Source organism: Hyaena hyaena, unplaced genomic scaffold (genome assembly GCF_003009895.1).
Source record: "Hyaena hyaena isolate Hyena2069 unplaced genomic scaffold, ASM300989v1 scaffold_299, whole genome shotgun sequence".
NCBI lineage: Eukaryota > Metazoa > Chordata > Mammalia > Carnivora > Hyaenidae > Hyaena > Hyaena hyaena.
The window spans coordinates 2,689-146,867 of NW_024080930.1; the positions used below are offsets into that span (position 1 = coordinate 2,689).

Below are 144,179 nucleotides of genomic sequence, written 5' to 3' on the forward strand. Positions count from 1 at the left end.
GTATGCACCTCTGCCAACACCTCTTTTTCCAGAAAGAATTCTGGTTTCTTAAGAAATCTGGTGTCTGTGGAGGTTGGGTTAAATACTAATTTGTAGTTTACATTCAGGAGGGAGAGTCTTAGGCTTTAACAATTTAGTAAAATAATATAGGTCTGTTGAATAATGGTTTTCCATTGGATAATATCCAATCTCAGCATATTCTCCCCAAGACTGAAATTCCATCAGCATATATTAAGTGTCCACTATGGGCAAAGCACTGTGCAGTTAACCATAGGGAGCTATGATGCATAATATAATGAAACAAGAATTTAATACATGTGTTCTTTTTTATATGTAAATATTTTAATTATTGCTAATATAGACTATAGTAATCCCACTTTCCCTTATCAGAAATTTAAATAAGAAAAACAAAACCTATATTAAGAAAAACATAAAATCTTACTAAAGAAAAATAAGTTTTTGCTGTTGTAGTTTTTATTTTTCTGGAATTGGACAAAACAATTATCAAATTCTTCTGGGGTCACCTGGGTGGTTCAATCAGTAGTGCATCCAGCTCTTTGTTTCAGCTCCGGTAGTTATGCCAGGACTGCGGGATAGAACCCCGTAGCAGGCTCCACATAGAGCCCGTTTAAGATTCTCTCTCTCTCTCTGCCCCTCTCGCTCACTCATACCCTCTCTCTCTCTCTCTAAAATAGCGTAAAATAAATATAAAATAAAATATAAGATAAAATTATTCTAGAAGACTAAATATCAAAGAAAAGCCATAACATTTTTGGGAAAAAAAGAAAAAAAAGACTGAGGATGAACTTGACCCAACAGCAATATATAATGTACACTTGAAAGAATAACTTACCATTTTCCTGGACTGGAACATGTAGCAAATTTCTAAATATTACAAAATGATACATCCCTCCCAATTAATCTATTAATACCATGTAATTTTTTAGTATACTCAAATTCAATTTTTAATGAATTCATATTCTAAGTAATATCTCTAAAGTATATTCATATAGTAAATTCATTTTTTGTATGTTTGTTTTTTAATTTTATTTAAATCCAAGTTAGTTAACATACAGTGTAATAAGGGTTTTAGCACTAGAATTTAGTGATTCATCATTTACATATAATATCCAGTGCTCATCCCAACAAGTGTCCTCCTTAATGCACATCACCCATTTAGCCTACCCTCACCCAACACCCCTCCAGCAAGCCTCAGTTTGTTCTCTGTATTTAAGAATCTCTTATGATTTGCCTACCTCTCTGTTTTATCTTATTTTTCCTTCCCTTTCTCTATGTTGATGGTTTGTTTCTTAAATTCCACAGATAAGTGAAATCATATGATAGATATGTCTTTCAATGACTGACTTATTTCATTTAGCATAATACACTCTAGTTCCATTCACATTGTTGCAAATGGCAAGATTTCATTCTTTTTAAGTGCCAAGTAATATTCCACTATATATATATATACATATATATATATACATATATATATATATGTACCAGATCTTCTTTATCCACTCATCAGTTGATGTACATTTGGGCTCTTTCCATAATTTGGCTAACGTTGATAATGCTGCTATAAACATTGAGGTGCATGTGCCCCTTCGAATCAGCAGTTATGTATCCTTTGGATGAATACCTAGTAGTGCAATAACTAGGTCATAGGGTAGCTCTGTTTTCAATGTTTTGAGGAACCTCGATACTGTTTTCCACAGTAGCTGCACCAGTTTGCATTTGCACCAGCAGTGCAAAAGTGTTCCCCTTTCTCTGTATCCTTGCAACATCTGTTGTTTCCTGAGTTGTTAATTTTACACATTCTAACAGGTGTGAGGTGGTATCTCATTGTAGTTTTGATTTGTATTTCCCTGATGATGAATGATGTTGAGCATCTTTTCATGTGTCTGTTAACCATCTGGATATCTTCTTCAGAAAAATGTCTCTTCATGTCTATTGCCTATTTTTTCACCAAATTCTTGTTTTTTGGGGGTTGAGTTTGTTAAGTTCTTTAGAGATTTTGGATACTAACTCTTTATCTGATATGTCATTTGCAAATGTCTCCCATTCTGTTGACTGCATTTTAGTTTTGTTGATTGTTTCCTTCACTGTGCAGAAGCTTTTTATCTTGATGAGGTCCTAATACTTCATTTTTGCTTTTGTTTCCTTTGCCTCAGGGGATGTGTCTAGTAAGAAATTGCTGTGGCCAAGATCAAAAAGGTTGTTGACCATTCTCTCCTCTAGGATTTTGATAGTTTACCTTCTTACATTTAGGTCTTTCATCCACTTTGAGTTTCTTTTTGTGTATGGTGTAAGAAAGTGGTCCAGGTTCACTCTTCTGCATGTTGCTCTCCAGTTTTCCTAACACTACTTGCTAAAGAAACTCTCTTTTTCCCATTGGATATTCTTTCCTGCTTTGTCAAAGATGAGCTGGCCATACGTTTGTGGGTACATTCCTGGGTTCTCTATTCTGTTCCACTGATCAGAGTGTCTGTGTTTGTGCCACTACCATACTGTCTTTATAATTACAGCTTTGTAATATGGCTTGAAGTCTGAAATTGTGATGCCTCCAGCTTCGGTTTTCTTTTTTCTCTTTCTTTTTTAATGTTTATTTATTTTTGAGAGAAAGAGAACAAGTGAGGGAGGGGCAAAGAGAGAGGGAGACACAGAATCTAAAGCAGGCTCTGAGCTGTCAGGACAGACCCGAATCGAGTGAGGCTTGAACCCATGAACCTCAAGATCATGACCTGAGCCAAAATTGGACAAATAACAGACTGAGTCACCTGGATACCCTTGGTTTTCTTTTTCAACATTACTTTGGCTATTCAAGGTCTTTTCTGGCTCCATACAAATTTTAGAATTGTTTGTTCTAGCTCTGTGAAGAATGCTGGTGTTATTTTGATAGGGATTGTATTGAAAATGTAGATTGCTTGGGGCAGTATCGACATTTTAACAGTATTTTTCTTCCAATCCATGAGCATGGAATGTTTTTCCATTTTTTTTTGGTGTCTTCTTCAATTCTTTCATAAGCTTCCTATAGTTTTCAACATACAGATCTTTTACATCTTTGGTTAGGTTTATTCCTAGGTATTGTATGGTTTTCAATGCAATTGTAAGTAAGATAGATTCCTTGATTTCTCTTTCTGATGCTTCATTATTAATGTATAGAAATGCATCTGGTTTCTGTATGTTGATTTTATATCCTATGACTTTTCTGAACTCATGTATCAGTTCTAGAAAGTTTTTTGGTGGAATCTTTTGGGTTTTCCCAAAAGTAGAGTAGAGTATCATGTGAGAGTATAATGTCATTTGCAAAGAGTGAAGTTTGACTTCTTCCTTGCCAATTTAGTTTTACTTCTTTTTGCTGAGGCTAGGACTTCCAATACTATGTTGAATAACAGGAGTGTCGTATTCCTGATGTTAGGGGGATAGTTCTCAGTTTCTCTCCATTGAGAATGATATTAACTGAGTGTCTTTCATATAAAGACTTTATGATCTTGAGGTATGCTCCTTCAAGGAGCATATATTGAGGTATGCTTCTCCCAACTTTCTAGAGAGTTATCAAGAAAGGATGCTGTATTTTGTCAAACACTTTTTCTGCATCTGTTAAGAGGATCATGTGGTTCTTATCCTTTCTTTTATTAATGTGATGTATCACATTGATTAATTTGCTGATATTGAACCAAGCCCTGCAGCCCAGGAATAAATTCCACTTGATCATGGTGAATAATTCTTCTAATGTATTGTTTGTTGGATTCTGTCTTCTAGTATCTTGTTGAGAATTTTTGCATCCATGTTCAACAGGGAAATTGATCTGTAGTTCCACTTTTTAGTGGGGTCTTTGTCTGGTTTTGAAATCAAGGTAATGCTGACAATACCATGTAATTCTAATTACAAATAACAGTGACTAACATTCTCAATTCTTACATGTATTAAGTTTCTCATAATAAACTGACAAAGGTTGGCCAAGAAAACCACTTGAAGAGGGAGGTCCTGATCAGTATACCACCTAAAATTTCCCTTTGGTGGTACTTATTTAAATTCCTAGGAAGAATACAGACTTTGTTTTTATAGAATAGGTTTTTTTTTCCCCTAAAAAGTTACTTGTAAGTTCAACTTCTGAGTATCATACCTATTTTCCTATTTGTTTAGAAATTGGGGATGAGAAAATAAAAATCATACTTAAAATTACAATAAACCATTTAAAATTACATTCTAGGAGAAAACTTCACATAAAATTTTAATACTTAGTTATTATTTATATAACAAAAACAATAACTTAAAGGCATATAATAAGAACTAGTAAAATTCAGCTACTTTTACAAAGAGGTAGTACAGAGTTTGGGTTCAGAGTGTGAAGTCTCCAGCCAAGGTGGCAGCTTTCCTACCAAGTATGTGACAACAAGCAGGCTACTTACTCCTCTCTGCCTTTTTCCCCTCAACTGGAAAACGAGAATGATAGCAATAAGCTACCTCCTAGGATTGTTATAAGGACTAAATGAATGAACACATTTAATGCTCTTAGAACAGTGTCTGACACACTATAGTGTCCACAGTTAAATCCATTCCTTCAAATATGTTGTGACCAAAAAATTTGCAAAATATTTTTTATAGTGCCTCAGCCCTTTTGAGATAGTTGCTAGGAATGAATGAGTGGATCTGACTGGTGAGAAGCCAAAGAATATATTAGAGAGAACAATTCAATGGGCAACAGTAAACATACAAATGAAACAGCAAGGCGTGCTAAAACTCTGAGTCACCAAACATTAAAGATCAAATTTTTATTTCATAGTACAGAGAACACTAACCTGGGATCTCATCCTTGCTCAGCTGTCAAGTTAAGTTACTGTCTTTGGATCAATCATTTAACTTCTCTGCGACTAAGTTTCTTTGTCAATAAAAAAGACTTTGGTTCATTCACCACACTACAAACTTTAAGATATTAAAATAGGTCTTTCATTCACCAACAGTATAATGAGGTTTACTGGGATATTTAGCCCTACAACAAATGAGTCATCTTAATAATTCTGTAAGTAAGACTTCCAAATCATTATTAATTTCTTGAGAAAATTCCATTTAAAAATATTGTTCAGAGATAAGGTAGATTTACCACAAATCCTAGATTTCATTAGCAGTAGCCTTCATGGGGCTTATGGGGAGCTTTTGTGGTATCACAATATATTCCTGGCTTTACCTATAGTTTTTACCCTGCCAAAATACCACAAAAGTAAAGTTTCCCATAACAGCTACAGGAAAGGAAATGACAATTGTCCTCTTCATTATCAATACTTCCAAAATATTATTGGTAAAGAAACCTTAGGTTCTAAATTTATCATTCTATTATCACAATGGTAACTTACGATAAATTCCTTTGTAAAAATTAATTTTATCTTCAAAGGGTTCCCAAGAAACAATTTTAGCAAACAATTTTAGGTCCATTCTTGAAATATATTAGTTTGCAATTCTATTTTCAGTTTAAAGTATAAAGTTAGTTAGTCAAGCACAGATATATGATGCTATTAATCCTTTTTTTCCATGTTATTCTATAACAACTGAAAAACTGAAAATGTGTATACAAATACCTCTTGAAATCCAGTTTGATGCCTTTATTGCTTTTTATAACTTCATTCAGCCATTCCTGTAAAGTATTATCACTATTTGTTTCAGGAGGATGGGCCATGATTGGTTGGCTATATTCTGATCCATCACTTGGAAGAAGGACATCGGCCTCTATCATGTGAGCAGGACCTTTCCAAATAAAAGAACTTAAGTTAATAGTAATAAAATAAGGACTGCAGAAAATGTCATGTCCAGGAGCCTTTAGAAGAGGACAAAAACTAACATTTACTTATCTAACTACTAAGTGCCAGGCGCTGAGTGTTAGGCCTTTACACGTTTGTTTCACAGATGAGCAAATAGGTGGTGAAGAGTTAAATGCCTTTCCCTAGGTCATACAGCTCTTACCCTGTTGTTATAATATTTAATTTCTTCTCAGTACATAGCAAAGTGAGCATACAAAAGAAGGAGTAATAAGTGTTTGTTGAAGTTTCTGAGAATAAAAATAGTACTTTTATCTTCTCATTCATCAAATTAGAAACTTTAGATATTTGGGGCGCCTGGGTGGCTCAGTCGGTTAAGCGTCCGACTTCGGATCAGGTCATGATCTCACAGTTCGTGGGTTCAAGCCCCGCGTCAGGCTTGGTGCTGACAGCTCAGAGCCTGGAGCCTGCTTCAGATTCTGTGTCTCCCTCTCTCTTTGACCCTCCCCTGCTCTCTCGCTCTCTCTCAGAAATAAAGCATTAAAAAAAAAAGGAACGTTAGATATTTATTATAGTCACACGTTTCCTAAAGATGTTACAAAGGCTTTTTTCAAGGCTTTGAAAAAAAACCACCTTTATTCTCATAAAGACTTAAATGTTTTCCTTTTTTTTAAACCAGTATATCTTTTAAAATGAATGTGTTTAAAATCTACATGCTGAAATGTTGTAACATAACATTACATTACATGTAATAACTTCTGTAAACAATTCTGACTAGTCTGTGATCAGGATGTGCTGACAGTGCAATACCAGGCGGTACTTTTACATTGTTCTTCCTGTACTTTGGTTTTTTAAATGTCTCCAGAAGCCTGTCTCCTCACTTTGGACTAAAAAGAAATTGCAAAACTAGCCATGGTTTAAAAAAGGGATTTGTGAAGAGCATTCCCAAGCTATTAAACTTAGCTCTCTGGTTTTGCCTAATGGAACATTAAAAGGACATTCTCTGAAGACTAAGTAGCCTATGAAAACTTCCCAGATCAATATTGGACTGCCAGCGATTGGAAATAACTTTCCATTGGCAATTGTAAAACAAGCTTAAAAGTAAAGTATCCATATTTAATTAGATTATTTCTAGTATAAGATTTCTACATAGGATATTATGAACTGTAAATTTTAAAGATTTTTTCCAAATTTTTAGTTGTTGTTACATAGAAATAAAATTTATTTTCTGCTTTGACTTTGTATCCTGAGATTTTCTAAATTTACTCATGACTTAACAATCATTTATCTGCAGAAACTTTGATTTTCTATATATACAACCATACTGTCTGCAAATAGTTTTATCTCTTCCTTTCTTCACTTAAAAAAATTGATATATAATTCACATACCATAAAATTCACACTTTAAAGGATACCATTCAGTGATTTTTAGAATATTCAGAATGCTGTACAACCACTACCACTATCTAATTCCAGAAAAATTTCATTATCCCAGAAAGAAACCCTGTATCCATTAGCATTCACTCCCTATTCTCTGCTGCAACCAGCTCCTAGAAACCACTAATCAACTTTTTCCTGAAGCATTGCTTTTGCTAAAATTCATCTATTAAAGAATCACTGTATGGTTATTACGTGTTCTAGGTTCAAGGATTCAATATTAAACCAAAGTTCTTCCCTTTGAGGAGCAAAGAATAACAATTTAAAGCAATATCTTTATAATAAAAGAAATATGCATTCAGACACATTATCCAGATACATAATTGAATAGGATGCAAAAGATGCATAGATTTTTATAATAAAACTTGGGACTGAGGAATTTTCCTTGTTGTACTGGGTCACTTTGTTATGCCCCAGACCTCTCTGGTGATATGCTCTCAGTCTCCTGTGCTGCTGCAGCCAACAGGGGCACATCATAGGAAAAGGCTGAAAAAACTGCTATCATGTTCATCTATAATGAAGGTAGATATAGATGTAGATGTCGGTATAGGTATAGAAAATTATAGATGGAGTTAGTAAACCAAAGTCTTGGTTTCTAGCCTAAGCATAAGTACTGCCCAAGGCAATTAATTATAAATTAGGATACAATGGCTTCATCCATCCATTCAACAAATATTTACTGACCCTTTCCTTAATACACTATGAAAGACACAAAAATATGTAAGACATACAACAGTGACCACAAAAATTTTACTTCAGTCACTACAGTATATAAGCAAGTGTAAATACATTCGATGTTTCAAATAGATACGGAAAAGGCAAACTACTTCTAGAAAAAAAGAAAATTCACTATGGAAATTTGTTCATTTTGTTAACAAAATGAAATATTTTATTAAAATGTTTATGTCAGCCTAGGGTTTACACTTTGATCTTCTAAGTCTTTGATACCTGAAAATAATGTCAGATATCAAAAAAAGAGTTGAATTAATCTATTATCCAATGTAAATACAAGAAACTATATTGACTTACTTTTCAGTGCCTCATTCACTTGTGCCTTGTGGTTAGCAGCATGATACCAAAAGATCTCAGCGCCATCTTCTGTTGTGATCTGGTTATTTCTCAGAAAATATTCTAGTATATTTTCACTCCAAGATCCTAAAACAACATTTATATTTTTAAAAGTGGATGATTTTTTGTGGAGTAAACATTTTTAGTATATTTTGGAGGAGAATAAGGTAATTAAACTGGCAATAACACAAAATTTTAAAAATTGAGAACAAGTATTATGACATGGCAATTGAGAACATGTGTATATGATATAGTAATAATTAGTAAACATATAGAATAGTCTGAAACTCAGAAGCATGAGGAATATGCAGGAAGAAAAAGAAATGTAGAAGCAGGTATTTTAAAGCAAGATTTTCATATGATATTCTCTCCAATACTGGCCCCATAAACAGGTAAAATGTATGTGAAGTCATATTAAAAGCTATATTAGGGATGGCTGGGTGGCTTGGTCAGTTAAGCATTTGACTCTTGATTTCAGCTCAGGTCATGATTTTAAGGTATATGATACTCAGCCCCCACATTAGGCTCTGTGGTGATAGAACAGAGCCTGCTTGGAATTCTCGGCCTCTCTCTCTGCTCCTCCCCTACTTGTGCATGCACACACACTGTCTCTCTTTCTCTCTCCCTCTCAAAATAACTATATAAACTTTTTCTTAAAGCTATACTAAAACCTTTTAAACTCTGTATATCTTAATTGTTTTCTTGGCCGGAGGCCCCATTCTATATTTATATTAATAATTTAGAATCATAAACTATACATTTAAGCATATTCACCTTCAGATTATGAATCTGGACAACATTTACGTCAGTGACTAAATTCCTGAGCTGATATTTACAGATTTGTTTATCATGTACAAATATACATAATTCCCATATCTATCAACTACTTTTTGGCCGTCCAGATTTTCTATTAAGCATTAAAATATATGAGTTAACCAAGACTATAGTACTTGAATCCAAATCTACTCCATACTGTGTCATATCCTAATATAACAATGAGAAAAACAGTTACCTACCTAATTCTTGTATATTAATTTAAACATTTTAGTGCCTATCAATTGGCTGCAAATTCCTTATGCATGAGATTATATCATCTGTTAATTATGTCTCTTAACCTTGCCTAACAACAGTTAAGAACCTGAAAACAACTAGCAGAAACTTCCAATAAGGCATTGAGAAAAAGTAAATTTCGATTAGAGAATGGAGGGACGTATAAAGAGAACTTCTAACTAAAATGCACGCAACTTAGCAATCACTCTATATATCAGGCTATGGAATAAAGGTAAGAATTAGCTGGATCATCCACTATGGCCCCAAACATGTGGCTCTATTTAGCATAGGCAACAGTCATACACTTTTCAGACTCAGAAGAAAATACACAGCAATTTAAAAAATATTTGAGTTAGGGGTGCCTGGGTGGCTCAGTCAGTTAAATGTCCTACTCATGATTTCAGCTCACCACAAATTGACTGTGGTGATGGTTACACAACTCTGATATATTAAAAACCACTGAATTGTATGCTTTAATAAGTGAATTGTATGGATTGGAAATTATATCTCAATAAAGATTTTTTAGAAAGAAGAATTTTTTAAAAAAAGAAAAATACGTCTACCTAGAAATTCCACTTTCATAAACTTATCCCATAGGCAGATATACATGGAAAGTGAAACATTTGGTACAAGGATATTTGCTATAACACTGTAATAGCAAGAGTGAAAATAATCTAAAATATCCATCAACAGTGGATTCATTAAATAAATATGGTATATCCATGCAATGGAACATTATGCAGCCATTAAAAAGAATAAGGCAAATCTAGATGTACTTATATAATCCCAAAGATATGTTAAGTGGGGGAAAAACACAGTGAAGAACAATATGTGGGAACTGTGGTAGGAAGAATTATGACCACCCCCCTGCAAAGATGTCCACATCCTAATCTCTGTGTACTGTGAATATGTTATATTACAAAGAGAATTAAGATGACAAACGGAATTAAATTTGTTAATCAGCTGACTTTGAGGTGGGGAGATTAGCTTGGATTATCCAGATGGGCCCATTGAATCACAAGATCCTTATAAGTCAAAGAGGGAAGCAAGAGAGTCAGTGTCAGAGTGAAACATGTGAGAAAGACTGGACCAGCCATTGCTGGCTCTGAACATGGAGGAAGAAATCGTGAGTCAAGGAACTCATGCAGTCTCTAGAGGATGGCAGGACAAGAACACTGATTCTCTCCTAGAGCCCCCAGAAGGAAAGCAGGCTTGCTGCCACTTTGATTTTAGATCACTGGGACTATTTCAGATTTCTGACCCACAGACTTGTAAGATAATAAATTTTTCTTATTCTAGTCACTAAAAATTAATGTTCTAAAAAAAAACTACTTTGTACATTTTTAAAAAGTGAAAGAAAACCAAAAAAGAGACATAATGCATATGGTGACATGTATACTGTGTTCTTAAAAGTCAAGATTGTAGTGTCAACCAAGAGAAGAGGCAGAAATGAAATAAAAGCATTTATCTGCAATCTGAGAATTGCAATTCAGGGAGCACAGGTTTGGGTAGCAACCCAAATCGTATCTCACTAGGAACCAAGGTCAGGAGTTTTTAAAGACAAAAAAGAATGTTTCTATATGTTCTTTACAAAAAAATTTGATTGCTGTTGGTGGCAAACAACAACAACAACTAGCTAAACATAATTGGTTGCTAAGGCTATCACTAAGAAAAAGTCAATTACCATAGTAAGTTGCATGTGTTCATGCAGAGTCCTTGGAATATTTGCAGTTTGGCCCAGTTCCAAAGTTCACGGTTCTACCTGAAGAGAATGTGCGTAAGGCCCACCCCCTTAATCACCTTCTGGCTCATTTTAAAACTCCTTGACACAAGTGACTCCATCTTTTTTTTTTTCTTTTTTTTTTTCATTTCATAGTTTATTGTCAAGTTGGCTGCCATATAACACCCAGTGCTCACCCCAACAAGTGCCCTCCTCCATGCCCATCACCTTCCTTCCCCTCTCCCCAACCCACATCAGCCCTCAGTTTATTCTCAGCATTCAAGAGAATCTCATGGTTTGCCTCCCACCCTCTCCCCAACTATTTTTCCCCTTCTCCTCCCCCATGGTCCTCTGTTAAGTTTCTCCTAATCCACCTATACATGAAAACATATGGTATCTGTCCTTCTCTGCCTGACTTATGCTGCTCAGCATAACACCCTCAAGTTCCATCCACATTGCTACAAATGGCCAGATTTCATTCTTTCTCATTGCCATGTAGTATTCCATTGTATAAATGAACCACGACAAGTGACTCCATCTTATTTTATCATTCACATTAGAAAATATATCAAAAAGTTTCTATTGGCATTTTGTGGATTTTCCCCCTGCTTCGATATATTTTATAAATGTTCTATAATGAGCATGTATTATGCTTACAATAAGGAAAAAACTAAAGCTGAAAAAATATGTCACCAAAGCTGTCTAATGTGACTACTTATGTTTATGTAAAAGATACTGCAACCTTCTGGAGCAGAACTGCCTGGTTTAAAACACCTCTAACTCTGGGGTCAAACAACAGGGACACACAAATCACCAGCTTGCAAAGGCTGGATTCAAAAAGCTAGAATAATGCTTGACCACACCCATTTGTATGCATTTCTCTTTCACACAATTCCAAGGAGAATCAGACTGACCAAAACTACTCTGCATTTGATGTACTGAAATTATGGATGATATAAATGTTACTTTCAACCAGCACCTCAAAACGCAGTATTCCTACCCCTTCACCACTCCTTTTCAACATCATACTAGAAGTACTAGCTAATGCACTAAGACAACAGAAAGAAATAAAAGTATACAGTTTGGGGAAGAAAAAATAAAACAGTCTTTGTTCACAAGTGACATGCCTGTATATGCAAAAAAATCTGAAAGAATCAATACAAAAACTCCCAGAATTAATAAGTTATTACTGCAAGGTTGAAAGATACAAGGTTAATATATAAAAGTCAATTTCTTTCCTACTTATCAGCATAAAAACAAGTGGAATTTCAAATGAAAAACACATCACCATTCACATTAGCATCCAAAAACCCCAAAATACTTAGATACAAATCTAACAAAATATGTGCAAGGTGTATAAAAGAAAAACTACAAAACTCTGATAAATGAAATCAAAGAACTACTTAGATATATTCCACGCGCATGCATAGAAAACCTCAATATAGTCAAGATGTCAGTTCTTCCAACTTGGTCTACAGATTCAAGCAATCCCAATCAAAATCCCACAAAGTTATTTTATAAATATTGACAAACTGATTCTAAAATTTATATGGAGGGCATAAAAACAAGGCTAGCCAACACAACCTAAAAAAGAAGAACAAAGAGGTGACACTACCCAACATCAAGACTTACTATAAAGCTACAGTAATCAAGACAGGGTGGTACGGGTGAAAAAACAGACAAAGAGATCAATGAAATGGATCAGAGAGCCCTAAAGTAAACATCCATAGAGTCAACTGATCTTTAACAAAGGAACAAAGGCAATACAATGCAGTAAAGATAATCTTTTCAACAATGATGCTGGAACAACTGACAATCCACATGGAAAACCATGAATCTGGAAAAAGACCTTGTATCCTTCACAAAAATTAAATACAGAACTATAAAACTCTTAGAAGAAAATATAGAAGGAAATCTAGATCACCTTAGGTATAGCAATGACTTTATAAATACAACACCAAAGGTACCATCCATAAAAGAAATAATGAGTAAACTGGGTTTTAAGATGAAAAAACTTCTTGGGCACCTGAGTGCCTCAGTTGATTAAATGTCTGACTCTTGATTTTGGCTCAGGTCATGATCTCATGGTTCTTGAGATCAGACTCCACATTGGGCTTGGCACTGACATCTTGCCTGCTTGGGATTCTCTCTCTCCCTTTCTCTGCCCTTCCCCACTCATGCTGTCTCTCAAAATAAATAAACATTGGGGAAAAAAAAAAAAAAGAAAAGAAACACAAAACAACAATAAGGTACAACTACATAACCTATTAGAATGGCCAAAATGTGGAACACTGACAACACCAAATACTGGTGAGAATGTGGAGCAACAGGTACTCTCATTCACTATTGGTGAGAATGCAAAAACGGTAGAGCCACTTTAAAAGATAGTTTATTACAAAAATAAACATACTCTTATCATACTGTCCAGCAGTTGTGCTCCTTGACTCCTACCCATGTAAGTTAAAAATTTAAGTCCATACAAATACCTGCACATGGATGTTTACAGCGGGTTTAATCATAACTGCCAAAAATTGTAATCAACCAAGATGTCTTTCACGGAGTTAAAAAGCTCTGATACATGCAGACACCTGACTAGGAATATTATTCAGTGCTAAAAAGAAATGAGCTCTTGGGCACCTGGGTGGCTCAGTCGGTTAAGCCTCCGACTTCGGCTCAGGTCATGATCTCACAGTTCGTGGGTTCGAGTCCCGTGTCGGCCTCTGTGCTGGACAGCTAGCTCAGAGCCTGGGGCCTGCTTCAGATTCTTTATCTTCCTTTCTCTCTGACCCTCCCCTGCACACGCTGCCTCTCTCTCTTTCTCTCTCTCTCTCTCTCAGAAATAAGTAAAACATAAAAACTTTTTTTAAAAAATGAGCTCCTAAGTCATGAAGAACTTCAAATGCATACTCTTAAGTGTATTGACTTAGTCAATCTATCATCGACGACCTACTGTATGATTTCAAAGGCTACAGACTGTATGATTCCAACTATATGACATTCTGGAAAAGACAAAACTATGGAGATAATAAAAAGATCAGTGGTTGTTGAAGGTGGGTATGAATAAGTGGGCTCAGAGGATTTGTAGGGAACTATTTTGTATGATACCACAATGAGTGATACAAAGCATTATACATTTGTCTACACCCCAAGAATGTACACCGCTAACAATGAACCCAAAGGTAAACTATGGACTTTGGTTAATTATGAGGTATCAATGTTGGCTCACAAAAACAGGAAATGATGATAATTGGGAAGCTATGCAGTGTCCCAATAGGGAGTATGTGGAGAATCTCTGTGTCTTCCAGCTCAGTTTTCCTATGAACCCAAAATTGCCCTAAGCATTCCTTTTTTAAATTTTTTAAAAATGTTTTATTTATTTTTGAGAGATAAAGAGAGCGTAAGCAGAGGAGGGTCAGAAAAAGAGGAAGACAGAATCCAAAGACAGGCTCCAGGCTCTGAGCTGTCAGCAGAGTCTGACGCGGGGCTCGAACCCACGAACGTGAGATCATGACCTGAGCCACCCAGGCGCCCCAGCATCCCCCCCCACTTTTTTTAAGGGTACAATATTCTAGCTATTCATGGCCGACACGTCGGCTTTTGTCTTAAGGCCCATGGGAGGAACCAAAGTTCTAGGCCAGTCGGTTGTGGGCGCACTGAGAAAGTGGACCCCCATCAAGAAAAGGGAGTGGTGCTGTCAGAGGAGCCTCAAAGCGCTCCAACTACAGGCGCGAGGCCAAAGTGCAGGACTGTGAGCCAATCGTGTGGAGCCTTCAGGGACCCACAAAGGCCGGATCCGCGCTTACCAGGGCCCCCAGCGGTCGCCGTCATGGCAACGACCGACCGCAGTCCGCGGAGGCGCTGAGCCGTGGGCAACCGCCGCTGACCGTCTCAGGTGGCGTGGAAACCCGACTCAACAAACAACACGCTCTACACAGAACAGCAGTCTCCTGCGGCCCACTGAGCGCCGGGGCCGAAGTTCCCAAGCGCTGGCGGAAGGGGCCCGGGAAGCAGTGCGCACGCGCAGAGACTGAGGTTCGAGTTTCGCGAGCGCGCAGTCTCAGCGCTGGTGTTCGCTGTCCAAGTGTCGCGCGAATTGCTCTTTTGAAAGGTAGTGGGAAAACGGGCGCTTCTGCTGAAGAACTTTACGTCAGGGAAGGCAGAGGTTGAGACGCCGTGATTGAAAGAAGCCAACTGGTGTGGGGTACGATTTTCCAAAGTTGGATATATTTTCTTTTTTATTTTAGTGCCGTCCTAAAGTGACGTGAAATCATTTCTCCATAAAAATGAGTGTTTCTCCACAAGTATTTTGAAGTGATAACTTGCAAGTTTTCTGTCTCCCGCTTCCTCTCTACCAGTGTTCACTCTGGAAACACTCCGAGCGCTGTATTCCCTTTACCCACTGCCTTCCTTGCCCTCAACTTCTTACTTTCCGCAGCCTTGCTGAAGGTAGAAAAACATGGGGCAGAGGCAAACTGATCTCCGCAGCATAGCACTGCCATTTTCTGGTCCTGTGACTGGGACACAGCTCAGTCAGTTGTGAAATTAAGATAACACGTCACCTGACACATAACACGATTTTAATTATCTTTTAGTCTTTTCACGCTTGGATTGTAATTATTTCAGTTTGTCCTCAGTCAGGCTTTCACTATTTTCTGGATGTTCTCTAGCTGAATCAAAAAGATTTCTAGAGTTTCAGAAAACACTAAATTTCAGTGGTCTTTAAAAAAAAAGACCTTTGAGATATATAATGGGTTGACTTGTATTTGATTGGCATTTCCCTCATAATAAAAAAAATGTTATACGTTTAAAGTGTTCAAGTCAGAGTATTCATAGAATTTTGCAACCACACCACAGTCAACTTAAGAACAGCAGCCACTTTCCCTTTCCTCCCCAACCCTTTGCACCATAAATCTTATTTTTGTCTCTGGATTTGCTTATGCTGGCCACTTCACATACATGGAATCCTGCAGTGTTACATCTTTTGTGACTGGCTTCTTTCATTTAGCATGTTTGTAAGCTTGGTCTGTATTGTAAGGTGCATCAGTACTTTATTCTTCATGGCCGAGAGAAATTCCACTGTTTGTATACACCACATTTGTCTATTCATCAGTTAACAGACATTTGTGGTCTTTCTGCTTTCTGGCTACTTAATGACTAATGCTGCTATAAGCATTCATGTATAGATTCTGTGTGGAAGTATGTGGGGTGATGGGCATGGAGGAGGGCACTTGCGGGGATGAGCACTGGGTGTTTTTTGGAAACCAACTTGACAATAAACTGTTTTTAAAAAACAACAAAAAAGGAAGTATGTGGAAGTATTTCTCTTTGAGTAGAATTACTGGTTCCTACGGTAACTCTGTTTAACTTTTTGAGGAACTGCCAGTTTTCAAAGCAGAGACTCCATTTTACATTCCCTCCAGCAATGTATGAGGGTTCCAATTTGTCTACATTCTCAACGATACTTGTTACCTGTTGATTTTTTTTTTAATATTTTTATTTATTTCTAGGAGAGAGAGAGAGAGAGAGAGACAGCGTGAGCAGGGGAGGGTCAGAGAGAGAGGGAGTCACAGACTCTGAAACAGGCTCCAGGCTCTGAGCTGGCTGTCAGCACAGAGCCCGACGCGGGGCTCGAACCCACGAACCGCGAGATCATGACCTGAGCGAAAGTCGGACGCTTAACCGACTAAGCCACCCGGGCGCCCCATTATCTGTTGATTTTTTAATTGTAGCCATCCAAGTGGAAAATGAAGTACTATCTCATTCTAGTCTTGACTTAGATTTCCCTGGTGATTAATAATGTTGACCATATTTTCAAATGCTTATTGACTATATATTTTCTTTGGAGAAATGTTTATTCAAATCATTTGCTCATTTTAATGTGTTTGTTTGTGGGGGGGGGTTGTTGAATTATAAAAGTTTCTTATAAAGTCTGACTACAGTCCCTTGACATATGTGATTTGCAAATATTTTCTCCCATTGTGTAGGTGCTTTTTTCACTTTTCTTGATGGTATCAGTTGCAGTTTAAAGGTTTTTATGGCCTATTGGTGAAATAGGCCATAAATGATGATGTCTGAGATTGGGTTGAAGACACTCCAGCAAAGAAATAAAGGGATAGACGAAGCAAAAGTGGAAAATCTTGAATATTGTTGAATCTGAGGTTTGTTATAGGATCGGTACATGAAGCATCATCATACTATTTTCTCTGCCTCTGAATTTTTATAACAAATATGTATCTAATTGCTTTTTTTGGCACAAAGGAAAGATTTCATGTTAAGGGTATATGGTGCATTGAGGAAAGGATAGCAGATATATAGAACCTTATGAGATTAGAAAGTAACAAATGGGCATTGATCTGAGAGTTTAGAGATGCTTTTGATGATATAAATAAACAGGAGTAAATAGTGTATTATTAGTTCTGAGTAATCCAGTCTGGGTAGAAGTGGTGACACTGTACATATTTGAGAAGCAGAATAAGATGATGTCATCATGGAAGCATGACCTTTGATTCAGTATACATAACTCATGCTTAGGTAAGAGTGTAGCTGGCCTTAGAACTTAAATGATGTACAAGGTTCATTTTTTTTTATTTTTTAATTTTTTTTTTTATTTCTAGGAGAGAGAGAGAGAGCGCGTGAGCAGGGGAGGGTCAGAGAGAGAGGGAGTCACAGACTCTGAAACAGCCTCCAGGCTCTGAGCTGGCAGTCAGCACAGAGCCGGACGCGGGGCTCGAACCCACGAACCGCGAGATCATGACGTAAGCGAAAGTCGGACGCTTAACCGACTAAGCCACCCAGGCGACCCTTAAGGTTCATTTTTAATCCCATGAATACGTTTTCATGAACTGTTTAACACTGTAAGTAAACATAGCAAACTGGATGAAGTGGCAATAATGCCTGTCAAATGTGTTAAATTAAAAAAAAATTGTTAAGCTGCTAAAGAGAACTAAGGTATTAAATACTCGATTCTTAAAAACCCTTTGATTAATTTAAGCCCTGAATTACAATGATTTACATTATTTTTTTGTTTTTGTTTTTTTTATTTTGAGAGAGAGAGAGTAAGCAGGCGAGGTACAGAGAGAAAGAGTGACAGAGACAGAGATTGTCACAGAGGAATATTAAAGATTCTCATGATCACCCTGGCTGTGATCCCCAGAAGTTTTTCTGACGGTGAGAAGGGCTTCTTTTATAAGACAGATACTTCAATAACTTACAGATTTTTACCTTTTTACCTAAGCTCATCCTCCTGGCAACATTTATGATTTTGAGTCTGAAGGCTGCCAAAGTGTTGTTGCTTTTAAAGAAAATAACTTTTGATGGGGTATTTGAACATCCTGAGATTTTTTTTTTTTTAAGTGTGAGGTAAGGCAGCAATTGTGGCTTAGGGTAGTATCTTATTTTTGGTAAGATTTTAATTTTAGTTTGTTTTCCAGATTTCTCTTAGGAGTTAGGGTTTTGGTTTGGTTTTTTGTTTGTTTTTTTTTTTTTTTTGTAAAAAATATATGGTGTTTATGTGTGTGTTTTCCTTGGGGAGGGGTCTAGTTTCTTCATGACATAAAACAATTTTAAAAATACTGTATCCTTATAGAGATTATGAATAAGAATCTACCAATTTTTACTATTATAGACAAGGTTAAGGTCAATGTAGTACAGCACTTTCAAGACAAAATAATCCTTTTTAAGTTTTACACAGTTGCCACCATTTAATAATAGATGAACAGTGAGCATATTAGGGATAATAAAGCTGAAACTTTTAGAAAGGCTGATTCATAATGATAGAACATATCCAGGAGTATTTTAACTGTGACTCTTGGTCTTTAAGTCAACTATTATGAGAATAAACTTTGAGTACTTCTACCTTTCAGTTCTCAAATTGCAAAGGATGGGAACTAAGCTTTTAAAATCACTTATAATTCAGAGTATTTCCTTTTATTCCCAGTGGATTTGGAAATGCAAAAGCTTGGCTGTCTCTCCCTACAACTGACATAGTGAGAGCTTATGAAACCACACTTATTTTGAGAGAATGTGTTCAGTTTCTTTGTCCCCATATTTTGATATTTTTAGAGAGAGAGTGCTAATGCAAAAATGAGTGGGAGATGGGCAGAGAGAGAATCCCAATCAGGCTCCATATTGTTAGCACAGAGCCCAGTGTGGGGCTCCAACTCACAAACCATATGATCATGACCTGAGTGGAAATCAAGAGTCAAAAGTAAACATTAAATATAAAAAAAAAAAATTTGTTGTGTCTTATTCTCCTGTCCCCTGCAGCTAATTAAGCATGTTATGATTTCTCACTACCTGCTGTAGATGTCTGTTTCTTTTCATCTTTCCAAATTTTTCTTTCCAGGCTGCACTCTGGAGAATTTCTCCTGATTTCTATCCTTATTTATAAATTTTCCCCAGTGGCTGTATTCTATCCTACCATTAAACCTACTTAGAGCTTTAGAGTTTTTATATATTCTTGCAACATGTGTATTCAGTGTTTTCCCAAATTAGCTCCATCCCTTTTTATAGTGTTCCATTCCCTACAGGTACCTCACATCTATTGTTTAAACACCGAAAACAAAACTCTAATACCTATCTAAAGGGGTTTTTCATTATTTCTACTAGTTCTTGGCTCTCTAGGCATTTCCTTACATGACTACCTATTTATATGTTAACTGTGTGTTAGTAAATGTAATATTTTAAAAGTAATTTGAGGCATGCAATGAAGTTACTTTTCTATGGAGAGGATTTACATTTTTATTCCTCCTGGAGTCTGGAACACCTTAAAGCAAGTTAAATGCTTAAGATTTTGGATGATGTAGGCAATTCTTAATTTGACTACAGTTTTATAACACTTTATGTACTTCTGGTTCATCCTCATCCAAAAGCTAAAACCCTTTGGGGTTGGAGGGGTGTGTCTCATCCTTGTGGGGAAGTTCCCATTAGGTTCATGATTCTGATTAGATTCACAACCTTGTCTGGGTCTTGAGCTTTAATGTCTAGCCCCTTCATCCCATAAGGTTGTCTCAACAAGACCCCATGCCCACTTCTCTTTCCTTTTGAACATTGCTTTCTTAGTATCTTAATGCTTTCAGACTTTTGTATTTTAATCACCTTAAGTTTTCAGCAGAAGCATGGATCTAAGTATCCCAGCATGCAATTCCCAGAAACAGGAAGTTTCTCACAACTGCATCTTTGTTCCTATATGCCAAACCCTACTCTTTCTATTGGTATTCTCTGCACATAGCACATCCTACTTGTGGCATGTAATCCATAAATGTTACTAGGAAATATGCTTTATTCTATCAGCAGTTAATCACTTTTAGCAATTTTTATGCATACCTGCTCAAAAATAGAAGTATGTTAGTTATCCAATAGTATTTGCTGCATATAACAAATCACCAGAAAATTTAGCACCAGAAAAATTTATTATCTTAGAGTTTCTGAGATTCAGAAATCTGAGAATGGTTTAGTTTGGTAGTTCTCATGAGGTTGCAACTTTTTGGCTGTGGCTGCAACTTGAAGGCTTGACTGGGGTTTCCACTCATGTGACAGTTGGCTTCAGTTCCTTGCCAAATGGGCCTCCCCATGGAGTTGTGCATGCCTGGCACCTGGCTTCCCCAAGAGTGAGTGATTTAACAGAGAGACAGGGAGGGAGGGACAGAGCCAAGAATTCAAAAAACAGGAAGAAAGGGATGAAAGGAAGACAGGTAGTGGGAAGAAACATACCAAAGATGAAAGCAAGAGTTTTTTACAACATAGTCTTAGAAATAACATACCAACCGTTCTGCCATACTCTACTGGTCACAAAGACCAACAATGTTATGTGGGAGGGATTACACAAGAGTATGAATATCAGGAGGTAGGGATCATTGGGGGTTATATTGGAGGCTGGGAAGCACTGTATTTTACCAAAAGAAAAAGAAAACTTTATTATATTCACAGGTTCATAATAAAACACTTGAGTTAGACCCACTAATTCATTTGGGTAAACCATGAAAATATGGTTATAATTTTATCAGTGCAGATGACAAAATATTTCCTAAAAGGTGTTAAACATTAAATTGTTCCAAGCTAAATCCAAAAAAAAGAATAAAAGTTTTAAAACTATGAAAATCCGATATGAAAAGAAAATGTCAATTACATGGTAAAAGGTAATTTAGATGGCAAGGCTAGGTGTCTTAGGAAAAAAACAAAGGTCTGAAATATAGCTCAAATAAAAAATAACCTTGCAAGTGTTTTAGTAATAAAAAATGTTATGAGAAAAATTACATATGGCCATAATTCCAGTAACAGAATTTTTGTCTTTCTGCAATTAATAAGCTTTTATCAATCGTGGTTTGAGAAGGAACAAAACCTTTAAAATTCTAAATATGAACCTCATAACTCAAAGTAATTGAGGAAGTGAATGTGTTCTTCAGTATAAACACCATGCTACATTTTTTAATAAAAAATGAGAAGAAAAAAATACATGTATCTATTTGTATTTGCTGCTACTACACCTAAACTGTGGGAAGATACATAAGAAACTAATAAAAATGAATACTTGTTGAGAATGGAAGGTAGGAAGAACAAGGTAGACACATACAAGGTGGAAGGTAAAATTTACACTGATAGGTTTCTTTTTTATGTTTATTTACAAAGAGAGAGTGAGCACATGAGCAAGGGGGGAGGGGCAGAGAGAGAGGGAGACACAGGATCCAAAACAGGCTCCAGGCTCTGAACTGTCAGCACTGATTCCAACACAGGGCTTGAACTCATGAACTGCAAGATCATGACCTAAGTTGAAGTCAGATGCTTAACTGACTGAACCACCCAGGTACCCCTACAGTGTGATAAGTTTTTTATATTATTCTGGTTTTTAAATCATGTATGTGTCTGTGTAAATATATATGTATGTAATATACAAATTATATGTGAAATACTTTTTAGTTTTTTAATGTTTATTTATTCAGTTTGGGGGGGAATAAATGAGGGAGGGATGGTGAAGGTGGGAGAGAGAGAATCCCAAGCAGGCTCTGCACTGTCAGCACAGAGCCTGACACAAGGCTTGAACTCATGAACTCTAAGACCATGACATGAGCCAAAATCAAATCAGACACTCAACCGACTGAGCCAACCTGGGACTCCTGAAACATTTTTTTTTAAATCACAAAGAAAAAAATTAAAAACTAAGATGGGTTTCTAGGTTTCTCGTTTATTTTAGGATATTTTCTTTTAAAAAACGAGTCAAGTTATCAAAGTTATGCTTGCTACTAAAAAAAGTTCTGTTCTTATAAAACAATATTTAAATGTAGGCTGTTATAAATTTAGGCAGTTGAGACACCATAGGCTACTGCTTTTATGGTTAAATCATAAGGTGAGATATTCATACAAGAGAAGGTTTAGTCTTTCTATGTATTACCTACTTTTCAGATTTTTATTTCTTACTTAGCCAAGTTTAATGTCCACTATCTAACAAGTTCTCAGGTAACCTTCTCTTTATTGGTATAGCCATCCTCCTGGGTTGTTTTCCAACCATGTAGTCAAGATTCATGTCTCTATTATAGCTATTACTTTTACTTTATTAATTATCTTCTTCACATATTCAGCTCCATTAGGGACAGAACTATTTTATACATCTGTCAACCAGTGAAGCCTAATAAAGTGCTCTGCATATAGTAAGTATATAGAATAGACACAGAGAATTTGCTTGGTGGCTGCATAGAACAAGCTAGATTTTACTTCATATTTCAAAATTCAGAGGAAGAAAGCAGTACTAAAAGGCATAAGACCAAAAACAGATCGGTGCAGACTGAATACAAAGCAACATTCTATTTTTTCACCTTTAAAAAAATTAAAATTTCAAAGTAAGTACCAATGTGAAGAACATGACCAAGTAAGTAACAATGGCATTCAGGAACATATTGTACAGCTACAAAGAACACTTTAAAATGTGCCTCCAAAGGCACATTACTCCCATTTTTATTAAATGTAGAGACTTTATGAAAACAAATCCAAAGCCATCCTATATCATGGGAAGCGCCCTGCACCATTTGGTTATTTTAAAGTAATTTCAGTATTCATAGACTGTGCAACTAGTCAGACTGCAAAATAAACACACACTATACAGAAAAAGCTAAGTTTGATATGCAATTCTTTTTATCTTATACCATTTCAATAAATTTCACAGGTTACTTTGTGTTGCCTTTTTATTTAATAACTGCAACATTTTACATTGCTTATCAAGTAGCTACTTCCAGGAGGCTGATAATCTCCTTCATAGGGTGTCTTTGGCTAGTACTACAGATGTGATTCAGTACAAACCATATGACCAGTGGAGTAAAATTCTCAGTCTCTCCTAGCCTGAGACTCAGATCCTGAGTTATAACCCTGACTTGGTCTTCAAGTTGAGATGCTTCATAAGTATTTTCTTACATCAGGGTTATTTAGTGTAGTTTCTTTTTTGTGAAATATACAATGAGTGTTTTTGATACAAAAACATATATACCACATAAGAATAAAAAAAATCAAAATAATGATTATATTTTATATAATATAAATGATAGGACTAACTGAAATATACCCTTTACTTTTTTTTTTTAACACAAAGTACTTTTTACAACTTTACTGTTTGAAGAGGAAAGTTCTGTAACAGTTTCAAATACATAGAATTAATTTAGGTTATTATCCTGTTATAAAAAATAACTACCATATAAAGAATATAAAATATGCCAAAGTAATTAGTTCATTAAAATGTATATTTAATACATTGGTGTCAATGAAAATATGCAGACTTGCCAAGAAAGTTCTAAGGTTTAAAGGAGAAGTTTAAAAAACCTGTTTCAGGCTTCATTTATTGCTACATAATGACTACTTCAAGGGTCATATGGCCTGTTGTCAATCACTCTTAGAAGTGGTAAATACAGTGGAGTATATTTTGGAAGGAAAGGAGAAAAAATAATGCACTGCAATACAAAAATATTACCTATTTATAAATTATTAAAGACTTATAAAACACATACTGAATCACATGTTCTTGCTATAAAAACAATGTATTTAAATATAGAAGCACAAAATTCTGAAGCACCCACAATTATTTTAAGAACACCCATTTAATCAAGAAGAAAACCATATATATGTGTGTGTGTGTGTGTGTGTGTGTATATATATATACACACTTATATACATATATATGTATATATATATAAGTTGAGAAGAAAAAAGGCAAAATTCTGATTTTAATCCAAATAATGAGAGTTTATCTAATCAGGGAGGTAGGTCTCCACTCCAATTATACAAATAAGTTATCTGCCTTATTCAAAGAATTATAAGACTAAGATCTGGAAACTGTGCCATTGAAATTCATTTTTAACAGACTTTAGAAGCCAGCAATGTAACTGGCATATGTAACAGCTATTTCCCTCATAAGGTTACATCTGAAAAGAGCCTACATTAAAATCATTCTTGGCATAAAGAGGTATACATAAGTGCAGATACTTTGGCTTTGCAATTAAATAACAGAGTAAATGCTACAAATTTATTAAAGACAGAAGAAATCCTTGTCTTTATAGAACTTGCATTAAGTCAAAGCTTCAAAAACTGTGGGTCTCTTAAATTTTTAGAGATTTAAATATTGTGCTAATGATTTAAAAAGATAATTTCCTACCTAAAAAGCAAAACTTACGTGTTTCAAACAGCAAATCTTTACTTTTAGTGTCTCTGGCATTTCAGCTTTAGTGGATTTAGTTTTAACAAATTAGTTTGCAATATATAATGTGACTCATATCTTTCACTAAAAAAGATTTTCTATAATGAAAAATACTAATTCTATTTCTAATGGTAAACTAGTAGAGTTGGAGGTCCCACCATGGATTACAGGGATTAGAGCACTGTCAAGATCATTTAAATAATGCTGAGGAAGAAGTCGGCCATCAGATCCTGCCTGAAATTCAACCTGGAAAAAAGAAAAATCTTGATAAGTCAACCCTAGAAAGTAAGCAATCTTGTTTAACTCAGCAGATGAATATAAACTATTATAAAATATCACTCAGTTTAAGCATCAAGAAAATACTTGATAAATACTTCACAAAATGTTTCATATCTCCTATTTGTTTATCTGCTTGCTACAGTGTCTTTCCCACAGATATCATGAAAATTGTTAAAATACCACTACTTCAGACTTTAGGTTTCTTCTCAGTGCACACATAAACACACTAGAGAACTAAGGTTTTAAATAATTATCAACATGACAAATAAAAACCTATGGTATTAAAAAATCTACTTAAAAGTATTTTAAATTTGTTGTTGCAAAAATATTTAATATTTGAATTTAATGTTGCTGGCAAAAATTACATTTTAATATATTTGACTAAAAAATTAACAGGGCTACTTAAACAAATAATTACCAGATGCTTACTTGAAAAAGGAACTTTTAACAGTGAAATCAAAATACAAGTTCTTCTTTCCAAAAGAACTATAACACATCCTGACTGAAGAAAAGCAAGCCCTCAGTATATGAACTCATTCATGTTTAGATTAACCATTCTAATGAAGAACTTGTTTTGAAATAGATTATATTGGATGTTGGAAACAAATACACATTAAAATAATACTGGAGTATCATTTTTTACCTATCAAATTGCTAAAATTCAAAAGTTTGATTATATACTGCTTTGATAAAGATTTGGGGGAAAGAACTCTCTCACACAAATTGTGGTATGAACCTATATTTGAGACAATATGGTAATATCTATTAAGTACAAACTTACACCTGACAATTCTACTTCCAAAAATGTTTGTTATATACTCACACTTAGGCAGAAGAAAATATTGTGGATAACCCAACTGTCAATCAGTACATAAAACCTAGTTAAATAAATTATGGTACATTTATATAAGCAATGACTACTATGCAACTGTTAAAAAGAATGTATCGTAATATGAAATATCTCTAAAACATAAGATCTTAAAGAAGGTTAAAAAATAAAAGGGTATGTATGGAATAAAAAGGACTTATATGCTTATTTGCTTGTACATGCAAAAATCATAAAGACTACATAGAAATGGGTAACACTGAATATGTGACCAGGAATGGAGGATGAAGAGGAATATGGAGAGAGGCTACAGGGTCAGGAGTCAAGAGTGGGAAGGAGAGTTCTCCAGGGCTATTATTTTATACAACTCTACTGGGAACCATTTACATTATAGCCTGGAGTTAATATCTCTAGGGGCTACCCATTACATAGACTACAAAAGGAATATTGTTCTCTAAAAATGCTTGAATACACACACTTGTGAGACAACAGAATATATATATCGTTCTCTGCCCCTGGCTTATGGTATAGCGCTCCTGACACCCTAGTAATTTTTTTTTAATCTTTTTTAAAATTTATTTTGCGAGGTGGAGAGCAACCTGGGGAGGAGCAGAGAGAAAATCCCAAGCAGGCTCTGTGTTGTCAGTGCTGAGCCCAAGGCAGAACTTGATCCCACTGTGAGATCATGTCCTGAGCCAAGATCAAGAGTCGGACACTTAACGGACTGAGCCACGCAGGCACCTTACCTTTGTAATTTCCTAAGTGATAAGAACATTGTAGCTCTTGTTCTTGTATTTGTATTTCATGCTGTCCACAACACAGGGCTCCTAAAACCCTTAAATGTTCCTAAGTGATAAGAGCACTAGGAGTATCTTTTACTCCCATGAAGGACTCTGGGTGCGTTCCTGAATGGGGACTGGTCACCAGAAAGAAGACCAAGCCATAATTAGAAGCTGTAATTTTTCAGTTCTACCCTTAATCTTCCAGAGAGGGGCTAAAAATGGTATTAATATCTGATCATGCCAACATGAGAAAGCCTCCATAAAGTCCCCATAGTGGGGGATTTAGAGAACTTTAAGGCTAGCTAGTACAGCCACACTAGGAGGGTGACATACCCCAACTCCACTGAGACAGACGTGCCTATGCTTGAGAACCTCCCAGACCTCACCCTATGCATATGCCTTCATCTGTGTATATCCTTTAATAAATTGGTAAACATTAAGTATTTCCCTGAATTTTGTGTAAATTAATTAAAACATTAATTAATTAAGGAAATTAATTAAAACATTAATTAATTAAGGAAATTAATTAAAACTAAGGAGGAGGCTGTTAGAATTTTTTAAAAAATTTTTAATGTTTGTTTTTGAAAGAGAGAGAGACAGAGCACAAGTGGGGGAGGGGCAGAGAGAGACGGAGACACAGAATCCAAAGCAGGCTCCAGGCTCTGACCTATCAACACAGAGCCCAATAAGTGGCTTGAACTCATGAACCATGAGATCATGACCTGACCTGAAGTCGGATGCTTAATTGAATGAGCCACCCAGGCGCCCCTAGAATTTCTGATCTATAGCTGGTTGGTCAGAAGTAGAGCCAATAACCTGGACTTATAATCAGCCTTTAAAGGGGGGTGGGGGAACAATCTTGTAGGAATGAACCCTTAACCTTTGGGATCTGATGCTCTCTCTGGGTATATCATGTCAAAATTGAGTTGAATTTATGGATATCCTGCTGGAGTCCTAGAACTTCTTGCTGGTGGGGGGGGAATCCTCTACATATTGGTGACTAGAAGTGTCAGAAATGAAGAATTTTGTGTGAGTAGTAAAGGAGACTCACAGGAAGGAAAGACACATTAGGGTAAAACCATAGAACAGAAAAGACTAAGGTTTTCCTTTTTTTAACATTTTTAGACTTTTGTAATTTTATTTATTTTTTTTAATATTTTTATTTATTTCTAGGGTAGAGAGAGACAGCGTGAACAGGGGAGGGTCAGAGAGAGAGGGAGACACAGACTCTGAAACAGGCTCCAGGCTCTGAGCTGGCAGTCAGCACAGAGCCCAACGCGGGGCTCGAACCCACGAACCGTGAGATCATGAGTGAGATCATGACCTAAGCGAAAGTCGGACGCTTAACCAACTAAGCCACCCAGGCGCCCCATAGACTTTTGTAATTTTAAATCATGTGAATATAGAATAAAGTCAGAATTTAAAAAATTAAAAACCTACTTATTAAGTAGGACTGCTGTGGTGCAGAGGTCAGCAAACTGTGGCCCACCAATTATTCTGTAAACAAAGTTTCATTGGAACAAAGTGAACTCATTAGTTTATATATCGTCTATGGCTGCTTTTGCACTATAATGGCAGGACTGAATAGTTAGTTGTAAAAGAAGTCAGCCCATAATGTCTAAAATATTTACTGTCTGGCCTTTTACATAATAGTTTGCTGACCACCACTGTGAAGAATTAAAGGAGATAATGTATATGAAATGCGTAGTACTCATTGATGTTCAACAAATTTTAGTTCTCTTCGTTTGTCCCAAATAAAGGGTTAAAGAAAAACTTTTGATTATTTAATACAGGATACATTCACTTCAAAAATACATTACCAAAAAATGCCTTACCATATCAGTGTCAATGGAAACTCTGAGACCAATTTTATTCATCCCATTACTCTTTAGAGTTTTCAGGTGAGGACACAATGCAGCACTACAAGCCATGGCTATTTCTTTTGCAAATTGATAACGAGTAGCTGAAATAGATAAATCCTGGTCCTTTAGAAAGTAGAACACCTGAAATGTATTTAATTAGGAAACAAGCCATGATTAAGATTAAAAGTAGCTTGAAAAATACAACTGCTACTTTCAATTCAACTTTATTAATAAAATTCCAATGTTAGTGCCATGAAATTCACAAGTTAAAAGTGTTATCTATATATCCATACAGTAAGTAATAAAAGCTTAAAACCAAAGATTATGGATTATAGACTTAGCTATTTTAACCTAAAATTAACCTGCAGCAACAAAAGCCCTGTTAATTCAGTTTAGAGAAGGGTACAAATGAGTCCACCCTATATAAAATCACCTTCCTTTATGGATCTTAATGAAGTTAAAAATCATACAAAGAAATAATATTCTATAGTTTCTATGTCCTCTATAGTTTCTATCTTGCACATGCATAAAATCACAAAGAATACCTAAGAAATGAGTAACAGTGATTGCCTGACCCAGGAGGTAGAGTGAGGGAAACTATGGACATAGACTAAGGGGTTGAGAGTCTATAATTTCATATCCTCTTAGTTTAAAAAAAGTTGGAACATGTAAAAATAATTTTCAGTTGTGAATGCTGACTATAAACTGATATTTATAAAATATTTTTTTGTCAAATAAGAGAAAGATGAAAATAATACAGTCAACATATTACTAAACAAAGATGGCAATGCTGCCAAAACTTAACTATGAGCTGGCAGGGAGAACCACCATACACAGCCTGAAATAATCTTATGGAAATCCAAATCTGGTATATAAAAGTCAGTCTGGGATGAAAATATGCATGTGTTTCAAGATGTTATATAAAAACTGTTAGTAAGCTGCAATGAGAAATCTCTCAAAGTTCAAAACAATAAAAGCCATATCCAAACACAACATATAAAGGGAAGGAATCTTCTTTCTCAGTTACCTCAGTACACTTTACAGTCTTCTCTTCAGTTTCAAAATCTGCTTCCAGTTTTATTTTTTCACTTGGAAATCCTTGTAATGATATTCCATCCACTGAACTAATAACACTAATAGAATAAAAGATAATATAGTAGTAGTATTAGTACCAAAATGCTTTCTATGAAATGAATTATTACATTTGAATAAGGAGAAAATATGTGAAAACTATAAATTTATAGCAGTAAGATAACTCATTACAAATATTTAAATAGTATTTACAAATAATTAAAACATTTACCAAGATTTCTTGATTGTGTAGGAAATTATATCTACTCTTTCATATGCCCAATTCAGACCTGAGGTTTAAAATGCCTTAGTCTCCTAACAGAAAAGCTGTCTCATGAATTTCAAAAACATTGTTTTGGAATCCTTCAGCATTAGCCCTCTTTTTCCTTCTTTACTCCAGACCCTTTAGCCAATCTCCAAAAAAAAAAAAAAAAAAGAAAATGGATAATTGAAAAGAAAGAGTAGCAGTGATATATTCTATAAGGCCTCTACTGTATGTATTATTAAATTCAGTTGTATTTACAGTGAATCAATATAAAACAGAATAAACATTCAAAGGTTATCCTTTGCTTACTTCACAAAAATAGGTACCAAACAACGGAAAAAGAGTTTTGCCTTTTTCAGCCTTGGCATCAACATCACATTGCTACAAAGTGCACATTTTATCACTGTCCCTCTCCCAAAGCAACCACCCTTTAATAATGTATAGCATCCTAGCCAAGAAAATAACATGACGCTACTTAAATACATGTTTGAAAAAAAAAGACTATATTCATTAGAGTATAGGCATTTAAATTAATGGTATAATTCTATATTTACTCATAAAATGTTTAATTTTGTTAGCAAATTTTTATCCTCCCACCTCCATCACATCAATTATATTTTAGTAACAAAAAATTCCTACCCTTTGTTTCCTTTCTCTTCAGAATCTACCCAGCAGATATCCACATATTCTCTGAGGTCTACAGCATCAACTTTCCCACATGTAATTTTAAAGTCTTTCTGTTCTCGGAGAGCTAGTCGCAAGCCATCCATGGTTTCTGGTGTTATTTGTACCATTAAGCCATCTAAAAATGAGTTGTTTCACATTTCTATTATTAAATATCAATTTATATATCTAATCCATAAAATTTGCTATCAAAATATGTTCTGCACGAGATACAAGTTTTATATTATCTCTTAAATAATTTTAATGATTTTCTACTAAGAAATAAAAATATTTCAAAGTTAAGGATTCTTTTTTAAACTTTTTTAATGTTTATTTCTTTATTTTGAGAGAGACAAAGAGAATGAGTGTGAGTGGGGGAGGGGCAGAGAGGGAGAGATTCCCAAGCAGGCTCTGCACTGTCAGCATATTACCTTGATATGGGGCTAAATCTCATGAACCAAGAGATCATGACCTGAGCCAAAGTTAAGAGTTGATGCTTAACCAACTGAGCCACCCAAACAATCGCTCTTTTTTTAAACAAATAAACAATGGCAACAATTTTCATTACTATGATGAAATTACTGATGCCAAACTGGCCTGTCATAACAACTAATCATAAAACTAGACAAAATATATGAGGTAATTAGTTTCAGGCAGTGAACAACAGGAAGTGCAATACTGTGATTCCTAGAGGAAACTCAACAGGTACGCCCACAATTTCTCAGGCTCTATGCTTCAAGACAATTTCTGCACAGTGACCCATTAAACCTACAATGGCCATACTGGGCTGAGAAGTCAGAATAAGTTTGGGGAAGCCTGGAATCCGGGGTCAAGACACTGAAGGGGGAGGCACCAGATGACTGTAAGGGATCTCTTTGAATCCTTGGACAAGAAATGCAGACACGTTATTCAGGTGAGACTAGATGAAGCCTAACAGAGAAAAGCTATTAGGGTTGGAACAGAACAGAGATACTAGAAATCAAAAAATGCTGGGAGATACTGACACTCTGGACCAACCAAAGTAGAGAGACCTTATTAACACCTGATTAACTTGCATTGTGGCAAAAAATAAAAAAACAAAAAAACAAAAAGAAAAAAACAAAGCCCTTACAAAATCTGTAGGTAAAATAGATTTAGAGAAGAGTCCTGCAAGATTGTAAACACCCTGGAGTTCCACAAATCCATCTGTTAACAAAGTGAAAAATACAGACTACACAAGCTCAACATGACTTATCATGAAAATGCATGCTTAAACATAAATAAACCTTCTTCAGAAAAAGTTAATAGAATCTAAAGTCTCTAATGCATATTAACAATGACAAGTATATAATCAAAAATTAACAGAACTATAAAAAAAATGTGAGCCTCCTGGGGCGCCTGGGTGGCTTAGCCGGTTAAGCGTCCGACTTTCGCTTAGGTCATGATCTCACGGTTCGTGGGTTCGAGCCCCGCGTCGGGCTCTGTGCTGACTGCCAGCTCAGAGCCTGGAGCCTGTTTCNTGGCTGGTGGGACTGCTTTCTTTCAGTCCAATAAGTGAAATAAATGGGGAGCATAGAATGCCCAGGCCCAGAATTACCAGCTCTTGATCAGTACGGCACCTTGACAGCACACACTGCCTCTCCCCTACATTGCTGGGAAGCCTGGTTAAAAAGGCATAGTGTTTGGGGCGCCTGGGTGGCTTAGTCGGTTAAGCGTCCGACTTTCGCTTAGGTCATGATCTCGCGGTTCGTGGGTTCGAGCCCTGCATCGAGCTCTGTGCTGACTGCCAGCTCAGAGCCTGGAGCCTGTTTCAGAGTCTGTGTCTCCCTCTCTCTCTGACCCTCCCCTGCTCATGCTGTCTGTCTCTCTCTCTCCTAGAAATAAATTAAAAAAAAAAAAAAATGTGAGCCTCCTAACAACTGAAACCAACCATAAGATAGCCAACATGCTGGATTAAACACATGTACACCTTAAAACATCTATTCTAAAATATATTCAAAGACCTAAAGCAAAACATCCAAAGAATGAAAAGCAAATACGGGCTAAATGAATAAACAGATTTATAAAAATACTAACAAAGAAACAGAGACTGAAAAATCCCAAAGGGAAATTCTAGAACTGCAAAGTGTAACCTGAAACTGAAACCTCAATGGATAAGCTTAATAGTAGATTGAAGATGGCCAAAAAAAACCAAAAAAACAAAAACAAAAAACCACTCAGAGAACATGAAGAAAGGTCAGTAAAAATTATCCAATCTAAAGAACCCAGAGAAAAATGATTAAAGAAAAATAAACAGAACATCAAGGACCCAAGTGATGATATAAAAGAGATATAAATATAAATATACATATGCATATATACAGATAAAAATATATAGAGAAAAAGATAGGGATGTTAAAAAAAAATAATGGTTAGAAATTCCCAAAATCTGATGACAAATATTGACATATATCCAGGAAGCTCCATAAATGCCAAGCAGGAAAAATACAAAGAAAACCACATTAAGGCAAATCACAGCAAAACTAGTGAAAACCAAAGATAAAAAGTGTATCTTGAAAACATACTGGAGAAAAGGACACATTAAATACAGGGAAACAAATGAAAAAATTATACTGACTTTTCGTTAGAAGCAATGGAGGCCAAAAGACAAGATGACATCTTTAAAGGAAATAAAAACTTTCAAAGAATTCTAAATCTAACAAAAATATCTTTCAAAAATGAGAATGAAATAAATATAGCTTCGATCAACAAAAGCCAGCCAACTGGTATTACAAAAAATGATACTGACATCTAGTGTCTTCTCCAATATATAAAGAGCTTGAAGTTGTCACTCCCATTCTTACAAGAAGAAAAATAAACTCTTAGATCAGAGGATTGAGGTCATAGGGCAAACTGCTGCCCTGAAAAATGGAGAAAAATAAAAAACTACCACAAAAAAAAAAACTAACAATAAAACATTAAAAAGCCTATAATCATTTCAATAGATGGAGAAAAAGCATTCAACAAAGTACGACATCCATTTATGATGAAAACCCCCTGTAAAGGAGGTCTAGAGGGAACATCCCTCAACATAATAAAGGCCTTATATGAAATAAAGGGCAATATCATATTTCATGATGAAAAACTGAGAGCATTAACCCTAAGGTCAGGAATAAGACAAGGATGTCCATTTTCCCTACTTTTACTCAACACAGTACTGGAAGTCGTAGCCACAGCAATTAAGCAACATGAAGAAATTAAAGGCATCCAAATTGGTAAGGAAGAAGTAAAATTCTCAATATATGCAAACATAATACTATATATAAAAAAATCTTAGGGACACCTGGGTGGCTCAGTCGGTTAAGTGCCCAACTTTGGCTTAGGTCATGATCTCATTCCTGAGTATGGGTCCAGTGTTGGGCTCTGTGCTGACCACTTGGAGCCTGAAGCATGCTTCAGATTCTGTGTCTCCCTCTCTCTCTGCCCCTCCACCACTTATGCTCTCTCCCTCTCTCAAAAATAAATATTTTTAAAAAACTTTTTTAATCTTAAAGACTCCACCAAAAACGTAACTAGAACTGATAAATAACTTCAGTAAAGTCACAGGATACAAAACCAATGTACAGAAATTGGTTGTGTTCCTATACACTAATAAACAGCAGAAATAAAATTAAGGGAACAATCCCATTTACAACCACACCAAAAACAGGGGCACCTGGATCAGTTAAGCATCTGACTTCAGCTCAGGTCATGATCTCATGGCTTGTGAGTTCAAGCCCCATGTCAGGCTCTGTGCTGACAGCTCAGAGACTAGAGCTTGCTTTCAGATTCTGTGTCTCCCTCTCTCTTTGCACCTCCCCCACTCACACTCTGTCTCTCTCTTCTCTCACACTAATAAATAAGCATTAAAATTTTTTTTTAAATCACACCAAAAATAATAAAATATCTATGAATAAGTTTAACCAAAGAAGTGTAAGATCTGTACTCTCAAAACTATAAAACGCCAATGAAAGACATTAAAGATGACACAAAGAAATGGAAAGACATTCCATGCTCATGAAGTAGAAGAACAAATACTGTTTAAAGATCTATATTACCTAAAGCAATCTACAGATTTCATGTACTCCCTATCAAAATACCAATAGTATTTTTCACAGAACTAGAACTAGCAATTCTAAAATTTGTATGAAACCAGAAAGGACCCTGAGTAGCCAAAACAATCTTGAAAAAGACAAACTGGAAGCATCACAATTCCAGACTTCAAATTATATTACAAAGTGGCAGTAATTAAAACAGCATCGTACTGGCATAAAAATATACACATAGAGGAGTGGAAGAGAAGAAAAAAAACAGAAATAAGCCCACAATTGTAGGGTCAATTAATCCTTGACAAAAGAGGGATGAATACAATGAAAAAGACAGTCTCTTCAATAAATGGTACTGGGGAAACTAGACAGCTACATGCAGAAGAATGAAACTCTGCCTGGGTAGCTCAGTCGGTTAAGCATCCAACTCTTGATTTTGGCTCAGGTCATGATCTACAGTCATGAGATTAATCCCCACTTTGGGCTCCATGCTGAGGATGGAGGCTGCTTTAATATTCTCTCCCTCCATCTCCCTCTATCCCTCCACTGCTCATGCAGGCACATGCTGTCTTTAATTAAAAAAAAAAAAATGAATGAAACTTTCTTAACACCATACACAAAAGTAAACTCATAATGGATTAAAGGCCTAAATGTGAGACCTGAAACCATAAAAATCCTTGAAGAGAGCACAGACAGTAATTTCTCTGACATGAGCCACAGCAACATTTTTCTAGATATGTCTCCTGAGTCCAGAGAAATCAAAGTAAAAATAAACTATTAAAACTACATCAAAATAAAAAGCTTCTGCACAGCAAACAAAAAAAAAGCAACATCCTGGATAGCTGAATGTATTTGCAAATGATATATCTGTTAAAGGGTTAATATCCAAAATATATAAAGAACATATACAGCTCAACACCCAAAAAACAAATATTCCAATTTAAAAATGGGCAGAAGACATGAATAGACATTTCTCCAAAGACATCCAGATGGCCAACAGACACATGAAAAGATGCTCAACATCACTCATCATCAGGCAAAATGCAAATCAAAACCACAAGGAGATATCACCTCATACCTGTCAGAATGGCTAAAATCCACAACACAAGTAACAAGAGGTGCTGGCGAAGATGTGGAGAAAAAGGAATCCTTTTGCACCGTTGTTAGGAAAGCAAAGTGTTACAGCCACTGTGGAAGGTAGTAGGGTGGTTCCTTAAAAAATTAAAAATAGAACTACCCTATGAAATACAAATCAAAACCACAATGAGATACCACCTCACACCTGTCAGAATGGCTAACATTAACAATTCAGGCAAAAACAGATGTTGGCAAGGATGCGGAGAAAGAGGATCTCTTTTGCACTGCTGGTGGGAATGCAAACTAGTGCAGCCACTCTGGAAAACAGTACGGAGGTTCCTCAAAATATTAAAAATAGAACTACTTTATGACCCAGCAATTGCACTACTAGGTATTTATCCAAGGGATACAGCATATCCCTTGGATACAGATATGCTGTATCTCTTATCTCTTGGATAAGTATTCGAAGGGGCACATGCACCCCAATGTTTATAGCAGCACTACCAACAACAGCCAAAGTATGGAAAGAGCCCAAATGTCCATCAATGGATGAATGGATAAAGATGTATTACTCGGCAATCAAAAAGAATGAAATCTTGCCATTTGCAACTATGTGGATGGAGCTAGAGGGTATTATGCTAAGTGAAATTAGTCAGAGAAAGACATATCATGACTTCACTCATATGAGGACTTTAAGATACAAAACAGATGAACATAGGGGAAGGGAAGCAAAAATAATATAAAAACAGGGAGGGGGACAAAAACACAAGACTCTTAAATATGGAGAACAGAAGGTTGCTGGACGGGTTGTGGAAAGGGGGATAGGCTAAATGGGCAAGGGGCATTAAGGGATTTACTCCTGAAATCATTGTTGTACTATATGTTAACTAAGTTGGGTGTAAATTAAAAAATAAATACATTAAGAAAAAAGAACTACCCTATGATCCAGTAATCTCAATAATGGGCATTTACCTAAAAAATAAAAAAACACTAATTCAAGGGATACATGCACCCCTTTGAGTATAGCAGCATTATGTACAATAGCCAAACTATGGAAGCAGCCCAAGTGTCCACTGATAAACAGATAAAAAAGATGTCACACACACACACATACATACACACACACAATGGAATATTACTCAGCCATAAAAAATGTAATCTTGCCCTGTGCAACAATGTGCATGGAGCTAGAAAGTATAATACTAAGCAAAATAACTCAGAGAAAGACAAATACCACAATTTCACTCATGTGGAATTAAACAAAACAAAGGAGCAAAGAAAAAAAGAGAGATAAACCAAGAAACAGACTCATGTATCGAGAACAAACTGATGGTTACCAGAGAGGCGGTGGATGGGTAAAATACGTAATAGAGATTCAACAGTATACTTATCATGATGAAACAAAACAAACAAAAAAACCCAAAACATTTAAAAAGCCTGATGATATGTGATAAGAAATAAGAAAAAATATAATTGGATACCTCACATCCATTATCAGAATGACAGAGATGGCACACAAAATTGAATCATAAGAGCGTACTTATTTTTAAAAGGTATTATTTGACAAATATGGATCTAGACAAGAGCATTTACATTCACTGCTTCAACTGGTAGACCTAGCCAATAAACAAGAAAAACTAAAAGCCAGAAGGACTGTAAAAAAAGAAGCAAAATAGCCATTATTAAAAAATGATATACTGAGCTACAAAGAAAACTCTAAAAAGGCCCATAGGTAAATTACTGTAAACAATACAAGTTCGGCAGTGTGTAGCTGGTTATAAGATAAAAATACAGAAATAAACGAATTTCTATACATCAAAACAAATAAAAATTTTAATTTAAAGAGATAAATTTACATCAGCAATAAAATCTGTTACAGAAATAAAGATATACAAGACCTATACAAAAACTATAAAATTTAATTTTTTAAAAGATTTTATTTTTAAATAATCTCTATGCCCAACATGGGGCTCAAATCCCCAACCCTGAGATCAAGAGTCCCATGTTCTTCTAACTAAGTCAGCCCCTATAAAATTTTACTAAAAAACACTGAACATTACCTAAATTAAGGATAGTCCATTTTTTATGGATAGGAACACTGAGAATGGAAAATGAGTCAGTTTTTCTCAAAATTAAACTAATTGATTTAATGCAGTTCCAATAAAAATTCCAATGGACCATTTAGAACCTGACAAGTTGATCCTATAATTAGTATGAAAAACTGAAAGGCTTAGAGTGGCCAAGGCACTACTAAAAAAAAGAATAAAGTATGTGCGTGGCATCAGAGATAGGAGGATTTCCTATAAACCTATGTTTGAGATAGTACAGAGGACATTAGTGAAAAAGCAGACTTAAGAATCTCCCAAAATACTCTCCTCCATAGAACAAGGAAACTAATAAAATGTCAGAAGAAACTTTTTTAGAACTCTGGAAATTAACCAAAGGCTTGTAGCAATTTGGGGGGTATTTATTTAAGAAAAATGGCTGGATATTCTTAAGAACAGCAAGCTTTGTGCTTTGCGTTATTTTAAGCTTCTTATTCACATCCCTTCCTCTCTAGCTGAGTGGAAGCCTTAAAAACCAATAGCCTACAATCATGGTAAAAACCAACAGCCTGGTAGCCACAGGAAAGGACAAAAGGAGGTTGGAGCTCCTTCAAAGCCTCATTACCAGAGAAGTGAAAATTTTGACTTGGGGGGTGCCTGGGTGGCTTAGTCGGTTAAGCGTCCGACTTTCGCTTAGGTCATGATCTCGCGGTTCGTGGGTTCGAGCCCCGCGTCGGGCTCTGTGCTGACTGCCAGCTCGGAGCCTGGAGCCTGTTTCAGTCTGTGACTCCCTCTCTCTCTGACCCTCCCCTGCTCACGCTGTCTCTCTCTCTCCTAGAAATAAATAAAACATTAAAAAAAAAAAAAATTTTGACTTGGGTATTTTTCCCAGTGCAAAACGTCTTTTCTCAGGGAGGATTTGTCAAAAACAATTAGAGGCCAACGATTATCATCTGAGCCACCCATGGCAGCAGAGGAACAGGCAAACAACAGGCCAACCAAACACTTAAAAGGAAAAGCTGGGGAATGCGATGGCCATAAGGCTTTGAAAAGCTTTAACATATTTCTGGGAATTTAGAAGGCCACACACATGTACAATAGTGTGTGCATAATCAGGGTGTGTGTGTGCTAAGGAAACACCCTAAGTTCTCACCTCAGACTTTTAAGCCCTGTACAGGTAGGGCATGCAAACTATGGCAGAGTTGCTATGTTTAAGGTAGACCTAAATAATGGCCATGTTCTGGTTCTTGAGCTGGGTAATGATTTCATGTAAGTTTGTGGTACTGTGCTTTCTAACTTACATATGTTCCTTTGTATCAAATACATTTTAAAAGGAATAGAAAAACATCTTCACATTAAAACAATCTTAAAGATGAAACTCATACCTTCAACTATGCTGGACTTAGCAAGAAATCCTGAAGATGTTTTTAGAGCTCCATTGAATACCACAAAACTTGCACCTGTCACTGATAAAAAAAAATTATGTTTTAATATTGCCTTTTATTATTATTATTTTTTAGAGAGAGCAAGAGTGTCACTGGGGGATAGGGACACGGTGAGACAGGTGGAAAGAGATAATCAATCCCAAGCAGGCTCCACACTCAGCACAGAGCCGGCTGATGGACCTGATCCCATGACCCTGGGTTCATGACCTGAGCCGAAATCAAGAGTCAAATGCTCAACCAACTAAGCCACCTCGGCGCCCCTAATGTTAACTTTTTTGAAATACTGTACAATATTTGTCAAATGTATAATGTGGAGCATGGCAAATTTAAGTACTTGATAAATGCTGTGCCCATACCACTTATATTAGAAAGCTAATAAAAAAAACTAGACCAAATTAAGATAAAAAATACTGCATAAAGGTTATATAATGTTTGCACCTAATAATTGATGGCTATTGTACTACTTAAAATGTCTGTGTCTGTGTCAGTGAGAGTATGGGAAATCAAACATCCACTACTGGTAAGAACATATATCAAAGCAACCTCTATGGAAGACAACTTGGTAATTACCTATTAAAATTACAATCCCACTACCAGCAATTAATGGCACATATACAAGGTTATTCATAGTACATTTCTGATAAGTAACCAAGAATTGGTAATAACTATGTCCATTAATAAGGAACAATTAGATGAATGATGAACAAGTAGAAAGTGTAAAGTTATGTAGAATGCAGAAGTTCTTTTTATACGAACACAAAATCCTCTTAAGGTATGATAAAAGAAAAAGCAAGGTGCAGATAGAACACATGTTATGACTTGTTTAAAAAAGTGGAAAAAAGGGGCGCCTGGGTGGCTTAGTCGGTTAAGCGTCCGACTTTCGCTTAGGTCATGATCTCGCGGTTCGTGGGTTCGAGCCCCGCGTCGGGCTCTGTGCTGACTGCCAGCTCAGAGCCTGGAGCCTGCTTCAGTCTGTGACTCCCTCTCTCTCTGACCCTCCCCTGCTCACGCTGTCTCTCTCTCTCTCTCTCTCCTAGAAATAAATAAAACATTAAAAAATAAATAAATAAAAAAATAAAGTGGAAAAAAGATGGGTGTATTTGCTTAAATACATGCAAGCAAAATTTTTGTAAAAGTATATATAAAAAATTGATAACATTCATTTGGTTGCCTGTGTGGAGGAAAAGAGAATGACTTCACGGTCAAAGGAGGAAAGAAGGTTTTATGCTGTAGATATTTATACCTTTCAAATTTTGTTATATACATACCTATTCAACAAATATTAGACAGTTAAGTTTCAATAACAAAAGTGTTAATGACATATTAAATTTAAAAAGGAATACAAAAGTATAAATATCCAATGTAAAATCTACTTAATAGATATATACTAATATAAGAAGAAAATATGTTAATGTCAACAATGGCCATATCTTGGCACTATTTGTTCTTTTACTATTTTTTCTCTTAAATTTTTTTAAAATTTATTTGTAGAGACAGAGAGAGACAGCATGAACAGGGGAGGGTCAGAGAGAGAGAGGGAGATACAGAATCTGAAGCAGGCTCTAGGCTCTGAGCTGTCAGCACAGAGCCCAACTGACGCAGGGCTCGAACCCACCAACTGTGAGAACATGACCAGAGCTGAAGTCAGATGCTTAACTGACTAAGCCACCCAGGCGCCCCTCTTTTACTACTTTTTAAATACTTATTATAAATAGTATATATTACCTTTGTAATCAGAGGCAAAAATTTTATTAGAAGCCAGAATATCAGACTTCTAAAAATTGTTTATTTTTTATATAAAATACTTTAAAAATGTTTTTAAGTTTATTTGCTTATTTTGAGAGAGAACGAGAGAGAAAGGGAGGGTTAGAGAGAGACAGAGTAAGAGAGGAAGAATCCCAAGCAGGCTCTGCTGTATAGAGTCCAACATGGGGCTCTCCCTCATGAACTGTGAGATCATGACCGGAGCGGAAATTAAGAGTCAGACACTCACCCAATGAGCCACCTGGTGCCCACTTTTTTAAAAATACTTTTAAAATAATATGTATTTTATAATAATGTATTAATTTTATGAAATACTCACTTTCACTTAACTTTCAATTTGTTATGCCCTCTACTGCAAGGATTTGGCAATTAGTCGTTGAGGCCATTCAGCCAGAAGTGAGAATAACGTCACTCACATATGCTACTCTACTGCCTTTACCATTTTTATATCCCCAGCCATTTAGAGTTTTATAAATCATTCTTGTGGCACTTGGTGGCTCAGTCGGTTAACCGTCCAACTTTAGCTCAGGTCATGATTTCACGGTTCATGGGTCTGAGCCCCATATAAGGCTCTGTACTAACATCTCTGAGCCTCGAGCCTGCTTTGGATTCCTTGTCTCCTTCTCTCTCTGCCCCTCCCTGACTCACACTCTATGTGTGTGTCTCTCACAAAAATAAATAAACATTAAAAAAAGTTATAAATCATTCTTCATCCTTTATCCACCCTGTACTCCCCCAAGAAGAGTTGGAGCAAAGAGCAAACAAAGGTAAGAAACATCTCATTCCAGAGAGAAATTACTGAAAATAAGATTCATAACCACATGGGATAAATTAAACCTGAAGATACCAAAATAAATACAATGTTTAAGTCTTTAAACCTAATGTAGCCCAAGAAAAAAACAAAAATTAGAAGCAATTTTTAATCTGTTTGTGTAGCTAAAATTTTAAAGCAGACTGTATTATCATAATCAGTTCAGCAAATAAGTAAAATATATATATTTCCCCTTTGAATGGAATTCCATTTATGGAGGTCATTTTATATATCTAAATACTAGGAACTGACACTTACCTTTTCTAGGATGGCCAGTGGCACTGTTGGCCTGTGTTTGATAAATGCCATCATTCTGTACACAGACTAGGTGAGAATCTGCTTCAGTACTAAAACTAGCTCCAATGCTAATGACATGCTCATTAGAAGAATTTATAACTTTCATTACCTGGGGAGGAAAAAACACTCATTTAGAAACACTATTAACATGTTGTGTCCTTTTTAGTTACAGTCATTCAGGGCTACATTTCTGACCAGCTTCTAAGCTTCTTCTTCATTATCAAGCTTTGGTCTGACAACTCCCTGAGATTGTGATGGAAGCAAATATTTTAACATAAAATCACTTCAATTAACAGACAGACAAAACAGTAAAGAAAAGGCAGCTGGGTGGCTCAGTCAATTAAGCCTCTGACTCTTGATTTTGGCTCAGGTCATGATCTTGCTGTTTGTGAGCTTGAGCTCTGAATCAGGCTCTGCCCTGAAAGCTTGGAGCCTGCTTGGGATTCTCTCTCTCTCTCTGACCCTCCCCTGCTGTGTGCACTCTCCTTCTGTCTCAAAATAAATGAACATTAAAAAAAAAAAAAAAAAAAAAAAGAAAAGAAAAAACAAATCCCTTATTAGGAAACAAATCTAAAATTTCAGAAATAATATTTTTGCCATTATGTATGAGACAGTCTGATCCAAAACAAATTTAACACACTTTTAAAGAAATCTAATGTTCAGTAATTATCTTCAAAATCTGCATGAAGAAATTAGACTTACATCATTGTATTTTTTCCGAGGTATTTTTATGCAGCTCTTCCCCATTTCCATATGAATCAATAGCTGATCTATGTTATGCAAGGTATACTGGTAATTTCGAAGGTCCTATATATAAAATAATGACATTTCCATAAACCTTAAACTATCCATGAGCATTTTTACCCATTCATTAAATCCTTTTTTAAGAGTGTCCATCATCTTAAGACTTGTGATCCATAACTATCAAAATGCCATACAGAAAGTAATACCAACTTGAAAAACCAACTTATTCTCCCAGCTACTCCACAACAGTAATAAAGAATATCATTCTCAGGAAGAATTCTGTAGTATTTGGGGGTGATGTCCTCTTTCTAATTACAGATCTTCCAAAATAAGTCTTCAAAGTAAAATTGTATAAATTAAAATTAAGTACACTCAACTACCCTTTTATGGTTACAGATAAAACAATTATTTAAAGTAAAGGTGGAAGGGAACCTGAGAATATCTAATCCAATTCTTCCTATTACAAATGAGGAAACTTAGGCCACAATTTGCTCAAAATCACCAAACTGACTGACTTTACTAACAGTGTTACTAATTACTTTTACTAACACTTCAACAACCGTATAGACCTCACATTGCCTAAATGTGTTAGCAATGCGGCAGAATTAATTAAAAGGCAATCAGAATCAGGTACACATAAATTAAAAGATGTGTTCTAAAAACCAATTCATTAGAAACAGAGCCCATTTATCTAAATAAAGATATATTATAAATGAACTCTCATTATACCAAATATGCCAAATTAAAATAGGAAAATACAAACATATAAAAAATGCTAAATAAAATCTTAAAGTTAACAATGTAAGAGCACTTAATAGTTTGATTACTCACAACAAGTAAGTTCATAATAGTATGTCCTATTTCTCCAAAAAGAGGTTTTCGGCCTCTGATACTTGTTAGAGGAGCAGGATATACTATACATAAGAAAGGAAAACTGGTTACTGTCAATAAAAACCCAAAAAAGTCTTGAATTTATTACTTCTAATTCTCACTTTTCAAAGATTATGGAGAGATACCACCTATTCAGTTATTTGGGGAAAGTGAGAGATACATTAATGCATAGTGTATATTTACTGGATGCTACAGTGAACTGGAAATTTTATATACATTATCTTATTTAAACCCTGTAAAAACCCAGTGAGGCACGTATGTCTACTGCTACTTTACAAATGGGAAAGTAGAGAAGAGACACAGAGATTAATAAAATTGCTTATGTTGAGTAAGCTAATAACCAGTGAAAAAGATTGGAAATTAGGCTTGCTTCATTCCAGAACATTTCATCTTCTCATTATACATGTTGATTTCACAAAATGATAATGGCTGGAAAATTACAGTAATCTGATAGACCCCTATAAAGTTCTGATCATTTAAATAGAAATGAAGAATTCAGGATTTTTAAGGCATTTAAAATTAATGTTCAATTGTGCTAAGTAAACTTTTATAGTTCTTGGGTCAGCATGATAAAAGTGGAACAGAGAGTCAAAGTTATTAATGCAGGGAAACAGAAGGAACGTGAAGTCTATCACCTAACTACTTTTCTCTTTCTCTTAGGTATTATAAATATTTTTCATCAAAAAGGAAAAGGTGTTTGGTTGGCAATGCAGCAGGGCTTCTGGAAGAAAAGGAAGGTAAGACATTTCTATAATGATAAAAGGCAGAAAACATTTAACCTGCAGTTCTCAGCCTAGGTCATAAATAAACAAACCTCTCTCATACCTCTCATACAAATATGCTTCCTTAAAATTCTAAGAAAACACACATTATCTGACATTATCTATTTTTAAAATTTAAGTCAGAGTAACTCACACCTTTGCTATTACAAACATATTTTTTAGTTTTTAAAAGGACAACTAAGTTATTTAGAGGACAGAGGGTACAGACTGGAAAAAGACACAGACATTAGTGGTAAAACACATTAAAATGATAAGTGATACAATTAAGATAAATGAGGACTTTTTACTCCATCTTTTATGAATGAGGAAGCATTCTTTACAACTTGAAGTAATTTTATTTGAAACTATTTTCAAAAGATTATGGCTTATTTCAAAAGACACTGTTCTGTCAGAGTTATAAAGGGATCACATAAATCATCTAATCCAACACTGAATGATAATCCAAACAAATGGTCTCAATGCAAAAGTGTAGATAATTCTCATTTGAAAATTACTACTTTCAGACCATTACTTTAATCTTGGAACTCTAACTTTTCATTAAATTTTCCATACATCCATTTTCTCTAACAAACACACACATACACACATCATACTTCCAAGTTCATGCCTCAGGAAGCATGGGCACCAATAACACTAAAATGCGAGTATATCTAAAATCCAGCACTACATAAAGAACTCAGAAAACAGCTAAGACTAATTAACTGCTATGTACAGGTATCCCCCTCATCCAGGTTTGCTTTAATACCACTTTGCTTTTACAAAAGACCTACATTACTTCCTGTTTTCCCTATGAAACAGATTTTTGTGCCTATGAAATGGGGATGGTCTCTTTATGCCATTTTGGCTTTAAAAAGGTTTTATAGGAATGTTCTACTTTCCGATAGGTGGAAAAACCTGTATAACTTGTGATTTTTATCCTCAGCATTACTAACAGCTATCAAAGCTTTACAGCTTCAACTCCTGTGATCTTTTGAGAAGTCCCACAAGTTGCCCCATGATTTCCCTTCTTTGAGTGTGAGAAAAACAGATTTAGTGTCTAGAAGTGATACTAACCAGAACACTGGCCAAACTTATGTCCATAATGACTGAAGATTATATACTGCCCTAGCTTTTCATAAAAATAGCATTCAAATATTTATATCAGAGACAAAATATGAGGCTGAATGCATGAAATAGTTAACACAGAATTAAATTTCTTAAGCTCTGTAGTTTATACAATAAAAAACCTGAAATGAAATTGTTATTTTTTATAGAATAACATCACATATTTAAATACTACATGGTAAAGACCTCCCCCCAAAACCAGAGCTTAATAAATTTGCCAAAGTGGGAGATTTACATCTCAATGGATTACCCATGTTGAAATATTTTATAAATTTTATAAACCCCCTACATTTAATTTTCCTCCCAAGAAAATACTTATTTTAATTAAATTAGAGTCAAATGCCTAAAATTTCATTAGATATACTTTACACGCAATAAATAAATTATATCTTGAAAACAGTCAGGGATGAAGGGTGGGAATTCAAAAAGTTTAACACTAGAAATTATTTCAACTTAGAAATAACCATATATATACACCCAGACCATTATTTTATAACCTTTCATGTTTGGTTTTATGATGTACACAAATGTAGAAAGGAAATCATTTACCTTCTTAAAATGTAGGAAACATAATAAAATGTACTCCTTACAGTACATGTTTGTAGGAAAACTTTTCAATGTTTTCTATGTTTTGTTCTGAAATTTTTTAAAAAATTGTTTTTAAGGTAAGCTAATGTAGTTATAAACATCTAAAACTTCATGATATACCAAGGTTGTCTACACAGTTCATTTGGTAGTAGAGAAAGGCTGTTTTAGAATTTTAAAAATATATCAAAACAAAAGTAGTCCACTTAAATCCATTAAAAAATTGATTTTAATGATATCACTGAAATTCTTATTTTACATTTAGTACATATGAACCTATATGATTTAACTTAAACTTACCTTTATATTCTGCACCCAATCTCAACATTAAACGCATAGGAAAAACCTTTGCCCAGGGAATCTCTAGCTTCTGGATAAGAATTCCACAAAGAAAAGGACTGCTTGGTAGTAGGAGATCATCAAGTTTCTGAAAAGTAGGTGTAATAAACAGAAATCCTCCATGATCCTTGCTACTGAGAAAACTCTCAGTAAAAGTAATATTGTCCAAGTTTTCTATGTATTTTCCTAGAAATAAAACCATTAATAAAAAGATTTTTAAGTTGTTCTGAGAGGCATTCTACGTTTGAATGTTGCAGTATAAACTTTCTTAAATAAAAGCAATGTACTTTTTTTTTTCTTATTTTCACTCTTGAAGCATCATCAATTGAATAATTTGTGTCTACAAAGCTCAGTTATTCCCAGAGACTGAGAATTATGAACAAAAATTTGAAAATGTCTCTAACCATAGGTGGTTTTAAATTTTTCTCTTTACTGCATGACCAAGTGAAAACTGTTATCTCCCCCAATCCTACACAGATATTAAGAAAACAATACAGATATATATATTTAAAAAATGAAGAAGGCAAATATATTTCCATTTTTTTTAATTAAAAAAAATCTGTGTAAAGACACTAATTACATAAAATGCTAGATTGAAGGAGCCTGGAAATTATGACTATGATCTTTTAAGAGAGCAGCAATCTCTGCACAAAATAAATCTTTAGGACAGTTAGCCTAGCTAAAAGCATAAATGCCCTTAATTAATGTATCCATCCCCAGAAGAGTTCAAAATAAAATGCTATACCTTTTAGAGCATCCTTATAGATGGTGATAAATAGTTTGAAGATGTCCGTTGGAACAGTATCTTCATTTGGCAAACACAGTAATAGAATAATAATTTCTGCCTGTCCCAAGCCATGCAATCCATTGGTTGAGAAGTACCAATACTTGTCTGAGGAATCTTAAGAAGTGATAAAAGCATACAACTATAAATGTCAACTTCTTTTAACCACAGAAACTAATGTAGTTGTCCTCTGTATGAAGCACAACTTTTCAAATTCCTTGTTTTCCCAAAGTTCTCCTCACAAAAAACTTTAAATTGTATAAGATTAATGTAAAAGAAAGGATGAAAGATTATCTTATGGAATCAATTAATAAATAACACTAAAATAAAAATAAAATAAAAGATTCATTAATATGCCGAAATGTAGTGGGAATGAATCAATCAAATTTATTTCAGAGAAAGAAGAGCTGAGAGATGAATTGTTAAGCACTGAGGATTATTTTCTTCCTTATTTTTATTTAGGTCACATGTCATTGTAAAATTGTCTTTACTGCCACTAAATCAAGATTTTTATTTAATTACCAAATTTCAATTGATCTAAAAGCTGTATGAAACACAATTATATCATGAGCATCAAAGTACAGCTCAGCTAGGAGCCCATAACTTTAACCTAAGACTTGACTGAAAGACATTAGAAGAAATCTTTAAGCTTTCATTTCAAGTTCCACTGAATATAAATTTGAAAAATCTATATTCCTATTTAGCTAAAAATTCAATATCCAATGCTGCTTACTTTTCATAGTTGCCAGTCAAAATTCAATTAATTAATTTCAGAAATCCTGCATACCAATTAAGGCAAAGAAAGATTAATCATTACTTACAAAATACTAAGTTGACATTCACAAGTAGATTAGCATTTAAGATAAATGTAACAGGATGAAAACTTTTGCCTTCAAGAAGCAAAATGATTTGCTGGTGAGATGGGTGTTCTTCTATTACAGGCACTAAATCATGAAAGTAACATATTCGTTAGAATATAACCTCCTGTTAAATATGCTTGCAATAAGTAAAGAAAACACATTTAGAAATCCGTCAATGGCTTGATCAAATTGAGTAACAAAAGCAAACCCATTTCATAAAAATCAGTCAATGCCCTGGACAACTATTATGTATTTATTCTTACTTTTCTATTTACATAGAGATATTAATGCTATATTAATATCTCTGACATATTATGTATGTAATATATATGTAAATATGTTGATTAAACAGATTATTTATGCAATTTTAAAACAAACATTTTTGTAAAGTGGATTCCAGACTGCCAGCCACTCCATTTAAAATTCTGAAATTTACAACCCTTGAAAATACAACTTTATGACTCAAATTGTACATACTGCTTGCTGCCATATGCCCTATGTTGGTGACCAAGTGTCAAAAAAGATCTTGATAATAGAAAAACAAGCAAAGTATAGGACTTAAGGTATTTCTGCCACTATAGGCAGGTTCATGAAATAGCTCCTACTGACAGAATAGAGATCCTACGCTTTATACCCCTATATTATCATGCATAGATCATAATCATTTCATGTTGCAGGATGCAGCATATGCGTAGGGTTACAGGATGCATCCTGGGGAACTAGCCACAGAAACTCCAGCTTGAAAAGCACCTTAGACATCATTATAGGTTCTCTTCTTTTACACAGGAAACTGAAGCCCAAAGAGATTAAATAACATCCTTCAAGTCATAGATGTATTAGGTAGCAGATGAGGAACTAAAATCCCTAGCTTTATTGTCCTAACACTCTCTTCTTTGGGCACTATACTCCTTTAAAGAAAAATGATATGGAGGTGGGAGAGGGTGGCCGGGGCAGTGGAAAAAAATAATATGGAGTCAGAACCCTAACACAATGGAAATATTTTCAGGATTTAAAGTTATGGAGTTTCCCTGTTGAACTAAACTTTTGCCTCATTCTAAATTAGGAACTCAAGATGTGATAAATGAATCATATCCATTCAACTCAAAAGTTCAGATCTTTTTGCAATATGTTTTCACATAATAAGACTTTTTGTAAACTAAAGATACCAAGCCATAGTACATATTTCAACCAAACTGTTTAAACCTAAAAAGCGCATTTCATAGATCACAAAATTCACCAGTACATTCTTTCCAAAAAAAAAAAAAAAACTTTGTAAAATTTAAATAACTGCTATCCTACCTGATCCCTTTTCTCCAGATGCAACCAGAAGAGGGGGCAAACTGTCCTCTTCATTAGGTAGAAGACTAATCTTATTGCAAACATTCTTGTCAATATCACACAGTAACCTAAAATCCGAAGTACTAGCAACAGGTAAATTGCTATGAACTAAGACATCAGTAGGACTAGGTGGTCCCTCAGTTTCTGCAAAAACATCATCATTTAGTATAGAAGAACAAGAAGTAGGTAACACCTCAGTTCCCGTGTTTATAGGCAGTTTTTCCACAGATGGAACCTGAGAAATAGAACTCCGAATTATGTCACTTCTTGTAATATCTCCTATCTCATTGTTTGCTTCTTCCACTGCAGTAGAATGGGCATGATCCACTGTGTTTACTGTCTGTAAAATACAGAATTAAAAAAAAAAAAAAAAAAAAAAAAAAAAAAAACAGTTCATAGTCTCTGTTCAACTGTGAATGTTGAGCCCTATAGTCAAAGATACCTTTTAAATAAGAATAAATAAAACCAAAATGGGCTCTGACGTTCTTCAGAAACCAAATCTGCCAAGAAATACTACCTTAGCTTCTTTAAATTCAGAAGAGTAAGGTTTAACTTTATTATATCATATACTTGGGTAGGTATTAATGAGTTTAATTTTATAGACTAGAAAAAGGAAGCAAGAAGAACTTCAAGATCCTGTACCATATCACACACTACTCAAATTTAGTTCATCCCAGCTCTCCTGACAACTGCCAAAAAGCCTTGGGTGTGGGGAGGGGAGCAAGGGAGGGATCCACAGGTAAAGCAGTGAAGAGAGTGGTTAGGAAGCCGAGTGGTAGGTATACTCCTCAACAGTGACCACCAATAAACAACACTTCAAGCTGGCTTCAGTAAAGCCCTTTTCCTTTTAAACTGGCCAAAGCTGAGTCATTATTAAATGAGAACCGGTTATGAACTCAAGTAAAACTTATTAGCCTGTTTAGAACTTTTATTTTGTTGAAATATCAGTTGAGGGTAGGTGCTAGCTAAGAAATATACTTTCGGTAATTATGCCTATTTGTAAATTCTAGCTTACGAACTCTGACGAAAAGCCTATGTTTATATGCTATGTGAACTTAAACAGAGTAGGATACATAATCTTGTCTATACCCAGGAAAAATCAGTTAACTGGCACAGAGTAGATGCTCAATAAATTCATTTACCGAGTAAACGTATTCCTACTTGATGTATTAATACTCATTTCTATCAATATTTTGCTACCTTACAATGAGAGTTCTTAGTGGGCTGGGATTCCTTATTACCTATCTTTTATTTAACACCTAGCATATTTGTTTAAATGCAAACATAAATACCACTATCAGATACTTTACTAAATGTATGAAAATCATTAAACAAATATTAATCTAAATTAAATTACTAAATCTCAGTTCTCTTGTTACACCAGTGGTTCTTAAAATGTGAGTCAGTGGGGTGCCTGGGTGGTTTGGTTACGCATCCAACATCAGCTCAGGTCATGATCTCACAGTTTGTGGGTTTGAGCCCCACATCAAGCTCTGTGCTGACAGCTCAGAGACTAGAGCCTGCTTCCGATTCTGTGTGTGTGCCCCTCTCTCTGTTCCTCCCCTACTTGCATTCTGTCATTCTTTCTCTCAAAAATAAATAAAGATTAGAAAAAATATTTTTAAAAATGGGATTCAAGGACCTCTGAGGTCCTCAAGATCCTTTCAGGGAGTCAGTGAGGTCCTAGAATTTTCTTCATATAATTTAACCAAAAACAACATAACAGACTGAATGTAGAAGCAGATGCGAGAATCCTTCATCAAGACAGACATGAAAGAATTTTACAAAAAGGTAAAAATGTCATTCCTCTCACTAAACTATTGTTTTGAAATTTGTCTATAAAAATATTATTTCTATTAATATGACAATTTTATTTTTAAATTAATTTTTATATTTTTTCACAATTTTAATACCAAGATTATCACTAAGTATAAAACCCACATAATATACAGCTCTTTGAAAGTCTAAGCAACTTTTAAGAGCATAAAAGAGTCTGACCAAAAAGTCTGGAAATCATTACCTTAAACTGACATTTAAAAAGGTAAAATCTGGGGTGACGGGTGGCTGAGTCAGTTAAGCGTCTGGCTCTTGATTTCCACTCAGGTCATGATCTCACAGCTTGTAAGACGGAGCCCCATGTTGGGCTCTGCACTGACAGGGCGGACCTGCTGAGGATTCTCTCTCTCCCTCTCTCTCTGCCCTTCCCTCTCACATGCATGCTCTCTTTCTCTGTCTCTCTCAAAATAAATACAGGTTTTTAAAAAAGTTAAAATCTAATATATATTCACCACATCATATATTTCTCACTTTAGGAAGCTCACAGCATTAAAAAAAAGAAGTACTGTAATAATCATCCTATAGAATATACTTAAAATAAAATCTTATTAAGTCAACAAGTAATTCTTTAGATTCCTTACCATGGGCATATCAGGCAAGAGAGGACTAAAGTCTTCAGAACATCTTTTACTTCCAGAGGATAATTTTGTTGTATCTGCAACTTCACCATTGGGCAGTATACCATCTGCGAACCATACTCTCTTCTGTTCTTTGGAGCATAATCCTAGAATCAGTTTATAAAGTAAAGCAGTTGAATTTGGTAATATTACAATGATTTAATACTAAATCAGTTGGGAAGTGTTTTCAAAAGCTTTCTGCTATCCACTGGCAAGACGTGCCTTCTCAGGACTGCAAAGATCTAGAGAAAATGACCTTTTGATTCATCTACCCAGAATGGAAGTCTTTCCCTAATTCATAAAAAAGGCAGGAGTAACACTGGGAATTACATACTCAGAAAAAGAGTGGATAGGAGAGGTTATATATTTAAGACACTGGGAGCAGACTTAAAGCCTGTATTACTAAGGATAAGTTTCTGAGTAGTAAGTGAAGGCTGGATAAAATCTGAAGACCACAGCACAAGGTAGAAAAATGGAGTAGGCTGGAACATGGCAGATAAGCAAAGAAAAACATGGGAAAAGCAGAAGTATAAAAAGTCTAAAAAAGAAAACAAGATCACTTTTGCATCAGAGGTCATTTCCTATTTTTAAATTTACTTAACAAAAGCATAATAATTTTTGTTCTTAAAATGTGGATACTGAAATTTACTGATATTTATTAATATTTTCATCCCAAATTTGGAGGAAATAACTAGATATCAGCATAAATATATGTTCTCTTTTATTACAAAGCATCCACAGATGGAAGTTACGAAAAAAGCTGCCAGATGGGTTTAGAACAATATAAAAATCAAAGGACTGACATCTACCTTCCAGAATATAAGACAGATAACACTGAGAAAACTGGCATCACATACAATTTTTGCATTATGGACAGATACCTAAATAAGGTATCTTTTGGGGCACCAGGGGGGCTCAAGTCAGTTAAGCATCCGACTTGGGCTCAGGTATTGATCTCAGGGTTTGTGAGTTCGAGCCCCGTGCCAGGCTCTGTGCTGAATGCTTGGAACCTGGAGCCTAGAGAGGTGTCTCCCTCTCTCTCTGCCCCTTCCCTGCTCACACTCTCTCTCTCTCTCTCTCTCTCAACAATAAACATTTAAAAAATTTTAAATAAGGTATCTTTCATATATTTGCAATACTTTATAATTTAATAATTTAGGATATCAATATAAGAGAATATGTAAATATTTTAAAGCATATTTATTCGTTTTAGAGCTATACCATAGAACCGTATGTCCTGAATCTTCTTATTTAAGTATTAATGACAGGTGGAAAATAGCTATATTAAGAGATAAGCTAAGGGGTGCCCGGGTGGCTCAGTCAGTTAAGCACCCAACTTCTGCTCAGGTCATGATCTCAGGGTTTGTGAGTTTGAGCCTCGTGTCAGGCTCTGTGCTGACAGCTCAAACCTAGAGCCTGCTTCAGATTCTCTCTCTCTCCCCCCCGCCCCCCCGGCTAGTGCTCTGTCTCTCTCTCTCCCAAAAATAAATACACTTTCAAAAAAATGTTTTAAAAAGTATACTTAAAATTTTTTAAAAAGAGAGAGATAAACTGAAATTCAAAATAATTACCAGAAGTATCTGAATCTGCCTTTAACTGACATTAACACTTATGTTCTAGAAAATTAGAAACTAATAGTTTACATTTAAAAACGCACACGAGCTGGGTCACCTGGGTGGCTCAGTTGGTTGAGAGTCCAATTCAGCTCAGGTCATGATCTCATGGTTCATGAGTTTGAGCTCTGCTTTAGGCTCTGTGCTGGCAGCTCGGAGACTGGAGCTGCTTCAGATTTTGTGTCTCCCTCTCTCTCTCTGTCCCTCCCCAACTATTCTCCCTCCCTCCCTCCCTCTCTCTCTCAAAAATAAACATTTTAAAAAGGTACACAGGCTTTATTAAAGGCTCTAAACTACAAAAGACTGTAAAAAAGAGCAGAGAGCTCGAAGATTTTTAAATAGATTTTAAAAACATTTTTATTATGGTAAAATATACATTTAAAAAGTGATTTTTAAAGAAAGGGAGATGTGCCAGTTATTTACTTGTCTCTCAAACCCAAGCCCACCCTTCTATATAAGGTGCTCTTTGATGCCAGGCTGAAGTCTAGAAAGTGCAACACCCAGACCCTCTTGCTGGTTGGCTTTGATCATGTTCTGCCAATAATACTGGTGGGAAAGATGGGAAGGGAAGGAATTCTGTTTCCAGTTCCTGCTAGGATCCTTACAGCAGCACTACCACCAGAAACAGGTACGTGCCCTGTGATTTTCAGTACTCCTAAAACCAAGCCTGGAATGCTCCTTCGCTCAGCTAATACCAGCTGTATGAAGCCCCTTGATGGTTCCAGAATTTGCCACTTGGTACTCCCCCAAAATCGCAATACCAGCCACATCGTACCCCAAGCCCTGAATCCCAGGTCTGAGAACCAAACACCTTCTGGTACTGCACTCTTCTAGAATACTGTGTCTCACCATTCATTACTCCAAGCCCAGGGGCAGTAGTTGCTTCCTGCAGTTAGTAATCTCTGAGTCACCTGAGCATGCCCTTTTTGCTCTTTCAGCAACACATATACCTACCAGTTCCCTGTACTAAATTCCTTCTGGTATCTAGTCTGGTCTCTCTCTCTTCACTAGACCCTATCAAACTAGAAAAATTCCATTAAAGGGGCGCCTGAGTGGCTCGGTCAGCTAAGCATCCGACTTCAGCTCAGGTCATGATCTCATAGTTTGTGGGTTCGAGCCCCGCATCAGGCTCTGTGCTGACAGCTAGTTCAAGAGCCTGGAGCCTGCTTCAGATTCTGTGTCTCTCTCTCTGTGACCCTCCCCTGCTCATGCCGTCTCTGTCTCTCTCAGAAATAAATAAAACATTTAAAAAAAAAGAAAAATTCTATAAAAAGTTATCTGTAGTCTAATAAGACACAGCACTTTCTTCTAATTACCTTCAACACTTGGTTGTTTAAGTGCTGAGATCGGTAAAGTTGTAGGTGAAGGTATACTGGATGCTTGAGTCTCCTGAAGCGGCTGGATGTTGGCACATTCATCAGAATGATTAGATTTAAGATTAGAACCAGTTGGACTCATCATCCTTTCAAATGCCTGAGCTATAAAGGGGAAAAATATTAAAATATTTTTGAACATCAAAGTAAATTATGATAAATTATCTATTTTTCAAGTTGTGAGGAGAAAGAAAGCAATGGCTAAGCAAGAAAAGAAAGTGGCACTGAGCAAAGATAATGACCCTACTCCAGCTGACAGCATCCTACTTCAGTGTAAGTTACTAATTAGTTATCTCAATATTCTATTTGGCATGTTTGAGAGCTACTAAAGAAAATAACTGCTATTTAATGAGTATCTTGGCTTTTGTCCTTGTACCCCTACAGTCTCAACATGGTTCAGTGTGATCCTTTTGACATAAATCATATCACATCATTCCTCTGTTTAAAATCTTTTAACTGGTTCCCAACCGGAGTGAAAAATGTCAGTTGTTACGGTGGCTAACAAGACCCTACAGAATCTACACCCCTACCTCCTCTGTCTTCCCACTTGGCTCCCACCTCCTCTCTCACTACAATCCCACTTGCTCATTATGATCCAGCCCCAGGCCTCCTTGTTCTTCAACAAGTCAAAAAAGGACTCTCCTAGCCTAGAGTCTTTGCTCTTATTCTCTCTGCCTGGAATGTTCTTCCCACAAGTACTCACACAGCTTTATGCTCTCACTTTAAGTCTCTGCTCTCATGTCATATCATAAAGCCTTATTCTGCCCACAATTAAAAAATACTACTTCTTGTTACCAATCTGGTACTGTCTATCCCTCTTATAATCTTTTATTTTCATTTAGGATATTATCACCATCTGATATTCTCTATCCTAACTATCCATCTCTCCCCACATTCCTAAGCTCCATGAGATCAGAAGCTCCATGAGAACAAGAAATATATTCTTTCACAGCTGGAATTCCAAAATGTAAAATAATGCTTGAATATCAGTGAATGATTTTTTATCCAAATAACGTAAAACAGGTACTGGTAGCTCTCCCTTCAGCATTTCTCCAGACCAATCTTGTTAGATACGTTGCCACTGCTAAAGTAATCTTCTTCAAAGGCCAGGGAACGATAGCACTCTCATGAAACAGCTTCCTCTCACCAAATAAAAATCCGAACACCTACTCTGGGTTTTGAGTAATGTCCAACTTGCTCCAAATCTACCTAATGGCACTCACTTGCAGGAGTCCTTGAAACTTACACAGTCTCAGCAGTTTCTTCATTATCCATAATCTCTATTTAAATTATCTTTTCTTCTAATCCTTCATGGAATTTGTCTCACAACCCTTAAGCCATCCTTCCCATCTTATTTAATAACATTATTTTAAATGATCACATCTACCATCTTCAACCCTAAAGCTGATATTAAAATAACTTTTATTGGGGCACCTGAGTGGCTTAGTCGGTTAAGCGTCCGACTTTCGCTTAGGTCATGATCTCGTGGTTCATGGGTTCAAGCCTCGCGTCGGGCTCTGTGCTGACTGCCAGCTCAGAGCCTGGAGCCTGTTTCAGTCTGTGACTCCCTCTCTCTCTGACCCTCCCCTGCTCACGCTGTCTCTCTCTCTCCTAGAAATAAATAAAACATTAAAAAAAAATTTTTTTTTTTTAAAATAACTTTTATTTGTTTTCTTGTGGTGTACAAATTAATGTTAAATAGAACTATAAGTGAAAAGACATTCTAGAAGATATCATACAGAATAAATAAGACAGATAACTAGATAACTAAATTCATTCCAAGATATTTTCTTTAAGAAACCAAAGCATGATCCAAAAATACTACTGAGTTTTTTTAATGACTGTATCTTCTCTTCTCTTAGAAACTTACAGTCAAAATGTTTGAACGTTCACCTGAAACTCTAACCTGTCAACTCAAATAATGTTTCAAATCTTCGTGGCTGTTTTATTTTTTTTCCAAGTAGGAAGAGAAATTATGTGGGAGTTTCCTCTCATATTCCTGAATTCTAGCAGGTTGTCTGGCCACCAGCACCAGCAGTCTTCTGGGCTACTGAAACAGCATGGGAAAAAAACAAAACAACTATATAGTCTTAAACTAACCTCTTCATAAACAATGTTGGTAATATGGAAATATAAAAAGTTTACACTCTATTATCTTCCAGAGCAGGGGGCAAAAACAGGGAGTAAAGTAGCTTACCTCAGGCTAATAGACTCACATCAGAGCTTTTTGGAGAACTGGTGAAAAATTTTAGCTTCATTCAAAAGAGAAAAACAAATTATTATCAAGTATTTATTCTCCTGGCTAACAGGAAGCAGTACCTAAGCTAGTGTACAGGCCTGGAAGCAAAAAGTCTCAAGTCATATTTGCTGGGAATTAAGCTGTCAAAAAATCTTTGAAAATTCCAAGAATTACTCAAAAGAGAAAATGTGTATTTGAGGGGAAAAAAACACAATAGAAAACACACACACACACTGTAAGAACACAAATAAGACTACCAAGACTATTGCTGATAATGGTAGCTAAGCTAGGGAGCCAAAAACAGTGGGAAATTCATACAAACAAAATTCTAAAATTGAGAAGGGAAAAAACATATGAGACAAAAATTTGCCAATACTGTGACAGTTCTATGAATTTATAAAATCATAAATATTACTATCTTATTTTTTTATTCCCATCTTAGATTACAATTTTCTAAAAGATGGGAACAATTATCTTGTCTTATGCGACTAATGTATACCACTAAATAGTATTCATTGATAACTATTCTATAAATGTTTAGATTAAGATGATAATGATGACAATGATGATGACAAAACAAATAGGCAGATGAAATGCAGCATTTAGGGACTTGGTACCTGTTAAAAGTTAATGAACTGCCACTCCAGAAACTGCTTCCTTTCCGGACTGGTAGTATTAATTGTGAGAGTAGAACAAAAAGAAGGGAAACCAAGCCGTGGGATGGCCCACCTAAGCCAGATAAGTCAACACTAGGTCCTCGCCTTAAGAAAATAAAGAAGTTTATCTTTGTCACAATCCAATTGTTTTTAAGATATATTGAGTTACTGGAAGAAAATATGTCAACTTAATACTCACCTTTACTTATAGTCTCAAAGCAGACTATACACACTCTTGCTTCCTTTTCTAGATATTGCAGTTTACACTTCCTATTACAACAGACACCACAAAAGACCTATAAATAATAAAATATCAAATTTGATTTTGTGTAAAGCATGTTTATACCTACAGGAGGTAATGGAAAAGAGGCCCAAAATTTAATTAACCAAACACCATTTTTTGATGATAAAAATAATTTTTCTAATCACCATAATCATAGGTAGTTATTAAAATAATTATTTTATTTACTTCAATGAGGCTTCGGCAATTTAAAATCATATCTCTGGGGCGCCTGGGTGGCTCAGTCAGTTAAGCATCGACTTCGGCTCATGCCATGATCTCATGGTTCACGAGTTTGAGCTCTGCATCAGACTCTGTGCTGATGGCTCAGAGCCTGGAGCCTGCTTTGGATTCTGTCTCTCTCTCTTTCTCTGCCCCTTCCCACTCATGCTCTGTCTCTCTCTCTCAAAAATAATAAAACTTTAAAAAATTTTTAAATAATAATAAAATTGTATCTCTCACAAAGGGAGTTCCTTTAAATCAATTTTATTCATTGTAAAGGAACAAAAATTTTCTTTAATGAATAAGTTTACAATTTAAAAAGCTTTCTATGGTCCTTTAAAGGTAATTTTTAAAGGTAGAGTATTACTATTTTTCTAAAGGAAAGGAGGAGTGATCTGAGACCAACAATACTGAAAATCAATGCTGAATAAAAAATGCAATGTTGGGGTGCCTAGGTAGCTCAGTCGTCTGAACATCCAACTCCTGATTTTGGCTCAGGTCTTAATCCCAGAGTCATGGAATCAAGCCCCATGCTGGGGTCTATGCTGAACACAGAGCTGTGTGGGATTCTCTCCCCCCTCTGCCCTTCTCTCCCGCTCACTGTCTTTCTCTCTAAAATAAATAAAATAAAAATAAATGAATAAAAATAAATAAAAATTTTTTAAAAATGCAATGTTATTTCTATAGTCAACCCTTAAGAGTTTATAGTCAAGACTATCGGAAGGCAAACAAGGCCAGCTTCAGCATTCTGAGCCGTGTGGCAACCAATTTGCTTTTCTTTCTCCCAGTGTTTCCCTAGATATAGACTATATACTAACTGCAAAAATGGTTTTGGAATTAAATATTCAAAGACACAGGGGGATATAAATGAATTTGGGACATCTCAAGCGTTAACGTTAGAGAGATAAAGACACATATTCTTTAGATTTCATAAAAATTAGTAATTAGTATTCCTCATTTCCCAGTATGCAATCCTCATGACAACATGATACTTATTCACCCTCAAGCAATCTATGACAGTGCTTTATATATCTCCATGTAGGTGAAAAATAATGATTTTAAACTAAAACTTTAAATCATCTATTAATCAGTTTTGCCACATTAAATTTCATTTTAAATGTCTCAAAAGAATACGAGTGCCTCAGTCGGTCATGTGTCCGACTCCTGGTTTTGGCTCAGGTCATGTGCTTACAGTTTATTGGATCAAGCCCCAAGTCAGGCGCTATGATGACAGCATGGAGCCTGCTTGGGATTCTCTCTTTCTCTCCTCTCTCTCTATCCCTCCCCCTCCCTTGCTCAGACACGCACACACTTTCAAAATAAATAAACGTTAAAAAAATGTTTCAAAAGAATAAAAAACAAAGATTTTTATAACTTACTTTCCCACATGCTCGACAGTGGTGTCGCCGTTTCGTAAAAGTAAATTTGACTTGGCAGTTCATACAGTTTGGAGCTTCTGAATCAGGAACCCAAGTAGGTTGTTTTAAGCCCAAAACCAGGCCTTCTTTGCAAGTGTTTACAGGTAGAGATTCTTCACTTGCAGTTATAAAAGTGGATCCACCTTCAAAATTACTTTCTATATCAATGTAATTAGAGTTGAAGCTAATCTGAGGATCAGTTGTATAATCGGTAGTACAAATAGTTGGAACAATCGTATTTGCTGTGCTGGGTTCACTTTCAGGGATATTTGGAACATCAGGTTTACCTGGCTCCTTTGAAGTTCTTGGTCTTGAAGGAATGCTAAACAACTGCTTAGGTCTAGCACCTCCAACATGAACAGATTGACTATTAATATCAGAGACTGATAATTCATTCGTAAGCTCAGATTTACTGTTAGATAACCCTTGTTCATTTGGAATTGTACTTTTTTCCCCTAAAGAAAGGCCACCATTTTCTGTTGTATTTTGTTTATCAACGGTTTCACAAATCATACTGACATCAAGACTTCCCCCAATAGCTCCTGTCTCAGCATTGAAATATATATTATTGATATTTCCATCATCTAGGCCTTTCACATCTATCTGATTCATTTGCGATTTTGAGTCATTCACATTTTCTTCAAATGATTTTATGTTACTAGTCTGAAGATACTGTTCAGTCAGAAAGGCATCAAGTTCAGCATCACTAATTAGTGCGCCACTTTTCATGCCTTCATCAATATTAAAGTAATCTAAGTCTTGCCCATTGATATCATTGCTTGCAAAAGGGAGACCTTCACAATCATCAGGAAACTCTGGGGCATTAGCACCAGAAAGCTCCATCTGAGATTCTGTAGCTGCAGAATTTGTGTTACCAGGGTGATCCAAAGATTCAACTCTGATCACCAACTGGTTGGACTCTATCTTTCTATCTTCCACCTTTTCAATTATGTTTTCACATTCTTCCTGTTTCAAATGATCAGTCTCCTTCAACGGTTCTCCACCTAGGATAACATTCTTCTCTATTTCTTCATGCACTGTCACTGTGGCTTGTATGTTACCTTTATATTCATTCTGTGATAAACAATTACCATGCACTTTACTTTCAATTAATGATCCACACAAAGACCCAGGTACTGGAAGACAGGTCAATGAGGAATATATCTCTTCATCTGAAACCTGTAAATCTGGAGAGGAATCTTGGGTTACATCTTTATTATCTTTAAGATCTACATTTCTTGAGTCTTCTTTTGCAGACTGTTTTATAAATATAGCAGTCTTATCTTCCTGAGAGGAAAAGTCAGGTAATTTTAAATTTTCATCTTTTGAATTTGAATCGTTTAAGTATAAATCTTCATTTTTTGGAACACTGCAGGTCACAGCATTTGTACAGTCTCCTTCTTTTACACATTCTGTTGCAGCTACAACTGCCACATCTACTTTCTCCTCTCCCAAACAACTATCAGCATTGAGTAATTCACATGGCTGGTTCTCATGTTGTAGGCTGCCTTTGGTATCAAACATTTTAGAACTTTGTTGAGTCAAAGCAGATGGCATGTTAAAATCAACAACTGATTCTAACTGATTAGAGATCTTTTCAACCTTTAAATCCTCTTTTCTACTGTAATTATGTGAATCTGAAGGTGTTGTATCTACTTTTATACCCAATTCTTCAGCTCCACTAATTTCTCTATTTTGTAATTCTGAGTTGACATCATTCTGTTCGTCTCTGAGAGTATCATCATCACGGTCTGTTGAAGAAGCATGAAGAGTTTCTGACAGTGAAGATAAATCCAATCCAATCAAAGAAACTGCACTAGACTTAAAATCATCTGGCAATAATTGTTTAATATCTTCTTCACTATTTGTTACGTGAACTAAGTTACCCATATCACTTATCAGATCACAGACAGGTTTACTACATCGTCCCATATACAGAGGCTGCATTTCATCTGAAGTGCCACCATCCACAGAAGAAAGGAGATCAAGTCCTGTTACATTTTTTTCATTTTGTATAGAAGTTAGTCCCTCAAGTGTTTTGTTCAGGGAAATCTGATTTGTTTCAAAGCATGTTTCTGATGACGCACAACAATTAATGCATTGTTGATCCTTTGGTATCAGTGAAGTTAGCTGTGAGGAAGCCAACTCTGAAGAAACTGAACAGGGGTTAGAATCATACACATTTTGTGCATCTTGGAGATAATCTTGTTCATCTAATTAAAAGAGAGATACAATGTTATTCAGGAGAGTCAAATTAAAATTATCACAAAGATGTTACATTTTCTAAGACTTCTAAACTGAACTTTTATTTAGACCAGAGGTAGAATACTCTCTCACCAATTATATAACAACCTCCAAAATTATTTTTTGAAGAATTTTTTTATTTTTGAGTAATCTCTATACCCAATGTGGGGCTCAAATTCTGAGATCAAGAGTTACACGCTATGATTGAGCCAGCCAGGCACTCCACCTCCAAAATTACTTTATTTAAACTACTTGGGAGTTTTTACTTTTCAATGCAGATGTCACAATGTGATAGAAATTCCATTCAAAATAGGGGCAACTGGGTGGCTCAGTCGGCTAGGCGTTGGACTTCAGCTCAGGTCATGATTCCACAGTTCCTGAGTTCAAGCTCTGCATCAGGCTCTGGGATGACAGCTTGGAAGCTGGAACCTGATTCAGATTCTTTGTCCCACTTGCGCTGTGTGTCTCTCTCTCTTTATCAAAAATAAATAAACATTAAAAAAAATTTTTTAAAGAAATTCCCTTCAAAATAACTCAGTTGTGTGGCGCCTAAGTGGCTCACTTGGTTAAGCGACCAACTCTTGATTTCAGTGGGTCGTGATCTCATAGTTCATGAGACTGAGCCCCATGTCAAGCCCTACATCAGGCTCTGTGCTGACAGTGTGGAGCCTGCTTTGGATTCTCCCTCTCTCTCTGCCCCTCCCTCATTCATGCCTCTTTTGTCTCAATCTCCTCTCTCTCTCTCTCTCTCTCTCTCTCAAAATAAATAAACTTTAAAGAAACACCAAAAAAAAAAACAAAAAACCCACAACCCAGAATAACTCAGATGCACTATAAAAACCATACTGAAGAGCTGAAAAACAATGTAACTTCTTGGTTCTTTCTCCAGTTTCCTAGTCTTCATTCTAAAACAAGTAAAACAGGCGCCTGGGTGGCTCAGTAAGTTAAGCGTCTGACTTCCGCTCAGGTCATGATCTCAAGGTTTGTGTGTTGAAGCCCTGCATTGGTCTCCACACTAACAGTGTCCAAAGCCTGCTTAGGATTTTCTCTCTCTCTCTGTCCCTCCCTACTTGTGCTTTCTCTCTCAAAATAAATAAACAGACTTTTAAAAAATGGGGTTGGTCTTTATAAAATATTATTATAAAAAATAACAAAGTGAGTAAAACACATACTCTCATTGTAATGAAATACCAATTTATGTAAAGTTTTCAAGATGCTTTTAGCTGGCTCATATGTTGATTCTGAAGGTCTTTTAGTTAAATTTGTATCCGTAGAGGAAACCAATTTCCTTACTTCTATTTCTGGCTATCGGTTCTATTCAGTATAAGAATAAACTAATGTGTTATAATAAAACATGAACTCCTTACAGAATATAGCCTTATGACCAAAACTGAAACCAAATTTTGCTAGGAGTACTCTACATCTGAGATAACTGATGCATGGTCATTTAAAAATTCCATTAGTAACAAAAATTAAAAACCAACAAACCTGGATTCTGTTCAAAATCATCTAGAAGTCTGTCCAAGTCACTGACTGCTGCTTTAAAATAACTGTCCATCCTACTTATAGCTTATTCAGAATTTAATTCTTTATGCCTAGAAAAGAAGAGTCATGAGAGTTCATTTAATTCTCTAACATAAAAATATTATGCCATCTACTCAATACCAAGAAACATAGTCAGGATACAGACACAAATAAATTCCTTTGAGATATCTACAATTTAGTTGGGGACAGTGCCTCTCTATATACAAAATTACATGAAAACCAACTCTAACAACATAACATACATATACTATTGAAAATTTTAAAACACTTATCTAAATAACATGAGTTGCTTAAGGTACATAATCAAAGAAGCATTCATAACTGAAAGCTAAAAATAGTTATAAGATCTTTATATCAAATAATATATGATGCAGTAATATAAAATATATACTACTTACAAATAAAAATACTGCACATAAAAACTTCTGGGATTCAGCAAAAGCAATACTTCAAATACAGCTTTAGATGTTTATATTAGAATAGAAGAAAGACTGATTAATAAGCTAAGAACAGGAGTTTAAAAATAGAAAATGAACATATAAGAGAAATATAGAAAAATGAAAAGCTAGTTTTATGAATAAAGCAGATAAACCTCTGATCTGTGTCAAGAACTTCACCATGTAAGTCTAAGACACCTTAAAGAAATCTATCAGTGACTAAAAGGATAAAATCAAAAGGACACAGGAGCCTAATCAAAGGGGCTCCTACCGTCTTAAATAGGACACCCAAACATCAAATTAATGAAGGCTGTAAAGGACTGAACACAAATCAAATAGATTAAAAAGAAAAAAAAACAAGAGATCATAATGATACTAAAAAGAAAAACAAATAACGCCACACATTAGAGGGATGCCAGGGCAAGAACTCATTACTCTGAAAGTTGATACATTAAGGGAAAAAAGCCAATTATTTATCCTCTCCTTTATTAACAAAATGTAACTTTAGGATAACAAAGTAGTGGCTGAGGGAAAGTTCTTTAGAAAAAAATCCCAGTTAATAAATGCAGGTGGATATTAAAATTTTTTAAATCATCTCCTGGCAATCCTTAATGCAATTAACAGACTAGGTAATGGCTATCAATGGATGTTAAAGTGTTAGATGAAAGATTAGAGTACTTTATAATGGTGGGAACAGACAACCACATCTGACTTTCAGGGATCAATTTCACTATCAATAAATGTAGAAGAACCAAACATTATGTGTGTCATGTGGAAGATGCAGTATCACATATGATGTATTCCTGCCCCCAAAAAGTGAAACTGAATCTAACCAAGCTTTTAGAACTAACCACATCTTTACGGGAAATCCAAGCATAGACGGACAATTTAGATGATATCAAAACAAAGCAATCAGCTAAATCCAGAAGGTGGAACACTCTACCGCAATGTTCTTTGGCAAATGACCTTTTCTAAAAAAAAAAAAAAAAAAATTCCAATCTGTTCCATACCGTTACTGTCTTTGGTAAATGACCTTTCCTAAAAAAAAAAAAAAAAATTCCAATCTGTTCCATAATGTTACTTTTTTAAACAATACAAATTTTGCAAAAATACATACAAACAAAAAGATATACATTGTTAAGCACATCTGAACAGTTGCCTGGGGTGAAGAATAAGAATGGGAAGTAAAGGATAAAAGACAACAAACAAATAAGATGGTTTTACAAGAACCATTTATGATAGTATCATGAACTGAAAACACTTGATCCAGAAAAAAAAAGGCACTTTAAAGATGAGTTAAAAAGACGAGACACCGCTTAAGAGAAAAATGAATAAACTAGAAAACCTACCTGAACAAATTACCTACAAGGCAGTCCAGAAAGCCAAGGAAGAGGGAAATATAACAGGGAAAGAGACATGGATGGCAGAAGTCGTCCATCATAAGAATGGAGACCTCTAAGGAAGACGGATAACACACAACAAGGATGCTTAAAAAGATAATGGCAGGAATTTTTCTAGAATTGATGAAAAATACAACTCAACAGACACAGGTAACCAAGTACACCAAGCAATTTAAATAAAGAGAAATGCAGGGGTGCCCACTCTATAGTTAAACTTTAGCACTCCAAAGGTAGAGCACTCTTCGGAAAAGGTCACCTTAAAAGAAAAATAATTATTCTGGCAAGAGGTAAACTTTAGAACAATTTTCAATAATAATGGCATGTCATCCCAATTTAACAAAGCACATTACTTCTTTTATTTTTAAATTGTGGTTATATCATACATATACAATAATACAAAAAAACACACACCAAAACAAACAAAAGAAACTTGGAATAAAAGGAAATGCAGGAGGGGCGCCTGGGTGGCTTAGTTGGTTAAGCGTCTGACTTTCGCTTAGGTCATGATCTCGTGGTACGTGGGTTCGAGACCCGCGTTGGGCTCTGTGCTGATTGCCAGCTCAGAGCCTGGAGCCTATTTCAGAGTCTGTATCTCCCTCTCTCTCTGACCCTCCCCTGCTCATGCTCTCTCTCTCCTAGAAATAAAAATATTTTAAAAAAAAAAAGGAAATGCAGGAAACAGAAGAAAACTTCAAAGAAACTAATATTCTCAGAAAAATAGCAATGCATCTATGACACAGGAACAGGAAGCCATAAATAAGGAACATATGGAGGGGGGAAGCGATCATGAAAATTGATGGCAAAAATCTTAAAAATTCAAGTGAAACTTGTTGGATGCAGTTAAAGCAGTGCATAGAGAGGCATTTATAACTTAAGTGCATATGTTTTAAAAAAGATCTAAAATTCAATCATCTAAGCTTCCACCTTGGGAAGCTAGAAAAAGGAGAGTAAGAAGAGCAAAACAAGTAGAAACAAAGATAACAAAGATCAGAACAGAAACCAATGGGATTAAAAACAGAAAAGCTAATAGAGAAATAGAAAAAGAAATCACTGAAACCAAAAACTCCTTTCTTTGAAAAAAGAGAGTAAAACTGATAAATTAGGCTAATCAAGAAAAGAGAGGAGCACCTGGGTGGCTCAGTGGGTTGAGCATCCAACTCTTAATTCTGGTTCAGTCATGGATCGGGTCCTACATTGGTCTCCGTGCCAAGCATGAAGCCTGCCTAAGATTCTCTCTCTCACTCTGCCCCTCTCCCCTGTTCACAAACACACTCTCTCTGTCTCAAATTTAAAAAAGAAAAAAGATGGGGCGCCTGGGTGGCTTAGTCGGTTAAGCGTCCGACTTTCGCTTGGGTCATGATCTCGCGGTTCGTGGGTTCAGTCCCCGCGTCGGGCTCTGTGCTGACTGCCAGCTCAGAGCCTGGAGCCTGTTTCAGTCTGTGACTCCCTCTCTCTCTGACCCTCCCCTGCTCACGCTGTCTCTCTCTCTCTCTCTCTCTCCTAGAAATAAATAAAACATTTAAAAAAAAAGAAAAAGAAAAAAGAAAAAAGAAAGAAAGAAAAAAGAGAAACACAAATTACCAATAGCAGAAATGAAAGAGGGAACATAATTACTGATAATATGAACTTAAAGGAAAATAAGGAAATATTATTAACAACTCTATGCCTACAAACTTGATAATTTGATGAAATGAACCATTTCCTTAGAAGACACAAGCTACCAAAGCTCACACAAAGAGAAACAGATAACCCAAACAGCCCTGTATCTATTAATGAAACTGAATCAATAATTAGCAACCTTCCACAAATCACCAGATTCAGCTGGCTTCACTGGTGAATTTTACCAAATATTTAAGGAAGAAATGATACCAATTCTTCACAATCTCTTTTAGAAAAAGGAAGCAGAGGGAACCCTTCCTACTTCATTATATTAGGCCAGTATTAACCTGATACCAAAACCAAAAGAGATACTACAAGAAAACTACACATCAGTATTGCTCATGAACACAGACATAAAAATCATCAACAAAATATTAGCAAGTAGAATCCAACAATGTATAAAAAGAATTATACACAACAACCAAATGGAATTTATCCAGGTATGCCAAGGCTGGTTCAACCTTTGAAAATTAATCAATATAATCTACTACATTAACAAATGAAAGAACTATCATATAATGATATTTATGGATACAAAAAGGGAAAAAAAGCATTTGACAAAACATCTACTTATGATAAAAAACCCTCAGTAAGTTATGAGCAGAAAGAAATTTCTTCAATTTTATGAAGAATAGCTACAAAATACCTACAGCTAATATTATATACATTATGATGAGAAACTAGATGCTTTTCAATCAAAGATTGGGATCAAGAAAAGATTTCTTCTTTCACAGCTCCTATTCAACACAGTACTGAAAGTGCAATAAGAAAAGGAAATAAAAGATACACCATTTGGAAAGGAAGAACTACAACTGTCTCTATTTGCAATGACATGATTTTCAGTGTAGAAAATCCCCCAAAACTGACCCCTCCCAGTGTAGTGAATACAACAAGGATGTTGGCTACAAGGTTAATATACAAAAATCAAATGCATTCCTATATATAAGCAAGGAACAACTGGAATTTGGAATTTTAAAAACTACCATTTACAATAGCAGATCAAAAGAATAAATACTTAGGTATAAATTTAACAAGATATGTACAGGACTCATATGTTGGAAAGCTACAAAATATGAATGAAAAAAATCAAAGAAGATCTAAATAAATGAAGATACATTCCATGTTCAAGAACTGGTACACTCCATATTGTTAAGGTGTCAGTTCTTCTCAGCCTGATCTCTGGATTCAATGTAATCCCAATCAAGATCTCAACAAGCTATTTTGTAAGACTCAGGAAACTCAGAATTCTAATGTGTATACAGAAAGGAAGGACCTAGAATAGGCAACATAATGCTGACAAAGAAGAATAAATTTGGACAACTCACTCTCTCTGATTTTAAGACCTATCAGCCTATAGTAATCAAGGCAATATAGTACTGGCAAAAAAAAAAAAAAGATAGAAACATAGATCAATGCAAAAGAATAGAGAGCCCAGAGGGCGCCTCAGTGGCTCAGTCAGTTAGGCGTCTGACTTGGGCTCAGGTCATGATCTCATGGTTCGTGGGCTGGGGCCCCATATCGGGTTCTGTGCTGACAGCTCAGAGCCTGGAGCCTGCTTCACATTCATAGTCTCCCTCTCCCTCTGACCCTCCCCCGCTCACGCTCTGCTTCTGTCTCAAAAATAAATGAACGTTAAAAAATATAAAAAGTAAAAGAACAGAGTCTGGAAATAAACCCACACAAATACAGTCAAATTATCTTTGACAAAAGGGCAAAGGCAATTTAAAGGAGAAAGACCAGTCTTTTCAATAAGTGGTGCTAAGAAAACTGGACATCCCAAAAATAGGACATCCCATCCCAAAAATACGAACTTAGATATGGGCCTTACACCTTACACAAGAACATACTTAAAAAAGACAACAGACCTAAATGTAAAATGTGATATTATAACACTTTTGAAGAAAACATAGGAGAAAAATCTCCATAGCCTTGCATTTGGTGGTAAGTTTTTAAATATAACAATGGCATGATCCATTAAAAAAACTGATGAAGTTGGACTTTTTTAAAATTAAAAAACATATGCTCTGAAAAAGACACTGTTAAGAGAATGAGAGGACAAGCCACATCCTGGGAGATAATATTTGCAAAACACACCTGATAAAGGACTTCTATCCAAAGTCTCCAAAAAACTCCTAAAATTAAATAATTAGAAAACAAACAATCCAATTAAAGGGACAAAAGTTCCAAAAGGACACCTCACCAAAGAAGATACACAGTTAGTAAATATACATATGATAAAATTCTCAACATTATTTCTCTTTAGGGACTACAGATTAAAACAATGAGATACCATTTTACATCAATTACAATGGCTAAAATCCAAAAAACTGACAATATCAAATGCTGCAAGGACGCTATTTAGCAGGAACTCTCATTTATTCCTGATGGGAATACAAAATGGTACAGCCACTCTGAAAAACAGCTGGTCTTTTACAAAAACTAAACATAGTCTTACCATATGATCCAGCAATCATACTACTAGGTATTTACCCTAATTTAGATGTGAAGTTTATAAACTGTGATATATCCATGCAATGCAACAGTACTCAGTGATACAAAGAAATAAGCTAACAAGCCACAAAAAGACATGGATGAATCTTAAATATGTATTGTTATATGAAAGAAGCCAGTCTTAAAATATCTACATGTTGTATGATTCTAACTGTCTGACATTCTGGAAAAGGTAAAACTACAAAGAGGATAAACACATCAGTGATTGCTAGTGGTTTGAGTGGGAGGCAGTTGAACCAGTAAAGCACAGTGGATTTTTTAGGGTGGTAAAACTATTTTGTATGATACTATAGTGTTGAATAAAAGAAATCAAGCATTTGTCAGTACCTACAGAACTTTATGGCACAAAGAATAAACCTCAATGTTTCCAAATTTTAAAAAATTATTTAGAATGGAGGGCATTCGTTGGGCCGCCTGGGTGGTTCAGTCACTTAACTGTCTGACTTCTGCTCAGGTCATGACCTCATGGTTCATGGGTTCGAGCCCTGCGTCAGGCTCTGTGCTGACAGCTTGGAGACTAGAGCCTGCTTCAGATTCTGTGTCTCCCTCTCTCTCTACCCTTCCCCTGCTCATTCTCTCCCTCTCTCTCTTTCTCTCTCTCTCTCAAAAACAAACATTAAAAAAAATATTTAAGGGGCACTTGCATGGCTCAGTCAGTTAAGGGTCCGACTTTGGCTCAGGTCATGTTCTGGTTGTTTGGGAGTTCAAGCCCCACATCAGGCTTTGTGCTGACAGCTCATAGTCTGGAGCCTGTTTCAGATCCTCTGTCTCTCTGTCTCTGTTTGTCTCTCTGTCCCTCCCCCACTCGTGCTCAGTATCTCTTTCTCTCCCCCTCAAAAATAAACATTAAAAAAAAATTTTTAAGTAGTAAAGGAATTCTGAATATAGGACATATTAAAAAAATAAAGCACAGGAACTAGAAGGCCTAGAAATAGTCTCTCATTAGGAAAAAAACAGAATTTTTCTAAAAAATTATGGAATTCATTAAATATTTACAGAATATTTCTATCAGTATAACAATGTACTACTAAGCATTATGTCATCTGAGGTACCTAAAAAGGTACAAAAAAGGTTAAGACAATTAAATAATAATAATAATAGAATCCAACAATTTATAAAAGATATAATGCAAATATTGTACCTAAAACCTTTTACCGTGACATCTGAAGCTGCATACTTCCCATTTCAATTGTGCCAATAATCTACCATGTAGAGTAAAAAGACACAAAAGGAAGATATATTTCCTACTCTAAAGTTTATTATGTGTACATATTGACAACCTGTTTTAGGTAATATCTTTACTTACCTGACCATTTGTGTAGTCTCAGATTTACAATCAAATATTTACAATATTTACTTTACAAAACTGGTTTTCAAAAATCTCTTGATGATTAAAAAAAAAAATGCCAACAACATGGACAATTAATCAGAAAACCAACAAAACTAATAGTAAGGAGACTCCTAAAACAATTAAGATGAGAGATGATGAGGGCCTGAGCTGACATAGTGTAGGGCAGATGGAAAGGAGATCAATGGTAAAGTGGCCAAAGAATGGGAAATTCTGGAGAGTGAAAGCAAAGGAGAAAGCTAGGATTACTGCCAGGTTTCCATCATGGGTGACTGGGTAGACAGGGTACCACTGACTAAGACAGGCAATACAAAGAAGGGCAGGACTAAGGAAAAAAATGAATTCACGTTTGGACTGTTGTTTAAAGTACCTTGAGAACATCCTCGGGGAGATGTCCAATAGGCAGTTGAATATAAGGATCTGGAATGCAGGAGAGAAGTCTGAGAGAGATAAAAGATTTGGGAACTGGCAGCACATAACTGTTAATGGATGAGATCACCTAGGAAAAGAATATAGAAGAGGACAGGAGCCTGACATCAGATAACTAAAGATCACAATTAGTGTTCTTAAAGCCACTCTGGATAAAACTTTGCCCAGAGTTATATGCACCTTCTATAGGAAAATACCCAATATATAATGTTAAATGACTAAAAATCAAATTATAAAATGTCATGCACAGTACAAACCCATTTTTACAAATAAGTTGTTTAAAAAAAAAAAAAAGTATTAGCAAAGGCACAAGAAAAAAAATATAGAGGGGCAAATACCAAACTGTTAATAATGGTATCTGTCATAATGCATGCCTTTCACATCTACATTATATATCTCTAGAGATAATGCATAATACATACCTGTATCTTACTTTTTTTTTTTTTTACAAAAATGTACTGCTTTTGTAAACAGCAAAAAAGATAATTTTGTTCCTTTCCTAAAAACTTATAGTGCATATCCTTACCATATAAAAAAGATAACAAAGGGGTGCCTGGGTGGCTCAGTTGGTTAAGCGTCCAACTTCAGCTCAGGTCATGATCTCACGGGTTTGTGAGTTGGAGCCCCACACCAGGCTCATTGCTGTCAGCCTGTCAGCGCAGAGCCTGCTTCAGATCTTCTGTCCCTCTCTCTCTGCCCCTCCCCAACTTGTGTTTTCTCAAAAAATAAATACATTTTTTTTTTTTAAATCTGTTAGGGGGTGCCTGGTAGCTCAATCAGTTAAGCATCCAACTCTTGATTTTGACTCAGATCATGATCTCCCGTTTTGTGGGTTACAGTCCCAGGTCAGGTGCAGAGCCTGCTTGGGATTCTCTCTCTCCCTCTTTCTGCCTTTCCCCAGCTCTCTTTCAAAATAAATAAACTTAAAAAAAAAATTCTTTAGAAAAACAACACATTGACACTGGATTATAAGTGGGCAGATACAACTAGTAAGATTATGAAAAAATATTCAAAGCACAATCTGTACTTTCAAAAATAATCTGAATTAGAACATATATCATTTGTTGCCTACTAAATCAGAACATCATGTTTTTAGTGATATCTACACCCAACATGAAGCTCAAACTCAAGACCCCAAGATCCAGAGTCTCATAATTCCTTTTAATAATGTAAGGGATCAAGGGCACCTGGGTGGCTCAGTTGGTTAAGCATCCCACTCTTGATTTCAGCTCAGGCCATGATCTTGCAGTTCGTGAGTCTGAGCCCTGTGTCAGGCTCTGTGCCAGTGGTGCAGAGCCTGCTTGTGATTCTCTATCTCCCTCTCTGCGCTTCCACTGTGCTTGCTTGCTCACACACTCTCTCTCTCAAAATAAATAAATAAATAAATAAACTTTAAAAATTATTAAAAAGAATGATAAACGTGCTCAATGTTGGTAAGGGTGTGACAAAACAAGCATCTCAGATACTGCTGACCAGAAGTAAACTAGTATACCCTCTCAGAAGAACAGTGAGAATACGTATCAATAGCCTCAAAAAGATTCCTAGCATTTGATGTAACAACTCTCTTTTTAAAAATTTAAAATATTCCAAAGCCACTGAAAATATGCAAAGATATTCTACCAAATCATTAACTGAAACCATCTAAACCCAACATTAGGACACAAAAAAGAATTATGCAGGCATCAAAAGTAATTCTACTTCTAGAGACACATTAGCACTTGTGTGCAGAACACATTACAAAGAACTTTCAATGTTGCAAAGTTTATAATAGTGCAAAATTTCAAAGAACCTAACAGCTCATTAACCTAAGAATAGTTAAATCCGCTTCTTCAAACTGGTCTAAGGATCTCTGGAAGACCCAAGATCTTTTCAGGGGGTCTGTGAGGTCCTTCCTTTTCCAAACACCTATGTATGCAAAGCTGGGCTTTCTTAATATGCTCAGTGTACAAAATAGCACATGAGAGTGAAGAGAGAAGCAAATCTGAGAATCCAGCGGTCTTCTATAGAGGAAGACATTAGTGATCTACAAAACTATAAAACAATGCCACCCTTCTCACTACATTTTTTAAAAAAATCTATTTTTCAAAAATACTCTTTAATTCAACATATAAAGGGTTTTTAATGGACATTTAAAAAAAATTTTCTCTATTTTAATTTCTAAAATAGTGAAATACTGCATTAAAGAACAAAAACCCTTTAGTCCTCAATAACCTTTAAGTTAGTAAGGGATCCTGAGACCCACGGGGTTAAAAAACTGTGATACCATCATATTATGTAACATTATAATTGGGGTGATAATTAAATGGGAACTGAGCTCTTTATCTGCAATGTTCCAAAGGACAGTTCACTCATGTATTACTTGTGTAATCAAGCATCATAAAGATACTTATTAAGTTTTTTTAAAAACCCGAGGAAATACTTAAACATTTTTAAGCAAGAAAAGCAGGCAATCCCACTATATATAAAATCTCATCATCTTAATTAAGAAAATGCCATGAGAAAAAAACACTGGGAGATAAAAAGTCAAAATATTAACTATGGTTGATTCACTTTAAATGGAATTATAACTGATTTTCTCTAATCTTCATTATATTTAAGATTTTTTGTGACACTAAGCATGCAGTTTAACATCCAGGGGAGAAACTGGGTGAAAATTATATTCAGTTTTACTGGATCAAACCATTGCACTTCTGCCAATTCAAAAGCAACAAGCGCAAAATAATAAATTAAGGAAACTAATTCAACCAACAAATTGCCTTATTTTGTTAAATGAAAAGATGAATTTAGCATATATATGCGATGGTTTCCATGGGAGTCAAACTAACAAGAACACTCAGTCTGCAATAATTTGTTATCACAGTAAAACAAGTAAGTTAATAGTTTCAAAGTTAGGCCATCTTTTAGAATTCTTCAGAGGTGCCAAAGAAAAGGTAGAGGAAAGGAACACTACCGCATCCTTCTGATCTAAAATGATGAGAAAATGCATCGGTGCGAGAATGGGGTTTGCAAAAGAGCAGCGGCGATGACAGATTCTTATGAAGCCTAGTCCTCCCAACGCAGAGGCTACCTCTCCGCGGAAACTACAGTCCCTTCTTGCAAGCACAGCCCCCTTCCCTGCTCCCTGGCGGGACGGGCAGCCCTGCGGGCGCTTCTCCCTACACCCAGGACGCTCCCACGGCAGCCTCGAGCACTCCGGACGGTCCGGGTGGGTGGGACCCGGCGAAAAGCCGCCGAGATTGCCCTCCTAGCCCGCCAGGCTCTACCGAGGAGACGCGAGGTTTGAGGGTCGTGATTCCCTGGCCAACTCAAGAGACTTCGAAAGAGAACAAGTCGGGGGCCCAGGCTCGGCCCTAGCAGAAAAAGGAGACCCGGCGCTCAGGTCGGCGGATCCAGCGGCCACCCCGCCCCCTCCGTGGGTGCAACAGGGGTGAGGGGAGGCCTAGATGCCTGTTACTGGGGGGCTCTTACCTCCCCCACAACCCTGAGGAGCTCTCTGGGGACGCGACGCGGCGCAGAAGAGCGAAGAGCGACCCTGGCAGGGAGTCCCGGGGGTGCGCTACGTCCGCCCAGGGTTTGTTTTCCCCCGGACCTGTTGGGGGGGGTGGGGGGGGAAGAAGAGCAGACAGCGCAGGCGCAGAAGAGGCTTTCCTTCGACACACATACCCCCTCCCTCCGAGTCCGCGGCCTCCGCCAAGTCCCGAGGCGCCTGCGCGAGGCTCTGCGGGGTCTGAGCCTTGGGTGCCGAGATTCTTACCGGAAGTGCCTGGGAGGGCTCTGCGGTGATGAGGCAGCTTTAAGACCCGCTTTACACGGAGACTGGGTGTCCCAGTAGACGCCTGGGAGCCGGAATCGGGAGGCGACCTGCGTCAGTGTCCGGCTTCCTTTGCCCTTGGTTGACCTACACGCAGCTTCCCCCGCCCCCACCCCTGCAGCCTCGGCGGAGCCGGCGCGGCGCACTGGCCTGTACTGCTCACGCCCGCCTGCCAGGCAGCGAACCAGTCCTGCTTCCCGCGCCGCTCTCCTCCCGGAAAGCCGTTTTACTTCACGCTCATATTGCCACCCCCGTGTTTCTCTCGGCGGCAACAAGAAAGCTCCCACGCATCCCCGAGCTTAAAGCCCTCCAGCTGACTGCCTTTTCCCAACGCTGCTGGCCTTCCCTCTCGTTGCGTTAGTTCTGCTTTTCTAGCAGTGACCGTAGGCACAGCTGCATCCCCGCGCCTAAGAACAAAAGCTAACCAACTGGAGAAATAAGTGCTGCTCATGTGATGTTTGTTTGTGCTTGTGAGCTTTACTATTTTTACAAGTTTCCTATAAATTTAAGTGAAGGGAAAGGAGATCATGTGTGTGGGGAGAATCCCATCTGTTTCCAGAAAGTTTTACCGGTAATTCATAATGGTCTTTCCAAAATTTCAAGAGGTGTAGTAGCTAAGGAGCATTTCAATCAGATGTGACTTAATGGTGAAGGATTTGAGAATAGGTTCAAATTCTAAATCTGCACTTTGCAACAAGCAATATGTTGTTCGTGCTCTTTCAAAAATACTGAATCTTGGTTCTCTTTCTCTGATTTTATTAAACTCTGAATTGAAATTGTGTGGTTTTAGTCCAACAGTAAACCTTTTGTTGATAGTTTAAGATAATTTACTGACCATCTACCATGTGACAAACATTGCATTAGCTGCTTTGCTTACATTATCTCGCTTAATCGTAAGTAGTTCTACAAAGTACTGTATACAGTTTCTCTACTCTGTGTTGTGTTGTTTACAGATATACGATAAAAAGAGTCATTGCCCTTATGAAACCACCATCTACTAGCAGAGACTCGTGGATACGAGTGTTTGGGATAGTAGTATTTATATAGAAGTATTCATGTAGTATAATACATATCTACATACATAGTGTGAGTATAAAGAATAGAAAAAGAAACACTAAAACCTTAGAGATAAATAGGAAACTGTATACATGAATGGTCACTTCACAAAATAAATTTGTAAGTGCCTACTACATGTTTTACTAATATTCAAACTCATTAATAATGAAGTGACAAATGAGATAATATTTCCAGTGGGTCTAATTAGCCAATTTGTTTAAAATGCGAATTAACTCCATTGGTGAGGGTAGAGTGGAATGAGCACTCATCCTGTTGGGGATCTAAATTAGGACAAAGATTTTGGAAAGTTATTTGTCAAATCATAACAAAAAATGTTGACGTGACCTAAATTAATAATCTCGCTTCTGGAAATTATAAGGAGATATTCCAGAATACAAGGATTATGAAATAACAGTAAGGAAAGTGAAAAAGGTCCCCAAAACTGGAATGCCTTAGTACTTTGTATCAAATTTATCGTATCAAATGCAATAGTACTTTGAATCACATTTATTTGTTTATGGACTTTTCCTCTGTGCTGTATGTTATTCTTGGAGTTGTAAAGAGAACAAGGATGGGTAATTCATGAAATTTGCCCTAAGTTCACAATCCCCTGTGTCGTACTTTTACTGACAAACATTAATCGTTGAGAGGTTGCTACAATATAATAAAATTACAAGATGTTTGTGGAGCTTCTTTGTCAATTAAATTTCCTATGATTTCCTTTGCTGATAAAAGTGAAGAAGAAATTTGCACATTGAATGCAATGTCAAATAAAATATTAATGGAAAAGAGTCCTTGCAAAGTTTGAGTAATAATTATTGAAAAACTTCCATGTGTTATTGAACCTCTAAAGATCCCAGTTTATTACTAAATAGTTTTGACTTGAGGAAATCATCCCAATTATAACATATGTGGCCAATTTATTCTTTAGACTTAACTAGTTCATATTTGGACCATAAGCAGTTTTTATTATTTTGAAGGTAACCAAAGCCTTGATTATTTTGAAGGTAACCAAAGGATCTTAAGAGGCTTAAATTCCACAGTAACATGAACTTGCAAAGCTGTTGCCTTTTCATTAGTAGTCTGGATGGAGAAAATACCAGAAGCAAACAAAGATAACAATTACAATTATTCATTTGTTTCATGGCTGGTGTTATATTAACAATTTTAGAACTAAAGCTTCATTGCTCCCAAACACAGAAAGTGATATGGAACTGTTAACCATTAGTATTTAATGCTATCTAACCATGTTAGAACATCCATGTTACAAGCAATGAAGCTGGAGGCTTCTAAAGAAAGAAGCTTCCTCATTTTTTTAATGTTTATTTTTAAGGGAGAAAGTGAGAATGAGTGGCAGGGGAGGGGTAGAAAGAGAGGGGGACAGAGGATCTGAAGCTGGCTCCTTGCTGACAGCAGAGAGCCCAAGGTGAGGCTCGAAATCACAAACTGCAGGATCAAGACCTGAGCCAAAGTCAGATGCCTAACTGACTGAGCTACCGAGTTGCCTCCTCATTTCTAAAAAAAAGTTTATTTTCAAGAGTGCTGATGCATAGGGGCACATGTACCCCAATGTTCATAGCAGCACTTTCAACAATAGCCAAATCATGGAAAGAGCCTAAATGTCCATCAACTGACTAATGGATCAAGCAGATGTGGTTTATCTATACCATGGAATACTACATGGCAATGAGAAAGAATGAAATGTGTAGCAATGTGGATGGAACTTGAGGGTATTATGCTAAGTGAAATAAATCAGGCAGAGAAGGACAGATACCATATGTTTTCATTCATATGTGGAACAAGAGAAACTTAACAGTTAAGACCATGGGGGAGAAGTGGGAAGCAATGTCACTAATGAAGAAATGTTTATAGTTTTGGTGACAATGAGAACTAGTTTCTTAAAATGCATAGTAAAAGTTTGGAAGGAAATCCACTAAAATATTAACTGTGGCTATCTTTGAAAGGTGAAATTATAAGGGACTTCCTCTCTTTCTAGTTTTTTGTTTTCTAAGTGTTTGACAATGAGAATGTATTGCTTTAATAATCCAAAAGGAAAATGGAACACTTACCCCTTAAAAATATTGCTAAATTCATAATTGAGTCAACCAGTTACTTTACAGCCCTTATGCAATCAATGCATTGCATACTGCTTACAATATATTGCATTTCAATGAGTCATTAGGAGTGAACCCAAAAGGATGGATAAGCACTTCTGTCTGGAGACTGTCTTAGGGATGGCAACAATGTACGGTTATTAGGAGGGCTCATATGATACAGCTTCAACATAATGACCACGTTCTCTTAGCGAGGAGGTCAGAACTCTTTGCTGAATAATTCCAATTCTCTCTTCTGGGCATGTGATGGCAATGTATTTCCGGGCCCCCTTGTGGTTGATAAGGCCATGTGACTGGTTCAGACAAGTGAACTATGGGAAGTAACATGTGTCTTTGCACACTGGATTTTTTTTTTTTTCTTACTCACCAATGTAAGATAGTCCAGAGCCTGCTGTCTCTGGGGCATAGCAGTAGGCGAGACTTGATACTGCGGCTACTCTATCAGTCTGAGTGCTTGAGAGATTCCAATGAACAGATCACTTCTAGAATAAGAAATAGACTTCGTAGTTAAACACCACTGAGATATTGGGGATGATTTGTTACTGCAGCATAGCTTAGCCTGTCATGGAAAATTAATTTTGTTTTATGCCTCATATTTGAGGTGGCTCTTCTGAATGATACACTGGGTGCCTCAATGAGGCTATCTATGGCAGCATTGTTTCCTAAAGTGTTTTTCCTTCACACGTGAAATACTAAATACTCATAATTATTATGATATGCCAGGTAAATACATGTCACTGTGAAAGAATACCTACCTCTATTGCTTCTCAGAATGACAGTGACATTTTTTTGCTTTCAATTTTTTTAGTATGGAAAATGTCAATCACATGTAAAAACAGAATAGTACGATAGACCTCTCAGCTTCAGTATCAACAACTTATGGTCATACCTAATGTCATCCATAAATTCACCCACCCTACTACCCCCCTCCCACTGGATTATTTGGAGGCAAAACTCATTTATCATATCTTTTTATCTCTAAATTTTTCTACATTCTTTTTAAAAGATAAGTGGTTTACAAAGTAGAAATAATAATGCAGTGGGGCACCTGGGTGGCTCAGTCAGTTGGGTGTCCGACTTCAGCTCAGGTCGCGATCTCTTAGTTTGTGGGTTCAGCCCCGCGCTGGGCTCTGTGCTGTCAGCCTGGAGCCTGCTTTGGATTCTGTCTCTCTCTCTGCCCCTTTGTGCATGTTCTCTGCATGTTTTTTTTTCCTTGAAGTTTTAAGTATATGTATACATACACATAAAGTTTCAAATCTCAGCTTCATCAACTTACTATGTGTGTAACCTGGGCAAGTTACTCAATCACTATGCCTCAGAGTGCTCATTTGTAAAATGGAAATCATAATGGTACTGTTCTGAATCAGTGTCCCATCCTGTGAGTGACCACTCCAGCCAGAGCTGTCCACAGTATAAAGTTATAAACTCCCGACCAGTATAACATTCTGAAAGGTGACTCAGCTACAGTTCCACTTCCATAGACTGTAGGGTGCATCAGAAAATGAAATACTCTAAAACACTGTCTTTTTGAGACTAATGGTAGGTGAGGGGGGTAATATACATAAGTTAAATATATGGATATATATGTATATGTGAATGTATGATACTACACCAGTTATCTAGATTTTTTTTGTAAACAAACTTAACCATTTCACCATTGTTCATTCCAATGTTTAATGCTGTAATGAACACATGTCATACTTATTGCCTTAATTGTAATATTAAAAAATATTAAAATGGTCAAAGGAATCATAATTAAATTTAAATCAGATTAGGATTGAGTCACCTTGGTGGCTCAGTCGGTTAAGTACCCAACTTCGCTCAGGTTATGATCTCGCAGGTCATGGGTTGGAGCCCTCCGTTGGGCTCTCTGCTGACAGCTCAGAGCCTGGAGCCTACTTTGGATTCTGTGTCTCTCTCTATCTGCCCCTCACCCACTCAGTCTCTGCCTCCCTGTCTCTCTCTCAAAAATAAACATTAAAAATTTTAAAAAATAGATAAATAAATCAGATTGGAGTTACTTTTAATTCTAATGTTAGATTTCTACTTTTTTCAATTGAATCATAAAACAAGTCAATAAGAAAGGATTTTCAAAATTATTACTTGCTTTTATATAAATAAGGATAGTCACATCTGAATTCATCTGCAAAAATTTTGAAGACATATCATATTAGTACACAGTTACACTAATTTTATATTTAGAAGCTGGCATAAGGAAACTCACCAGAGCTAAAATGTGTTCATGTGTTCAGATGGAATTAATTTCAGACAATCTAAAGAGAGAAGAAACAACTGGTAATGATGCAATTCCACTGCCACTTAGCGTGTAAACTGGAGGCAGAAAGAGAACTGAAATTCAGATCAGAGAAGTGAAATTAATTATTCTCCTTATCAGTTGCTTGAATAATATTTTTTTTTACAAATAGTTTATTGTCAAATTAGTTTCCACATAACACCCAGTGCTCATCCCCAAGAGTGTCCTCCTCTATGCCCATCCCCCCTCCCCCCCACATCCATCCGTCCTCAGTTTTTGTCAGCATTCAAGAGTCTCTCATGGTTTGCCTCTCTCCATTTCCCCCACCATTTCCGCCCTTCTTCTCCCCCTTGTTCCTCCGTCAAGTTCCTCCTAATCCTCCTATACGTGCAAACATATGATATTTGTCTTTCTCTGCCTGACTTGAATAATATTTTTTGAGAATAAGCTCAAAAAATGTTAATGTGCTTTCTGAGTTACATTAACACTGCCATAATAAGGAGAAAAAATGAGCTAGGGTTATCATCTTTCTTTATGTCCATTTGAGAAAAGGGATCACATTTGCAAACATTGGGAAAAGTTTAGCTTTCTTCACCTGGAGATAAGACAAGGAACCCACCGCTGGGTAGCAGAGATCAAGGCCTGTAGTGACCCTCACAGAAGGACGCAATGAGAAGCACACTCTGAAGTCAGTGAGAAATTTCCTGTGAGATGCACCTCTGAGCCTGCCGGAAATTTAGTGCCCAAGAGGCAGGCTCCGGGGCTCTATAGCAGCATCTTGCAAGTAAGAGAGCAATGGCAAAGAGGGCTAAACGATGGAGTACCAAGAAGAGCACAACCACCCTGTTTTGACAATACTGACGGCCAGGATTAGTGCAGAACCTCCCCAAAACAGGAAAGGGAGTTTCAAAAATGTTTGGTTGAATTTTCCCTCTAACCTCAGGACAGATTACATTCAATTTAGGAAATAAGGGAATGTGATATTTCTTTTCTCCCGGCATTGTGGGGTAAAATTCATGCCCATTGTTTGTAAGTTTATAATAGTGACCCCTTGGTAAGAAAAAAGAGCATATAAATGGAATGGAAATCCTGTCCCTTATGATAAGAGACAACAATGCTTATGTCAGGCTTTTTTTGGGTGGTAACAGATTAAGTAGTTAGTTCAAAAGTGAATTTTTTCTGTAAAATTTATTTGACTTCTTCAAATCAAGAGTGAAATAGTGGGGTGCCTGGGTGGCTCAGTTGGTTAAGTGACCGACTTCGGCTCAGGTCATGACCTCATGGTTCGTGGGTTCAAGCCCCGTGTTGGGCTCTGTGCTGACAACTCAGAGCATGGAGCCTGCTTCTCATTCTATCTTCTCTTTCTCTCTGCCTCTCCCCTGCTCACACTCTATGTGTGTGTCTCTCTCTCAAAAATAAACAAACATTAAAAAGAAGTTTTTTTAAAAAAAAGAAAGAGAAATAATGATAACCAGAAGAATCTTTTCTGCACACTTTGCAATTTGCCTTACTATTTAAAAAAAAAGAAACAGTAGAGGGGCGCCTGGGTGGCTCAGTCAGATAGGCCTCCAACTTTGGCTCAGGTCATGATCTCACAGTTCACAGGTTCAAACCCTGCGTTGGGCTCTGTGATGACAGCTCAGAGCCTGGGCCTGTTTCAAATTCTGTCTCTCCCTCTCTCTCTCTCCCTCCCCCATTTGCTCTCTGTCTCTCTTTCCCTCTCTCTCTCATAAATAAACATTAAAATAATTTTTGTATACAGTAGAATTATGGACTCAGACTTTTACAAAGCAAATTAAACTATATGCATATATATACGTATAATGTTTGTATATAGATACAGTTAAGCAGATTAGAGATATATATGTACAGTTAAAATATATGTACACAGTTAAATAGGTTTAAACAAAGTATAAAATAAGAGTTAAATAGGAAAAAGGAATCATCACCTGCCTCACTTTTCCTCTTGAAGTAAAGTTTTGCAAGATCATCCGCTGTGATTGACCAGTGACATACAAGGAGACTGGATAATAATAAGACCACATTTCCTCATGTGCTATTTTCTCCCTATTATGGTCATTTCCATCCCCATTTCCTTCTTAACATCAAGGACTCCTGGACAGGATGCCTGGTCTGAAATTAACACTATTATTTCTCCTAAATAGAATATTCTTCAATGACTCCTAATCGATTTTCATCTCAATGATGGTTTGTCATTTCATTCCAGCCTGGGTTTTTCTTGCTGTGCTTGTATATATAGTTAGATTTCGATTTGGCTAAGGATGTTAGTAGCCTTCAAAATATCAGAGGCTTAAACCAGATGCTTATTTTCCTTTTGCTTTAACATCCAGATACAAGTAGTATAGGGCTGCCATGGAACTCTCTCCTGTGAAGTCAATGCAGACTTTGGATTCTTCTAGTTTTTTACTCTATCATCTGAGGTCTCTACTCTCAAGGCTACCTCATGGTCCAAGATGGCTCCTCAGCTCCAGCAAGAAGAAGGAAAAAGTCATGGGGTCAAAGGGCATGTAAGCCTTTCCTTAAGGAAGGACCTCTGAAGCTTTTACAGGATATTGTTATTTATATCCATTGATTGGAACTTACTCTCCTGGCCACATACAATTGCAAGAAAGAATGGGGAATTGTCTTCATTTTGGGAGACCTATGTCCAGCTGGAAATTCTAATGGAAGAATGGATATTGGGAGGATATAGCAGTTTCTGCCATCCTATTTGAACCATGATGCCTTTGAGAACTCCCTTGTTGCAAAAACACAGTAGTATTTTATCAAGCAGCAAAGATCTGAGCAGGTTTCTGCATGATTACCATGACTCTAGAATAAAAGCTGACTTTTCAGTCATACTGGAGCACCCTATTAACAACTACATTGTCAGTGTTTAATCTTCACCTGCAAAGTCGAATACAAAAACCTCTCCATTCCACCCTTTCTTTCCCTCATTACATCTTTAGAAGTATCTACTCTTGCTGACTCACTTCCTCATCTCCTTTATCTTCAACCTTCTTCAGAATGAATTCTCCCAACTTACTCCACTATTTTTGCTAAGGCCAAGAGTTAACCTATAAAACTAAATTAATCAGCTGTTTTTCTGTCATCTTCCTTGGCTTCTCAGCAAAGCTGGCACTTCCTCTTTCTTGAAACCTTCTCTTCTGTTGGATTCCCTGACACAACGTTCTTCCAGAAGCTCCTTATAAATCTCCCGTGTGAACTTCTCCTTGATCAGAACACAAAATGATAGATCTCCTAAGTCCAGTTCTGAGTTCTTCTGTTCTCTACTATTGCATGTAGATGAATTCATCTACTGCAGGCTTCAATTATCATTGTGTGTTGAGGATTCACCAAACTATGTTTATAGTTTGACCTTTCTTCTGTTTTGCAATGTCTCTTTTTCTTTCAGTGTCTGAGCAAGTAAGTGACTAATTTGTCTTTGGTTAGCCAAAGTTCCTTCTTTATTATCCATCTGAATGCACAAAAATTTTTAAAAATGTATGAGCTTGTTAGTATTAAGAGAAAAATATTATAGCTAGCTTATCACCATAATGTTTAATCTTTTATTCCTTAAACTGTCAACTAATTTAAATAATTAGATGTCTGCTTTTTCAAAGACACATTCCCTGTATATCGTTGAGGATTTAAAAACAAAAACTAAAGACAATGTCTCTTTATTGGGAATTTAGAAATATAACTGAGGGTCACCTAGGTGGCTCAGTCAGTTAAGTGTCTGACTCTTCATTTCAGCTTTGAATATGATTTCATGGTTCGTGGTTTGAGCCCCACATCCTGTTTAGGATTTTCTCTCTCCTTCTCTCTCTCTCCCCTACTCATGCTTGCTGGCAGTCTCTCTCTCTCAAAAATAAATAAACTTCAAAATATAATTAAGAATAAAGATATGTCTTAAATATACAAATATACACAGGTATTTGCAACATATACATAGTTATATGTATGCAAAGAGCAATTTTAAGCCCTTCTAGGCATAAGTATAAGTTTATATAATGGGTCTGCGCCTTATATAAAGGCACAGTTATTTATAAAATATAGATAACAATACCTACCTCACAAGATTGTTGTAAAGATTGTATGACTGATATACATAGGAGTGTCTCAAAAGTTACAAGAGAAATTCAATATACCACAGATACCTAATAAAACTGAGATGTTTTTGAGCTCTGTCTCTCACAGTTTTATTCTCCATGAGACATTATTAATTTTTTTTTTAATGTTTTATTCACTTTTTGAGATAGAGACAGAGACAGAGCATGAGCGGGGGAGGGGCAGACAGAGAGGGAGACACAGAATCTGAAGCAGGCTCGAGGCTCCAGGGTGTCAGCACAGAGCCCGACACAAGGCTCAAACCTGTGAACTGTGAGATCATGACCTGAACCAACGTCGGAGGCCTAACCAACTGAGCCACCCAGGCACCCCTCCATGAGACATTATTGAAGGTTGTCTACATTTGTTTTGAAGTTTTTTTCAGACAAAATGATCATTGTGGGTATTCTGGTATGGAACACTGAGATAGCAAGTGACTAGCTATGCAAGTGTTAGAGGAAATCCAAATGTACTTCCTAAGGAAAAGGAAAATCACTGGTTTTGTCTACTGATACCTGGTCATATGAACTACTTATATGCAGCTTTGAAGATCTTCTGTTCTACCATGCCCACTCTCAGTTAGAACACATCATCAGCTACAGAATATCTGCATTCCTGGGTGCTCCTCAGATTTTATATTTGAATTTTCTGCTGGTGAACTCATATCAATAGCTTAGTTGAGAGAAGTAGTTCTTGAGAAATCATCTATGGTAATGTTTTTACCTTGGATTAAATTGCATTCTGAGAAGAAACACTTGAACTAAATTACTTAGCCCCTTGCAAAATCACTGAGTTTTAATATTATATTTCCAGTTTTTACCAAAATTATTATAACAAATAGTGATGTAAATATTTGGTCTTTATTAAGCAAAACCAGATCATTTCATTGCCGAATGAGCAATGTTTTATCTTTGTGTCTACTGTCAGAAATTGTTATAAGAATTTAAAACCTGAAAGATGATATATATGTCTCAGGGAATGGGTATGCTTCTTCCTATCTAAAAGTTATGAAATCTGACTTAGTTTGGTCCTAGTTTGATTTGGTACTGGCTGCCAGGAAGTTAAAAGGCAAATTAAATGATCAATCACACTAAGTCCATCGCTATTATGATCACTTTTTACCTTCTTTCATGATTGATTCTCTATTTCTGTTTTATTGTATATAAGCAGGTGATAGATGGATAGATAGACAGATAGATAGATAGACAGATAGATAGATGATAGATAGATAGATAGATAGATAAACAGGTAGATCTCCCTTAGGTTAAGCCACATTAAATCTGTTAAGGTAAGATTTTGTTTTCTTCTGCTGTTAATGTTAATGGATATTTATCATTTCAGAGAGTCATTGTAAATACATAAGAAATGTTGGAATGAGGACTAAACGTTTAAGAAATTTAATAAGATATTTAGAATTATCTTTTTAGAATTTCAATACTGCAGTAACAAATATTTAAATGTATTCTAAATTTCAATTTAATCTTTTTTAAATGATCAACAAATAGATTTAAATCATGATTTGATTTGCAATTCTAATTTGCACATCATGAATCCTATTGAATAAAGTAAATTAGAATGGTTTGCATATTGAAGATTTAGCAAGAACACAATCTCTCAAGAATATGAACTGCTTTATTTGACTTGCAAGATCTCTTCAATTATAATCTTCTCCTTCCATACAGTTTTATATTTTTCATAGGAAAGGCAATACAAAAAAGCTCAAATTGCCATAAAATTTTCATAGGGTTATAAAGCTAAAACTATTTTTAAAGGGTTATTTTATTTAACATTTCTTAAATTAATTAGAATTTATATTACATTTTTTATTTTTATTATTTTATGAAGATTTTTTAAAATGTATATTATTGAGAGAGAACTTGTGGGGATGAGCACTGAGTGTTATGTGGAAACTAATTTGACAATAAACTATTTGTAAAAAAAAAAAAAGACATTGGCATCTGACAGGACAATAGGAATGTGACAATAATTTACATTAGCTGAGGAGAAAATGAGAAGCAATGGAAGAACTCTAAGATTAAAAATTTTTGTTGATCTAGAAAAAAATAAAAAATAAAATGTATATTATTGAGAGAGAGAGAGAGAGAGAAGGCATGCACATAAGTGGAGGAGGGACAGAGAGAGAGAGAGAGACAGGGGATCTGAAGTAGGTTCTGCACTGACAGCACAGAGCCCAATGTGGGGCTCAAACTCACAAACCAGAAAATCATGACTTGAGCAGAAATCAAGACTCGGAGGCTTAACCAATTGAGCCAACTAGGCATCCCAATTAGACTTTATATTTTAAAAAATTATTTTTATTTTTTAAGGTTTATTCTTGAGAGAGACAGAGCATGAGCAGGGAAGGGGCAGAAAGAGAGAGAGAGGGAGACACAGAATCTGAAGCAGGCTCCAGGCTCTGATCTGGCAGCACAAAGCTTCGCATGGGGCTAGAACTCAGGAAATGTGAGACCATGACCTGAAATAAAGTAGGATGTTTAACAAACTGAGCTATCCAGGTACCCTATTAGACTTTATATTTTAAAGCAGTTTTTAGGTTTACAGAAAAATTTGGCAAAAAGTACAGCATTCCTATGTACTCCCTCTTCTCTTACCCACAGCAATATTTCATTTTTAGTAAGAACAGTTTAAAAAAATTTAAGCCAAAGGACACTTGGGGAGGGAACGCCCCTCTCCCCAAAATAAATACTTTATTTTATTTTTTCCTGCATTTCTTCTTTTTTCCTTTTTGACAATAATTTATTGTCAAATTGGTTTCCACACAACACCCAGTGGTCATCCCAACAGTGCCCTCCTCCATGCCCATCACCCGCTTTCCTCTCTCCCTCACCTCCATCAGTTTGTTCTAAGTCTTTAAGAGTCTCTTATGGTTTGCCTCCATCCCTCTCTCTAACTTTTTCCCACTTCTCCTCCCCCATGGTCTTCTGTTAAGTTTCTTCTGCTTCACATATGAGTGAAAACATATGGTATCTGTCCTTCTCTGCCTGACTTATTTCATTTAGCATAATACCCTCCAGTTCCAACCACATTACTACACATGGCCAGATTTCATTCTTTCTCATTGCCATATAGTATTCCATGGTATAGATAATCCACATCTGCTTGATCCATTGGTCGGTTGATGGACATTTAGGCTCTTTCCATGATTTGGCTGTTGTTGAAAGTGCTGCTATGAACATTGGGGTACATGTGCCCCTATGCATCAGCACTCTTGAAAATAATTTTTTTTAGAAATGAGGAGGCAACCGGGTAGCTCAGTCAGTTAGGCATCTTACTTTGGCTCAGGTCTTGATACTGCAGTTTGTGATTTTGAGCCTCACCTTGGGCTCTCTGCTGTCAGCAAGGAGCCAGCTTCAGATCCTCTGTCCCCCTCTCTTTCTACCCCTCCCCTGCCACTCATGCTCACTTTCTCCCTTAAAAATAAACATTAAAAAAAATGAGGAAGCTTCTTTCCTTAGAAGCCTCCAGCAAATCTAAAAAAAAATAAAAATATAATTTCATTATTACAATAAGTAATTGGCAACTGTGACTTCCAATGACCTCCTTTCTTATTCTATTCATAGATGCTACATGGTTAAATGCATCTCACAAGGATAAGTGAAATATTACAATTACAGAATTGCTTAAACTGGACACACTGAATTGAATATACCTATGTTTATAAGAAATATAAAAATTATACTTGATCATTGTTATTAAAATAATATTTTAAACATCGTCTTTAAGGTGCCTGTTATTCATCTGTTCTGATATTCTTTCTATACATTTCATCCATTTGTGCCAATTTTAGTGCCGAGTTCTTTTTTTTTTTTTTTTTTAAGATTTTACTTTTGGGCATCTGGGCGGCATAGTCACTTAAAGGCCTGGCTTCAGCTTAGGTCATTATCTCATGGTTCATGGATTTGAGCCCCACATTGGGCTCTCTGCTGCCAGCAAGGAGCCTGCTTCTGATCCTGTCTTCTTCTTCTCTGCCCCTCCCCCACTTGCCTGCACTCTCTCTCTCTCTAAAAGATAAAATATACATGTAAAAAAAAAAGATTTTATCTTTAGGCAATCTCTACACCCGACATGGGGCTGGAACTTACAACCCCAAGATTGTCTCGCGCTATAAGGACTAAGCCAGCCAGACGCAGCCCCTAGTTCTTTTTCTTGGTGAATTGTTGCTCAAAGACAATTTGGGGGAATTTATACTACATTGTAGTATATGTTGGCATTTCCTTCCTTTTTAAGGTTGATTAATATTCCATTGTGTGTATGTACCACATTTTGCTTATCCATTCATCCATCAATGGACAGCGAGCTTCTTCCATGTTTTAGCTATTATGAATACTGCTGCTATGAACCTGAGTGTATGCCAAGTGTTTCTGAAAGAATGCTTATCAAGTGCCAGGGGCAATCCCAGAATAATTCTTGCCTAAATTCTGTGACTGAAGAGCAGATATGGTCTCCTGGCCCCCCATCTCTCTCATGGCCTAACACTGTGTCTAGAGAAGTCTGTGATCCTTGTCTGTTCATGTATAATGTATGAAATTAACAATATGATGGAAGTGTACATCAGAGTTTGGGATTTATGAGTGATTACTTTGGAATAATTATGGACTCAGATATTTCTGTAGGAAATCTCTAATTATTTGTATCTGCAAAGGTTTTCTTTTCAGGTAGTCATTTATCCCAAAGAGTAACATATTAATTTGAGGGGGTTGGGGAGAAGGTTGGGGAGCAGGGAGTGGGTAAATCTTGGTTACCAGCTTTGTCAGAATCAAAGAAGCGAAGAAAGATGAGGTTTCACTATTAGATGTTCAGACTTTCACTTAGTGATTTTCCTGGTTTCAGTCCTGAGCCTCCTGTATTATGTAAAAAAATTACCCCCCCAAAAAAAAAGCGGTTTTTAAAAGGACCTTTAAAAACAAAAAGTGGATTAAAAAAATTTAGTGGATTAAAAATTCTGGCTATTCTTCACAAATTCTCTCTTCTCACAGTTTTCCCATTTTGATAAATGGTGACTTTATACTCATGGTTGCTCACAGTAAACTTGGACATCATCATTCACTTGTCTCTTTTTTTCCATTTTCTCTCACATTTACATCTACCAATCGGTAAGTCCTCTTGGCTCCACCCTCACAATATGCCCACTTCTCACCACCTGCTGCAAGCCACCACCATCTCTAGTCTATGGCAGATTGTTCTATTGATGTTTATTCCTGCTGTGTTGCCAACAAAGAATCTATATGCTATCTGCTTGGACTAACATGCTAATATGCATTTGCCTGTGTTTTTTCATGCCATAGCTTTCTGCCCTGGACCTGACCACCGATACTCTGACTTGCGGTATCTGTGAGACTCCTTCCAGTCGTATCGGAGTTTTAGAACTCTCTACCTTAGGTCTTTTCTACACCAAATCTAAGGAGGGAGGGCTCTGCTGGTGAGGAGGGGAGAAGAGCAAAAGCAATAAACTATCTGTCCTGTAATTCCATCCCAGGCCATGCCAACAATTCCTCAGAAAATAACTGTGACTGTCACTGTGCTGGTCATTTGTCTATTTGTCTTCAAATTTATTCCGTCTTTCCTCCATTCCACTGTGTGTTGCAGGGCCCTGACCCCTGCAAAGTACATTTCCCAGACTCTTTGACAACTGGTTCCTAGTTAAGATGGAACACTGAGGAGACAGAGACTGGAGATTGGAGGGTGAGAAGTGGAAAACCAGGGCATTTCTCCTTTCTCCCTCTGCTTTGTGTAACATCTCAGGCAGGGCTCCAACTCCACCATGGCTCCATCTCTCTCCAGCATTCCTAGGCTCTGGTTCTGCCTCCTTCTCCCTCTGGCTGCTGGAGCGATAGCAGTTTCCTGCTTTTGGTAAACTCTGAAGTGTTGCCTCACTGACCTATGATTGCCTTCTCAGCTCTCTCATCACTTTCATGACTTGTTCCCCACAGTAACTTTTCTCTATTAAAATACTTTGGTTCTGGGGGCACCTGGGTGGCTTAGTCAGTTCAGTGCCTGACTCCAGATTTTAGCTCAAGTCATGATCTCAGGTTCATGAGTCTGAACTCCATGTTCAGCTCTGTGCTGACAGAAGGAAACCTGCTTGGGATTCTCTCTCTCTCTCTGCCACTCCCCCATTTGCACTCAATCTCTCTTAAAATAAGTAAGACAAACTTTGAAACAATAAAAAATAAATAAAATACCCAGTTTCTATTTTTCTGCCTTGACCCTAATACTGTCACCTTTCAAATTCTTGCCATATTTTTCTTATACTTGATCTAGTTTTAGGCTTATAACCAGACTTACCATCTCATATATTGCTAATATTTTTTTTGCATTCATAGCTACCCTGAAGGTTTAAAACAAAATTGTCCATCTTCTATAAAAACGAAGTATGGGGGTGCCTGGGTGACTTAGTCAGTTAAGTGTCTGAATACTAATTTTGGTTCAGGTCATGATCTCATTCATGGGATCGAGCCCTCCATTGGGCTCTGTGTTGACATTACAGTGCCTGCTTAGGATTACCCCTCCTCTGTCTCTGCCCTTCCCTCTACTTGTGTTCACACGTTTTTGTGCTCTCTCACTCTCTTAAAATAAATAAACATTAAAAATTAATAATAATAAATAAAAGTGAAATATGTTTGGAATCATAGTCTACGTGTTTGTTCTCAAGACTAGGGATAGCAACTTCCATTTGGGCAAATCCGTATCATGTGTTGGATACTGGCACATGTTTTCTCAAATCTTCATGATCACCTACAAGGTAGTTACTACTCCCTGTTTATTGAAAGAGAAAACTGAGGCCCAGAGAAATGAAAGAACTGGACTAAGATTATGTAGCTCGTATGTAGTGAGGCTTGGCTTCTCACATATCTGCTTAATACAAGCAACTTCCTCTACTCTACTCCACTTTTCTAACATACAGCATGCCCCCCTTCATATTAATCAGTGTTTGCTCCTCCTGATGATTTTAATAAGCACAAATAGGTTTAGTATATATTATATATTTACATAGTAATTTTAGGGCCACATGAAATATATATGAATTTAGGAAATATTAAGTATAAGCATAGGGAACTGATTGTGTCTTGATTAGGTCAACATGGCTTCAAACGTCATCCCAGCTACTATTTTTCACTTGAGCCATGGAAACAATATTGAATCAGTGACTTAATTCTATCATGTAAAACTAACCATATGTTTCAATATCCATTAAGCTCCATTATGAAGTTAAACCGGAATAGGTACTTTTATTTACTTTACAAAAAATGGAGAAGCAAAACCAAAGCAGTTGTTTTATCTAATTACTGAACCCGTTTTGAAAGGAAGAAGCTACTTCCTAAGAGAAGCTGCCACATTCAGCAGAGAAACAGAAGATACACAGAGCCAGTTCTTAAGCACTACAAGATTTAAATCCAAAAAGCATCCTACCATTTTATTTGTTCACAAACTTGAGGGTGTACTCTTAATGGCTCAAGTCGGTTGAGCTTCTGACTTCGGCTCAGGCCATGATCTCACAGTTCATGTGTTCAAGCCCCATGTCAAGCTCTGTACTGACAGCTTGAAGTGGGAGCCTTCTTTGAATTCTGTGTGTCCCTATCTCTCTGCCCCCCCACCCCCCCGCCTCTCTCTCTGCACGCATGCTTGTGTATTCACTGTCTCTCTCTCAAAAAATGAACATTAAAAAAAAGTTTTTTGGAGGTGCCTGGGTGGCTCAGTTGGTTAAGCGTCCAACTTTGGTTCAGGTCATGATATCACAGTTCATGGGTTCGAGCCCCACGTTGGGCTCTGTGCTGACAGCTAGCTCAGAGCCTGGAGCCTGTTTTGGATTCTGTGTCCCCTCTCTCTCTGACCCTCCCCTGCTCCTGCTGTCTCTCTCTCAGAAATAAATAAAACACTAAAAAAAAATTTATTAAGTTGTTTTAATTCAAAGAAACTAGAAAGTGTGACCCAAAGAAGTGGCAAGGCCAGGACTTCAAGTGGGAATTAACAACAGACGAGGAAACAATAGATTTTACTTGAAAAGAAAGTGAAATACAGTCCTACCTTTCCTCTTTTTGTTGTCAAATCCTTGAGCCCTGGCATTCACCTTCAGGAGTTAGAAATCCTCAGGAGTTTGACCCAATTCCACAAATAACACTTGGGTATAATTTGCATGTAAATTTGTACTTTGCAGGATTTTCTGTAACAAATTAACATTCCATACTCATTTTTTGCTGCTGCCTAGCACCCACCCAGTTCCTTCCAGCACTGGCTGCTACATGTTAAGAAATGACAAATGATTTATAACATATAGTTGGGTAAAACACAAGCTTCCTATGATTCTATTCCCCTTGGAAGTGGGGAAGTAAAACACCTCACAGTCCACAGTCTTAGCACATATATTTTTAAAAATTTTTTGTGTTTATTTATTTTTGAGAGAGAAAGAAAGAGAAACAGAGCATAAACAGGGGAGGAGGGGCAGAGAGAAAGGGAGACAGGATCCAAAGCAGGCTCCAAGCTCTGAGCTGTCAGCATGGAGCTCATTGTGGGGCTAGAACTCACAAACTGTAAAATCATGACCTGAGTCGAAGTCAGATGCTTAACCAACTGAGCCACCCAGGCACCTCTTACCATATATTTTTAAGGCAAAAAAATATATATTTCTTGGATGACTTACTGTTTTAAAATGCTTGTGCCCCTAATTCTTCATATTAGCACAGGTGATCAGAAGTTAATTCTATACCATTGTTTATCAAAATGTAAATACAGGTACATGGAATTCAGTTCTGATTAACCCACCAAAATGATAAAAATAAAGGATCCTTCATTTGATACTCACTTAACACCGATAATACATTTTTACTTTCAAAGAAAAATCTGATTTCTACCATTTAATGGGGGCAGTCCATTCATTTTAGGCTATGCTTACAAGGTTTCAAATTCTTTCATGCAGAACTTATTATAAAATTATTTTTTAGACTTCTAGTGACTGTAAAATATATTCATTACAAAATAGATTTATTTTATATCTTATTTTTAGAGACTTCTGTGGAATACTTTCCATAACTTCTCAAGATTGAGTGTTGCCTCCAAGAAAATAGCTAATCCTGTTTTATTTACTCTAAGACCTTTTTTGCTGAGATTTACCTTCTTTTCAAAAGGCCATGGTGTTAAGGCATTTAGCATTCCAGTCAGGAGTTAACAATGCATCCTTTAGAGATCTAGCATTTGGTCAGGAGTCAGCAGACCTGGGTTTAAGATCTGGTTCTACCAGTAACTGAGCTATGTCATCTTGGGAAAGTGTTTTAACTTCTTAGAGCCTAGGTTTCCACATCATACAGTGGAGTAAAAATTACAGCCACATGTCATTCATAGGCTTCATGTGAAATAATGAAATGTATATTAGAGTATTTAGAGAATCTACACATTCTCTACTGCTTTTGAAAATTTTATGCATGGCTGACATTGTGCCAGCGAAGCAGGAAGTACTCACATATGTCCTCAGTCCCAAATTTCTAAGGTTTTCTACACTTCAATAATTTGGCCCAACAGTCAAAAGAGGAAGAAGAAGAAAATATTTTTTTTTCTTGTATTTAAGATTCAGATACTCACTTTAAGTCTTTCACCTCTCAAACGACAATCTTACAAACATATTTCCTGAGTGAAAAGCTTCTCTTTAGCTGAATATTGCAAGGACTCCAAATACTCTTGATTTAAAACCAAGAACTCAAAACCAGGAAGGGCAGAAAGAATCAGTTAGGTAGTTTCTAAGTGGTGTTATTTAGCTTAGTTGTTCTAACAAAGAATAATTTCTGTTAGATAATGCACATAACATTCATCATGAAACAGGATCTGGCAGCTTAGAATTACATCTTAAAATTTGTATCAGGGGGCCTGGTGGCTTAGGCGGTTAAGTGTCCAACTCTTGATTTCAGCTCGGGTCATGACCTCATGGTTTGTGAGTTTGAGCCCCCTCATCAGGCTCTGTGCTGACAGCATGGAGCCTGCTCTGGATTCTCTCTCTCCCTCTTTCTCTGCCTCCCTCCCAACTCATGCATGTGTGCATGCATATGCATGCTCTCTCTCTCTCTAAATAAATGAATAAACTTAAAAAGAGAAATATGAAAGTATCAGATGAGTGCACTAAGTAGGATATAAAATTGTTGAATCACTGTACTGTTCACCTGACACTAATTTACTGTGTATTTGCTATGCTGGAATTAAAATTTTTTAAAAGTTGTATCAAATGGGGGCGCCTGGGTGGCTCAGTTGGTTAAGTGTCTAGCTTCGGCTCAGGTCATGATCTCAGGGTTCGTGGATTCAAGGCCCACATCAGGCTCTGTGCTGACAGCCAGCTCAGAGCCTGGAGCCTGTTTCGGATTCTGTATCTCCCTCTCTCTCTGACCCTCCCCTGTTCACGCTCTCTCTCTCTCTCTCTCTCTCAGAAATAAATAAAACATTTTAAAAAATAAATATCAAATGAAATAATGTGAAATCGTGGATTTTAAAAGTAAAAGTGGAAATATTAAAAGGCAAGTTATCTAAGGAATTTCAGGATGATGGAAAACTAATAACAGAAATTTTACAGGGATTCCTCAAGCCAAGCATTTAATTCATAAGGCACATTGCTATCTTCTGGATAGCAAAAATCAGTTTCCTCCCTGCTCCCCCCTTTTTATGGAGAGTAAGAAAGTAAAAAATAAAAGAGAGAGAGAGAGAGAGAAAGAGAGAGACAGAGAGACAGAGAGAGAGAGGATCAATGCTCAAAGCTTCTGAAATGCAGTACCAAGGCCTGATTTATTCTCTCGTCTGAAACAACTGAAGAGTCAACCAAAAATAGTTGTCAATGACAAAACAGTTTTCAAGACATTGGACATCAGGTGAAGAAAGCCAGTGGTCCCTGAGAGATGGCAAATGACAAAGTGAACCCTAGGTTTTCGAAGCTTTCTGACTTGAGAGAGAATTTCCAGGCCACAGTGTAGACAGGGAGCACCCAGGAAGAGCCTATAGACTCCCCAAGTTACAGAGACAGGCAGCAGAGTGTGTAGGTCAGACTGCCAGAGAGGACAGGGCTGCCCAGAAAGGGAGCCCCAGAGACTGGCAGATAGGCCCCCTCAAAAACTCCACTGAGGACTGATAAGGGTCTGTATTTGATGACCCTACCTGTAGCAGGCGGGTAGTTAGAATTCCGTACAAAAGCCAGAGCTGACACAGGGCCAGGAGTGGTGCCTATTCTTCCCAGCCAGACAGGAAAACCTCATAATTTACTGACAATTAGAAAAAGTACTTAAAAGGGACTGACCTCAGTGTTGGGGAATAATTAGCCCTAGAATAAATGCTGTTTCGGTCCATATTTTTCTCAGACACCACTTCCTTTGCCATTTAACTTTAAATTTTGTACAGAACTAAATGATGCATTTTAGTCTTCCATCTTTTCTACATTACTACAAACTTCTAGCACTCTGTCTATTTGTAAGTGTCCCCAACATCTAACAGATGTATTTACTTCATTGTTATACTGCAATGTGTAACATTTAAAAAATTTTTAAATTAAAAAAATTTTTAAACCAATTTTTAAAAATACTATTATTTTAGGGGCTCCTGGGTAACTCACTTTAGTTGAGCATCTGACTCTTGGTTTTGGCTCAGATCATGATCCCAGGATCGTGGGATTGAGCCCCACATTGGGTTCCATGCTGAGTGTGGAGCCTGGTTAAGATTCTCTCTTTCCCTCTGCCCCCTCCCCCACTCGTACTCGCTCTCTCTCTCTCTCTCTCAAATAAAAAATAAAATAAAACAGACGCCTTGTTCTTGCTGATTGATTTGCTAAAAATATATGCTATAATTTGACATTATAAATTAAATTCACACTGTAAAACAGTTCATCATAAGATTTTGTTTGGGAAAAAACAAATCTTTTCATGACTAAAGTGTATGAAAAGTGCTTCTCCTAGATGAATTATAGAGATGTGTTTAGTATAACAAAAAAGGGAAGTCTTCTATTGATAGAGATTTTTCACTGAGAAGATATGAGTTGATAAGATGGACAAAAGTAAGAATTTAGTAAATCTTATACTACATCATGGAAGACAAATGTCTACAGGTATATTTTATATATATTTCATAGATCTACAAATAAAAAATGTGCAAGGGTGACTGGGTGGCTCAGTTGGTTGAGTGACTGGCTCTTGGTTTTGGCTTGGGTTGTGATCCCCAGGGTCATGGGATTGGGCCTCCGTGTTCAATGTGGAGCCTGCTTGGGATTCTTTCTCTCTCTCTCTCTCTCTCTCTTTTTCATGCTTTCTCTCCCATTTGCACTCTCTTTCCCTCTAAAATAAATTTAAAACCTTTTTTATTTTTTAAAAATGAAAAAAAAACAACAAAAATTTTTAATGTGGAATGTTAGGGGCACCTGTATGGCACAGTTGGTTAACTGTCCAGCTTTGGCTCAGCTCAGGTCATGATCTCATGTTTCAAGGCCTGAGTCAGGCTCCACACGGAAGGTTCAGAGCTGCTTGTGATACTCTCTCTCTCTCTCTCTCTCTTCCCCTCCCTAACTTACATACGCACGCTCTCTCTCTCTCTCTCTCTCTCTCAAAATAATAAAAATGCAAGAAAGAAAGTGAATGTAAGAGTGAGCAGTATTCTCCCTCTGCCCCTCCCCTGCTCTTGCTCTCTCTCTCTCTCAAAGTAAATAAATAAACAGTATAATTGACTAGGCAAATGATTTCCCCAGTGACATGAAAAATTTTAAGTTTGAAGTTATTCTTTACAGGGGCACCTGGGTGGCTCAGTCGGTTAAGCGTCCGACTTCAGCTCAGGTCATGATCTCACGGTTCGTGGTTTCGAGCGCCGCGACGGGCTCTGGCTGACAGCTCAGAGCCTGGAGCCTGTTTCAGATTCTGTGTCTCCCTCTCTCTCTGATCCTCCCCTGCTCACGCTATCTCTGTCTCTCTCTCTCTCAGAAATAAATAAAAACATTTTTAAAAATTAAAAAAACATCAGTCTTTACATATCTGTGGTCATGATGAGTTATTAAATGAGTCAGAGGCAGGGATTGTTCTTAAGACAGCAAGCAAAGGAGGCAGGGAAATGAAGCAGAATTCCTAGCCATGAAACAAAACAGCTTTATGATGTGGTTTTAGCACACTAAGACCTGTCTGTTGGACTTATCCTAAGAATAGAAATGAACTGCAGAGCCAGAACACTAAAAGAGGAAGTATATAGCTTTAAATATGAATTATAGTTTCTTTTGCTTAACTACAGAGAGGGACCTTGAGATTGATTTGGGCAGTTAGCCTTATGATTTAAATTAAAACATCAAATACACAGTCGTCAGAGTCAACACAATATACCTTTCTGTCTATACATATAAAATTATCATGTTCTTTGAGGAGAATTCTACAATGGATTAGAAACAAGTCATACACTACTGACCTGTACATATCCTTTCAGTCATAAGTCATTAAATACATGCGATAAGCCCAGATACCAAGGATCATATTAATTGAAAATTGCGTAGAAGAAAGGCATGCACAATGGGATATTAATTAACACTAAAAAGAAGATTTTAGAAGAAATAATATTCAAAGCTTATTTGCCTTAAACACGATTACCTACAAAGCTCTGCTTTCAATTTTTTGTTCAGAGTTACACATACTATCATAGAAATCTAAGATATATGGTCCATGATAGGGGCACGATACAAAATGGACTGTTTATTTTTATGAAATATACAAACAAAATAATACTTAGTCGTCAATTAATGACTGCAGTTAATTTCTGAAGATTCTGCCATTAAATGAAAAGATATTTCTATTCATTTTAATGGAGAAAAATGATGATATGGTCTATGCCATCTCAAGACACCCAACAATTTTCACAAATAGAAAAATATACCAATAGATGATATAAAAAGTATTTGAAAGTAAATAAATGCAATTTGCACATAATATCTAGGAAATGAAAGTGTATTTTAATCATTAAAGGAGGAAGATTCCTATTTTTATGGAAGAGGGATTTGAAGAAGTTTTTCTTTGTAGGTGGCAGAAGATCGATGACTGATTTTCAGGCAGATGATTCTTTGATGGCTAATGGTTATCTCTCACTTAAACTGCTCACAAACAACTGAACCGTTGTTACCATGATTGCTAAAAGTATTTGAAAACCTAGAGAAATATATATAATATACACAAAATGTAACAGTGGTTATCACCAGAGATAGGAGCATAAGTTACATTTGCTTTCTATACTATATATTTTATAATATTTAAAATTACAAGAAGCATCCATTTTTATTCACAGAAAATAAAAGCTGAAGAAAAATTTGTTTAGTTTTCCTTAAAAAAATTGTTAACACGTAGCCAAATATTGATCCCTAGCTGTATATAAAGCTAGTACAAATGGACAGGACTGGCTCTGTAACTTGCAGAGCTCAATGCAACATGAAAATGTGGAGCTTTCTGTACAAAATTATTAAGAATTTCAGGGGTACCTGGGTGACTCAGTCGGTTGAGCGTCTGACTCTTGATTTTGACTTAGGGCAGGATCCCAGGTTTGTGAGATGGAAACCTACACCCACCATGGAAACTGCTTAAGATTCTCTCTCTCTCTCTCTCTCTCTCTCCACCCCTCTCAAAATGAATAAATTAAATTAAAAAAAAAGAATTACAGATTATATTTTACTTTTTAGGGCATTGAAAAATAATTCCTTGTTTAAAAATGTTTATTATAGGGGTGCTTGTCTGGCTTAGTCAGTAGACCATGCAACTGTTGATCTTGAGGTGGTGAGTTCAAGCTCCACACTGGGTGTAGAGCTTACTTTAAAAAAATGATGTTTATTATAGTAAGGGGTGCCTGACTGGCTTGGTTGGTATACTATGTGTCTCTTGATCTCTGGGTTATAAGTTTGAGCCCCACATTGAGTGTGGAAATTACATAAAATAAAATCTTAAAAAAAAAAACAATAAACCTTAAGAGGAAAACTACAGATAATTCAATGTTTCATGCTTCTGGTATTTTCTCCATACAATTTACATATGAATGATAATTAGTTTGTTCACAAACAATACAGCATTCAGGGTAAAATCTTTGGAAATATGGAAAAAAAGTATCACTATGTAATTCAAGCTTCTTAAAGTTTTACATCAACAAGATTTGATTACTTCACAAAATGAAACTATTGATGATTGAAGCAAAGACTAGTTTTGAGAAGAAATAACTTGGTCAAACACTTTAGAGCTAGCAGGAATTCCCCAAGTGCTTCACATATTCAATTAAAAATATATGAGATTCTCCCTGGAGTGATTTTTAACATTACTTCTCAAATCACACCAAGGAATTCTTTTTCATTAATATTTGATTTACTACTATATCTGATGTACAAATTTCATTTCAATCACCATGTGAAATAAGAATAATTTTAATTTCTTCCAAAGAAGATTCTTTCAAATCTCTTCCAAAGAATCCGAAATCATTTCTCAACTTATGTGTGTTGGTGAGAAAAGTAATCATTAATTCCAAACAATTGCCACAACATGATAATTCATTGAATCCATCACTCCTCCAAGGCAAAAATATCTATTATTCATTTTTTTGATTCTCACTCATTCAACCACAGTGCCTTTTACATAGCAGGTACTCATGAAGTAGTAAAATAATAAATGAATAATTTTAGAGTAATTTTGCCTTTTTTGTGTGAAGCACATTTGAATTTTTTGTGGCCTAGTTACTTCCCTTTTATTAAAACTATTTCTATTTCCTGGCAAATACTAATTAATGTTAGAGGCTAAGATCATGGCTTGTTATAAAAGAAAAGCTACATATACACCCTAAAAAAATTTAAAGAAAAGCTAAACTGTGTTAACTTTTTTTTCTGTAGATTATCCGTAAATTATATAAATCATACACAAGTAACCATAAGTTGAATATATAGTATGGTTATACTGAGAGACAAAAAGATTGGAAAAATATATACTGTATTATTAACTATAACTGCCTTGAACAATGGATATATTGCTGGGTTTTTGTTCATGAGGGATAGCTATATTTCTAGGAGATTTTCAGTACGTACTACAACATCACTATGTAAGTTCTATGAGCCACCCACGGGGTATTTCAAATGACATGATGAAATAACATTTTTCTTCATTATCTTTCTCTGAAGGATGTTTTTCCTTCTTAAGTAAATTAAATTTTTTTCTGTTACATTATTTCAGGTGAGTATACTTGACATAAATTTCTTCCCACTCATACCATTTTTCAGGGCCACACTGAGTTCTTTTTTTAAAATTGTTTTTGATGTTTATTTATTTTTGAGAGAGCCAGAGAGACAATGTGTGAGCAGTGGAGGGGCAAAGAGAGAGAGAGACACAGAATCTGAGGCAGGTGCCAGGCTTGGAGCTGTCAGCACAGAGCCTGATGCAGGGCTCAAGCTCAAGAACCATGAGATCATGACCTGAGCTGAAGTCAGATGCTCAAGTGACTGAGCCACTGAGGTGCCCCAGGGCCACACTCAATTCTAATTCAGTTTCCCAGGGTATCAGGTATCTCACCTAATTTTGCATCTTTAGAATATCTATGGATTTTCACAAGTTTTTTTGTACAAATGTCTAATGCATATGATAATTAAAAAGAGTATCCATTGTCATAATCCCAATCAAAGTTGTAATTACCATAAATAAATGATGAAATCAATAAAATTCAAATCTGGGTTTGTTTTTTTTTAATCCATTTTTGAGAGACAGAGACAGAGCAAGCAAAGAGAGAGAGAGAAAGGCACAGAATCCATAGCAGGCTCCAGGCTCTGGGCTGTCAGCTTAGAGCCCGATGCGGGGTGTGGTGCTCAAATCCACGAACACAAGATCACGTGAAGTCAGACAGGCATGTTCTGAAGTCAGTAAGGGAGGGATCAGACAAAACCCCTACCTGAAGCTGCCTTGGAACCCGAATGACCGAAAGACAGCAGCTGGAGCCAGGCGCTGCAGGAGCAGTGTGAAGTCTTCAAAGCAATGGCAAAGATGCAATCCCAAAGACAAAGTTTCAGCCCTAACCTCTGTTTTCTGAGACATAGGAACCCAGAATTCTTGTGAAAGTCTATGGAGGGAAAGAAGGAGCCCTCATATAACTGAGGCTCCCCGCCACCAATGCAAAGCTGATTAAATTTGATCTAGGGAAATGAAGGTCTGTGCCTTTTTGTACTACTATTTAGTACCCATTAAGTATGGTTTTTAACCTCTCAATGAAGAAGATTGGAATCAACTAGGAATAGTACCCACTTTAAGACCATTACTGGGGTGCCTGGGTGGCTGAGTCCATTAAGCAACTGACTCTTGATTTTGGCTCAGGTTATGATCTTGCGGTTTATTGGATCAAGCCCCACTTTGGGCTCCACGTTGTCAGGATGGAGAATCCTGCTTGGGATTGTCTCTCCTTCTCTCTCTGCCCCTCCCCAATTCTCTCTGTCTCTCTCTCAAAAATAAATAAACTTTAAAAAGAGGGAGCATTTCCAATAACCTCTAGTAGTATTTTTCATTCCTGGGATGTGGTGGTCATAAAACTTTAATTTATTCTTTCAAGAATAGACAGGAAAGGACACAAAATGCATTTTTTATCTCCATATTTTATACTTTCTCTTACAGTGACTTCCGAACTGCTAAGTTCAATAGACATTTTCACTTGTCATCTTATAGGGTCTTAGCATGGACATGCTTGTCCAGTCTCTCCTCCTTGAAACACTCTCTCCCTTTGGTTCTGTGACACCACACTGACCTGAAGTCTTCTTCTTCTTCTTCCTTTTTTTTTTTTTAATTTTTAATGTTTTATTTATTTCTGAGAGAGAGAGACAGCGTGAGCAGGGGAGGGTCAGAGAGAGAGGGAGACACAGAATCTGAAGCAAGTTCCAGGCTTGAGCTAACTGTCAGCACAGAGCCCAACGCTGACTCAAACCCATGAACTGTGAGATCATGATCTGAGCTGAAGTTATATGCTTAACTGACTGAGCCACCCAGGCACCCCCTGAAGGCTTCTTCAAGCCTCTCTTGAACTACTCCTATTTTAGAAGATTTTTAAATGCTGGAGTTCCTCAAAGCTCTGAATGAAGTCCTTCTTTCCAGATTACATGAGCTTAGATGACAACACCCATTAACCATGGTTTAATGACCACTTATGTGCTGATGACACCCAAAACTGTCTTTAGCCCAAACTCTTCTGCTGAACTCAAGATCGTGTATCCAACTGCCTGATGACCATTGTCAAGAACTATAGATGTTCTGAGATTTTACCCTACTTCTAAGATAACTAGTTAACCTGCCAGTTTTATAGGTGCTAACCAAAGACATGAGACTCCTACGTCAAAAAAAAAGGGGGGGGGCGGGGAGGGGCAGCTTAATACTCATACCAAAGGCAACAGAGCTTCAGGTTTGTCTCTGTTTTCTTGCCCCCCCCAAGATCCCATGGGAGTGATAAAAAAAGAAGGTCCCTGGTAGATGTTATGCATGCAGTGGGTTTGAGTCCCTGTTGAAGAGCTCTGAATTTAGGGAATCTTAATCTTTAAAAGTTGCTGATAGCAAATCTACCCTATTCTTTATAATACTAGACAGCAAATACATCTACTCTCTGCCCTTGAGGAAGAGATTATTTTAGTCTTCTAAGGCTGTTTGTCATACAAATATCCTTGAAAAGGTGATTCAGAAAAAGTTGGCACAAGACTGCAAAAATCCATACGGAATTGTCTTCCAAAGGATACCTTTCTCTGTTTTTTTTAACATATACCCTACCTAAGGCCTGGTATAAAATAGATGCTTAATAAAAATTTGTTGACTAATATGCCTACATATTTCTATTATAAGGATGGACACATAGAAGCAGTAGGTTTCTTTTTCATTTAGGAAATTTTTTTGTTTAAGTAGGCCCCATGCCCAACATGGGGCTTGAACTCAAAACCCTGAGATCAAGAGCCACATGCTCTACTGACTAAGTCAGCTATTTATGGAATTATTTTGTTTTCAAATATATGTCTTCAGTAGTTTGTGCATTGTGGGAAGTAATAAAGAAATAGAAATTCCATATCCAAAAGTTGACTTACTGTATTTCTTTCTAAACCACGTCACCTGTTTCACTTCCTGTCAGAATAAATGGAACCCAGTGCTGAAGTTGGAGACTTAGATTTTATCTTTAACTTCTCCTTTTTCCTTCTACTCACTCTTCCAGCTGTACACATTCCTGCCTCACTAATTAACAATGAATAAATAGCCCATGAGATATGGGATATCATATTCATCCCTATTTGTCAGTCTCACTCTGTATATTGTTTAGGCAGTTTTTTGGGGGGGAAGTACAGTAGAGTGTCTGGGTTACTGCAGACATGTACTAATGACATCTCCTAAGAAGAGATGAGAACTAAGAACAGAATGCTAAGGAAAGCCTGTGCTTAAGGAGCAGGTGTCAAACACCACATAGAGATCAAATGAGAAAATGATTACAAAACGTCAATGGATTCAAGAATAAGAAGGTCACACCCACAAGAATTCCAGTGTAAGGAAGACAGATGACACTGGAAGATAGTAGATGAGGAGTCCTTGTAAGGTGGGGTGAACTGATGCTCTCATCTCACAAAGAACTATTGTTTATAACTAATGGAAGAAAATAGAGACGTGTGATGCTTACAGCTATAGGGGTTGATCAGAGAAAGAACTGAAAATAGCAATATAACTTTTTTTTCTTATGTTTTATTTATTTTTGAGGGAGAGTGTGTGTGTGGGTGGGTGTGTGCATGTGTCACAAGAAGAGCAGTGAGAGTGAGAGGGAGAGACAAGAAGGAAGGGCAGAGGGGGGGTGAGAGGGAGAGAGGAGGAGAGCATGGAAGGCGGGAAAGGGCAGAAAGAGAAGGGGGATGGGCAGAGAGAAAGAGACAGAAGATCCCAAGCAGGCTCCATGCCCACAGCAGTGAGCTTGTTTCAGAGCTTGACCTCATGAACTGTGAGATCATGACCTGAGTGAGCCTAAGTTGAACTCTCAACAGACTGAGCCACCCAGGCACCCCAGCAACATATCTTTCTTTGAGGAGAAGTTAATGGAGTTAAATCTTTATTTTTCATGTAGGGAAGTCAATAAAATTTTATTTTTATTTTTATTTATTTCTAGGAGAGAGAGAGAGAGACAGCGTGAGCAGGGGAGGGTCAGAGAGAGAGGGAGATACAGACTCTGAAATAGGCTCCAGGCTCTGAGCTGGCTGTCAGCACAGAGCCCGACGCGGGGCTAGAACCCACGAACCGCGAGATCATGACCTAAGCGAAAGTCGGAGCCCCCAATAAAATTTTGTTTTAAAAAACCGAGGGTGTGAGGAAGATCTATTACTTTTCCTCACTAACTCATTTCTACATTGGTTTCTTTTTTTTCCTTTTTAAAAATTTTTTTAAATATTTATTTATTATTTTTGAGAGACAGAGCGTGAGCAAGGGAAGGGCAGAGAGAAAAGGAGACACAGAATCTGAAGCAGGCTCCAGGCTCTGAGCTGTCAGGACAGAACCCCGCGTGGACTCGAGCTCACAAACTGCAGATCATGACCTCATCCGAAGTCGGTGGCATAACCAACTGAGCCACCCAGGCCCCACTAGATTGGTTTCTTTATCTATAAAATGGAGACAATAATGCCTTACAGATTGTTGTCAGAATTAACTGAGATACTACATGTAAAGGGCTAAGAATAGCACTAGGCACAGAGTAAGCATTCAAATGTGTGCAATCATTTTTTAAGCCTTTGTATATAGTAGTTTATAAAGTAATTGAAAAGCTGAAAGATTAGAGATTCTGAATATGAATTGCTTTCTCTAGACACTAGCAAAAGTGAGAGATGGGATAGAGGAGCTGTAGTTCTATTTTGTTTTAAGATTAGAGACAATGGAATTTGTTTACAGATGGAAGTATAAGAACTAATTGCAAAAAAAAAAAAAAAAGAGAATGAAGATAAGAGAGGAGCTCACTGATAAGGTCCCTGAGATTTTTCTGTCTGGAAGGGCAAGGCTGGGGCCTGAGGATAAAACTCATGGGACTATGAGATTATGAAATTAGGGACTATGGTTTATTCATCTTTCTAACTGAAGGGTTTAGTGTCATGGTGGAGTGGGAAGAGCGTTCTGCCATGTATTCTTCTTGAATCTAATTGAATTTTGTATAGATATAGAAGTACCACCTATAAAATAAAGAGTAGGCCTTAAATTATCTAGCAAAGCTTCATATACAAATGGGGCTTTGCTTAAAATTCTCTAATTCACAATTTCTATTCCCTTCTTTTTTATCAAGTGAATTTTGATCCTATCTCTATTTTACCCAAAATACTATTTTGTGTGGTCTTCCAGATTACGAAACTTTAAAAAGTTTCCCCAAATTTCTACCTTCAGTGCAGCACAAGAAGACTTGTAGCTTTCATACAAGGCTTATTTTTGTTATATTCTTGTATTCACAAGATCCTTTCAACAGATATTTGTATTGAACCATGCTGAAGAAATTGGATAACAGGATAATAATCTCAAGTGGAATATTGAATATAATAAAATTATAATTTAATATTATTTCCTAAAACCCATCAAATATTAAAAAATCATTTTGAAAAATAACATCTTTCAAAACTTAACAAACAGAAAAGTTTACCAACTGCTGCACAACAATCATATATTTCAGTTATGATTTTGGTACTATAGGGAATTTTCAAAAGTCTCAAATCAACAAACTCCCATCTCAAGAACGAGAAAAAGAAGAGCAAGAATAAAGCCGAAGCCAGCAGAAGGAAGGAAATAATGGAAAGCAGAAGGCAATAAATCTGAAGAGAAAAACAATCAATGAACAAAAAACTGGTTCTCTGACAACTCTACGCATATAAATTTGACAATTCAGATGAAATGGATCAATTCTTCAAAAAATATGAACCACCACAATTCACCCAGTATGAAATAGGTCATTTGAACAGTTTTATAACTATTGAGAAAATTGATTCATAATTTAAAATCTGCCTCTGAAAAACTCCAGGCCCAAATAATTTCACTGAAGAATTCTGTCAAATGTCTAAAGTAGAGTTAACATCAGTTATACACAATCCCTTCCAAAAATTAGAAGAGAAAGTAACACTTCCCAAATCATTTTACAAAGCCAGTAGTGAAACAAAGATATTTCAGTAATACTGAAATGAAACAAAGACAGTGCAGAAAAGGAGCATCTGTCTGGCTCAATCAGTGGAGCACGCGATTCTTGATCTAAGGGTCATGAGTTCAGGCTCCACACTGGGCATAGATAGAGTTTACCTTAAAAAAAAAAAAGTGCAAAAAGAAAACTATAGACCAATATCCTTTATGAATATAGACACAAAAATTCTTATCAAAATATTAACAAATATAGAGGCACTTGGGTGGTTTAGTCGGTTGAATGACTGACTTAGGCTCAGGTCATGATCTCACTGCTCATGAGTTCGTGAGTTCAAGCCCCTGCGTTGGGCTCTGTGCTGACAGCTCAGAGCCTGGAGCCTGCTTTTGATTCTGTGTCTCCTTCCGTCTTTGCCCCTCCCCTGCTTGCACTCTGTCTCTCTCTCTCAAAAACAAATGAACGTTAAAAAATTATTTTAAATATCAGCAAATATAATTCAGCAATATAAAAATGATAATAATACTATGACCAAGTGAGTTTATTTCAGAGATGCAAGAAATGTTCAATATTAAAAATGAATATATAATCTTCCATATTAGTATGCTTATTTTGTTTATTTATTTTAGAGAGAGAGAGAGAGCAGAGTGGGAAAGAGTGGCAGATGGAGAGAGAATCTTAAGCAGCTTCCACACTCAGCATGGAGCTAGACACGGGGCTCAATCCCAAGATGCTGGGATCATCACCTGAGCAGAAACCAAGAGTTGGAGGCTCAACCAAGGCACCCAGGCACCTCCCCACCTTTTTTTTTTAAGAGAGAGAGAGAGCAATTAGTAGCCTAATTTTTAAAAGATCACATGATCATATCAATTGATACATAAAGCTGACAAAATTCAACACTTATTACTCATAAAAAGTTTCAGAAACCTGGGAATAGAGGGACACTTCTTTACTTGAAGAATATCTACAAAAATCTACAGCTAAGCTCTTTGTCAATGTAGGAAAACTGAATGTTTTTTCACTAGGTTTCTGTCTTTAAGACCCATCTTCCCAGTGGAAACCTTTAAGGAAAAGCCAAACCCAGCTTGACAACAAAATAAAGTATATTTTTAAAAACCTTATAACAAGGTAAACAAGGTAAAATTCCTATGTTGATAATAAATGTATGAACTCAGAAGACTTCAAGGCCCAAAATAAAACTAATCACTGAAGGTCAGCTAAAAAAATTATATTGTCGGGGCGCCTGGGTGGCTTAGTCGGTTAAGCGTCCGACTTTCGCTTAGGTCATGATCTCGCGGTTCGTGGGTTCGAGCCCCGCGTCGGGCTCTGTGCTGACTGCCAGCTCAGAGCCTGGAGCCTGTTTCAGTCTGTGACTCCCTCTCTCTCTGACCCTCCCCTGCTCGCGCTGTCTCTCTCCTAGAAATAAATAAAACATTAAAAAAAATTTTTTTAAATAAAATAAAAAAAATTATATTGTCTATTCTTTGCTTTTCATAAATAACAATTGTACTAGGTAAACAGAAGATGCACCCTAATTAAAGAAGATTATAGGCACATTTGAGTGTGTGCCTGTCAGAGGTGCTAATACAGGTGCTAATATACACTTTTTAAAAATAAGTTTTGGGGCACCGGGGTGGCTCAGTCAATTGAGCGTCTGCCTCTAGATTTCAGCTCAGATTGTGGGATTGAGCCCCGATTCTTTCTCTCACTCTCTCTGCTGCTTTCCCCTGCTTTCTCTCTCTCTCTCTCTAAAATAAAAAAAAAGTTTTCAATTGAAACAATAAAATAATTTTCATCAATAAACCTGAAATGCAGAAAATACTACTGGAAAGTCTATAAATATGACGATATCAATACATTGGAAATACAGTAACTAGTGAAAGTTGCCATTCACTTTTCTTCCTTGGAGGATTATTCCTTTTTTAAAAAAATGACTTAGGGGTGCCTGGGTGGCACAGTCAGTTAAGCCTCCGACTCTTGGTTTCAGCTCAGGTCAGGATGTCACGGGTTCCGGTTCATAAGTTTGAACCCCCCTATCGAGAGAAGAAAGAAAGAAAGAAAGAAAGAAAGAAAGAAAGAAAGAAAGAAAGAAAGAAAGAAAGAAGGAAAGAAAGAAAGAAGGAAAGAAAGAAAGAAAGAAAGAAAGAAAGAAAGAAAGAAAGAAAGAAAGAAAGAAAGAGAAAGAAAGAAAAAGAGTAAAGATACAAATGAAGGAAATATTTCCCTGAAAAAGTCTGAGAACAACTAAACAGTACTTTTCTCTTAAAACTAAAAAAAATAGTTTTTTAAAGTTTATTTATTTCTGAGAGAGAGACAGAGAGAACAAGCAGAGGGGGAACAGAGAGAGAGAGAGGGAAGGAGAGAACCCAAAGCAGGCTCCCCACTGTCAGCAAAAGGCCTGATGTGGGACTTGAACTCACAAACTGTGAGATCATAACCTGAGCCGAAACCAAGAGTCGGAGGCTTAACTGACTGAGCCACCCAGGTGCCCCTAAAATAATAATCTTTAAATGGCTCCTGGCTGGCTCAGTTGGTAAAGCATGTGGCTCTTGATCTTGGGGTTGTGAGTTCAAGCCCCACATTGGGTGTAGAGCTTACTTAAAAACAAAAATCTTTACAATCTAGATAAAATGTAAACACTAGCATTAAGCTCCTCGTAAAATGAAGATTTATAATAGACCAGTGCCAACTAAAATGATGTATACTTCCCTGTGAGAGATTTAATTAAATACGGATTAGTGGTTGGCAGTTTCCTCTGGAAAATGACCTAATTGTTAGAGAGAAAAAAAAAGCTTAACTGACTGTGACACTCTGACAATGAATCTTTGCCTGAGGCCCTTATTTATGGTAAGAAATATTTTAAAAACAATTTCCTAGGGGTGCCTATTTGGCTCAGCAGGTAGAGCATACTTGATCTCAGGGTGGTTGGGAGCGGAGCCTACATAAAATAATAATAATGATAATGATAATAATAATAATTTTCTATCTCAATCAGGTTTGTGGAAAAATATGATGTTAATAATAAAAATGACAATGTGATGAGAATGATGATGATAAATCCACTTTTTTACTTCACTTTGATCTGGTTACTTTCTCCTTTGTGTAATATCTTTCTTTTACCTTGAAAAATATCAGTGACCTCATTGAGTCACTATAGTGTATACCTGAAACTAATGTTAACACTGTATTTTAACTAACTGGAATTAAAATACAGTAAAAAAAAAAAGTCAGTGACCTCAACCTCTAGACATCATGTGTGCCTGCTATTGTTTCTTTTCTTTTTGGCCACACTTGCTTCTAATAAGTTTCTATTTCTTTCATCATACCTGTTTTTATACCCTAGAACACAATTAGACCTTAGCTGAGAGAGAGGCAGGGAATCATTGACCATTAGTCGTTGGTCCAAAAGAAAGTTACTATCTTTATCCTATAAGAGAAATAGATAGGATCCAGACAAATTAGGACACAGAATCACCTCCTTCTTTGTGTAATTCTTCTCTCATTATACTATCCTTATGTATTGTTTTAAATATAAAGCTTCTCATATTTTTCTTATCAGAGAGCTTAAGGGGCGCCTGAGTGGCCCAGTCAGTTAAGCGGCCAACATCGGCCCAGGTCATGATTTCATGGTTGGTGGAATTCGAGCCCCACATCAGAGCCTGTGCTGAGAGCTCAGAAACTAGACCTTGCTTCAGATTCTGTGTCTCCCTCTGCCCCTCCTCTGCTTGTGTGTTCTCTCTCTCTCTCTCAAAAATAATAAATAAATATACATTTAAAAAAAAGTGAGCTGCGATGGATTAGGTAGAAACCATTCCAGGGCACCTAAAAAGAAAAGAAAAGAAAGGAAATAAAGGTTAAACAGTGCTCAGAAAGCACAGACATTTTGAAAGGACATGAAAATACCCACAACTGCAGAACCCTTGGACAATCAACCTAAATATCTTGATAAATCCCTCTGGATTCCTTCCAGAACGATTAAAAAAATAAATACAAAAGACAAAAAATTAAAATAACTTTTTAAGACTTTTATTCATGATGTAAGTAAGGGTTTCTTAAACAAACCATACTTAAAAGAGAAAAGCTTAATAAATTGGGCTACACTGAAACTAAACTTCTGTTTACCAAAGGACACTATAAAGAATGAGAGAAAGACAAGCCACAGAGTGGGAGACAATGTTAGCAACTCATAACCATCACAGCACTGGTGTTCAAAATATATAAAGAACCTATACATTAATAATAGGGAGGGGCCTGTGCGGCCCAGTCGGTTAAGCATCCAGCTCTGAATTTCAGCTCAGGTCAGCGTCTCACATTCATGAGACCAAAGCCTGAGTCAGGCTCTGTGTGACAGCAAGGAGCCTGCTTGGGATTCTCTGTCTCCTTCTCCTTGCCCCTCCCCCATTTGTGCCTGTGCACATATGTGCATGCACACATGCACTCTCTTTCTCTTTCAAAATCAATAAACTTAAAATGGCCAAAAATCATAAAAATTGGACTAAACTCAGCAATCAAGGAAATACAAATTAAAGCTACCATAAGGTACTGTTACACAACCACCAAATTAAAAAGTCTGATCCCCCCCCTTGGGCACCTGAGTGGCTCGGCCGGTTGAGCATCCAACTTTGGCTCAGGTCATGATCTCAAGGTTGTTGAGTTGGAACCCCACATCAGGCTTGCTGCTGTCCGACTGTCAGCACAGGGCCTGCTTCAGTCCTCTGTTCCCCTCTCTCTGCCCCTCCCCACTTGTACTCTACCCAAAATAAATAAATATTTTTTTAAAAATCTGACCCCTCCCAAAAAGTATGACCCCCTAAAAATATTAATAAAAGTTTAAATGGTTTTTTTTAACTAGGCTCTACACCCAACATTGAGCTTGAACCTCAAAATCAAGAAGAGTGGCATGATCTATGGACTGAGCCAGCCAGGAGTAATAAAAAGTATCTTAGGGGCACCTGGATGCTTTAGTCGGTTTAGTGTCCGACTTGGGCTCAGGTCATGATCTCACAGTTCGGATGTTCAAGCCCCGCATCAGGCTCTGTGCTGACAGCTCAGAGTCTGCATCCTGCTTGGCATTCTGTGCCTCCCTTTCTCTCTGCCCCTCCCCCATTCATGCTCTTCTCTGTCTCTCTCTCAAAAATGAATAAACATTTAAAAAATTTTTAAGATTTTTTAAAAAGACAAAAAAAAATAAGTGTGACAATACCATATTCTAGTGAGAATTTAGGGCAATAGAAACACTTGTATAGAGACACCTGGGTGACTCATTTGGTTGACTGTTGAACTCGATTTCAGTTCAGGTCATGATCCCAGGGTATTGGGATGGAGCCCAATGTTCTGCTCTGTACTGAGCATGGAGCCTGCTTAAGATTCTCTTTCTCTCCCTCTGCCCCTCTCCTCAACTAGTGCTCTCTCCAAAAGAAAGAAACAAGAGAAAAAAGAAAATTTAATACTTCCAAAAACATAGCTTGATATTTATTGCCATTTGATTCTCAGGTATAAGAAAAACAACACTAGATCAGTACTGATTCTTGTCCCAGATTTTAACTGATTTCACACATTGGCTTTTCCCTGCCAACAAGTGATGCCCTAAAGTTCTTTCCACTTATACAATGCCACAAGACGTCTCCAAATAAATCTGACATTGATTGAAAGAATAGAATAGATCATTACTCACTGGAACCCACTCGAAACGCCTTTAAAAATGGCTTGCTTTAAGGGAATCAAGAGCAAAAATAAACTGTTGGGACCTCATCAAGATTAAAAGCTTCTGCACAGCCAAGGAAACAACCCAGAAAATTAATAGGCAACCAACAGAATGGGAAAAGATAGTTGCAAATGACATATCAGATAAAGGGTTAATATCCAGAATCTATAAGGAACTCACCAAACTACACGCCCGAAAAACAAACAACCCAGTGAAGAAATGGGCAGAAGATATGAACAGACACTTCTCCAAAGAGGACATCCAGATGGCCAACAGACACATGAAACGATGCTCAGCATCCCTCCTCAGGAGGGAAATACAAATCAAAACCACACTGAGATAACACCTCACGCCAGTCAGAGTGGCTAAAATGAGCAAATCCGAGAACTCTAGATGCTGGCGAGGATGTGGAGAAACGGGCACCCTCCTACACTGTTGGTGGGAATGTAAACTGGTACAGCCCCTCTGGAAAACAGTGTGGAGGTTCCTCAGGAAACTAACAATAGAACTCCCTTATGACTCAGCAATAGCACTGCTAGGAATTTACCCAAGGGATACAGAAATGCTGAGGCATAGGAGCACATGGACCCCAATGATGAACATTGAGGGTGTTATGCTGAGCGAAATAAGTCAGGCAGAGAAGGACAAATATCATATGTTTGCACGTATAGGAGGATTAGGAGGAACTTGACGGAGGACCAAGGGGGAGAAGAAGGGCGGAAATGGTGGGGGAAAGGGAGAGAGGCAAACCATGAGAGACTCTTGAATGCTGACAAAAACTGAGGACTGATGGATGTGGGGGGGAGGGGGGATGGGCATGGAGGAGGGCACTTTGGGGATGAGCACTGAGTGTTATGTGGAAACTAATTTGACAATAAACTATTTGTAAAAAAAAAAAAATGGCTTGCTTTTAGAAATTCTCACTTGCATGTTTGGATTTGGACCAAAGACATAAATACAGCCTTGTGGTGGGAAAATAATTGCATTTGCACATATAAAATGCTAGAGTTAATGCCAAATCTAGAAGGTCTGATAGAGCAGAGATTGCTTGCTGTATTAGGAACTTAATTAAAAAACTATAATTTATTTCAGCAACAATTTCTTTCTTGGCAATATGAACCGTATGTCTGGTAAAGTATAGAAATGAACTGCATGTTTTATTAATCAAGATGGCTAGAAACTAGAATAAGTGTAGATGGTAGTTTCCATTCGATGGAAAGTCAAATGCAAGGAAATATAATTTCTTTAGTAACTACTGTTTAATTGTAAATTTGTGAGTAGGAAACAAACTGTATATTCAGTACTTCCGACATATGAAAAATTCCTATTCCTCATGCTTCATTCATAATAGAATATATGGTGGAGATTGTGATTGTCTTTGTGGGGTTTTTCATATTCATTTTTGTAAAACCCTGAATACACACATGACATTTTGGGATGAGAGACAGATTATTATTACTTACATAATAATAATTGTGCTGGTTCCCCTGCTTTAATTCTTATCCCTGGAGAGATGCAGTGAGAACCAGATGTCACCCTCCATGCAACAGGGTCTGTACTGTGAGGGAGGAAATAAATCTAGGCATTTATGTAGAAAAGAAGGCAGCTGTATTCCTCCCCTTCTAAAAGAAAGGGGAAAAACACTTCGCTTCTTGAAGACAAGATGTAAAGAATTCTTGTACTCTCTCTAACCTCTTCATAATGTATATAAATCTCTCCAGGGGCCAGAGAAACCCATTGTCTCCTGCTTTATAACTCAGAGATATCTCAGGCGTGCCTGGGTGGCTTAGTTGGTTGAACGTCCAACTTCAGCTCAGGTCATGATCTCACGGTCTGTGGGTTCGAGCCCCACATCAGGCCCTGTGCTGACAGCTCGGAGCCTGAAGCCTGCTTCAGACTCTGTCTCCCTTTCTCTCTCCCCCTCCCCCACTCGCTCTCTGTCTCTCTTAAAATAAAATACATTAAAAAAAATTTTTAATAAAATAATAAAAATCAACTCAGAGATATCTCCAGAGTCCCAAGCATCATCCCAACTTGAAACAAAAACACACATCTCCCGAACTTACATCTTTTTAGTTCTAATTATCCATGTAGTTCTGAATTATTCTCTAGAGCTTGCTTTTAGTCCAAGAACTCAAAGTTCCACAAAACTTGCTCAGAAAACCTTGTGTAGAAATACAAAAATATTTTCTCAACAGCTCACATGGTTCCAAAATGAATTCTTCCTTCTGCCTGGACAACATGGTTGCCCACTTAAAAATTTCATTTTCTAATTGTTTTCAGATAGATGTGGATTTGTGACCATTTTTTTCAGTTATCGTCTGAGAATGTATTGATTCCAGCTTCATTCCTAAAGGATATTTTCACTGGATAAATAATTCTTGGTTCACATTTCTTTCAGTTCTTGAAATATGTTTATTTCCTTCTGGCCTCCATGGTTTCTGATGAGAAATTCACTGTCATTTGGATCATTGTTCCCCTAAGTCTGATGAATCTTTTCTAGTTGCTTTTAAGATTTTTACTTTGTCTTGGAGCACCTGGGTTGCTCCAAGTTGGTTGCTCAGTTGGCTGAGAGGCCAACTTTAGCTCAGGTCATGATCTCATGGATTCATGAGTTTGAGGGCTGAGTTGGGCTCTGCACTATCAGTGGATTCTCTTTCTCCTTCCCTCTTTCTCTCTCTCCCTCTCTCTCTCTCTCAAACATAAACATTTAAAAAATTACCCAAAAAAAAGATTTTTACTTTGTCTTTAGGTTTCAGAAATTTGAGTGCCTCAAACGTCTTTGAGTTTATACTATTTAAATCCACTCAGTTTCTTGAGACTGTAGCTTGATGCCCTTTACTAAATTTGGAGGATTTTTAGCCATATGTTCATTGAATACTTTTTCAGGTCACATTCTGCCCCTTTTAGGGGGTGTCCCTGATGACACCAATGTCAGATCTTTGGTTGCTGTTCCACAGGTTCTTGAGACTCTTTTTAGCCTGTTTTCTCCATTGTTCAGGATGTGGAATTTCTATTGTTTTATCCTCAGTTTCATGGAATTTTTCTTCTGATGTCAACATTCTACTGTTAAGCCCATCCAGTGAGTTTGTTTTACAACAATTTCCATTTATTTCTTCTTTATAGTTTCTATTTGCTGAGACTTCCTTTTTTTCATTTGTTTCAAATGTGTGCTCAGTGACATGTTTTTATAATGACTACGTTAAGATCCTTATCTGATAATTCCAACATCTATGTCATCCTTATCTGATAATCCAATATCTATGTCATATTGGCATCTGTTGTCTTTTCTCATTCAAGTTGATATTTTGCTGGTCCTCGGTATAATTAGTGATTTTTCTATGTATTCTGGATATTCTAGAATGATGATATGAGACCCTGGATCTTATTAAACCTTCTCTTTTAGCAGACCTCCTCCAATGCTGTGCCAGGAGACAAACGGTGTAAAAATCTAAGTGGACCATAAGGCCTCCATGATATTCCAATCCACTGGGCGAGGGGCTTGGGGAGGACCACGTTGTTACCATCAAGTGCAGGTAGGACTTCAGAGTCCCCACTCTGCTTCTTCTGTACCATCGCAGAAGAAAAGGGGAGGAGCACCTCATTACCACCAGGCAAAGGTGAAAGTCTAGGCTTGCTAGTCAGTATTTACACGTGGAGTGAGGTTAGAGGCATTTTCCATTTTCCATGCAGTTTGCCTAGAGTCCCTGTCCTCTCCTTTTCCATTCTTAGACTATCTCTTTCTACATCCTTTGCCAAGGGAGAGGAGGCAAAGGGAATATTTTTTTGTGTGACTATGTACATTGGCATTTCTGGGTTGTGGGCTCTTCCAACATTCTTTCCGGGATATATGAGTCAGAAAAGAAACCTAGGGGCCTCAATAACATGCTGTTTCTTAAGTCTCAGGGTCTCTGGATGATAATCCATCTCATTCTTTCCATTTTTCAGAGACTTCATATGTTCGTTTTATACATAATGTCCAGGGTTTTTAGCATACGTAATAGGAGGAAGAGGAAGAGATGCATATACTCTATTTTTTCTGGAATCAGAAGTCCAGCTCCCTTAATAGAAGATACTGCTTTTTGGGGCACCTGGGTAGGTCAGTCAGTTGAGTGTCCGACTTCAGCTCAGGTCATGATCTCACAGTTTGTGGGTTCGAACCCTGCGTTGGGCTCTGTGCTGACAGCGTGGAGCCTGGAGCCTGCTTTGGGTTCTGTGTCTCCCTCTCCCTCTGCCCCTCCCCTCCTCATACTCCGTCTCTGTCAAAAATGAATAAATGGTAAAAAACTTTAAAAAAAAGATACTGCTTTTTCCTCTGGGTTACTCTCTTGCCCCCACCTGGAGGAATGGGAGGCATTTTACCAGTGCAGAACAAAATCCAGATACACATCTATTCTAAACCAGCTCAAGTATCCTTCCCAAAAGGCCTCTCTGCTGCTTGGTATGCCCACTGTTCACTAGCGGAGGATCAAGGGAGGAATATTGGGGAAAATAGTGCTAGGGAATGGGGTGATTTATGAGAATAGAGAAACTGTTCTGGGGTTATCAGCATTTTTTTTTTCACTACTTTACTTCACTACTCCCCACACTTCAACAGATAATAAGAAAAGGAAACATACATTTTAAAAGTGAGCTTTAAACGTTCACAATTAAAGTGAACACAACTAAAGTGTTATATACTTCTCCCCACCAAAACGCCCCTTACCCAGTAAGTGATTAAAGAAAAAAACACTTCTCATTGTTCATTCTTGTTTTTATTTAGATCTTTATTATTTAGATTGGTAACTTCTCCTTCCTGGTTAAAGTGTCATAGGACCTTTATCTAATAACTACAAAAGAACAAGCAAATTCTATGACAAGTTATGAACTTGTTGTTGACTCTGGTCATGAAAGACCAGACTTATGTAATTACTAAGGTAATGAATAATGTGTTAATCCTCGCTCTTGGTTGAACCAGCAGATCTATCCTAGGTGTGCTGATTGATTATGCCTGGAGTTGACATATTACAGTTTTTGAAGAATTGCCTTTTCTTCTACTTTTGTATTTTCTAAGTTAGGCTGCTGAATAGCCTCTTTTTCCGAGCTCCTCTTGCAATACGAGCATTGAGGCGGTTATGAAGAGCTTTCTTACTACAAGCATCCAGGCTTTTGTAGACTTTGCCTTTTTTCTGAGAAGTGCCATCTCTTTCTTGCTTTTTTTCCTTATACTCTGTTTCTGATAGCTCCTGTTTTTTATTGTCCTGCTCACAATTTATCTGAATTAGCCTCTCTTGCCAAGTTCCCTCTTCCTGATGATGGAGTTCCTTGAGAAGCTCTACTCTCTGCTGTAAGATTTGGCATTCATTTTTCAGCAAAGCTGCAATCAGATGCAATGAATACGTGTCATGTTCCAGTTTCTTCACTTGTTCCTCCAGTTCCTGCTTAGCTGACACCACGTTATTTCGTTGAGTTTGGAAATGCACTCCATCATTTTTAAAAGTTTCTTGTATGTCTTTCTGCGATTTGTGACATGATCTTATTAGTTCACTAAGCTCAGTATGTTGTACATTCCAGTGTTCTGCTTCCTGTAGCAACTGTTCCATGTTTCTCCTAAGTTTGCTGTTTTCTTTTTGAACATAAGAGTGTCTGTAATTTGCTTTTTCCTCAGTTAGTTGAGTTTCATTAAAGGGTCTGTTTTTTTCTGAATGATTTACCAAATCCCTTCTACTAAAGGCTTGTACTGTGTCCTTGGAATTCTGGTTTTCCAATATCATCTCCTGTTTCTTTGCATTCTGTTCTCTCTCTAGGTCTGAACTATCAATCAAGTTGTTCAGGAACACTTTATTTATCTTATCAAGTTCTCTGATTTTTTCTTTGAGTTCTGACACATCCTCAGGCATATGGGTTTCCACAAAAGAATCTTTTGCTTCTGTGATCTTCTCTCCGCAACTTGTCACGTTTTTAATGATATCTTTAATTTCTTTTAAGAGATTTTCAAACTTCTGTGCAGTCTGTTTTTCAGTTACTTGATGGCCACTATTATTTAGGGAAGGGAGAGAACCCCAGAAGACAGGTGGATGGGATCCAATTTCGAATAAGGCAATGATAATCCCAGGGTCCAAGGAATCTTGATTGAGATCAGGAGTAGGTTTAAGAGTTTTGGATGGGGCGGACACTTCCATCTCAGCTGAGTTAGGCCTGGTGATTAAGGCATGTGGCAAGCAGAAAACCTCAGAAATTCCAGGAAGGGAAGGCGGTGGTCCTCTCTATTCAAATGGGTAGAGAATGTGAAACTAAGCAGAAGTCCAGAAACCAGAGTTAAGGTCTCAAACCAGGGAGACGATGTTTAAGTGGAAGATGACATCTCAGATGACCTAGGGGGGAGGGTGGGTGGGAAAAGGGACCAGGAGCTAGGGTCCATCTCTCCTTCTCCAGGCTTCTAGTGTTTATTCCCTGACCCTAGCAACCAGGTCTTTATTCTGTCACTGCACTATTGTGGCCTATCTCCAGCTTCCGTTTCACAATAGAAACCTCTTAAACACCTACCCAGTGACTCATGAATCAAAATAAACCTTGAGCTACTCCTACTCCTCATCCCAGAAAGACCTTTATGCCAGTCCTTTCCAAAATTTCCTACTTTTCTAGGTTTTTATTCAACTCATTCTAACTGTATTCAGTGACTTCCCTACATCATCTCCACTACCTATAACCCAAACTCAACTGCAGCATGGTTTTGTTGTTGTTGTTGTTGTTATTGTTTGCCACCTAAGTGTATGATGTGAGAAATCCTCAATGGACATTCACAACACCTTGGAACTTTATTGCTCCTAACAGAGATGCTACCATAAAAGAAAGTTGTCCTTACAAAAGAGAACCCCAAGGGGTGCCTGAGTGGCTCAGTTGGCTAAGTGACTGACTTTGGCTCAGGTCATGATCTCACAGTTCGTGGGTTCAAGCCCCTCATCAGGCTCTGTGCTGACAGCTAGCTCAGAGCCTGGAGCCTGTTTCAGATTCTGTATTTCCCTCTCTCTGACCCTCCCCTGCTCTCTCTGTCTCTCAATGTAATTTAAAAAAAACATTAAAAAATTTAAAAAAGATAGAACCCCAAAAGTGCTGCATGTCTTTGTGAATTTAGAGAAATCACGTCAGAAATTGCGCCATCCAAAAATATTCCAGGGATGCCTGGGGGGCTCAGTTGTTAAGCATCTAACTTCAGCCCAGGTCATGATCTCACGGTTTGTAAGTTCAGATCCAATGATAGGTGAGCTCAAGCCCCCCCTTTAGGTGGGCTTGAGCCCTGCTTTGGGTGATCATGAGCTCTGCATCAGGTGCGCAAGAGTCCCACTTCTGGTAAACACAAGCCCTTCACCAGGTGAGCCCCATTCCTCTCTCTCTCTCTCTCTCTCTCTCTCTCTCCCCCTCTCTCCCTCCCTCCCTCTGCCCCTTGCTTACTGGCATGCCAGCTTTCTCTCAAAAAAAAAAAAAAATCCACTGCAGTAAAAAGAGAATATCTTAGTGGTTCCTTAACACAATTACAAACTGGAACTTTTCTTAGCTTCAAAAACAGGCATCCTTTAAGACAGACTTATTCGCTTGCTCCTGATTCATTTACAGGTGATATAAAACTTCAATCATTACTTTTCACAAGAATTTGCTAAAAGTAGTATAATATATCTAAAGCATTTGAAACAACTAAATCCTGTAGTGGGCTACAGTGAGTAGTAACCGAAATTGGTTAAACCTGATGCATTCTTGTCTCTTTGTCCTTAGGAGTAAGGACCTCGAGAATATTAAATTCAAAGAAAACATTCCTTAAGTGAGACTTTCTCTTCGCCTTCAAAATCTTGCTAGCAAGCACTTTACTAACTAAAAGTTTACTTCCAATCTTAAGGGAAAATTCGTACTCTGGTACATGGCTTTTGTTTTGTTTTGTTTTGTCTTGTTTTGCCTTCAAGGAAAGAAATGTATGGTTTTTTCTTTCACAGCTACCAACTCACTCTAACTTTAAATTCCCTGAGTCTCATGCTCATCTCCAGGCAGCTGGGCTCAGAGGTGTTGCCTTGTGACTATCCACAGATACAGCAGGGCTGGTCTCTTTTCTACTTGAAGAAGGAACACGTTTTCTAATTCATACAATAATACCATACAGGGGGTGCCTGCGTGGCTCAGTTGGTTGTGTCCGACTCCTGATTTCGGCTCAAGTCATGATCTCAGGGTTCACAGGTTTGAGCCCCCGCATCAGGCTCTGTGCTGACAGTGAAGACATTGCTTGGGATTCTCTCTCTCTCCCTCTCTCTCTGCCTCCCCTCTGCTCCTACTCTCTCTCTCTCAAAATAAATAAACTTGAAAAAAAAAAAGGATATCATAGAGGCTAGCAATTGCCCTTATGCCTTCATTCTCTCTCTTTTTTTTAATTTTTTTTAATTTTTTTTATTTTATTTAAAAAAATTTTTTTTAATGTTTTATTTATTTCTAGGAGAGAGAGAGAGACAGCGTGAGCAGGGGAGGGTCAGAGAGAGAGGGAGTTACAGACTCTGAAACAAGCTCCAGGCTCTGAGCTGGCAGTCAGCACAGAGCCCGACGCGGGGCTCGAACCCACGAACCGCGAGATCATGACCCAAGCGAAAGTCGGACGCTTAACCGACTAAGCCACCCAGGCGCCCCGCCTTCATTCTCTCTCTTAAGATCCAACTTTCATTGGTATTTCCTCTTTGACTCAAACCATCATTTAAGATCATTTTTAAATCTTCAAAACAAAGGAATTTTCTTCTGGTCATTAATTTCTAGCTTTATTGCACTGTAATCAGAAAATAAAATATTTCTACATTTTAAAATTGATATTTTCTCTTTGGCCTAATTATCAATGTTCATTTATGTTTTATGGATACTTGAAAATATGTATTTTTTGTTTTTGTGTGTGTGGCTTTTTGATGCTTTTGGACATAAATCTGATATTACCTTTGCCTTTAATTTTTATGGAAATTAGTTTGAAGGTGGCTTGCTCAAGATACTATCTTCCTTTTTCCATCGAGAGGATTTAAATAGTTCCTTCCTTCCTACAATTATAATGAATTTCAAATAATGTTTCGATTAATTTTACTGAAATATGAGTTTACTGGAGATGTGGGAAGATATTCAGAGTGGTTTTTTTTTTTTTGACCCATTTTCTCAGAGGGTAACTATGAAAATTAAACAGATTTAGATTGCCTTACAATTGCTGTCCACTAAGTTTCCAATAGCCCAATGACATTCAAAAAACAAATGCTAAAATAAGTCAGTCAGAGAAAGTTAAATACCATATGATTTCACTCATATGTGGAATTTAAGGAACAAAACAAAGAAAGGAAAAAAAGAGACAAACCAAAATACAGATTATTAACTATAGAGAAAAAACTGATGGTTATTAGAAGGGAGGTGGGTGGGGGTGAGAAATAGGTGAAGGGGTTAAGAGCACACTTACCCTGATAAGCTCTGAGTAACGAATGAAAGTGTTGAATCACTATATTGTACACCTGAAACTAATAGAACACTACGTTGACTCTATTGGAATTAAAAAAAAAAGAGCAAGAAGCTGTTTACAAAGTATTAGAAGAAAACTTGTATAAAATTTTCTCTCTTTTTAAAACCAGTTTGCCTTAACAAAGCATAAATCATATCAAAGTACACATGATGTCAGTATGTCTTGCTCCTAGTGATGTTAATCTTAGTCACGTCATTAGGTGATATCTGCTGGATTTATCCACTATAAAGTTACTCTTTCCCATTGTAATTAGCCAACACCTTGGGAGAGAGATTTTGACACTCTGAATGTATTCTGTTTCTTCTCAACCTTTGCCTATATGGTATAATTTTAGTGTACAGAGTTGGGTTTTACTGGAGTGAACTACTGGTGATTTTCTATTTCTATCGTTCCTTTTATATTTGTTGATTGGAATTATTTTGTAAAGAAGAGCTGTCTCTTTTCTTTATTTACTCATTTATTCATTCCTTCATTCAAATATGTGTTTATAGGGGCGCCTGAGTGGTTCACTTGGTTGAGCGACAGACTCTTGGTTTCGGCTAGACTCAGTCTCAGCTCAGGTCACTGTCTTGCCATTTGTGTGCTCCAGCCCCATGTGGGACTAAGCGCTGATGGTGTGGAGCCTGCTTGGAATTCTCTTTCTCCCTCTCTCTCTGCCCTCCCCTGCCCTGCTTGCTTTCTCAAAAAAATGAATAGGGGCGCCTGGGTGGCTCAATGGGTTAAACATTCAACTTGTGTTCAGGTCATGATCTCATGGTTGGTGAGTTCCAGCCCCACATCTGTGGTGAGAGCCCAGAGCCTGCAGCCTGCTTTGGATTTTGTGTCTCCCTCTCTCTCTGCCCTCCCCACCTTGAGCTCTATCTCTTTCTCTCTCAAAAATAAATAAACATTAAAAGAAATTTTTTTAAATAAAAATGAAAAATGAATAAATAAACTTAAAAGCCTCTACATGGAAAACAATCATACTTTAAAAAACCAAAAAACAAATATGTGTTTATATAAGTATGGACTCACAGATATTTATTTTATTTCGGGGGGGTTATAATTGAATACTATAATTTATTTTCTTGCTCAAATATATAAGAATAATTTTAATTTGATGATTTTTTTGGTAAAATGAAATACACATTTATTTTGTATAATTGTTCTAATTGTTCAGTAGTTTTGTTTTTAAACCAAAGTAATAGCTGATTAATGATGATTAAGTCTTATATTCACAAGAAATTCTGTGCAGGGTGTTATTTTAAACATAGTGACTTGTATGGTTGCTTTTATATGTATTACTGTACTTGTATGTACTCACTTAGAGGAAAAATGGTCCAAAAATTAAATTTTTATTCAAACAACCGAAATACAGATGTAACTGGACAGACCTGTTAGCTATGTTCCTCTGCGTGTCCTTTTAGACCACCAGGTGGTGCTGTTGGCTTTCAACATTACAGAAGTTGCTGCTTTTTTTTTTTTTTAATGTTTATTTATTTTTGAGAGAGTGTGAGCGAGAGAGGAGCAGAGAAATAGGGAAACACAGAATCCGAAGCAGGCTCCAGGCTCTGAGCTGTCAGCACAGAGCCTGATCTGATGCGGGGCTCAAACCCACTAACTGTGAGATCATGCCCTGAGCAGAAGACAAACTTAACTGACTGAGCCACCCAGGTGCCCCTGCTTTTTTTTTTTTTTTTTAATAAGTAACACCCGAAGTGGTGAGATCACAAAGATAGTCTCGTCCACAGTTCCTTTTTTTTTTTTTTTTTTTTTTTAACTCCAGAGTTTGAGAGTAGAGATTCTCAGTGACTGGCCCAGAGTTACAACTAGTTATGATGAGAGCCGGGATTAGAGTTAAACTTGAAGGCCAGCAATTTCTGCAGATCAGAAAGCTGTGAAAGAATTTTTAAATATCTAAGTGTTATGTGAGAAAGGGTTATGTGGAAAAGCAGGGTTTCAAAGCTGATGAGATTGGCTTGTTTTACAAGATCTTGGCAAACAAACCCATATTAGACAAATGACATTTCAACAGGCAAAAATGTGACCAGAAACTCAGAAGAATCTTTGTTTCCCTCAGAAGCAATACTTTTGTATTTGCTAATTCAATATTGGCAGCAACTTTATAGAACATTACTACAAAGAACAAGATTCAGCTGTATGTAGAAATAACAAAAAAAAATTACAAAACTTACATTCTGAAAATACAAAATATTACTGAAAGAAATTAAAGAAGATCTAAATAAATGGAAGAACGTCTCATGATCATGGATTTGAAGACTTGATGTTGTTTTGACAGCAATACTTCCCGAATAGATCTACAAAGTCAGTATAATCTCTATCAGTATATCAGCTGTTTGGCAGAAATTGACAAGATGATCCTAAAATTCATTTGGAAATTCAAGGGATCCAGAATAGCCAAAACAATCGTGAAAAAGAAACACAAAGTAGGAAGACTTACATGCCCTGATTTTAAGACTTACTCTACAGATACAATAATCAAGACAATGTGTTATGGATGAAGGGATACACACAGATGAACAGAACACAATAGAGAGCACTGGTGTAGACCCACACAAATACAGCCAACTGATTTTTATCAAAGATACAAAGGCAGGGCACGTGGGTGGCTCAGGCAGTTGAGCATCCTCCTCTTGATTTCAGCTCAGGTCATGATCTCAGAGTTCATGGGTTCAAGCCCCGCCTTGGGCTCTGCACTGACAGCATGAAGCCCATTTGGGATTCTCTTTCTCCCTCTCTCTCTCTGCCCCCTCCTGGTTTGTGCGCACACACACACACACACACACACACACTCTCTCTCTCAAAATAAACTTAAAAATACATCCATACATACATACATACATACATACATAAAAAGACACAAAGATAATTCAACAAATGGTGGTAGACAGATTGGATATATGTATGCAAAATAAAAATAAACGTTGACACATATCTGATACCTTATAAAAAGATTTAACTCTGTGGGGATTAAGGAGTACACTTGTTAGGATGAGCACTGGGTATTATATGGAAGTATTGAATCACTGTATTGTACACCTGAAACTAATATTACAATGTTAAGTAACTGGAATTTAAATTAAAACTTTGGGGTGCCTGGTGGCTCAGTTACTTAAGTGTCCAACTCTTGATTTCAGCTTAGGTAATGATCTCAGGTCCTGAGATTAAGCCTTGCATTGAGCCTTGCCCATGCTAGACATGGAGCCTGCTTAAGATTCTCTCTCTCTCTCTCTCTCTCTCTCTCTCTCTCTCTCCCTCCCTCCTTCCCCTCCCCCTTCTACTGCTCATGCTGTCTCTTTCTTTAAAAAAAAATAGTAATAATAAATAAACTTAGTTAACATATACAACTTTTAAAATATATAACTCTAAATGGATTATATACTTAAATGTAAATTTGAAAAGTAGGAGTGCCTAGGTGGCTCGGTTGGTTAAGCTCTAGACTTTAGCTCAGGTCATGATCTCACAATTGGTGAGTTCGAGCCCCACATTGGGCTCTGTGTTGACAGGCTGAAGTCTGGAGCCTGCTTCAGATTCTGTTTCTGCCTCTCTCTCTGCCCCTCCCCTGCTCTCACTCTGTCTTTCTCTCTCAAATAAGTAATAAACATTTTTTTAAAAACTTAAAAACATTTTTTGAATACAAAAGTAAAATTTCTAAAAGAAAACACAGAGAATCTGTATGACTCTAGATACAATACAAAAAGCATAATGCATGAAATAAAATTTGATGAATAGAATTTCTGAAAATTAAAACTTCCATTCAGCGAAAGACGCTGAGGTAAATGAAATGACAAGCCACAGACTAGGAGAAAATATTTGTAAATCATGTATATGCAATGAGACTTATATACAGAAAAAATTATGTATATATATATTTGTTGTTGTTGAAAACTCAGCAATAAGAAAATAACCCAACTTAAAAACTGGACAAATTATCTGAACAGAACACTTTAGCAAAGAAGATAATGTGAACAGCAAATTAGACAAGGATATAAAAAGATGCTCAGCATCAGTTATCACTAGGGAAGACAAATTGCAAAACAATGAGATACCATGACATGTCATTAGAATATTAAAACACACCCACCCACACATGTACACACATAGCACAACAGTACAAAATGCTGTCAAGGCTTTTGAAAAAGGGTACTATCTTTCAATCCTGGTGACAATATGAAAATCATACAGGCACTTTGGAGACAATTTGGAAGACAATACAGACACTTCGGAAGACTAACACTATAAGAAACTGGGTATTATATAGTGTTAGTATTGACATACCAAAATAACATAGTGATCATCCTTCTAGGTATTTGCCCAACTGATTTGAAAATTTATGTTTATAGAAAAACCTGCATATGAATGTTTATAGCATCCTCATTCATAATCACCCAAAATTGGAAGCAACCAAAATGTCCTTCAATAGGCGAATGGATAAACAAACTGTGGTATACATGATGTAATACTATTTAGTAAGAAAAAAGGAGCACACTCTTCATTCACACAGTAACATGGATCAAACTTAAATGTATTTTGTTAAGTGTATTAAGTTAAAAAAGAAGGTCTGGAGAGACTACATATTGAATGATTCTGTTCATAAGACATTATGGAAAAGGCAAAATTATAGGAATGGAAAACAGATCAGTGGATTCCAGGGATTAGAAGAAGGGGTTAACAAGGGAACACACAGGGTATTCTTTATGGTGATGGAATTAATCTGCTTGGGAATAAATATATAACTCTATGCAGTTGTCAAAACCTATAGAAACTACAGCAGAAAGAGTAAACTGTAACATATGAAAAAAAATTTAAATCAGCCAAGAGTTCAAATGACAGAAGGGATGAAATGCAGATTGTGACAATGCTTAATGACTTGCATCCAAAGAGTAGAGTATGAGAAGGGAAAATAAAAGTAACTTTACATTGTAGAAACCTGGCAAACACTATCTGGGCTGTTATATCAGTGTTGAATCATGGCAATAACATACACCCCCGTTGTGATAAGAATGAACTTTCATCTCTATGGTCTTTCTCTCCCACCCCCATTATCCCTAGTCTAACCATGAATAAAACATTAGACAAAAACAAATTGATACACATTCACAAAATAGTTGACTTGTGTTCTTCAAAACTATCACAGTCATAAAAAGCAAGAGAGGTCTGAAAAACTGTTATAGACCAGAGTAGAATAAGGAAATACGATAACTAAATGTAATGTAGTATTCTGGATGTGATTCTGGAACAGAAGAAGGACATTGAGGTAAAAATGGTGAGATCCAAATTAAATGGTAAGTTCAGTTAATAGTAAGGCACAGTTGGTTTCTCAGTCATGGCAAATGTGATGTTCGCAAAAGATGTTCACAGTAAGGGAATCTGGAGGGATATACAGGAACTCTCTGAACTATCTTTGCAACGTTTCTCTATATCTAAAAGTTTATTCTAAAATAAAAAGGTTGGGGCACCTGGGTGGCTCAGTTGGTTAAGCATCCGGCTTCGGCTCAGGTCATGATCTCACGGTTCGTGGGGTTGAGCCCCGCGTCGGGCTCTGTGCTGACAGCTAGCTCAGAGACTAAAGCCTGTTTCAGATTCTGTATCTCCCTCTCTCTCTGTCCCTTCTCTGCTCACGCTGTCTCTTCCTCTCTCTCTCTCTCTCTCTCTCAGAAATAAATAAAACATTCAAAGAAATTTAAATAAATAAAAAAAAAGGTTACATTTTATGTTAGTCAAATTCCTTCCCTGGCAACAGAGAAATGACCAATAGAATAAAATAAGAACCCATGAGGGCATATGAATACAAATAGATGGTAGATGAGTGAGTGGTATAAATAGATAGATGAGAATGAAAAGAAAACTCTCCCTTATGACAGAATGCCAAGTGTAAATGCAAAAGTAGTGCTGGGCTTAGAAAATCACCATTTAGCAGCCACCATAGTAACCATTGTTTCAACCAAAGATCATCAACGTATGATTAAAACTAATGGGAACCTCCACAATCAGACAGCACAAAGAAATAAAAGGCATCCAAATCTGCCAGGAGGAGGCCCAACTTTCACTCTTCGCAGATGACATGATACTCTAAAGGGAAAACCCAAAAGATTCCACCAAAAAACTGTTAGAACTGACCCATAAATTCAGAAAAGTTGAAGGATATAAAATCAATGCACAGAAATTGGTTGCATTCCTATACACCAATAATGAGGCAACAGAAAGAGAAATCAAGGAATCGATCCCATTTACAATTGCACCATAGACCATAAAATACCTAGGAATAAATCTAACCAAAGAGGTGAAAAATGTATACACTGAAAACTATAGAAAACTTATGAAAGAAATTGAAGAAGACACCAAAAAATGGAAAAATTATTCCATGCTCCTGGATAGGAAGAACAAATATTGTTAAAATGTCAATACTACCCAAAGCAATCTACATATTCAATGCAATACCTATTAAAATAACACTAACATTCTTCACAAAGTTACAACAAAAAATTCTAAAACTTGTATGGAAGCAGAAAAGACCCTGAATAGCCAAAGCAATCCTGAAAAAGAAAACCAAAGCTGGAGGCTTCACAATTCTGGACTTCAAGCTATATTACAAAGCTATAATCATCAAGACAGTATGGTACTGGCACTGAAACAGAGACTTAGATCAATGGAACAGCATAAAAACCCAGAAAGAGGCCTGCAAATGTATGCCCAGCTAATCTTCAAGAAATCAGGAAATAATATTCAATGGCCAAAGGCAGTCTCTTCAGTTTTGGGAAAACTGGATAGTGATATGCAGAAGAATGAAACTGAACCACTTTCTTACACCATACACAAAAATAAACTCAAAATGGATGAAAGACCTAAATGTAAGACAGGGAACCATTAAAACCCTAGAGGAGAAAACAGGCAACAACTTCTTTGACTGCAGCCACAAAAACTTCTTACTAGACATGGCCCCCGAGGCAAGGGAAACAGAAGCAAAAACAAAGTATTGGAACCTCATCAAGATAAAAATCTTCTGCACAGTAAAGGAAACAATTAAAACTAAAAGGCAACTGATGGAATGGGAAAAGACATTTGCAAATGACATATCAGATAAAGGTATTAATAATCAGATAAAGGTATTAATAATCAGATAAAGGTATTAATAATCAGATAAAGGTATAAATAGTTTCAAAATCTATAAAAAAAACTTACCAAATGCTACACCCGAAAAACAAAGAATCCAGTGAAGAAACAGGGAAAAGATATAAACAGATGAATAAACATTTTTCCAAAGAAGACATCCAGATGGTTAACAGACACATAAAAAGATGCTCAACATCATTCATCATCAGGGAAATACAAACCAAAACCACAGTGAGATGCTACCTCATACCTGTCAGAATGACTGAAATTAACAACTCAGGAAACAATAGGTGTTGGTGAGGATGCAGAGAAAGGGGAACACTCTTACACTGCTGGTGGTAATGCAAACTGGAGCAGCCACTCTGGGAAACAGTATGGAGGTTCCTCAAAAAAAATAGAGCTATCCTACAACCCAGCAATTGCACTACTAGATATTCATCTGAAGGATACAGGTGTACTATTTTGAAGGAGCACATGCACCCCAATGTTTATAGCAGCACTATCAAAAGTAGCGAAATTCCAGAAAGAGTCCAAATGTCTACGGGAAGACGAATGGATAAAGAAGTTGTGGTGTATATATATAATGGAATATTACCTGGCAATCAAAAAGAATGAAATCTTGCCATTTGCAACAACTTGGTGGGATTAGAGTATATTATGCTAAGTGAAATAAGTCAGAGAAAAATAAATATGTTATGATTTTATTCATATATGGAATTTAAGAAACAAAATAGATGAAGATAGGGGAAAGGAAGAAAAAAATCAGATAAAAACAGAGAGGGGGGAAATCTTTAGAGATTCTTAAGTACGGAGAACTAACTGAGGGGGTTGCTGGAGGGGAGGTGGGGAGGTGGGCTAAATGGATGACGGGCATTAAGGAGGGCACTTGTTGGGATGAGCACTGGGTGTTGTATGTAAGTGATGAATCACTAAACTCTACTCCTGAAACCATTAAAAAAAAAAAAAAGCCACTATTGGGACAATTAAATTTGAAACAGTCTGTAGATTAGAATCCAGACACCAGTACTTTTTAAAGCTCCCCAGTAGATTTCCATGAACAGAGAAATGTCTCTCTGTCCCTCCCCTGATGGTGCTCTCTCTCTCTCTCTCTCTCTCTCTCTCTCTTTCAAAAATAAATAAATTTTTAAAAAGAAATTTCATTCCCTCATATATATGAGAACATAGTATGCTCATTCTCAGTTCTCACCTCTCAGCTCTCAGCCTTCAAACATATCTTTCTCTACCTCAAACATCTGCTGTTTCTCCAATACGTCAAACATGATTCTGGCTTGAGGCCTCTGCACTGGCTATTCCCTTTGCCTGGGAGGATCTTTCTCACACCTTCATTCTCCCTCTACTCAAGTCTCTCTGCTCAAATGTTATCTCCTTAGTGCAGCCTTCTCTGATCACTATGTATAAAGTGGTGGTCCCATGATTAACCCTTTACAGTTTAGTTGTCTTTTAGTCCTTATCCTTGCCTGACATTATATTATTACTTTCTTTATTACTTATTTTACCTGTTTTCTTTGTTAAAAAGTAAAGTCTACAAAGGCAAGAGTTTTGTCTTGTTCCTTGTTGTATCTGTAACACTTGTAAATCCCTGACTCATGAAAGACACAACTGTTTGTGGAATATATGAGTAAATGTGAGATCTTGATGAGTTTCCATGTTAAGATATTTTGTTGACACTATACCAAGATGCATATAAGAAATAAATCTTACTTGCAAAAATTCTCAGCAAGATCCTTGCAAATCGAATCCAGCAGCATATAAAAAGAATCATCCACCAAGATCAAGTGAGATTCATTCCTGGGTTACAGGGCTGGTTCAACATTCGCAAATCAATCAATGTGATCCATCATATCAATAAAAGAAAAGATAAAAACCATATGGTCCTGTCAATAAATGCAGAAAAAGCATTTGACAAAATACAGCATCCCTTCTTAATAAAGACTCTCGAGAAAGTTGGGATAGAAGGAACCTACTTAAACATCATCAAAGCCATCTATGAGAAGCCTTCAGCTAACATCATCCTCAACGGGGAAAAACTGAGAGCTTTCCCCCTGAGATCAGGAACACGACAGGGATGTCCACTCTCACCACTGTTGTTTAACATAGTGCTGGAAGTCCTAGCATCAGCCATCAGACAACAAAAGGAAATCAAAGGCATCAGAATTGGCAAAGAGGAAGTCAAACTTTCACTCTTCGCAGATGACATGATACTCTACATAGAAAACCCGACAGACTCCACCAGAAGCCTACTAGAACTGATCCAAGAATTCAGCCAAGTTGCAGGGTACAAAATCAACGTACAGAAATCGGTTGCATTTTTATACACCAATAATGAAGCAACAGAAAGAGAAATCAAGAAACTGATCCCATTCACAATTGCACAAAAAACCATAAAATACCTCGGAATAAACCTAACCAAGGATACAAGAGATCTGTATGATGAAAACTATAGAAAACTTATGAAGGAAATTGAAGAAGACACAAAGAAATGGAAAAACATTCCATGCTCATGGATAGGAAGAATAAATATAGTTAAGATGTCATTACTACCTAAAGCACTCTACACATTCAATGCAATTCCAATCAAAATTGCACCAGCATACTTCTCAAAACTAGAACAAACTATCCAAAAATTTGTATGGAACCACAAAAGACCCCGAATAGCCAAAGTAATACTGAAAAATAAAACCAAAACGGGAGGTATCACCATCCCAGACTTCAGCCTCTACTACAAAGCTGTCATCCTCAAGACAGTATGGTATTGGCACAAAAACAGACACATAGACCAATGGAACAGAATTGAGAACTCAGAAGTGGACCCAAAAGTATACAGCCAACTGATCTTTGACAAAGCAGGAAAGAATATCCAATGGAAAAAAGACAGCCTTTTTAACAGATGGTGTTGGGAGAACTGGACAGCAACATGCAGAAGAATGAAACTAGATCATTTTCTCACACCATGCACAAAAATCAACTCAAAATGGATAAAGGACCTGAACGTGAGACAGGAAACTATCAACACCCTAGAGGAGAAAGCAGGAAACAACCTCCTTGACCTCCACCGCAGCAACTTCTTACTTGACACATCCCCAAAAGCAAGGGAATCAAGAGCAAAAATAAACTGTTGGGACCTCATCAAGATTAAAAGCTTCTGCACAGCCAAGGAAACAACCCAGAAAATTAATAGGCAACCAACGGAATGGGAAAAGATAGTTGCAAATGACATATCAGATAAAGGGTTAATATCCAGAATCTATAAGGAACTCACCAAACTACACGCCCGAAAAACAAACAACCCAGTGAAGAAATGGGCAGAAGACATGAACAGACACTTCTCCAAAGAGGACATCCAGATGGCCAACAGACACATGAAACGATGCTCAGCATCCCTCCTCATCAGGGAAATACAAATCAAAACCACACTGAGATACCACCTCACGCCAGTCAGAGTGGCTAAAATGAGCAAATCAGAGAACTCTAGATGCTGGCGAGGATGTGGAGAAACGGGCACCCTCCTACACTGTTGGTGGGAATGTAAACTGGTACAGCCCCTCTGGAAAACAGTGTGGAGGTTCCTCAGGAAACTAACAATAGAACTCCCTTATGACCCAGCAATAGCACTGCTAGGAATTTACCCAAGGGATACAGAAATGCTGAGGCATAGGAGCACATGTACCCCAATGTTCATAGCAGCACTCTCCACAATAGCTAAAACATGGAAAGAGCCTAAGTGTCCATCAACAGATGAATGGATCAAGAAGATGTGGTTTATCTATACCATGGAATACTACATGGCAATGAGAAACAATGAAATCTGGCCATGTGTAGCAACATGGATGGACCTTGAGGGTGTTATGCTGAGCGAAATAAGTCAGGCAGAGAAGGACAAATATCATATGTTTGCACGTATAGGAGGATTAGGAGGAACTTGACGGAGGAACAAGGGGGAGAAGAAGGGGGGAAATGGTGGGGGAAAGGGAGAGAGGCAAACCATGAGAGACTCCTGAATGCTGACAAAAACTGAGGACGGATGGATGTGGGGGGGAGGGGGGGATGGGCATGGAGGAGGGCACTTGTGGGGATGAGCACTGGGTGTTATGTGGAAACTAATTTGACAATAAACTATTTTTTAAAAAAAATAATAAAATAAAAAATAAAAATAAAAAAAGAAATAAAAAAAAGAAATAAATCTTACTTTTGATACTCAAAATGACCTCCTAGGACCAGTGATAGACCCAGATTCACGTTAACACATCTATTCTATTGAGAGAGGAGTAAGAGATTCTAGGTGGATATGGTATCAGTAACAACAGAGGCTTTCACTAGTTTCAAAGGATGGACCAAAAGACCTATCTAGGAATAGTAAATCTCTCTTTGAAGGTTTCTATTATCATGGTCTTCCTCAGGTTGGTTGGACATTCCCTAGGTGTTGAAAAATTATAATCTTTTGATACACATATATTAATATGTGTTTTGGACTAGGTGCTTGTGTCTTCTCCCTAGAGCTCATTCTACAGTACAGGCAATCAGTCAACTGTCATGACCTCTATTATCATGAAGAGAAACCTGGCTTTCATAAAATCTTTGTTTTCTGTACTTCATCCTGCATCTCTTGAACTTTCTGCTTGTAGGATTTTACTTACTTCATAGCTGATATTTTGGTTTTCTCTCTTCCCATTCTTAATCTTTTTGAAAAACCTTCTTTGGAAGAATGCTGCCTTTCTGCTCAAGAGTTTATTAAGTATATCAGCTCTCTGATGCAAAGTTTTGTATTCATTTTGCAGCAGGGTTTTGGCTTAAAGCAGTGAATAAGATGTGTGTTCCAACTTCTCTGTTTTCCAGCCCTTGCCGAGCTAGCAATTCAGCACTTCATTTGGATTAGAAATGGCCTTTATCTTTTTCAACCATCGTTAACAAAAGTTCCTTTTGTGAGCCATCTATCATCTGTTTTTTAACTTCTCAGCCTGGTCACCTGCCAGCTATTTCAGCTGCACAATGCTATTACTCAAAACTTGAATTGCATTTTCTTTGTGAGCAAGGGCACTTGCTATGTCTTTTGGAAATTTCTGACAATATTTGATGAGATCATGGAGCTCATTTCAGTTTTCTGCTTCCAGTTGCAAGTGTCCAAGTCTCTGAAGTCCAATGTATTCTTTTTAACCCTTTGGAAGTCAGGTTTTGTCCCTTTACTTAGGCTAATTTCATTAAAGGTTCATTGCATCTCCAAAAGTTTACAAAAGCCCTTGTAAAAACCAGTAATATTTTCACTGAGATCTTGCATTGTAGTATTTAATCCTGACTACTTACATTCCTGTTTTGGGGGACCTAAAATAACAAGTGGATTTACCACTGGCATTTGATTTGTCCCATCAATCCCTTTGATTGCATCTTTAAACTCACTTCTTCAAAGTGATTCTTGTTTGTATTTTGGGTTCCTTAAAAATCTTCTTTGTAGCTCTGATGATCTATTAATAATCTGACAATTATTTGAGAGTTTCTTTTTTCCCCCAAGAGGTTTTTAAATTTCTGCAGTGTGCTGCCAGTCACTTCATATCTTTTCCTCATTATGGACAGAAACATTTCTCCTCCAAAGTAATTACTTTCTTGTAAGGCAGTTCTAGATTCCTAAGACACTTATTAAAAATCAAGCTATGAAAAAGAAAGAAAGAGAGAGAAAGGAAGGAAGGAAGGAAGGAAGGAAGGAAGGAAGGAAGGAAGGAAGGAAGGGAGGAAGGGAGAAAATCAGGCTAGAGAAGGGTACCTGGCTGGCTCAGCTGGTTGAGTATGCAACTCTTAATCTCAGGATCATGAGTTTGAGCTCCATGTTGAGGGAAGAATTTACTTTAAAAATTTTTGAAAAGAAATTCAGGCTATGGAGACTACAGTGTGGGACAGCGATGTGGCAGAGAAAGCAGAAGGATAAAGCTAGCAGGCTCCAGAAAAAGGAGCCTAGGCCTGGGAACAGGCAGAGGGTATACTTGTTGAAGTTAATTCCTACCAGAGACAAGTGAGGAGAAAAGTCCACAAGAAGGAAGAGCTAGAACTCAGGATCCATCGGTCTCCCAGAGCTTCCTATAGTACTGCATCTGGGACTGGCACCCAGATCTTTATTCCAGAATCCAGTCCATCCCCAGATCTTATTCTAGCCCTGATACAGTCAGACCCTCTGCTCAGCGGTACAGGTAACTCACTAGCACCTGTGTGGGAATTAGAAACAAGTGCTCCTGGGGTGCCTGGCTGGCTCAGTCATTAGAGCATGTGACTCTTGATCCTGGGGTGTGAGTTCAAGCCCATGTTGGGTGTAGAGATTACTTAAAAATAAATTTAAAATTTTTTCAAAGACCCAGCCACTCCTTCCATGATGCTTTCCTGCCATCTGAACCAAGATGGTTATAATACAGGCACAAATCTACGGTGAGTATGATGTCACTGGTATTCCCTAAAGATATTCCATTTACAACCTGTACAATCAGACATAGTGGCTTACACCTCTTGCCCCTGCAGTGTGAACTCCCGTCCCTAGAATGATCTTATAAATAGAAATTGCCTTCCTCTTGGGAAACTTTTTTGTTTTATCTAATCCCAACAGCCTTCTGCTTCCTCCAGCCCCTCCCATACTGCTATTTAAGATAGAACATAAATCCCCAACACCATGAGTTTCCAGAGAATTCCAAAAGAGATATACTTTTATTTTAAGTAGGCTCCACACCCATCATGCTTGAACTCAAGACCCTGAGATCAAGAGTCACGTACTCTATGACTAAGCCAACCAGACACCTCCAGAGGCCCAAAATTTTTAAAAGAGATGATGGATAAGGTAGATAAGAAATTGAGAAGAGTTTATTTTTGCTCATGAGAGGGAAGTGTGAAGAGAATGTGATGAGGTGTCAGGCCTGGACCCAACTCGACCCATACCATTAAGTGAGCAAGCTGATCTCTGGCATTTTACTTTGAGCATTCTACTCTGAGCTTCAGGGATGTTATTGTAGGATAAGTAGACTGAGCTAGATGATCATAAGGGCTGTCTCTACATTTGGTATCCTGGGACTATCTATTGATCAGGGGTTAGTGGCCAGACTGAAGGAACAGTGAGAAATCTGAAAACAGGTTTACTGCTTTTCTGGGATGATATGACTTGGGAGAAGTTGCTCACTTGGGACGAATGAATCATTTCATGCTACCTAGACATGGACAAGCAGCCTGACACTTTCCCGGTGCTTCTTTCATGCCAAAGTCAAAGCCACTTCTAGTTTCTCTAATTATACAGATTTAAAAAAAAAAAAACAACTTGATTTATTTTGAGAGAGAAAGAGAGTTTGCACATACTCAAGCAGGGAAGGGGCAAAGAGAGAGGGAGAGAGAGAATCCCAAGCAGGCTCCACACCATCATTGAGAGCTGGATGTGGGGCTCAAACTCAGTAACCATGAGATCATGACCTGAAGTGAAATTAAGAGCTATAGGCTTAACCAATTGAGCCACCCAGCCATAATCCCTAATTATGCAGATTTTGACCACAGTATGAATGAGTCCTGAGTAGAATGCTTTTGTTGGTTAAGGAAGTTTTCTTCTGTTTTTAATCTGTCATGAATGAGTACTGACTTCTATCAAATGTGTTTTCTGTGTCAAGGAAAGGATTGTGTGGTTTTCTTCTTGAATCTGTTAATCTGGTAAATTATACGGATAGATTTTCTAATATTAAACCATCCTTGAATTATTTTGAAATCATGGTTGTTGGTTTTTTTTTAATACACCGTTGAATTAGATTTGCTTGTATTTTATTCAGGACTTTTCCATCTATGTTTATAAATAGAGTTTTATTTATTTTTATATTTTTGTATTTTAAGTATTTTATTTTTAAGTAATCTCTATAGCCAGCATGGGGGTTGAACCCACAATCCTGATATCAAGAGTTGTACGCTCCACCAACTAAGTCAGCCAGGTGCCCCTATAAATGATATTTTAAGCACAAAAAAGAATTTATTGGCTCATTTGACTGAAAATTCCATCTTTGTTTACAAGTGACAGTGATTTTTAATTTTCTTTTTTTTTTTGTGCTGACCTTGCCTGGTTTGGGTATAAAGATTACACAAGTTTTGAAAACAAGCTGTGTAACTTTCCTTCTTTTCTATTTTTTGAAGTAGTTTATATAAAATGAAGATTAGCTGTCCTTTGAAGTTTTATTAAACAAACTTCTAAAAATAACTTCCACTTGGTTACGATGCTGTCCAGACACCCTGGACAAATCTCCCAGTAAAACAATTATGCACACTAGAGTAAACATTTAAAAAATTATGTAACTGTATTGCTGAACTGGCAAAACTAAAATTAATTCAAAAGAGAAAGGAAATGGGTGCCTGCCTGACTCATTTGGTGGAGAATGAAACTCTTAATCTCGGGGTTGTAACTTAGAGCCCCAAGTTGGGTGTAGAGATTACTTAAAAATAAAATCTTTTTTTATTATTAAAAAAAATTTTTTTAAGTGTTTTTAATGTGTATTTATTTTTGAGAGAGAGACAGGGTGTGAGTAGGGGAGGGCGAGAGAGAGGGAGACACAGAATCTGAAGCAGGCTCCAGGCTCTGAGCTGTTAACACGGAATATGACAGAAGGCTCGAACTCACCGACCACTAAATATAACCTGAGCCGAGTCAGAGGCTTAACTGACTGAGCCACCCAGGTGCTCCTATTTAAAATTTTTTAAAAATTTTAATTTAATTATTTATTGAGAGAGAGAGAGTAAGGGAGGGGCAGAGAGAGAGGGGAAGAGAGTGTTAGTCCCAAACAGGCACAGCGCTATCCCTCCAGAGCCTAACGCAGGGCTGGATCTCATGAACTGTGAGGTCATGACCTGAGCCAAAATCAAGAGTTGGATGCTTAAGCTACTGAGCCACCCAGGGCCCGCCAAAATAAAATCTTAAAAAAAAAAGGAAAGAGGCAGAAAGGAAAGTGAACATTCAAAGAAAGCAAGAAACCAGATTTTTCTCTCAGGGCATCTCCAAATCCAGGTAAATTTGAATTTCAGCTTTGGCTGTTGGGTATAATACAGGAGGAAAGGTGACAAAACCCTCTCAGAGTCCAACAGAAGATTTCTCTGTAAGGTCAGGTCTGCAAAATGGTAAACTCTTTATATAAGGGTAAACTAGAAGTAAATGCACATCACAGATGGGCACAGTGAGGGAACTTGCTTATCTTGACCTTGTTGCTGACCAGAAGGAGAGGAGATGATTTTTTATTTGAACAAAAGGCTGCTTGGACTAAAGATTGTATTTCTTAGTCTTCTCTGCATCTAGATGTGGTCAGGTGACTATATATTCTGGCCAGTGGAATGTAAGTTGAAGTGATGCTTCTATTTCGTTATGGAATTTCCATGTATGTTTATAAATGAGATAGAATTTTTAAAGTTCTTTTCCTGTGTTGATTTTTTTCTGACTTGAGAGTTCTCAGAGAGGATGACAGGTACTGGGATAGACAACTGGCAGCCTTTGCTGTCCTGGTGCAAGAAATGAAATAGGTGTCACAGTAACAAGGTTCACATGAACAAGAGGGATTATTATTCTTCCTTTTTTTTTTTTTTTGAGATATTATTTTTAAGAGGCATCTGGGTGGCTCAGTCAGTTAAGCGTCCATCTTCGGCTCAGGTCATGATCTCATGGTTGATGATTTCCAGCCCCACATCAGGCTCCGTGCTGACAGCTCAGAGCCTGGAGCCTGCTTTGGATTCTTTGTCTCTCTCCCCCCCTCCCCCCACATCTGTCCTTTCCTCGCTCTCTCACTCTCTCTCTCAAATAAATAATAAACATTTAAAAAAGGATATTATTTTTAAGGAATCCCTACATCCAATATGGGACTCTAACTCACAACCCTGACATCAAGAACCATATGCTCCACTGACTGAGCCAGCCAGGAGCCTCAAGAGGAATTAATACTCTTGAAAGAAGACGCCAGCCCTAGGACCCTCTAAGCTTCAGCCAAGATTAAGTTCCTTGAAAAAGAAGCCATAATTAATGATGGAATGCGGAGGGACATGAAGTGAATTACTTTCGTCTTCATTCCAGAATAATCCAGTTGGGGTGCCTGGGTGGCTTAGTCAGTTGAATGTATGTCCGACTCTTGACTTTGGCTCAGGTCATGATCCCAGGGGTCGTGCATTCATGTACACACGCTCTCGCTCTCAAAATAAATAAATAAATAAGAAAGGCGAAAAAATTGTGTGTGTGTGTGTGTGTGTGCTTATGAGGGAGGCCTGATACAATTTAAATATTTCTTGAATTATCTCTTTTCCCGGGTATGCTAATCAGAGCTCTTTTTTTCAAATAGGCCTCAATTCAACTTCAATCCAGCCTTCAGCTTTCCTCAGGTCCTCTTTTCTTTTGTCCTAAAAGGAGTCTCATATTACCTGCTATTATCTGTGACTCAGGGCCTTGACCTTGAGGAAGCCGGCCTTCCAGCCTTGCCAATTCACAGACCCGGAGCTCAAGGACACAGCGCTGGTCTGAGTTGGAGTCGTTTAAAGAGTTCCTTTATCTGGGATGTAACTGCTGACTTTCAGACTCTATTCCAGTCCCAGTAAAAAGCAAAAAAACAAACCATTCTTGGAGCCTGTCCAACCCTCCTGAATTCCACAGTCTCAGATGTATGCCCTTCTTTCCTATCACTGGGTTGAATCCTATGAACATTCCCACGTTTGTCCGTGTTCTGCATTAGCAATCTTCGAATCTTTTTGCTCATATATTCCACATAAAAGTTTTTTTTTTAATAAAATATGTACTACCTTACACATTTCTACTTTGACAAGCTTTCTCTGCAAATTTCATTTAAGTACATAGAATATAATTCCTGCATGTTGGCATGTTGAAATAAATCTGTTACATCATTTTTCAAAAATGTATCCAATGGCATCTAAATACTGTAGTGATTTTTATATGCATCAGCCTCCATTTAAAAAATACACAAACAAGCTCCTCTTTAACAATAGGAAATTTGTATCACTCCTTCTTTTCCTTGAACTGATGTTTCTAATACATCCCCCACCCAGAGTTTTATCTTAATGTAATATGTATTTATGCTTGAAAGTTTTCTCTTGATTTTTTTAATTGTTTATTTTTATTTTTGAGAGAGATACAGAGTGTGAGCAAGGGAGGGGCAGAGAGAAGGAGACACAGAATCAGGAGCAGGCTCCAGGTTCTGAGAGGTCAGCACAGAGCCTGACACAGGCTCAAACTCACGAACCATGAGATCATGACCTGAGCCAAAGTCGGATGCTCAACTGACTGAGCCACCCAGGCGCCCTATGCTTGAAAGTTTTGTATATCACTTCTCATAATTCTTTGCAATAAAAATGTGTATAAGTTGAAAATTTTCATTTTATTTAATTTCCTCAGAACCTAAGGCTCTAAGTCTTATAAATTAAAATTATTAGTATTACAAAGTTGAAATGTTTACTGAAGGAGCTTTAAAAAACTTATTGGTACAGATTTTTTTTAACTTTGTAAAATAAATAGGTTAAAGTATTTTTTTAAACTGTCTTTGCGTCTGTGTGGCTGATATGAATCAGTCACTCAGAGCCAATGTCTTTTTTTTTTTTCCTATACATTGTCTCAGGGGCATCATGAACATTGGTAAAGCAGCATTGCCTAGAAAAAAACTGCTTCATTCTGTTCTCAGGAGGATTTTCCTGTAAGTTGCTGACATCTATTTAATTTCTGGTGCTGGCACTTTCTGGTTCTGAACACAAGATGCCAGGCAAAGATCACTATGGCAAGACCGCCACTTGGCGGATACAGATGGTAACATGCAACAATTTCAGAAAGAGTATTAATTTGTGGAGGGGGCAGAAAGAGCATCTTAGAACCAGTGAGGTATAGTGTTGTGAATGGTAAGGGAGGAAAGGAGAACTATAAGAAGCTGGAACATAGGAAATAGACTCTTTAAATCTATCTGCAGCTTTTTTCTCCCTGGATAGTGCACACAGTTTGAAGATCATGCCCTAAAGCATCGATTCTCAAACTTTTTGGTCTCAAGACCCTTTTGTACTCTTACAGATAATCGAGGACACCATATAGCGTTTGTTTTCGTGGGTTAAATCTATTTTCAGTGAAGTTATTCAGGACAGGGTGCCCACCCCCCAAGCCCCCAACCGCCCCCCACCCCCCACCTCCTGTGCCGGCCAATTGAATGTGCTGTTTTAGCATGTGCATTATTTTGAGCAGAAGGCACTTGGAAATTTGTGGGCTCAGGAGAAAATTTTGTCCTCCCTTAACCACACAGAAGAATCTGAATTGGGAGGTCTTTCCCAGAATAAGATTATTAACAGAGATAAATTTTATCTGAGTGACCCATCTATATGGCAGGGCAAACATCTAATTACCAAACTTTTGCCCTTCTTATTGTCCTATGAAGTGCGTTGCTTTCCCCTGAAGTCTCAGACCCCTACACCCTTTTCCTTAGGTCAGAATGACATTTGTACTTCATTTTGCATGACTGTCTTTAGAATTTCCATGTCTATGTGGATTGCCTCGTATTTTCTCCTTTTAATCTGTCTCATGGCAGTTTGATTCTTAGTCCAGCTAGAAGGAACTTTCAGGGGAGACAAATTCTTGATCCCCAAGATAGTATCAGTAATTAAAACAGAAAAAATTTACAGTGCCTGGCTGGCTCAGTCGGTGGAGCATGTGACTTAATCTGGGGGTCATGAGTTCAAGCCACTTGTTGGCTTTAAAGTTTACTTAAAAGTAATAAAATAGAAAAGAAAAGAAAAGAAAAAGAAAAAATTTAAATATCCGTGTAATCGAATTTTTTAAATGTTTTATTTATTTCTGAGAGAAAGAGAGAGAGACAGCATGAGCAGGGGAGGGTCAGACAGAGGGGGAAACACAGAATCTGAAACAGGCTCCAGGCTCTGAGCTAGCTGTCAGCGCAGAGCCCGATGAAGGGCTCAAACCCACGAACCGTGAGATCATGATCTGAGCCAAAGTCGGAACCTTAACTGACTTAGCCACCCAGGTGCCTCTGTAATCCAATTTTTAAAACAATAAACCTGGGGTTCCTGGTTGCTTAGTCAGTTGAGCATCTCACTCTTGATTTTGACTCAGGTCATGATCCTAAGGTCATGGGATTGGGCCCTGGGTCAGGCTCCGTGCTGAGGGTGGAACCTGATTATGATTCTCTCTCTCCCTCTACCCTCTCCCCTACTCATGTGCTCTCTCTCTCTCTAAAATAAATAATAACAATAAACATATTGCATATTAACAAAAATGATGTATTAGGTTTTGTTTTTTATTATTTGAGTATAGCTGACACGGTATTACAATAGCTTCAGGAATATACATAGTGATTCAACTTCTTTATATGTTATGCTTGGCTCACCATAAGGGTAGTTATTAGTCACCATACAGTACTATTATAGTACCATTGACTATTTTCTTTATGCTGTATCTTTTGTTTCTGTGACTTCTTCATTCTATAACTGGAAGCCTGTATCTCCCACTTGCCTTCACCCATTTTGCCCATCTCTCCCCTGCTCCCCTCTGGCAACCATTAGTTTGTTCTCTGTACTTAGAGGTCTAATTCTGTTTTTTGTTTGTTTATTCACTTGTTTTCTTAGAACTAACATATGAATGAAACTATATGGTATTTGTGTTTCTCAGTCTGACTTGTTATACTTAGCATATCCTCTAGGTCCATCCATGTTGTAATAGCATAATCTCATCCATTTTTACGGTTGTGTTATATTTCACCATAGTAGATACCACATCTCCCTTAACCGTTCATCTATCAACAGACAGTTAGGTTACTGCCATATCTTGGCTATTGTTAAAAAAAATATTTTTATTGGGGCACCTGGGTGGCTTAATCACTTAAACATCTGACTCTTGATTTCAGCTCAGGTCATCATCTCACTGTTTGTAAAGTCAAGCCCCGTGTTGGGCTCTGTGCTAATGCTGCTGAATCTGCTTGGGATACTCTTTCTCCCTCTCTCTGTATCCCTCCCATGTGTGCTCTCTTTCTCTCTCAAAAAAAAAATTAACATTAAAAAAAATAAAAGACACCTAAATCCTCATAACTCCTGCTTTTAATATGATACACTGTGTTATGTGCTATGTATGTGTTATGATACACTGTTTTGGTTGAAGGATATGAAGGAAATTTGGACTCACATACACGTGTATTTGGAAAAGGGAGGCTCTCCTAGGAGGACTCCCAGGGGCCCTCAGATGACATTTTAGAACTGTTGACCTAGAAAAATATTTGTACATGTGCACCAGAAAATATATACATATCTCATGAGCATGCATTTTTATAGCAACATTGTTTTAAATAACCAAAAGCTAAAAGCAAGATATACCTAATACTGAAACCATGCTCCCGGGTTAATGAGGTTAAAACTATCACCAGCAAAACCTCTGTGGTAGGAACCCCTCCCTAAGGAGAAAGAAAAAAATGAAGAGAGAAGAGAAGACTTCAAGGTCACCTAGATATGGGTCCAGCTGCCTACATCCCCCATGTTCTTGTAAACTGAAACAACTTAATCAGACTGCATGTTTATGTGTGTTACCATATATGGGAGACAAAGAAATAAAAAATGTATAAAAAACCTATGCCATATGATGTGGGCCGCTCAGTTCTTTTGGGTACGAACCCAACTGAGCGGTGCCGGCATGAATAAAGTTGCTTTCTGGAGAGAAAAGCCTCGGTGTCACGACTCTCTGAGCGAGAATCCTGCAACACCTACACCGAACCCCCACCCCCTCTTCACAAGAATGTTAACCTTATCTTTTAAAAGCAGACAACAGGGAGAGCTCCTGCTAGCCTAAACCAGTTTGAATTAGACCACTGACACACACCTGCACAGATGAACTTAGGAATGTTCAATAATTACAGATACCTCATTATAATGTTAAAATCTCTGCCCCGGGAGAAGCACAAACTTCATTAATATAATATAGGATACATGGATAGGCATGTAAGTAAGCCTACACAACCCTATGTGTGCCTTTATATGTGATCATAAAACTCCCCTTTCCTTTCTTTCTTTGTTTTTTTCTATATCTATATATTTATTTGAGTAGAGTTGACACACAATGTTACATTAGTTCCAAGTGTACAACTTAGTGATTTGACAAGTTTACATACTGTACTATGTTCACAAGTATAGCTACTCTCTTTCCCATCACCAATCCTTTACCCATTTTTAAGTTAGGCTATTTA

The 144,179-nt window shown here is 37.0% G+C and overlaps 3 protein-coding genes across 7 annotated transcripts; all 3 read right to left on the reverse strand.

The window, feature by feature from the left end:
* Positions 1–5,579: 5,579 nt before the first annotated feature.
* Positions 5,580–15,029, reverse strand: LOC120242000 (protein FAM151B-like; the record flags this gene model as incomplete). Its single annotated transcript, XM_039247436.1, has 3 exons — positions 14,835–15,029; positions 8,223–8,348; positions 5,580–5,745 (listed from the first exon to the last, which is right to left on the reverse strand). Coding segments are annotated over exons 1-3 (317 nt in total), but the record flags the coding sequence as incomplete, so codon positions are not given.
* Positions 15,030–24,194: 9,165 nt separating this feature from the next.
* On the reverse strand, positions 24,195–75,099 carry ZFYVE16 (zinc finger FYVE-type containing 16). Of its 5 annotated transcripts, none has more exons than XM_039247444.1 (18): positions 74,942–75,095; positions 63,347–63,453; positions 59,576–61,827; positions 57,894–57,990; positions 54,743–54,904; positions 51,778–51,920; positions 49,322–49,700; positions 47,984–48,106; positions 47,124–47,279; positions 46,340–46,564; positions 43,509–43,591; positions 42,636–42,740; positions 41,895–42,042; positions 39,002–39,082; positions 30,428–30,590; positions 29,480–29,585; positions 28,426–28,593; positions 24,195–24,949 (listed from the first exon to the last, which is right to left on the reverse strand). In XM_039247444.1, exons 2-18 carry the CDS (start codon positions 63,414–63,416, stop codon positions 24,788–24,790), a joined length of 4,623 nt encoding a protein of 1,540 aa, XP_039103375.1. In that variant the 5' UTR covers positions 63,417–63,453; positions 74,942–75,095; the 3' UTR covers positions 24,195–24,787. The 5 variants fall into 5 exon arrangements, with proteins under 5 accessions (XP_039103375.1, XP_039103378.1, XP_039103376.1 ...); XM_039247447.1 differs by lacking the exon at positions 74,942–75,095 and adding an exon at positions 74,851–74,870; XM_039247445.1 differs by lacking the exon at positions 74,942–75,095 and adding an exon at positions 74,656–74,788.
* Positions 75,100–117,084: 41,985 nt separating this feature from the next.
* SPZ1 (spermatogenic leucine zipper 1) lies at positions 117,085–118,769 on the reverse strand. The gene has a single exon (XM_039247472.1). It carries the CDS (start codon positions 118,508–118,510, stop codon positions 117,398–117,400), a length of 1,113 nt encoding a protein of 370 aa, XP_039103403.1. The 5' UTR covers positions 118,511–118,769; the 3' UTR covers positions 117,085–117,397.
* Between the last annotated feature and the right edge of the window lie 25,410 nt (positions 118,770–144,179).

Bases quoted from the DNA above. Each gene is read 5' to 3' on its own strand.
- ZFYVE16 (XM_039247444.1), bottom strand. From the start codon at position 63,416: ATGGACAGTTATTTTAAAGCAGCAGTCAGTGACTTGGACAGACTTCTA. The intron at 47,280-47,983 runs GTAAGTAATGAT...TCACTTCTTAAG, and splicing joins GAATGTCAACTTAGTATTTT to ATTCCTCAGACAAGTATTGG. The intron at 46,565-47,123 runs GTATAGCATTTT...TTTTATTTCTAG, and splicing joins CTATAAGGATGCTCTAAAAG to GAAAATACATAGAAAACTTG.
- SPZ1 (XM_039247472.1), bottom strand. From the start codon at position 118,510: ATGGAAGTGTCCGCCCCATCCAAAACTCTTAAACCTACTCCTGATCTC.